The 144,179-nt window shown below is 35.9% G+C and overlaps 1 protein-coding gene across 2 annotated transcripts; it reads left to right on the top strand.

Annotated features, from left to right (window-relative positions):
* The first annotated feature begins 24,076 nt into the window (after positions 1 to 24,076).
* On the top strand, positions 24,077 to 93,877 carry MMRN1 (multimerin 1). 2 transcript variants are annotated; one of them, XM_053217130.1, is made up of 9 exons: positions 24,077 to 24,260; positions 29,263 to 30,081; positions 48,491 to 48,610; positions 51,575 to 51,681; positions 62,155 to 62,259; positions 64,072 to 64,245; positions 71,892 to 73,880; positions 91,679 to 91,831; positions 93,013 to 93,877. In XM_053217130.1, the coding sequence occupies exons 2-9, from the start codon at positions 29,507 to 29,509 to the stop codon at positions 93,432 to 93,434; spliced, it is 3,645 nt and encodes a 1,214-aa protein (XP_053073105.1). In that variant the 5' UTR covers positions 24,077 to 24,260; positions 29,263 to 29,506; the 3' UTR covers positions 93,435 to 93,877. The 2 variants fall into 2 exon arrangements, with proteins under 2 accessions (XP_053073105.1, XP_014931246.3); XM_015075760.3 differs by lacking the exon at positions 24,077 to 24,260 and adding an exon at positions 25,448 to 25,577.
* The last annotated feature ends 50,302 nt before the right edge of the window (positions 93,878 to 144,179 follow it).

Raw genomic sequence — 144,179 nt, 5'->3', positions numbered from 1 at the left:
AAATTTACCAGGCATGCAAAGTAAAGGAAAATATAACACATAATGAGGAGAAAAACAAATCAATTAAAAGTGACACTGAAATGACACAGAAGATAGATTTAGTAGGCAAGGACATTGAATGCTTTTAACTCTTTTCAATATGGTCAATAAGGTAGAAATAAGATTAAACATGGTAAGTGTAGACATAGAAGAGATAAAAAAAAAACACTCAAATAATATCCAAGATGGAAAATACACTGGATGGGATTATTAATGGCAGATAAGACATTGTAAAAGAAGATCAATCACCTTGAAGACCTAGTAATAGAAATTACCCATGATGAAACCTAGAGTGAAAAACAACTGAAAAAAAAAATCAATGGACTGTGGCCAGATATATGTGTAATTGGAACCCTCAAAGGTGGAGGAAGAAAATATGGTCATTGCCCCCCTAATCTGGTGAAAACTTTAAACCCATAGATTCAAGAGCCACAAGCCCTTGAAACATAAAAAACACACCAGTGCAAATCACTATCAAATCACTTAAGACTAGTGATAAAGAAAAATTCTTAAAAGAAGCTAGAGAAAAAGATACATTGTATATAGGGGAACAAAGATAAGGATGTCAGTACTTTTCTTTTTCTTTTCTTCTTTTTTTTTTGTCATAAACAACGTAAGTGAGAAGACTTTAGAGTAACATCTTTATAGTACTGAATGAAAAAGACTATTAGAATTCCTCACTCAGCCAAAGTATCTTTCAAAAATAATAATGAATGTATCACTAAATTGTAAAATAGTAATAATAATAACAATAGTGAAATAAGGCTTTGTCACACGTATGAAAACTGAAAGAAGTCAGCAGCAGAAAACCTGCACTATAGAAAATTTTAAGGAAGTTCTTCAAGCAGAAGGAAAATGCTACCAGATGAAAATGAATTCCTCTATAAAGCAATGAAGAGCACCATAAATGGTTACCACATGAATAAATATAAAGGCTCTTTGTCTTATTATTTAAATCTCTTTAAAAGATAATTATTAATTCAAAAATTAATGATGGCATATTGTGTGGTAGAATAAAATATATATAGCAAAACAGCACAAATTCTGGAAGAGCAGAATAGGAAGAACACTTTTGTAAGGTTCTTACAATTAAGTATAAGTAGAATAACATCCCTTAAAGGGAAGCAGTGATAAGTTAAAGATAGGTACTATTAACACTACAGAAACTAAAATTATAATATGAAGAGTTATCGCTAATGAGCCAACAAATAAAAATCATAAGTATATCATAAAACACACTTGATTAACTCAAAAGAAGTCAGAGAGGCAAAAAAAGGGGATTTGGAGTGGTGGCAAAGGAACAGATGGGTTGAATAGAAGACAAATAGCAAGATGGCAACTTTAAATCCAACTATATAATAATCACATATAATGATGAGTCACAGTAATGTAAAGGTCTAAACATCCCAATTAAAAGACAGTCAACATCAGATTAAACAGTAAGTGCATGCTGCCTCTGGTAGATCCAAATTAAATAGAAAACACAGTTTACAAGTAAAGGATGGTAAAAGATATTCTATGCTAACATTTATCAAAAGAAATGTAGAGTGGTTCTATTAACATCCGACAAAGTAGGTTTCAGATCAAAGAATATTACCAGTGGTAAATAAGTTTATTTAATAATAATGAAGGGCTCGACTGATTATGAGGACATAGAAATCTTAAATGTTTATGCACTGTTTTAGCTTTCTTCTGATGCACCACAAATTACCACAAATTTAATGACTTTAAAACACCTATTAGGTTGCACAGTTCCATAGGTCAGAGTCTGGGCACAGTGTTCTCTACTCAGCTTCAGTTGGCTGAAATCAATGTCAGATGACCTATATTCTAATCTAGAGGTCAGTGTTCTATTCCAAGCTGACATGATTGTGGCAGAATTCACTTTCTTGTGGCCACAAGACTAAGGTCCCCAGTTCTTGGCTGGATGTTGGTACCTGGACCCCACCATCTTCAAAGCAAGGAACAGGGAGCCTCCCTCACACAGAATTCCTATCCTACTTCGAATCCCTCTTACTTGGATGCTTTTTCCTTTTACAGGTTCACCTGATTAAATGAGATCCATCGAGGAAAAACTCCAGGATAATATGGCATGTACATCACAAGGCAAGATCTCGTGCCTTAGAATCTTAGAATTTCAAGGAGTAATAGACAAATCCATAATTATAGGCTTCACCACTCTTTCCTCAATAATTATAAAATAAGTAGACACAAATTCAGTTAGGGATATAAAGGACTTAAATAACATTACCAATAAATTTGACCAAATTGATCTTTTTAGAACACCCCACCCAAAATCATCTGCACACACACCATTTTCAAGTGCATATTGAACATCTAACAAGATAGACCATATCCTGAGCCATAAAAGCAAGTCTCAATACATTTTAAAACAATTAAACTCATGTATAGCATGTTCTCTGAATATTATAAAATTAAATTACAAATCAACAACCAAAAGCTTCCCCAGAAAATCCCTAAATGTTGGGAAATTAAATAATACACTTCTCAATAACACATGAGTCAAAGAGGAAACAAAAAGGGATCTTCAAAGTACCTTTAATGAATGAAAATGAACAAATAGCATATAAAAATTTGGGAATTACAGATAAAGTAAGGACATTTCCAGCATTAAATGCCTATATTAAAAAGAAATAAAACTAGGAAAATAAGTGCAAGTAAAACCAAGAATAAGCAAAAGGAAAGGAAGTAATAAAGATTAGAGTGCAATCAGTGAAGTAGACAATAGAAGAATAAATTTCAGTAATGGAAGAGATAATACTAGAGGATCTATAGCTATAAGAAGGATAAGAAAATATTTTGAGCCACTTCCTGCCAATAGTTTCAAAACTTAGATTAAATAAGTGAACTCTTAGAAAGACACCAACAACCAGATACCACTCAAGAAGAAATTAGGTCAGCAGATAATCTGAATTCCTCTATATTAGTTAGAGAAATTGAAATGAAATTATAGATGAAAATATTCCCACAAGGAATCCCAGACACAGATGGCTTCACTGGAGCATTTTACCCATCATTTAAGGAAGAAATAATATCTATACTACACAAACATCTATACTATACAAACATCTATCCAGAACATTGAAGAGATGTGAATACTTTCTAACTCATAGTGTGAGACCACCACTACTCTGATATGAAGAGCAGACAAACATATTATTTAAAAAAGTAAATTGGGCACCTGGGTCAGTTAAGTGTCCGACTTTGGCTCAGGTCATGATGTCAGCGTTCGTGAGTTTGAGCCCCACATCGGGCTCTGTGCTGACAGCTGTTTGATAGTTTCTCAAAAAGCTAAATATACAGGGGTGCCTGGGTGGCTCAGTCAGTTAGGCGCCCAACTTCAGCCAGGTCATGATCTCACGGTTTGTGGATGCGAGCCCCACATCAGGCTCTGTGCTGACAGCATGGAGCCCGGAGCCTGCTTCGGATTCTGTGTCTCCTTCTCTCTCTGCCCCTCCCCTGCTTGCTCACTCTCTCTCTCTCTCTCTCAAAAATAAATAAAAACATTAAAAAGAAATTTTTGAAGTTAAATATAAACCTACCAGATGAGTTGGCCATTTGATACGAGATATCTTCCCAAGAAAAATGAAAGGATATGTTCATGCAAAGATTTATTTATGAATATTCATAACAGCTTTACTTGTAGTAGTTAAAAAACTTGAAAAAATCCATGTGTTTATTAACAGATAAATAGATAAATGAATTGGAGTATATGCAGAGAATAAAACTCTACTCAGCAAGAAAAACAAATGAACTACTGATACATACAACAACACGGATAACTATAAAAAATAATTGTGCCGAGCTCAAGAAACCAGTGTAATAGTGTAATAGTAATACAATTTTATTCATGAAATTCTAGAAAATGCAAACTCATCTACAGTGACAGAAATACCATCAGTGTTTGCATAAGGATGGAATATGGGGAGAGTGGGAAAGACGGATTGCAAGGAGTATGTAGAAAGTTTTGGGAATGATAGATATATTTATCATCTTGATTAAAGTGTTGGTTTCATGGCTGCACGCATATGTCAAATTTACCAAATTATACATCTCAAGTATGTGCAATTCATTGTATGATGATTATGTGTCAATTAAAACATGAAAGAAAATAAATTTATTTTACCTTTTTTTTCTTGGCATTAAAATAATTTGGACTCGATGCCCTGAAGTTCTTAAGGATATTTCTAAATTTGTGGATACATAAGCATACTCTACATTCTACCTTAAAAAATCAACTCCCAAAGCAGGCAAAAATCTCTTTGATCTTGGCCGCAGCAACTCTGGAGGCAAGGGAAACAAAAGCAAGTTCAAAAATGAACTGTTGGGACCTCATCAAAATAAAAACTTTTGCACAGCAAAGGAAACAGTCAACAAAACTAAAAGGTAACTGATGAAATAGGAGAAAATTGCAAACAACATATCAGATAAAGGGTTAGTATCCAAAGTCTATAAAGAACTTATCAAACTCAACACCCCAAAAAACAAATAAACTAGTGAAGAAATGGCAAAAGATACAAATAGACACTTCTCCAAAGAAGACATCCAGATGGCCACCCGACACATGAAAAAATGCTCAATATCACTCATCATCAGGGAAATACAAATCAAAACCACAATGAGATACCACTTCACACCTGTCAGAATGGCTAACATTAACAACTTGGGCAACAACAGATGTTGGCGAGGATGCGGAGAAAGAGGATCTCTTTTGCACTGTTGGTGGGAATGCAAGCTGGTGCAGCCACTCTGGAAAACAGTATGGATGTTCCTCAAAAAATTAAAAATAGAATTACCCTATGACCCAGCAATTGTACTATTAGATATTTATCCAAGGGATACAGGTATGCTGTTTCACAGGGGCACATGCACCCCAATGTTTATAGCAGCACTATCAACAATAGCCAAAGTATGGAAAGAGCCCAAATATCCATCAATGGATGAATGGATAAAGAAGATGTGATACATATATACAATGGAGTTACTACCGACAATCAAAAAGAATGAAATCTTGCCATTTGCAACTACGTGGATGGAACTAGAGGGTATTATGCTAAGCGAAATTAGTCAGAGAAAGACAAATATCATATGACTTCGTTCATATCAGGACTTTAATATGCAAAACAGATGAACATAAGGGAAGGAAAGCAAAAATAATATAAAAACAGGGAGGGGGACAAAACATAAGAGACTCTTAAATATGGAGAACAAACAGAGGGTTCCTGGAGGGGTTGTGGGAGGGGGAATGGGCTAAATGGGTAAGGGTCATTAAGGAATCTACTCCTGAAATCATTGTTGCACTATATGCTAACTTGGATGTAAATTAAAAAAAATAAATTAAAAAAAATTAACTCCCGAGATAAGTAAACCAAACTAGATTTAAAGAGCAGATGCATACATGCAGTAAAGTTATTGTACACATGAGTCTAAAATACTTTGGTTATATTCAGTATCTATTTAGAGTTCAAAGGGAAAGGCACCATTAAGGGAATCAATTAATCAGAAAGTAGAGGTGCTGCTCAAGTCTTGGGATACACCCATGCTCATATGGACTGGAGTCACATAATTTAGATTTGGAGAGAACCTCAGTGGTGTGATGGAGCCAGCTCACCAGTTTATGAAAGCAAATTTGCATTCACTGCCTTCATATTGGTAGCTATGGCAGAAGTGTTTATATACAAGAAACTGACAAATGACAGTTGATTTCAAGTTGAAACTTGATGTCAAGGCTTCTCCTCACCCCCTACAAAAACAGTGGTTAAACATTTTACCATCACTAACTTGAGAGATCATTAGTTGGGCCTCTTTAGTTTATACCTAAGGCAACTGAGGTCCTACTACTTTCTCAAGCCTACTGCTAACTAGTGCAAAAAACAGTTTAGAAAATCAAAACACGAAAATCCTTTAAATGAGTATCATTGTCTTCATCTATCAGTTTTTCCTTATCTTGTTGCTTTCTCTCTTTACCCTCTATACTCTTTTCCTATTAAACTTCTCTTACTTAGGATCTGTTTCTGGCTCTGATATTTGTTGAAATGGGTACCTGACCAGGAAATGTAATATTAAATATGATGAAAATTTTGTCTCAGATTTAGGTGCAAGACAATTCAAGCATGTATTCAGGTGAAATTTCAGAAAATATGAAAACCATAAAGAAATAAAGGTATTTGAAAGAATATTTCTGTGAAGTATGAGATAATACATTTATTAAATATATTTAATAACACCTTACAGATAGGATGATGACTCTGGTTTCAGACCCCCCCCCTTCTTTTCTACATAGTGATTCAACAATTCCATATATCACCTGGTGTTCATCACAAGTGCACTCCTTAATTCCCATCACATATTTAACTCATCACCCAAACTTCCTCCCTTCTGGTAACCATCATTTTGCTCTCTATAATTTAGTCTGTTTCCTGATTTGTTTCTCTTTCTCTCTCTCTTTTTCTTCCCCTTTGCTCATTTGTTTTGTTTCTTAAATTCCACATAGGACTGAAATCATGTTATTTCTCTGACTTTTTTCACTTTGCATTATACTCTCTAACTCCACCCATGTCATTGCAAATGTCAAGATTTCCTTCTTTTTCATGGCTGAGTAATATTCCATTGTGTGCATATATAAACCATATCTTCAATTAATGGACACTTGGGTTGCTCCCATATCTTGGCAATTGTAAATAATGCTGCTATAAATATAGGGGTGCATGTATCCCTTTGAATTAATGTTTTTGTATTCTTTGGGTAAATACCTGGTAGTGTGATTATTGGAGCATATGGTAGTTCTATTTTTAATTTTTTGAGGAAACTCCATACTATTTTCCAGAGTGACTGCACCAGTTTGCATTCCCATCAGCAGTGCACCAGGGTTTCTTTTTCTCCACATGCTCACCGACATCTATTGTTTCCTGTGTTGTTGATTTTAGCCATTCCCTGATGATGAGTGGTGCTGAGCATCTTTTCACGTGTCTGTTGGCCATCTGGATGTCTTCTTTGGAAAAATGTATATTCTTAACTTCTGCCCATTTTTAAATTGGATTATTTGGTTGTTTTGGTGTTGAGTTTTATAAGTTTTTTGTATATTTTAGATATTAGCCTGTTATTGGATATGTCATTTGCAAATATCTTGTCCCATTCCATGCATTGCCTTTTAGTTCTGCTGACTTGGTTTCAGATTTCAAATATGTTTTTTAAGCTATCGGTTTCTTAACATAGCATTTTGTTATAAAAATGTATATATTAATATTTATAGGTATTATACTTATTTCATAATTAATATGTTATGTTGTACAAAACATACATAATGTATAAATATCTTATATGTACTATTTATAGATATATTTTATATTTATAGGTTATATTTATAGATAAAATAAAATTGATTTAGAAATAATAAAATAACATTGATTAAAGTGCCAGTATTTTACATACTTGGGATCCCATTTCCACTTTGTTCTCTCTGTCTCCCACAGGCCTCTGTGTTTAAAGTGCTCCATCCTGTCTGGTATATGTTCCAAATGACTTCTTCATTCATCACTGTCACATGAAAATATTCATCATTTCTTGATTGTCACTGTACTTAATCTCATCTAAGAAATTCATCATAAAGTATGAAAAAATAAAAGATTTAACTCTACAAAGAGCTTATATTTTAAAACATAACTTTGACTCAAATGGAATCTTATGGTGTGGAATGTTGTCTGAGATATTTGTGAACAAGGAGAATGTTTCTGTGCTTCTTGGCCCTTTTGAGATGAACCACATTTGCAACACCGCTCTTCTGCCTTCAATACCCTCTCCCATTGCCAAAATCCTTGCCTAGTAACCAGATAGGAAAATGTAACAATAGCTGTATCTCTACTCTTCTCTTTTCAAAATCTGCCCCATTAACATATTTAACAAGTACTTGAAATACTATAGTGACTACACCAGGAACAAAATTCTGCCTTCATGGCGTTTACAGTGCTGTGGAGAAGGAGCAGACAACACACAAAATTATAAGTGTATTATAGAGTATATGATATAATAATAAGTGCTATATAAGAAAAATAAAGCAGATGCAGAATATTGGGATAGGGCAGGTGGGTGTTACTGTTTTAAAGAAAATAATCAGATCTAATGTGTAATGTGACTATAAATAACACTGTATTGCATAATTGAAACTGCTAAAGAATGGAACTTAAATCTCTCACGAACACGAAAAGGTAAATATGTGAGGTGATAGAGGTGTTAATTAACTGGATGGAGGGACTCTGTTCACAGTGTATACGTCTATCAAATCATCATGTCATGCACTTTAAATATCTTAAATTTATTTGTCAATGACACCTCAATTTTAAAAATAAGTGAATACATAAAATAATCAGGAAAAGCCTCAATGAGACAATTAAGAAAAGACCTAAAGGAATGAGGGGACAAGCATGTGGATATCTGGAGAAGTATGTTCCTGACCAAAGAAGCAGCTTGTGCAAAGGCCTTGTGGTAAAACCATCCAAAGAGACCAGAGTGCTGCTCACAGTAAGCAAGGGTAGAGTCATGGTCAGATGTAATTGGGGCATAGCTGTGTGGCCACATATGCCATTCTATAAAGGTAATCAAGTGGTCTAGGGTGACACATGACACAAAACCCTGTGGAGGGATTCACGGTTTAAGTCACTTTCTGCAAGAGCAATAATATAAGTAAGCAAAATAGATAGCATTTAAAAAAACTATCAAGATATTTCTTTTCTTTAATGCATTTCCAAGCCATCAATTTTTCATTGCTTTTGCACTCAGTCTTCCTTTAAAAAATGTATTTGAAAAAGAGAAAATAATAATATAAACTCCCACATATCCTATACTCAAAAAAATATTTTGATAAAATTGTGTTTTGTATTCCTTTTCTCCTTTCCTGAAATATTTTAAAGCAATTCCAGATCTACCCATTTCACCCAAATACTTTAGCCTGCATTTCTAAAAACAGAGCCATATATTTATGTAACAATAAAACCATTATCACATGCAACTATATCAGATTATTCCTGTTCATCTAACACTCAGTCCATAACCAAATTTCCGTGATTTTTCAAAATGTCTTTTTGCAAATGGTTTGCACCAATATCCAAACACAATGACACTTCCTAAAAACTAATGGCAATTTTACTGTCCATGTAGTCTCACCTTGAATCATCTTATTATTAAAATATTTTAGTATTAAATTAGAGAACTAAGATGTTGATTATAATTACAAGCATCTTGAATTCTATACTATATGTGACTTTAAATGAAGATGCTCAAAAATAATGCATTAATATCATTATTATTACTAATACAACTAATTTATTATACTATTACCTAAATCATAGATCTGTTGTTTTATTATTTGTTGTTAGTCATAAAGGACTTGGCTTACATACATATAGCTTAGATACATTTTAACTTTACATGAAATCACTACAGAAAAGAAAATTAAAATAGCAGCACAGGTGATTAAATCATAGAACATGAAAATGGCCCCAGTGGGGATAAGTGGAGGCCAGTGTCCTTTCAAATAAGCATTTATTTTATATATTACAATTAGGAGTGTTAGGTCTTAGTTCCAACATTATTGCAATGCATTTACAAAGTAGCATTTGATTTAGGTCATATGAACACTTAGCAGGAATCTTAAAAGCCTCCAATTTTCCCTTCATATATTTTCCTCAAGCTTGTAGATACATTTTTATAAAAATTAAAAGTTTCTCTCCCTTTTTGGTTCAAAATCAATGATAACATCTCCCTCTCTCTCTCTCTCTCTCTCTCTCCTTTTTTTCGTGTATGTGTTGAGTTTCGCCTTCCTTCATTAAATACTCTTCAATAGCAAACTACTTGGTGTAGAGAATGTAGAAAATGATTTGATGCTGATGACCCCATTTATCAAATACCAGAAAAATATGATTTTGTGTCATCTTCCAGTGTACATTATTGAATCTGAACTGAATGAAGGAGACAACTTTAATTAACCCTCTTCTCCTTTTCCAAAAGTTGTATGCTAACTGATGGCAAACTTTCCTGTGTCACTCAAGTATGAGGAAGAGGGGATTTGAGAATTCTGACACGTTCAAGCCACCATGTAAATTTTTCATGATGTAGATTGATCTCTGACTAACATTGAATATCATGACATCAACTTCCTATAGGTGGAATTTTTTTTTCACTTCCACAGATATGCTTTAAATGTAAGGTATCATGAGTTTTTCCATTGAGAGAGTTTGGGGACACAAAGTTGAAAAGATGGGTTATGTCAATGTCATTATTATTTTTTTTAATAAGTAGTATGATCTCAAGAATTAGGAAAAATTGAAGATCCAAGTTAACCTATTATAGCCTCGATATGTGAAGAAAGCATTAGTAGGTATGTCCCACTTAAGAGATAAGGAAATTGAAATATAGGTACCTGAAAAAGTTCACCAAGATCATATGGCAAATAAATGCTGGAGTCAAGAATTGAACTCAGATTTGACTGAATTCCAGCTCCAGAGTCAACACCCGGGACTATTTTCTCCCCTGTATAATGATGTATTTTATCACAATGAAATTTCTAATATAAATAAGATCATTTTGTAGTATCAAATTCTCTTTTTCTTCTATCGTCAGATGATAAGTTAAATTTATTATATTTTACTAGCACACTAGTTTCTTAGGAGCCAATTGTTTTTCACCAAGTGCAGAGAGAATGTCAACATTTTTAGCATGATTTATTCCCTTTGAAATTGAATAATTTTAATAGTATTGCTCTTAGAGGATTGTCTAAAATACCCTCTTTTTTAAGGCCTTACCAAATACATCTTAGAAGACATAAATTCATGTTTATAGTAAAGATTCAAGCAAAGAGGGAAATTGGGGCACTATAGAGAATAGATTTTTTATAGTCTTATTCAAGATGATTTAACTAGAGCATAACATTTTATATTACTTTTTTTTCTGCCTTCAAATATAAATTGTTAAGGTGCCATTCAAGGAATGACTCCCATTGTTAAGGTATCTTTGCCTTCATCTGTTCTCCCATTATTTCTTATTCACATTCACAGTGAAAATTTGCCTAAACTATTAACTTTCCTATAATTATTCATTTATTAATTCAACTTTCTTTGTATATATTTAACGTTTATTTATTTTTGAGAAAGAGAGAGAGACAGAGAGCGGTAGTGTGAGTGGGGGAGGGGCAGAGAGAGAGAAAAGGAGAGGAAAGTATCTCAAGCAGTCTCCACGCTGTGAGCACAGAGCCCAATGCGGGGCTCAAACTCATGAACTGTGATATGACGACCTAAGCTGAAATCAAGAATCAACTGCTTAACTGACAGAACCACCCATACACCCCTATTGATTCAACTTTCAAAACAATGTTTGAAGCTCTGTGTCATGTACTCAGCATTTGGGTTGGACGCCAATCACTGGAAATCCCCATTAAGCATGGCTTAAACTAGATAGAAGTTTACTTTTCTCTCTATTCAGGAAGTCTGGACATGGTCAGTCCAGCACTGGAGTGATAGATCACAATTTCCAGGACCCAGACTCCTCCATGCTAATGCTATGCCCTGCATGGATTTTGATTCCAAGTTATTCTCAGGATTCAAGGTAACTCCAGATATTCCATCCAGTAAGAAGGAGGAAGGGGCAAAGAAAGATGCAAATGCAATTTTTAAGGACACATTCTGGCAGGTGGACACACAATTTCTGCTATAACCCACTAAACTTAGTCACATGGCCACAACTGACTGCAGGGAATACTAGGACATGTGACCTTAATTCAGCCAAAAAAAGGGGTCTCTATTACTGTGGAAAAGGGGGAAATAAATATTTGCAGATGATGCAGGTCAAGTTGTCTGGAAAACAGATTATGAGATGGAGATTACTTCCAAGGAAGTTTATTAGAGAGTGTTCCTGAGATCACTCATAAGGTTGAGGGAATAGTTGTAGAAAGAAAGTAGAAAGAATTGTTTAAAGAGAAATACAAATAAAGAGTTATGGGTATTCAGAAGTTACTTTTAATTCACTCAATTTTAATTTTTTTTTCTTTTTTTGACAGAGAGAAAGCACAAGCAGGAGGGAGGGGCAAACGGAGAGAATCCCAAGCAGGCTCCATGCTCAGCACAGAGCCTGACACGGAGCTCAATCCCACGACCCTGGGATCATTACCTGAGCCCAAAATCAAGAGTCCTATGCTCAACTGACTGAGACACGCAGGTGCCTCTCAATTTCAATTCTTAAGAACCTACTGTATGTTATATATTGTGCTAGGCAATGAGATAAAATAACTGAATGTGATTAACATGTTCCTTTGCCATCATGGAATTTAGTGACTCATCTGGGGGACAATGCTTATAAACTAATAAATAAGCAAGGAGCACCTGGTTGGCTTATTCAGTTAAGTGTCTGACTTTGGCTCATGATCTCACGATTTGTGAATTTGAGCCCCAGGTTGGGCTCTGTGATGATAACTCAGAGACTGCAGCTTGTTTCGGATTCTGTGTTTCCCTCTCTCTCTCTGCCCTTCCCCTGCTCATGCTCTGTCTGTCTCTCAGAAATGAATAAACATTTAACTTTTTTTAAAAGAGAACAAATAAGTGAAATAACAGCTAATTGTGATATATAGTAGGAAGGAAATGAACAGTAAATGAACAACTAATTGTAAAATACATATTTGAAGGAGATACTTGTAGGGACAAGGGAACTATATAATTTGAGAAATAACCATGAGAAAAAAGCAGCCTTGGGAAGACTGGGAAGACAGATTTGTAGGCAAGGGGCCTCAAATGTTCAATGACAAAGTGACAAGTTTGAGAACTGAAGGAACATCAACGTGACAGGGACATCATAAGCAGAGAAGAGAGTGGTGTCAGATGAGATTGAAGTGGTAAAATCATTAGCATCTGAGAATCTGGGGTGTGTTTTAGACGTAATGGGGAAGACAAGAATTTAATACACACAGGAGTGTACATAATCTGATTAACATTTTACATAAATTACCTCTGGCTGCTGTAGAAAAAGTGATATTTGGGGATTGAGAAAGTTTCAGAAAACTTGACGTTAGTTTTGAAAACTGCTTTCAACAAGTATTTAATAAACACATAAATGTGTCACGTTCTAGAGATACAGTGATGAGATACAAAGAAAGAAAATTTGACTCACAAAGTTACTTTTCCACACAGAGATTCTCTGTCTCTCTTTCCATACATACACACACATGGACATACATTTATGAGAATGAATGGATGAAAAGTGACCTCTGAATGACTCCCCTATTTATTTTCTTTTGGCTCTTTAAAATGCTTATTTCTTTACTTTGTATTAGAGTTATTTGGGATATATATACACACATATACTCTCCCTCTGTGTGTGTGTGTGTGTGTGTGTGTGTATACAAACACAAACTAAATTATTTATATATTCTATATGCTATGCATGTAGATTATGTATGGATACATGTATATAGATATAGTACATACATAATACTACATAGACATTGTATAACATGTGCTGTATACTAAATTATGTAAAATATTGAGTTTTCATATTTTTTAAAAATTTGAGTAAGATACTAACTTTACTAGAATAATTTGAACAGTAGAATCTCAATGTTGTCATGCCCAATGGTCACACAATATTTTCTATTGAATTCACATAGTTCTGTTTATATGTTTCTATGAAAATCATTTTCATTTTCATTTTCATTTCATTTCATTTCTATGAAAATAATTTCTCATAAAAAACAATTATTGTTTCAAAAACCTTTTCATCTTTTTCAATTTTATGTGGAATTATGGGCATCCAGGCATAATTTTTAATTTTACAATGTAATGTTTAAGTCAGACATTAGTGTCAGAGCAAACATATTTTTATTCACCTATGACTATTTAATTCATCCTATTTGTGATGGGATAATGTATTTACAAAACAATTAGGGAGTTTTCTACCTAGACTCTAAATAGGGCAGTGTAGTGGAGCACAGAGGAGGGCTGAATGCCATGCTCTTCAAGACTTTGTGTTTTTATAGAGTTCTGTGATCGAATTTTGAATTACTTCATGTGAGGGGCACCTGGGTGGCTCAGCCAGTTAAGGGTCCGACTCTGCTCAGGTCATGATCTCACGATTCTTGAGTTCAAGCCCTGCATCAGGCCCTGTGCTGACTGCTCAGACCCTGGAGTCTCTTCAGATTCTGTGTCTCCCTCTCTCTCTGCCCCTCCCCCACTCACACTCTGTCTCTCTCTCTCTCTCTCTCTCAAAAATAAATAAACATTAAAAAAATGAATTACTTCATGTGAGAGATTAATGATATTATGTTATGGTTCTACCTAGTTCCTAAAAGCTAGGTAGCTAGTGGAATACTGGCCTCAAACAAAACAAACAAACAAAAAACCTACTGTGTTCCTTTTTTTCTGAATGGATATATATGTATATATATATGTGTATATATACACATATGTATATATATATATATATATGTGTGTGTGTGTGTGTGTATATATATATATATATATATATATATATATATATATTTTGTCCCTCAAAAGCAGACACTAAAAACTCACCGAAATGTAGTTACAATTAAACTTCCACCCATATGCATCTAAACTTCCCAAGATGTTTCACACAGAGATATTTGAATGTGATAAAATCTGGAGACTGTTTTTCAAAAATGAACATTGTGCTTAGTTGGAGAGTTTCAGCTAATTGGAAAGAAAAATCTCTAAGGGAGTACATTATATGTGAGGAAGAACTCAAACGTATGTCAAAGTTTCCACTATTTTAACTACAAGGCAGACACTATGTATTTAAGGATCACCTATCCTGTGCAAGACTGGTCCTGAAGAATTTAAAAGACGACTAAGCACAGGTCCTGGCCCCAGCTCACAGAGGAAGATCTGCTTACTCAACAGAAGAAAGGTGACAAAGGCTGAAACAGACAGAAGCTGAGTAAAGGGATTCAGCTGACTGAAATTTCTCTGTCTTAGAAAAATTCTGTCTAAGATGCAGACTCTTAAGAACTCATTTTCCACCCACTTACAGGATCTGTACAAGAAACTATAGAATGCTCTAGCATTAGATTTATCAGTGAGGTGTGACTATGAAATACTCTCAGGAATGCAGCCCAGGGCTGCAATAAGGGTGTTAATCAAAAAAGCTAGAGCGGTTTACCCTAGTTTCCATTTTATTTTTCTTGTTTCTAAATGGGATTGAATTAAAAGTCTAAATCTTAATAACTATGATTTCCATATCATGCCTGCTTTCATGCAGGCTTAAATATTGCTAATTATGAAAATATGTTGCCCTCAAGAATTTTGAGAAAAGTCTCTTAGCCTTGCATTATTTGGAATATGCTAATCACAATGGTGACTAAACCTTCAGCTTGGATAACACTTTTTAGTAAGACTCTAGGATCAAATGCCACACTGAAAAGACACAAGGCGTGCTGGGGTCAGTGCCCTCAGGCATCTTAGTTTCTTGGTCTCTGGGCTTCTATTGCTAGGCATTCACAGAGAGAATAATGGCAAGGCCATTGTAAGGGTGCTTTTCCCCCTGCCCCTCTTAAGCTCCTGTTTCTCTGCTTCTGAAAATAAGTGAATATTCGGAGACAGCCTGAAGAGAGGCCAGCAGAAGTTTCCACATATCAGCATTTAGTATATACCCACGTGAAAAGGATATTAAGGTAAGAGCAACCAATGATTTTTTTTTCTAATCAACATGCTACTTGAAAGAAAATAAAATTAAGACACGGAAGTTTGCTATTGTTGCTTCTAATGAGATTACAGGTCTATTTTGAGTATTAGTAGTGTTAGCACTTTGTGTAACATACAATGAAAAAGAATTTTAAAGCACTTACTTCCTTTAAAATGTATGACACATCATAATCCAGTGGGAATGTGGGTAGAGAAACTCTTCTGGCAGAATTTAACAATATTTATGAAAATAGCCTTAAGAAAAGCATTATACTGAAAACTGTTGCAAGGTTATTATTTTTTGCTCGTGGCCCAGTCAATTGTTCACCTATTCTTCCAGTGGATTGACTGAATCATCTACTAAATCAACAGCATTTGCTTTGTCAAACTGTTACTTCTTTGGACACAGCATGTTGCTCCTTGAATTTTACACATATTCCAATTGTTCTGGGGTAGAAGCCACAGGGGAAGACAATCAGTGCGTTTGCAAATACGGCTGCTCTCTTTTGAAACCAGGATCTATGTTTGCTGTTTCCACCAGTTTCCTAATGTAAGAGAAGTTGACTTCTATTGTTAACAAAAATTAAGAATCTAAATGAATGCGTGAGATCAGGTTAACCTGGGGGAGAGGGTTTGTTTAGTTTAAGTGGTAGATGCAAAGGACTTGGATTCAAATGGCAGTCTGCCACTTTTCAGCAGCTATACGTTTTTTTTTTTTAATGTTTTATTTTAGTTTTGAGAGAGAGACAGATCATGAGTGGGGGAGGGGCTGAGAGAGAGAGAGAGAGAGGGACACACAGATTTCAAAGTAGGCTCTAGGCTCTGAGCTGTCAGCACAGAGCTTGACATGAGGTCAAACTCAGGAACTGAGATCACAACCTGAGCCGAAGTCAGCGCCCCATCAGGAGCCCCATCAGCAACTATACCTTTGACAATCGATTTCCTGGTAAAATGAGGATTGTGAGTCATATTGTCACAGGTTGTTAGAGAAATTAAATAAGATTAATATTGCTAACGTGCCACTTAATGCAATGCTTAGCACAGAATCAGTGCATAGTGAGCTAGCAAGTATTATAATTGTCAGGAGAAGGCAAATCAGTGCTAATCTGTCCTTCTTTTGGCCTCAGAAGGGAAAATCCAGAAACCGTTATTATCTGTCCAGTGAGAGTTTATAAAACAGGGTGGGCACACAGAAGGCTTTCTAGTGCTTAGAGTAACAATAAGGATTAAAGACATTCAAGGGTAGGTGGGTCTTGCCCAGGCTCTTGCCCAGGCAAGGGGAGAGGAAACTTAATGGAAATTAAGCATGGATTGGCAAAGTATAGCTCTGGTTTCTTGAGATAAAAAGATTCCAACTCTTACCAATGTGTTACTTTACCTTGTATAAAATGGTCTCATATGCACTGAGCCATGTAATCATTGGAGGAAGAACACAGAGGTGATAACTGAAGCTTGGCAAGATCAAGAGACGGATCTAAAACCATACCAGTGGTACATGACAGAGCAGGGATGAGAAAAAAAAGATCTCAGGTTCAAGCCGGAAGCCATCTGCCATGCTTCCCTCTTTCTACAGTGTACTGCCTATGGTTCTAAAAGGAATAGTTAAAGAATTCAGAAGAAAGTGCTCAATGGAAATATGAGAAAAACTCTATGTTTATTAGGGTAGACGTACTCAGAATAGAGATTATTATCTATCGGGATTTGGAGGCAAAAGCACTGATAAAATTAAAGGGAAGGTTATTTCTTGGCTTTTTCAATGAAAATCTGGAGAATTTCTTTGCCCATATTCATCAGAATGTTTTGAGCAGATATTTTCCCTTTCTGCTTCTCTAATTTCACCAGTGATACACAGATTTGCATACAGTAAGAGAAGCACCAAACTATAACTGCCGATGGAGGTAATTTCTTAATTTTATTGGTGTGTTGTTAAATTGACTTTAAATTCTAATCTGGCAAATGCATATTTAAATACATACTTAAATATTTAAAATACAAATTAAAACGTGACCTGTAAATTTGAAGCCAACACATTTATAAAACATTTCTTAAATTCAGGAACTGCTTATTCTAAGGTATTAAAGGACTCCAAGGGAATGTGGCTGTTTCTAGTCATGACATACAAAATCTCCAAAATTTGAGAATTAATGTTGAGTATACTTATGTTGCTAAAATGAGTTCTTCTGACTATAAAAGCAAGTGTTCTCATTTTGTGTGAATGATAATACACGAATAGATCATATGTCTTTTCTTTCCTTTTTTTTTTTTTTTAAATGAAGGCCTGAGAAAGGAGTAGTAATGAAAGGTGTTTTGTGTTCCTTAGAGTTGCCCAGGGTGAACGTAAGATGTCATTGTAATCAGTACTGTTACTACAACTCTAGTAATGGTGTACCTAGCATTGATTCGTATGGCTACATACTTAATACTGTACATCTTCTTCAATCTATTGATGTATTGTTACAAATTATATACGGAATCCACTTCCACAAGGCTACCTTTTGATTTATAATTTGGCTTGTGAGAAGTGAACAGTAATGATACAACTAATGAAGGAATGGGGTATAATAAGTTACACATCACAGTTACTGAGAATACTTCAGGTGAAAGTGAAGTGCCTGGTGAGCTATTTTTGTTCTGCTTATTGCACTTGTTTATGACATCTGGCCATTTCCTAAATTTATTACTGACGAGAGTTTGTCAGCAGCTGATATATCTCTAAACTTAAGCTATGTTTATTTAAATTTGGGTGTTATATTAACCATTTTCCTGCTGCTTAAGAAAAGTAATCCTCATCAAAAGATCACTTTCATATTTTGAGGACATCTAAATGTTACAATGACATTTAGTGGAAGGACCATACTTCTTTAGTTCTATAAATTAGGGAAATATTATTGGCTTTTCATTTTCCTACCTTAAGTGTGTTTTTGTCATGGTAAAAAAAAATAACAATTGTTGAATTGCTTTTAAACTTGATATCATATTCTTGATATTGAACCATTTTTACCAATATTTTGGCTTAAGTGTAAATAGAGAGATAGATATAGATATAGATATAGATACAGATATAGATGTACAGATATATAGATGTATGTAATTGCATATGTGTGTATATATATGTAAATATATTTGCTGTTGAAACAGTAGTTTAACATTTTCCCCCATCAATAAAATTAGAACAAATCTTCTAAGCTCTAAATTGAACTGAGTTTAGGTAGTTTAAAGAGAATATATTATAAAGACAGAGTTAAGTACAGAAAGACTACTGACTTGGTTTTAGAAAACCTAATTTTAGTCCTGATTCTAACAGTGAAGTTTTCTTAGTGTCCCACTGTATTCTTTTCCTCCCTATCATGTTCCAGGCATATTAAATTTTTGGTAAATATCAAGCCAATTTAAGTTGACTTTCTGCCCTTGGTGATCATCTCTGCTCTACAGATGAATGGAAGAATTAGATTTGTTGTATTTGGAAAAGGAAAATTGTATACTTGATTTAAGAAAGATCAGCTCACTGCTAGAAAGGGGCAAACATTCTTGATTTCAAGCTTATTAAATTCTTTTTCTCACACTTAAAAAATTAATGTGTAAATTATATACAATAAAATGCTCAGCTCTTAAGTGTTCAATTCAATGATTTTGACAATTGCATATACTCAATACCCACAACCCAAAGCAAAATGTAAATTATTTCCATTATCCCAAAACTATCTTTCATGTCCATTGTGATAAAGCCTCCTACTCCCATGGGGCACCTGCGTGGTTCAGTCAGTTAAGCACCGGACTTCGGCTCAGGTCGTTGTTCGGCTCAGATCTCGTTGTTCATGAATTTGAACCCCGTGTCAGGCTCTGTGCTGTCAGCTCTGAGCCTGGAGCCTGCTTCAGATTCTGTGTCTATCTCTTTCTCTGCCTCTTCCTCTCCCCTCCAAAATAAATAAACATTAAAAAAAATCCTCCTACTCCCAGAAGAAACTACTTTCTGATTTCTACCACCATAAATTAGCATTTCCAGTTCTTGGACTTCATATGCATAGAGAACTGTAGCACAGAAATTCTCTTCTGTTTCAAATCTTTTACTCAACATATTGGTTTTGATATTCATTCATGTTCTTACATATATCCGCATTTTATTCTTTTTATTGCAGAATTGTATTTTATTGTATGGACATATCACTCTTTATTTATATCTTCTTCTCTTAATGGACATTTGGGTTTTTTCCAGGTTGGGGGGGTACTACTATGAATAAGGCTGTTCTAAATCCTCTTGTACAAGTCTTTTTGTGGACTTTTTTTTTTTATGTTTATTCACTTTTGAGAGAGTGAGAGAGAGACCATGAGTAGAAGAGGGGCAGAGAGAGGGAGACACAGAATCTGAAGCAGGCTCCAGGCTCTGAGCTGTCAGCACAGAGCCTGTTGTGGAGCTTGAACTCACGTACCATGAGATCATGACCTGAGCCATAGTTGGACACTTAACCTGAGCCACCCAGGCTCCCCCGTGGACATGTTTTATTTCTCTTGGGTAAATATGTCCGTGTAAAATTCTTTTGTCAAGGGTGAGATGCATGTACTTTCAACTTTATAATTGCCACGCAGTTCTCTAAAGTGGTGGTACCATTTTACATTTCTTCTTTTTTTTTCTTAATATTTATTCATTTTTGAGAGACAGACTGAATGTGAGTTAGGGAGGGGCAGAGAGAGAGGGAGCACAGAAACTGAAGCAGGTTCCAGTCTCTGAGCTGTCAGCACAGAGCCCAATGTGGGGCTCGAACTCACGGACTGCAAGATCATGACCTAAGCTGAAGTTGGATGCTTAATAGACTGAGCCATCCAGGTGTCCCCATTTTACATTTCTATTGGAAATATATGAGAGCTTTGATTGCCTTACTCCCTTCCAGCACTTAGTGTTGTGAAGTGTTTTGTTTTATTTTGTTTTTAGTTCTTCTAATGGCCTAGAAATGTTATCTAATTATGGTTTTAATTACTTTGCTTTGCTCTGATAAATGAATATGCTGGATACCTTTTCATGTGTATGTTGGCCATTTGTATATCTTCCTTTGTTATGTGTCTTTGCAAAGGGCTTTTGCTTATTTATTAATTGGATCATTTGTCTTTTTATTATTGATTTATAGGAATTCATTTTATATTCTGGATGGATAAGTATCTAAATTCCTAATTTTTCTCCATTGTAGGACTTGCTATTCATTTTCTTAATTGTGTCCTTTGATCAGCTGAAGTTCTTAATTTTGAAGGGATTCAATACACCTTTTATCATGGTGCATGCTTTCTGTGTCCCATCAAAGAAATCTTTTTTAAGATCATAAAGCTATTCTATGTTTGCTACTGGAAGGTTATGGTTTAGTTTTTATTTAGTATTTAGCCTATGATCCATCATAAATTAATTTTAAGTTTAGAGTGCATTAGAGGTGAAGGTTGACTTTTAAAAATTACATATTTATTTGCTCCAGCATCTTTTGTTAATAAGATTTTTTATTATTACCATTGAATTGACAGTACTTTTGTTCAGAATCCGTGTGGGTTGATTTCTGGACTCACTCTTTTCTTTGAGTGTTCTATTTTTAGAGAAAACTCTCTTTCCCTTACATTTGGAACACCATTATTATACTCTTCTGACTACTGTAGATTAAATCTTAAAATCACTGTGAACAATTCGATTTAATTCTTTTTAAAAATTGACTATTTTAGATTCATTATATTGTGAACTTGCCTAATTAGTAGGTTGTTATTGTTGTTTTTTTAGTTTTGAAGATTACATAGAGTTTCTATGTGCATAGTTACACCATCTCTATATCATGGCAGTTTACTTTTTCCTTTCCAATCACTCTGCTTGTTGTTTCTTTTGTTTACCTGGTTGCAATGGTTAAGACTTCAAACACAATAGTGAGCAGAAGTTGTAAGAGCAAACATTTTTGATTGCTCTTTATATTAGGGACAAGCATTTAGTCTTCCATGATTAATAAACATATTATCAGTACATTTTTTGTGGATGCTTTTGTATTTCTAGTGTTCACAGGGATTTTAATATAAACCAGTATTTAATTGTTTCCAGTGCTTTTGCTGTACCTATTTAGAAACGTACACATACTTTTTAAACATTAATTTATTTTCTTTTGTTTTTAGAATTACATTGCTTGATTTCCAAATGTAAACCAACCTTGAATTCTTAGAATAATCCCCTTGTGGTTATGATATATTAGCTTTTACATAGTGCTGTTTAGTGAGAGTATTTGTTTTCATTTCTGTGAAGGATAGTGGTCTGTGGTTTTATTTTTCTTGAAATATTTGGTTTTGTAATATTTGATATTCATGATTTTCTGGCCTCATAAATTGAGCTGTGATATATTATTTTCTCTTCTTTTTTTTTTTTATCAAAGTTCATGAAGACTTGTGATATTTCTTCCTTAGATTTTTGATAGCATTTTCAAGGAAAGCCATTTGGGCCTGGAGTTTTCTTTGTTGAAAAGTTTTCATTATGAATGGGGCTTTTTAGATTTCTTTCTATGCCTCTTTCTATCACTTTTAGTAATTTTTTTTAAAAGAATACATCCATTTCATTTAAATTGTCAGTGGATTGGCATGCAGGTCTTCTGGAGACAAATTCTTTCAGGTTTTGCCTAAGGGAGATGTCTTTATTTCCCCTTTACTATGAAAGATATTTTTACTAGATATATAATTCTAAATTAACAGGTCAGTTTTTCCTTTGAATACTTTAAAAAAGTCATTTTATTGTCATCTTGCATTAACTACAATGAAAAGTCAACATTAATTGTTCTAACCTTTTTGTAATACAATTGTTTTTTTTTTTAATTGTTGAATGCTTTCAATATTTTCTTTTTACTTTGGTGTTTCAGGATTTTACTGCAATATGCCCAGGCATAATTTCCTTCTTGGAGTTTTCTGAACTTCTTGAGTGTTTGGATTGATGTCATTTATCAATTTTGGAAAATTTTTGTCTATTATCTTTAAAAATTTCTCTTTGGTCCTAATCTTTCTCCTTTATTTTCATCTTTATTTACTCAGATTATATGTATGTCTACTGTATGAAGATGTCCCACAGACCTTAGACACTATTCCTTCCTGTTCTCTACACACTTACGTTTTTCGTGTTTCCATTTGATTTTTTTTACCTGACTTCAAATTAGCTGATTGTTTTGTTTTCTTTGATATTTCCACTGTGCTATTAAGCTTATCAAATGAGTTCCTTATTTCTGATATCATACTTTTTATATCTAGCATTTCTATTTAATTTTTTAATAGCTTTTTTCTCTGCTGAAAGTTTTTTTGTGGTCAGATGGGTTGCCCACATTTTCTACTGTATTCTGTCATAGTTATGTTAAATTGTCTTTCTAATATACCTAATATCTCAGACTTTCCTGAATCTTTTTCTGTTGCTGTTTTCGTTTTTTTAATGCTTATTTATTTTGAGAGAGTGACTGAGAGAGCATTAGCAGGGGAGGGGGAGAGAGAGAGAGAGAGAGAGAGAATCCTAAGCGACTCCATGGTCTCAGCACAGAGCCCAATGAGGGGCTGAATCGCACAAACTGTGAGATCCTGACCTGAGCTGAAATCAAGAGCCAACGCTTAAATGTCTGAGTCACCCAGGCTCTCCTGATGTTTTCTTTCTTGATGATGGTCATATTTTCTTATTCCTTCATTTGTCTCATAATTTTTTAGAAGCATTATGTGTAAAAGAGCTATAGTAGATAAACTTTGCCTCAGAGAGGGCATACCCTTACTCCTGTCAGACCTTGAGTGTGGGGGCTGAGTCACACCAACTTGTAGTTGAGCTGGGTCTAATCTACACTAACATTGTTTCATCTTTTATTAGTTTTAAGTCAACACAGTCTTAAAATATTTCAACAGCATGATCAGGATTTTCCTTCCAACTAAGTTTTCTGAGTACAGGCAAAACTCCAGAGAGCTCTTATCCTTTACCCCAGAGAAAAAGGCTCTCTGAACTTTGTGCAGCATAAGATCTAACATTAAAGTGCAATATTATGCGCTGCCTTGACATGTGAAACCCAGGAGGCTTAGATGGCCTAACCACAAGTTGCCTTCCACACTCTGCTCTTGTGGATAAGGTCCCTTAGTCAAACAGTCCTCCTTATCAAAGGGACCAGGCTCAGTTCCTCCTTGTCTCTAAGTCATGGGTTTCGATTCCCTGGCAGCCCATAGAATTATTTAAACAAGCCAATTGCATCCTCCCATGGGAGCCAGGAGGCAGCCCACCCTCTCGTTATTACAAAGCCTGCTTCATGTAGCCCCTGGTTGTTCACTCTGTTCCTACATGCTACCTCTGTGGGACCAGTGTGGTATGAGATGTCGTCCTCCCCAGTGTGAATATATGTATGAACTGCTGCCAGTCTCATTCATCCAGTGGCAAGTATCACATGTTCAGTATCTCCATAACCCTAGGGTGGGAATTCTCCCTCATCAGTGGGGTGAAGAGGAAGATCAAAACACTAGGGAATACCTCCAAAATCACAGTAAGAAATCATTTCTTAAAAATTTCTGGTGAGTTCTCTTATTTTTCCAGACCTATCTGTGAATTTCTACACCAATTTCTTCAAACTTTTCCTTATCTCCAGCCTTCGGGGGACCATTGAAGTGTACTCAGTGAAGACCTGGCATGACTCAAAGCCATTATGTCTTTAAGTTCTCTTGCCCTTTCCCCAGCCTTTGGACGGTTATCACAGTGAGTGGAGCTCTGTTGATAATGAAATTTCTGGCTTCCCTATTGGCCTTTTCTGACACCCAGGGGGAGAATGGGGGCTGACACCTTGCTACAACTTTGTGAGGGTGGAAGTCTAAGGCTCCCCATTCAGCCTTTGCTGGCAAGTGTGGGGATAGTATCACATTTTTTTTCTGTAGTGGTTGGTGGGAATAGTGAAGTTTTTGTCTAAATAGATTCCTGTCTTTCTAAGCTGACCATTTTTTAGTTCTTTTGGCCTTTCTCGCAACTTTTATTGTTTGTGCCATTGGTGTTTCTAGTTTGCTAAATTCTCCAGCACTGGAAGATGAGAAAAAAAGAAACTCCATAGAACTCAATCCTGTGTTCTTCCTTGGGTCCTCCTAGCCAGTCTGCCTTTTCTTCTCCACCTTTCAGAGTCTTCTTATATTTGTTTTACATATAGTGTCCTGGATTTTAATATGTACTTGGCGGGAGGAATAAGGGAAAATTGTATGTATTCCATATTTCCTGGAGAAGTCACTCAATAGCCAGACATAAACTGGGAAGTGACATATTATTATTTCCAAAATTTTCAAAAGAAATTGGTCTTAAAGAATTTTAAAATTATCTCTTTCATTTGAAGTGTACTGTTTTATTTAAATGGGAAATATAAATTACACACTAGGATGATTTTACAAACTATCAATATACATTCACTAATAAGGGATATTTTGTCTTATCAATGTGTTCTTAATGTTCTTAATTTTAAAATGAAAAATTTAACATTAAGACAAGCTATGTTGTATTTTTGTTTCCTGAGAAACTAATATGCTTCTCTCACTTAATATTAAGAATTACATAATTCACTATACTTCCATATTCTCTTTCCTACCAGCCCACTAAGACCTAAATTTTGTTCTTAATTTTAATTTGTTTGATACCTTGGTTTTTTCTCTGGCAATCCTACTGCTTCATGATCCTTATTACATAGCTGTTAGTCTTTGCTTTGATTATGGCTTCAAAATAAACTATCTAAAATGTATTTTGAAAACAGGTGAGTTTAAAACAGTGGGCTTCCTAAAATTTATTTAGGAAAGATTTACAAGAGACAATCTGGTTGAAGGGATGGATATTCTAGGAGACTTCTGAAGCTGTATTCAGTAAGTATATTATGTTTATTTAGATTGTGTGTGTGTGTGTGTGTGTGTGTGTGTGTATGGCTATGAGTTGGAATATACTCACTACATTCACAGTTTCAACCACTCATTTGTTTATTCAACAAATATTTATTGAATGCTCACCAAACACTGTTCTGGATGCTGAGGATATAGCAGTCTTCTGCTGTCCTGGAGGTTCCATTTAACAAATGAAAGAAAATTATTATTGGGCTGTCAAAAATAAGACACTGTCATCCCTTACAATACTGTACAGAAATTGAAGAAGGCACCCAACCAAAGAGGAAAAAAAAATCAGAAAATCACACTAAAAGCAAACTTATAAAATACAGATCTTCCCCTCTAATTCCATAAATTCAAACTAATAGAAATCATTAAATTATTAGTGTGCCTCAACGTATGTTTTAGCTGTGAGATAAAGCAACAAGTAAGGAAGTTAAAAAACACTGAAAAAAATGAATTTAAGACAATATGACAATTCTTTTCCTTAAATTTCTGTGAATTTAGAAGTTATCAATTCTTTTTGGGAATGTATTATTAGATGGTAGAAAGAATCAGAATAAGATATAAATATCTGTTCTGTCAATTAACAGAGTGTTACCCCTTGAAATTATTTAACTTCTTTGAACTTAATTTTTTATCAGCAAAATGAGGGTAGAATACTTACCTGGGAGAATTAAATAATATGCCAATTTAACTGTTTGATTTATCAAAATCTCACATAAATCTATTTTTCTCCTTCCCCTAGCCCTATTACTATATGGTTATAATTCCTTTTGTCTATATATACATTCAACAGTTTTCCAATACTTTCAAGCAACATAAAATTGAAAAATGCTTAGAACTTTGTTTTCTGTAATTATTTTTTGACAGTGACAATTTATGGAGGAGGGTGATAATGAAATATTATTTTAAATGTTTTAAACTATTTTTAAAAATAAGAATTTCTCGTGTTAAGAGGAAATAAAGAAGCTGCTAAGAAATCCTACTAATCTAGTGGAAGTTATTCTACACAGATAATACTTTCACAGTCATAAATGTGGCTTTAAATAATAGATAGCACCATCTATAAACAATGAAATCCTTAATCTAAGATTCTCTTTTAACTCACTTATATGTTTATTTCAACTTATTAATCTTTTTTTTCTAGTGATTAGAAAATTGATTCATGCATATTATAAGGGAAAAATACAATGAATCTATTATCTCATTACCTAGAGAGAACTCATTCTGCGATATGTAATTCAATCCTATGTTTATGATACAATGAAAAATGACATAAAAACCTCCTGATAGCACATAATATGATGAGTTTCTTAGTTTCTTTCTTATAAAACTACTTAAAGTGAATAAATGGTAATAGGGTAAACCATAATATAAACAATCTAGTGGGCAATGAAGTGTGTAGCACAATGATGGGATATATGTATATAAAACTCTGATGTATAGTCTAATCCACAGATAGTATTTCAAGTAACTAGAAGAATGGATGGAGTAGCCTTTAGGCAGCAATCACAGGAATATTATTTTTGTTAATTGTTATTTGATAAGTATTAACAAGTCTTAGCAAAATTTGAGGTTAGGCCTCTGACAGTTTCTGGAGTACAGATATTTTATGTCTCCAATTAAGGGATGATCCATACATCTAAAACCTTCAAATGAGCTTGGGATTCTCTGGGGGGTTACATCAAAAGATGCCTTGGTGAACTGATAATGAGATACAGAACCTTTAGCTTTTTGATCACAAGGTCATTTGTAAGCTAGGATGGGGGTAACCAAAAGTCGTTATTGGTCAATACCTTACAAGAGCAAAATGAATTGCTTAGCTCAGTTCAGTTTTTATTACCATTTGAGAGCTATTTGTTACCAGTTATAGATCTAGTGAGTGACCCTTTACCACTGAAGTTCACTTGTCCTGAACAGGATCAAGATGTTTTTCACAAACCATAGAAAGAAACTAATCTATGTGTGTGATTATTCTGATTGTTTCTTATACTTTCAGGAAAGTCTGTTCATCTACTTTTACTAAATCTAAGAAAATGGATTTAAAATTTTACACTATAAGAAAAATTTTACTTGGGCTTTTCAGAATTACTAGTCTGCTCTAAGCCCCAGGTCGTTTGTATATTTTACAGATAAAGATGCTGTAATGTCTTTTTTTTTTAGTACTGAAAACCATGTTTGTGTTGTGAAAATTATGCAGTTTCATTGCTCTGTTTAGTGACAAATTGCTGTCTGGATTGTTTGTGCTGCACCTATTTTCTCTTTTACTAATGCAAGGCTTGTGGGATTATTCTGTGGTATATCTAAGAAACAGATGCTTTGTACTTCATCTCAAAGTTAATTAGAGTTGATACTGATTACTATGTGTCTCAGTTTAAATAATCTCATATTATATATCTCTAATATGTTAATATACTTGTAGAAGTGAGTGACAAAAATTAAGTGGAAAAAAGTATTAAGGCCAAGTAGGTAGTAGTTCAGAGCAAATTAGACCTTCTTTGAAATCCTGGTGTTCTGTATCCAGGATTTGGGACAGTAGTGTGCATCTACAATACTACATAACCCAACAGGCACAAGGTTTCTGGTTATCCAATTGTGAAAGAAAAATAATTCTATGGCTGAATATTCAGCAAGAACATAATGCCTGGCACAAAAATTGGCAGAAAGATTAATTACACATATATCTGGCCTTCAGATAATAGAATAAACCATAAGCAAATAGAGAGCCAAGAATATTCTTGCTTTATAATCTCAGCACCTAAGAGAGCACCTTGCTGTGAAGCTGACTGAAGGTTTGGGTAATTACTGAAAGAATGAATGAATGGATTAACTGTTATATTATTTATATGTCCAATGGGTCTGCTGTGGAACTTTTTACAGATGAGAGAGCTTTAACTGAAGCCTGAGAATCAGAGATTTACTGTAGTAATGAAATCATAAATCCCATGAAGCATTTCTACTAGGAAAACAGCCATACTAAATTAGACCAATTTAGTTCTCTATTACCTGAAGCAAATATATTTTTGCACTACAAAGTAAAAAAAAAAAATTATATATGATCCCATTTTAATTTATTTTTGTGTGACTTCACTTTTTCTTCATCCATTATTATCCAAAATTCTAATTATTCATTCCATTAACTGGTTCTGGCAGAAGTTTTGAGAGCAAAGTTTAAAGTGAGTTCCTTGTATATCTGTATAATTCAATAATTTATACTTTTCTTTTTTGTTATTACTTATCCTCAAGAGCGACTTCAAGTAATGCTTTGGCTGAAGCATATTTATAAGAATAGGGGTATTTATATATTTTTTTTCATAATTCAGCCTCTGATGTATAAAAGGGCAGAGACCCTGTTAGTGAGTCTGTGTTTGTGTATGTGCATGGATATAAGCACTTGAACAAAATGTGATTCTCTGGATGGGGCACAGTGGAAAAGAAGTGTCACAATTTTTTTTTCTCAATGTCCTTGTGTAGTAGAACAAAATGTTAAGTTCCTTGATTCAGCCTATCCAAACAAAATTCCATGCTGCCCATCATCATTGTAAAATTCCTCTTTAGTATCAGCAACAGACGAAACATGAGTGGACCTAGGAAAGGAAATTTACTTCATGTTTTTCTCATGGGTTTTCCTGATAATAATTGCCTGTGTTTTCCCATTTACCCTTAGCTTCGTCAGACACCCTTCACCACCTCCATAGACACATCCTACAGAGATCACGGATCACACAAAATCTACAGAAACAGGAAATCAAACTTCCTGAGTCCACTACAAAACACAGAAACCTATTTCCTCTACATATCTCAAATTGGCAAAGCTCTGAAAGTGGATTCAGTGTGGAGCGGCTGTCGAAAAGACTAGAAGGACTGTGTCTCCTGATTTCACCTGAGCTTTCTTCCTTCAGACTACTGAGATGAAGGGAGCAGGGCTATTTGTCCTGCTTTCGAGTTTATGGATTGGGGGCTTTGGTCTTACCAACACCACGTATACTTGGACTACATCAGAGGATGCAAGCTCCCAGGAGAATATGGCCTCTGCTACAATTCCTCTAAATAAAGTGCTGCCAATCCCTCAGATCACGTCTGCTGAGATAGCTACAATTCCTGAGACAAGAACCTCTGAAGATAGTCTTCTAAAATCAACAGTGCCTCCCTCAGAGACAGGCACACCTCCTGAGGGTGTAAGAAACCAAACTCTCACACCCACAGGGAAGACAGAAGGGGTGCTGAAGTTACAGACGCTTGCCCTCCCAACCAAACCTAGCCTCAAGTTCAGTCCAAGAGCAGAGTCAGTGGTCCTTTCCAACTCTACACTGAAATTTCTTCAGAGCTTTGCCAGAAAGTCGAACCAACAGGCAATCTCTCCTGACTCGGTTGCAGGCGGTGTGGGAAATCGATCCCCACGGGAAACGTACCTCAGCAGAGGTGACAGCAGTGGAAGCCAGAAAACCAACAATCAAAAATCAAGCTTTGAAACAACTAGAGGAAAGTAAGAAACATTTTCTTTTTTTTCTTCCCCTAACTATAAAGTCCACTGTCTCACTGTCAGAAAATGTTTTCATGGTCAAGATAAAATTCAATCACATTCCAATTAGATAAGGTAAATCAAGCATTACTTCATGTAATGGAGAAAAGATGAACAAAAAAATGCAGCAATTTTGTTTTAATTGAAGTGGTCAAAGTCACTTATAAAGGGGCTTTTACTGGAGTTATTCACTAACAGTGTAACTCCAGTGACTGTTAGTTGTTATTGTTAATTCAACTCAAGGGTATGTTGGTGGTGTTCAGAACTACACCCATCACATGAAAGAAAAAAGAACAATACAGTTGGGATGTGAACAGAACAGAACTTCATCCCATGGATTTTCCAGTGAAAATAATCTTAAATTATTCCTAGAGAAAAGTATCCACTGTACTTCGAGATTCTACAGCTCAGGGTCCTAGAAAGCCTGAGGCTTTCTTTTGCTAATCCTTTCCATCAAGTTCAAACCTTCTTACTCCTTATGTTATATAATTGATAATGGTAGTAAAGAAAACAGTTCCATCCCTTATGGACACAATGCTGATGCAAAGAAGCCTTGATAATGTCTTCCATATTTTCATTTGATCAGCAAATAATAATAGCAAACACTTTATGACATTTGTTCCTACTGTACTGCTCTGAGTGAATACACACACACACACACACACACACACACACATATATATATATCCTATCATTGAATCACTACAATAACTCCATGAAGAAGATTCTGTTATTTTTTTCTTTCCAGAGAAGTTAAATAATTTAACCAAGGTCACCTAAAAGTAAATCTTAGGGCAAAGATTCAAACCCTGGTTGGGTGGCTGCAGCGACATGGCCATCTACCCCTACATGATACTTCTTCAGCCAGTGCAGTCTGTTCTCCTAAGTGGGTAAATGAGAGTGACCAGTTTATATCCATGCCTATGAGCATTTAGAGACCATCCTTTTCTTCCAGAATACAGCCCAGATCCTTACTCAGTTGGTCATACAATGCCATCCTTGATCTGGCTTCTGCCTACCTCCCCAGCCTCATCTTCTGTGACTTCCTGGCCAGTAAAATTTGTAGCTCTTGGGTCCACAATATGCTGTTTCCTAAACCTGTCTTTGTTCCCTGATCGTCCCTTTGGATAACATCTTCTTCTTTTCTCACCATCTATTTCCTTTACCCCCAATAGTAATAGCCCTCTCAGGGCTTCTCAGGAAGCCCTCTCAGGCTGGTAGGTGGCCCTTCTAACTTTGAGAGATCTCTCCTTGAATTCTTCTATCACTGCACTTATAATAGTATATGACAATTAGAATGAACTTTGCAATCTCCTTTCTTACAGAGATGTATTTTGAGTGCTGGAAAAGTCTCTGACTTATAATAGGTACACAATAAATATTTAACAAACTGAATGTAAAATTTATAGATTAATATGTGAATATAAAGAAGAATCTTTCCCAAAGACATATTCTTATTTCTCTATGATGAAATCTGGATGATTCATTTTAGGTTTTTGTTGTTATTGTGTTTGGGTTTTTTGTTTGTTTGTTTTTTCCTTACTGCTCTTGCAATTTTATAGTGATTCTAAGTAAAAGGAATACCACCTCTTTCTACAGGATTTTTCTGGCATATTTTTGTCTCATTTTGTACTTCCTCTTGTCCTAGTGCTGTAGAAACTCCTGGGTACACCAAAGCTGTGGTTTCCTATCTGGCAGAGTGGTTGTTGGTCAGTGACCAAGCACTTTGAAATAGGCAGGATAAAAAGAAGAAATTAGAATTAACATATTTGTGCATTGAGCAAATATTTGCTGAGAACGTAAACTGTACTCAGCAGTGTGCTTGTGCTGAGGGTAAAATAGTGAACGAAACCTCCCACCTGTTCTGCCCCCACGGAGTCTCCAGTTCAGTGGGAAGGACATGGGGAGGTAAAACAGTGAATCACAAATGCTGATGGAGAATCCATATGGTGATAAACATTCTAAATGAAGCCTTTGAGAATATGTAACAGAGTGAATGGACTACTCTGAAGGCCAGTAAGCCATCCCTGAAAGGAGGATATTAGGTGAAATTGAAATGAGGTATTGATAGACATCGATTGCCTACTTACTATCTCCCACAATCCCAACCCCTGCACACACGTGCATGAATCTTCACCATCTCAATAAATGCTTTGTTCCATAACTAGAAACCCTTGATACCTCCTTGACATCTTTCTTTCCCTCTTAGCTTTTATCTAACCTATCACAAAGTCTTCCTAGTACTCCCTCCAGTATATCCTAAATCCTTCTCTACCTTTACTACACCATCCTTGGCTAGCAACCATTATCTACCCCCAGACTGCTACCTTGTCCACATGTTACCTCTCTCACCTCCTGTAATCCATGTCCCACACAAGTGAGGGATCCTATAACTTTTTAAAAAATAAATTTGACTAAATAAAATGTTAAAAAAAAAAGGGGGGGACGCCTGGGTGGCTCAGTGGGTTAAGTGTCCGACTTCAGCTCAGGTCACGATCTCGCAGTCCATGAGTTCGAGCCCTGCGTCAGTCTCTAGGCTGATGGCTCAGAGCCTGGAGCCTGCTTCCGATTCTGTGTCTCCCTCTCTCTCTGCCCCTTCCCCGTTCATGCTCTGTCTCTCTCTGTCTCAAAAAAAAATAAAACGTTAAAATAAATAAATAAATAAATAAATAAATAAATAAATTTGACATGTCATTGTGTATATTTAAGGTGTTTAAACTTTTAAATTGGGTTAATGCCTTTCATTTGATGTAAGACTTCATCTTTTTGACACATTATTTTACATAGTAATAAGAAAGAATAGTATGACATTATTTCTTAGAATGTTTAGGTTTATTTATCATATATATATATGCCATATATATGTCATATATATGTAACATATATATGTCATATATATATATATATATATTTTTTTTTTTTTGCATACTGAAAATGAAAATGTCAGTGAAATTGGTTAAGGTATTTCCAAGGCAATGGCAAAAACCACTGTCTTACAATAGTGACTGAATGATACCATTGCTTTTATTTTATTTTATTATTTTATTGTTTTTATTTTAGAGAGGGGACAGAAGGAAAGAGAGGGAGAGAGAGAATCTTAAGTAGGCCCCATATGCTCAGTGTAGAGCCTGATGAGTGGCTTAATCCCATGACCCTGGGATCATGACCTGAGCTGAAACCAAGAGCTGGATGCTCAACTGACTGAGCCACCCAGGTACCCCATGACTTTAAAATATGTTCTTGATTTCAGAGATACTGTCTTAAAATCTGTGATATTTAGCATTTTGCTCACATGCTGAAGATTACTCAGTAGCTTTCCATTCCATTTAGAATAAACTCCTAAATCCTCACCATGGCCCACAAGGTCTTGCTTGATACTCCCCCTATCTCTATGATCTCATCTTTCAGCACACTCCAAGTTCATTCAACATCATTTCTTCCAGTCACATTGGCCTTCTGTGTGGGTACTGAACTTCTCAAGTCAATTTGCATCTCAAGGAAACTTCCTGTTTGCTTGTGCTAGAATGCTCTCCTTCCAGTATAGAAAGATTTTTTTTCCTCCTGCAACTTCATCTTTAATGTCCCTCCTCAATGAGAACTCTGATTATCTGGTATAAATTTACCATCCTTATTTTTTCACCCTTATTTTTTTCATGGCATTTACCTGAAATGACTTGGTTAATTTCTGTAGGCAGTTATGTATTCTCTATCTTTTCATAAAAGAACATACATCCCATGAAAATAGAAACTTTGCCTTTCTTATTTACTATTGTATTTACTGCCCACAATAGTGTCAGGCACCTAGAAAGAGAGCTCAACAAAACTCTGTGCAATAGCTAATTATTGGATGGATTTTGAGTTAAGGGCAGAGATTAAGACTAGAGATATAAATCTGGAAAATATAGAAATATGAACACTTGACTGAGGAGAGTTTTTTTGTTTTTGTTTGTTTGCTTTTGGGTGTTTTTGTTTGTTTGTTTTATTGAAAGGCAGGAGAGAATAAAGCAGAAACCAGGGCTAGTCAGAGAGTTTTCTACATTTTTTGTTTGTTATTTTATCTTATTTTGTATGCATAATGGTCATAAATATGGTAAAATGCTAATGAAAGGTGGCATACAGGAAAAAAAAGTTGAATACTGAACAAGAGGAACATTTTATTTGCTGAGTTTAATGACGTGTCTTTTAGAACTTTATTCTTTTTATATAAGCTATGTAATTTGCTCAATGTACAAATAGGTAGCTTACTTTAAATGAATTATTATTTCTAATATAATGTCTAAAATGGTAAGTTCTACAAATCTTTCTCTAGACCACTTGTAAATAAAAATTTTAAACACCACATTTTAAAAAGTGATGTTTAAAATTACAAAAACTAACCATTAAATTAATTCTATCATAATACGCATTTTTCTGCTTATTTCTTTGAATTACGAGTAGGTTCTGGATATGAAAAGTCTGATCAATTAAATTTGTATGTTGTCTCAGTTCATTGAGACTGCTATACCAAAATAACACAGACTGGGTGGTTTATAAACAACAGAAATTTACTTCTCATAGTTCTGAAAACTGGGCGTCTGAGATCAGGTTGCCAGCATGAGCAAGTAAGAGCCCTTTTCTGGGTTTCCAGATTTCGATTTTGGGCCTCTTTAATAAGGGCAATAATCCCATCAAGAGGACACTGTCATTGCCCAACGGCCCTAGTCCCAATATTATCATATTGGGCATTTGGATTTCAACATATAAATTTGAGGGAGACACAAACATTCAATCTATGTCGTGTAAATTTTGCAAAGTTATTATCCAACCTAACAGCATCCAAAGGAAATTATTCTCACAAGCTGTAAAATTCTCAAGAGAAACACACCATATGTTAAAGAAGATTTTTAAAAGTTCCTTGGGAAATTAATGCATCTCCTAGATTACTGCCAGTGAAAACTGATACTCAATATATTCTTTGTCTTAATTTTTTCTAATTAATCATCTCCTTTTTATCATTTCTTTGATATTTCCCTCACTAAATTACTACTGAATATATAAATACATCTCGAATTATACATGCTGGAATTTAATAACTGCTTATATAGTCTAGGTGATTAAATGAGAAATTTTTGTATTTCCACACATTTTAGTTTTTTCAGTATGAAAATATTATTTTAAACATTATTTAAGAGGAAATGCTACAAGAGTCCGTTTACAAAAGCAACTGGATTAAGTATGGAATAAAGCATTATAGCTTCTGTTTGCCTGCCTTTTCTGAGGCCTTCTGGTGTGCACACTGGGAGAGCCTGACACCTACTGGAATAGAAACAGTTGACAATGTCCCTGAATGGCCTGAAGTCGCAGTGTGGGGAAAAGAAACAAAAAATAAAATAAAATGAGATAAAATAAAACAAATTTATGAAAAAAGGTTATATTTAAGTACTTTTAAGAATTGTTACTTACATATGTATATATGTTGTACATTTCTAATTCAATGTATCTCTTAAAAATTTACTATCATTAGCTTTAAAAGTTAAAAAGCAGGTTGGATCAAAAAGCAAACTCCATATACAGTCCCTGGAATGGGGACCTATTCAGTTCATTCTCCTAAAATTTTACACTGAAAATATTGTATATGTACAATAATTTGTGACTCCGAGGCCCTGTACCATAATTTATCATAAAAAACTCAATTATATTTATTGTAATGTGTCCACTGTGGAAGGCAAATTGATGATGCTTGACAAAAGGCTCTAATTGCAAACATTGGCATATAAAGAAAAGTTTCTTTTTAAAACCTAAATTAACCAGAAAATTGAAGTATCAGAATATCAGAAATTCCCCATGATCGGAGCTTTGTATGATTGCCTTTCAAAATTTGTTTTACATGATATTTTAATAAAACTAATACTTCTATCCAAGTTTAAATATTATGTAGAATTTTGAAAAAGATGGACTATGTAAAGGTACTTACACTAAAATAAAATGAATCACAAACATACATTTTGTTTGTTTGAAAATAAGTTATTTTCGGGGCGCCTGGGTGGCTCAGTCGGTTAAGCGTCCGACTTCGGCTCAGGCCACGATCTCACGGTCTGTGAGTTCGAGTCCCGCGTAAGGCTCTGTGCTGACTGCAAAGAGCCTGGAGCCTGTTTCAGATTCTGTGTCTCCCTTTCTCTCTGACCCTCCCCCGTTCATGCTCTGTCTCTCTCTGTCTCAAAAATAAATAAACATTAAAAAAAATATTTAAAAGAAAATAAGTTATTTTCTTAAGAAGATTAGTATCTAGATGAACTTACCTTTGGACTAATAGCCAAAACTAAATATAAAAGTTCAATGATTTATTCATGTGTGTTTTACATATAAAGAATCTTTTTACTAAATCTAAATACTTACCTTCAATTTCTATTATTTCTTCTTTCATATTGTGTACATTTCCTTTGGAGAACTTTCTCATTGATGACTGGTGCTCTCATGTAAATTCTAGCCGCTCATATTAATAATCTGATAATGGTGTTCTTGTTATAGTTCGATTAAAAAAAATAAAGACTTAATAACATTTGGGAAGTATTTATGTTATAATTTTTAAGACTGTAGAAACATTTTGAACAGATATATATCTATATATATATCTGTATATCAGTATATATAGATATATAATCTACTAATAGATATCAGCATATATAGATATATAATCTAAGAGCTAAGCTTCATCATATGAAATGGATATAAATGATGATAATGTTCTGTAATGGCTTTCTGGAAATTATTTTGACCCGATATACATACGTAATTATATATACAGATATATACATATATATATACATATACATATATATATAATTGTGACTAAGATAAATTTATCAGGTCATTAAAGAAGTGAAAAAGGAGCCATGTCTCTCTATATAAGGCAAAATTGGAAGATATATAAATATGTAAATAGATATACAGATATCTATTCCCTTCATAAAAAAAAAAAATCCTACTAACTCTCTGACTCATTTAATCAGCAGCAGCAGCAAGGGTTAATTCATTTGGTCTCACAACCATCCTGTAAGATAGGTAATATTATTATACTTAATGTATATATGAAGAAGCCACATTTCATGAACAAGGTAATGGCTAATAGTTGTAGAGTCAAAATGTGTAAGGAGGCGGTCTGGCTTCAGCATAAGTCAACAATTACATAACATGCCTCTCTATTCAGGAAAATTTTTTCCTTATTATTTTGTTTCATTATGTAGGTATCCCAGCCCCTGCTCTTCCCCTTCCACTTCCTTCAGGGAAAACACAGAAACAAAACTCTGGACACAGAAATGCAATCTCTTTCAGGACACCTGGGTGGCTTAGTCAATTAAGCGTCTGACTCTGGAATTTGGTCAGTTCATGATCCTGCTGTTTGTGGGGTCGAGCCCAGCATCTGGCTCCATACTGACAGCACGAAGAGCCTGCTTGCGACTCTCCCTCTCCCTCTCTCTCTCTGCCCACCCCCCTCTCTCTAAAAATACTACATAAACTTAAAAAGAAAGGGAAATTCAATATTCTCTTCCTTTGCCTGCATTTGTGGAGTAAAAGAGAATGAAAATCTTGTTCAGGCGGCCACCCTTCATCATCAGAAATGACCTTCCAAATCTGACTTACAGAGATGGGAAAAGCATGTGTTTATGATGGCTGTGAAGCTGAGAGAAATGCTTTCTTTCCCTTCTCTTCCCTTTTCATCCATTCATATTGTAGCATGTGACAGAATCCCCTTCCTTTTTAAGTCTAAATAATATTCCATTGTAGATAGACAGATGATAGATAGATACATATATACCACATTTTGTTTTTCCATTCATCTGTCTGTAGGCCCTTTGATTGTTTCCACCTTTTGGCTATTGTTATTCATGATATTTTAACGATGTTCTTAAATTAGGATAGTGCTCTAGGGAGAACATTTCCCCTGACTAGTGGTGTTATCTGAAATCTGTCCTCTTCTTACAAACTTAGAGACACATATTTATCCTCTGGAACTTAGTAATTAGACTATTGAACTAAATAAGGCTTTATTTGATATTTTCCTCCCTAATTATTGACACCAAAAATTTTAGGCTTGTTAGGATATATTCTTGCCTTTAAAATAAATTCCTTTTTACTAATTTATATGACAGAAAGAGATAGAAAGAGAAGGAGTTGGCCACATATGTTATTGAGTGGAGAAATGAGCAGGTTGGATTTACAAAAGTAGCAAATACTTGTCATTAAAAACACATGACTACTTTTGATATATTTAGAATATGTCTATTTCACTTATCACTGAATTTGGTGGGGATTTAATTGTTATGTATTTGAGGGGTTTAGTGTTGTTCAATGATGTCCATAAATTCATAATTTGGCTGTTAGTAATGGTCACACTCAGTTCAGGTAGGTTTTTGTTGGGATGTATTTCCATACAATCATCATCCTATAATTAAAACAAACGTGTTCTTCATAAGATAAATCAGTGGCAGAATGAATGAATTATTCTCTGGTGAAGATTAATTAATATTTTTATCTATAAATTAAATCCCATGGGCAACTTAGCCCTTTCCCTGAAGCATTTATGAGTTCATTCATACATGTATATATTTTTATCATATGTAATTTTTAGTCATCTTTAGTCGCAAAGTAAAGAATGATTCTCAAGTCAGGGGGGCGTAGGTGGATGTTAGGTGAGGTGTGGGAAGCTGATATGAGAATTACAAAACAATCCTCTTTCTTTGAGAATGTTTTAATTTTCAGAGGTAGCCATGTCTGTCTTGCTTGGTTTCATTTTCCTCTTGTTCTTCTTTGAATTCCTAAATTCATCTCAATAAGGAGATGATAGAAAACAAAATCATAAAGACCCCTCCATTCAGAAAGTCTCCCCAAACATAAATCTTCTCCAACTTCTTAGAAAAAAATTACATACCATTGGCAACTTCATGGTGGGGGCTTTATTGATGTCTCCTGAATATCCTCAGGACCTATTATTTTCATGCTATTGTGTCAACTCAAGCCACAGATTATCAGTATACAAGTTTAAACATTCAACCTTTTATGAATAGGATGGAAAGCAATTTATTAACCTGAGTTTTAAAGACTAGTATAAATGGACAATGTTAACTGGTAGATTGTTGTCTTTTATTTATTAAAGAAAATATTCATTGTGGTCATTATTTAAATAAATCCTTTTTTGCTTCAGTCCACTCTCGGTTCAGGATAAGAATGGATGTGATTGAGTCATGGTTTGGTCAGGATATGCTTCAAATGGCAAATCACGAGTTAATGAAAAGTTTTTTTTTTAATTTTGTCTGCTTACTAGCTCCTTGAAAGACTAGGTTTCTAAAACATTCCAATCAAAAGTACAATAAATTGTTTATTTACAATGTTTCTCTTAATTCTTTACCCACAAGATTTCAAGTTGTGTAAGTCAAACTAGAATCCTTTCTCTACCTTCTAGTCTGTGTGGTCTGCAAGCTAGGCTGGTGTTCATAAATAACCAAAGCTGCCTGCTTTTCCCTAGAAGAAACCTTTACCTATTAACTTCATAGCTGAAGATCATAGCTGAGATCATAGTTCAGGTTATGATCTCGCGGTTTGTGAGTTCGAGCCCTGCGTTGGGCTCTGTGCTGACAGCTCGGAGCCTGGAGCCTGTTTTGGATTCTGTGTCTCCTTCTCTCTCTGCCCCTTCCCCACTCATGCTCTGTCTCTCTCTGTCTCTCAAAAATGAATAAACTTTAAAAAAAAATTAAAAAGAAAAAAAAAGAAAAAGAAAACCCAAAGAATCAATACAAGCTTTTTTCAGTACATGTTGCCGCACAAAAGAAACGGTGTTATTACCCTTAAAGAGAATCCCAAATGCAGTCTTCTATTTGTAGGGTTACGACCCCATGGAAAGCTAAACACTTCAAAGTAACTGCTCTCCATCCACCATAATCAGTCTGGAAAGGTAAAAAGGACTTCTAGATTTAAGCAAAATGTTTGTCTGGGATCATTACTTTTGCCTTTATACTGCCTGTCACTATTTTATCTTGCTTAATTTTCTAGTTTTAAAGTTATGTTTTCCAATAATTTTGTTTTAAAGTTTCAATTTACATTTTTAACATCCCTTAATAAGCTTATTTCATCAGTAGCATAAACCTAATTATGAGTCACACCAGGGGCTCTTTTGCTGTGGATAGTTCTTTCAGTTTATACTGGATCAAAGATTTCTGGGCCATGAGCAATCTGCTGGTCTGCTTTTTGCCTGCTCAACTCTTTTAGTCATGAGATTGTTTTACTATTTAGAAATTTAAAAGATCTCTGCAGGCAACGCTGTGATTAATCCTCATAAGCGATATCTATATCTATCATCTATCTATTATCTATGTATGTATCTACTACCTATCTATTATCTATCTACCATTTTTTTTTCCAAAGCCCGGTGTATGTATAGATGATGGTACTTTTTTCCTGCCTCATACACGCAATCCTCAACCATCGTGCAGCCAGTGTTTATTGACAGACTATTTAACTGCTTCTGTTGAATTTAGTCATTCTCTGTATTTAGGATAGTCAGTGGATTTGCATAAGAAATCTAACCACATATATTTTAGACCACTTGAGTTTCTGTTCATTTATGTTTTAATATTTTTCCCTCTGTACTTCAGTTTGGATGGTTTCTTGTGTTCTGCCTCCAAGTACATTGATGTTAATGTCTAGGGTCCCAATGTCTGTTAAACCCAATCTAGTTCATTTTTATTCATTTCTTGTGTATTTTTGTTCTATTTAATGGGTTTTTTGAGATTTGCAATGAATTTATTCACTATGGTCATTTTGTCTTTTACAATCTCGAATAGGGTTAAATAGCTATTTTAGTCATTGGTTGCTAATTCAACATCTATGTCATCTCTGTTTTATTGTCTTTGTTCATTGGATTTTTACTCACGTATTGGTCCTAGATGCCTAGTTTTTGTTGTTGTTCATTTTTTTATGCTGGGCTGATATGTTATGAACAGATTTTGTTGTCTTCCATTAAAGAGCATTGACCTCTGTTCTGACATGGAGTTATTTATATCAAGGATTTTTTTTAAGGCTTTGTGAGAGTGTGTCTAGATTACCCTTACTCTCCTGGATGCAGTCTTTGTTAGGTTCAGACAAATGCTCAGATGTTTAATGAGAACTGTTCTCTTTGGCTGGTCAGAATTCTCCACAACTGGGTAAAATCTGGAATCTCTGTTCAGCTTATAAAGCTTTCTAATGGTTGTTCACTGGTGGCCTTGAAAAAACTATGCTTTGCAAGCACTACATGGTATTCAACCCAAGATTTAAGAGAAACCCTATGTTGACTTTTAAAATGGCATCTCTGGGAGAGGAGGGGAAGATGGCGGCATAGCAGGGCACTGGGCTCACCTCCTCCTGCTGATCGTTTAGATTCCACCCACATCTGCCTAAATAACCCAGAAACCTGCCAGAAGACTAGCAGAGGACTCTCTGGAGCCAAGCGTAGACAAGAGGCCCACGGAAGAGGGTAGGAAGGGCAGAGAGGTGCCGAAACTCCAAAGGGAACCAGTTCCCATCACTCAACTTGCTTATACTGTGCAAACGCCCAATGCTATACTTCTGTGGATCCATCCCTCCGACCGGCCTGCCTCCATCCTGATGCTGCAGGAACCCTCCTGGAGGGGACACCGACAGCAAAGCGAGCTGAGTCTGCCCCTCCTGCCCCTGTGCACCTTGCAGATCCACTCCGGCTAATACGCCAGATCCCATCGAAGCAGCACCACAAGGCTGGCAGTGTGTAAGTAGCCCAGACAAGGGCCACACCACTCCACAGTGAGTCCTGCCCCTGGGAGAGGGGAAGATAAGGTACACACCAGTCTGACTGTGGCCCCAGCGGTGGGGTGGAGGCAGACATCGGATCTGATTGTTGCCCCACTCACCAACACAAGTTACTTTGCACAGCACAGAGGAAGTGTCCTGCAGTTTGGAGCCACCTCAGAGACTACCCAAAATGATGAAACGGAAGAATTTTCCTCAAAACAAACTCCAGGAAGTAGCAACAGCTAACAAATTGATCAAAAACGATTTACAATATAATGGAACAAGAATTTACAATATAGTCATAAAATTAATTGCTGGGCTTGAAAAAGCATAGAGGACAGCAGAAAATCTATTGCTACAGAGATCAAGGGACTAAGAAATAGTCATGAGGAGCTAAAAATGCTATAAATGAGGTGCAAAATAAAATGGAGGTGGCCATAGACAGATTGAAGAAGCAGAGGAGAGAATAGGTGAATTAGAAGATACAATTATAGAAAAAGAGGAAGCTAAGAAAAAGACAGATAAAAAAATCCAGGAGTACTAAGAGAACTAAATCAACAGAACTAAGTGATGCAATCAAACAGAATGATATCTGTATCATAGGAATTTCAGAAGAAGAGACATAGAAAGGGGCTGAAGGTGTACTTGAAAAAATCATAGCTGAGAACTTCCCTGATCTGGGGAAGGAAACAGGTATTAAAATCCAAGAGGCACAGAGAACTCCAATCAGACGTAACTTAAATCAATCTTCTGTACGACATATCATAGTGAAACTGGCAAAATACAAGGATAAAGAGAAAATTCTGAAAGCAGCTAGTAATAAACACAATCTAACTTACAAAGGGAGACCCACAGGACTAGTGGCAGACATATCTACTGAAACTCGGCAGGCCAGAAAGGAATGGCAGATTTCTTCAATGTGATGAAAAGAAAAAATATGCAGCCGAGAATCCTTTATCCAGCAAGTCTGTCATTCAGAATAGAAGGAGAGATACAGGTCTTCCCAAACAAACAAAAACTGAAGGAATTCATCACCACTAAACCAGCCCTACAAGAGATCCTAAGGAGGATTCTGTGAGTGAAATGTTGAAAGGACCACAAAGTACCAGAGACATCACTACGAGCATGAAACCTACAGACATCACAATGACTCTAAACCCATATCTTTCTATAATAACATTGAATGTCAATGGACTAAATGCTCCAACCAAAAGACATAGGGTATCAGAATGGATAAAAAAACAAGACCCGTCTATTTGGTGTCTACAATAGACTCATTTTAGACCTGAGGACATCTTCAGATTGAAAGTGAGGGAATGGAGAACTATCTATCATGCTACTGGAAGTCAAAAGAAAGCTGGAGTAGCCATATTTATATCAGACAAACTAGACTTTAAATTAAAGGCTGTAACAAGAGATGAAGAAGGGCATTATATAATAATTATAGGGTCTATACATCAGGAAGAGCTAACAATTATAAATGTCTATGTGTCAAATACGTGAGCCCCCAAATATATAAAACAATCACAAACATAAGTAACCTTATTGATAAGAATGTGGTAATTGCAGGGGACTTTAATACCCCACTTACAACAATGGATAGATCATCTAGACACAGATGAATAAATCAACAAGGGCCCTGAATGATACGTTGGATCAGATGGACTTGACAGATATATTTAGAACTCTGCATCCCAAAGCAACAGAAAATACTTTCTTCTGGAGTGCACATGGAACATTCTCCAAGATAGATCACATACTGGATCACAAAACAGCCCTTCATAAGTATACAAGAATTGAGATCATACCATGCACATTCAGACCACAATGCTGTGAAACTTGAAATCAGCCACAGGAAAAAGTCTGGAAACCTTCAAAGGAGGTTAAAGAACACCCTACTAAAGAATGAATGGGTCAACCAGGCAATTACAGAAGAAATGAAAAAATATATGGAAACAAATGAAAATGAAAATACAACAATCCAAATGCTTTGGGAGGCAGTGAAGGCAGTCCTGAGAGGAAAATACATTGCAATCCAGGCCTATCTCAAGAAACAAGAAAGATCCCAAATACAAAATCTAACAGCACACCTAAAGGAAATAGAAGCAGAACAGCAAAGACACCCCAACCCCAGCAGAAGAAGAGAAATAATAAGGATCAGAGCAGAAATAAACAATATAGAATCTAAAAAAAACTGTAGAGCAGATCAATGAAACCAAGAGTTGGTTTTTTGAAAAAACAAACAAAATTGATAAACCTCTAGCCAGGCTTCTCAAGAAAAAAGGGAGAGGACCGGAATAGATAAAATCATGAATGAAAATGGAATTGTTACAAACAATTCCTCAGAAATACAGGCAAATACCAGGGAATACTATGAAAGATTATATGCCAACAAACTGGACAACGTGGAAGGAATGGACAAATTCCTAAACATCCACATGCTTCCAAAACCCAAACAGGAAGAAATAGAAAACTTGAACAGACCCATAACCACCGAAGAAATTGAATCAGTTGTCAAAATCTCCCAAGAAATAAGAGTCCAGGACCAGATGGCTTCCCTGAGGAATTCTACCAGACATTTAAAGCAGAGATGATACCTATCCTTCTCAAGCTATTCCAAAAAATAGAAAGGGAAGGAAAACTTCCAGACTCATTCTATGAAGCCAGCATTACTTTGATTCCTAAACCAGAGACCCAGTAGAAAAAGAGAACTACAGGCCAATATCCCTGATGAATATGGATGCAAAAATTCTCAATAAGATACTAGCAAATCGAATTCAACAGCATATAGAAAGAATTATTCACCCTGATCAAGTGGGATTCATTCCTGGGATGCAGGGCTGGTTCAACATTCGCAAATTAATCAGTGTGATACATCACATTAATAAAAGAAAATAAAAGAACCATATGATCCTGTCAGTCGATGCAGAAAAAGCATCTGACAAAATTCAGCATTCTTTCTTAATAAAAACCCTCGAGAAAGTCGGGATAGAAGGAACATACTTAACCATCATAAAAGCCATTTCTGAAGAGCCCACAGCTAACATCATCCTCAATGGGGAAAAACTGAGAGCTTTCCTCCTGAGATCAGGAATACAACAGGGATGTCCATTCTCACTGCTGTTGTTTAACATAGTGTTGGAAGTGCTAGCATCAGCAACCAGACAACAAAAGGAAATCAAAGGCATCAAAATTGACAAAGATGAAGCCAACCTTTCACTTTTTGCAGATGACATGATACTATACATGGAAAACCCGATAGACTCCACTAAAAGTCTGCTAGAGCTGATACATGAGTTCAGCCAAGTCGCAGGATACAAAATTAATGTACAGAAATCAGTCACATTCTTATACACTAATAATGAAGCAACAGAAAGACAAGTAAAGAAGCTGATCCCATTCACAATTGCACCAAGAGGCATAAAATACCTAGGAATAAACCTAACTAATGATGTAAAAGATATGTATGCTGAAAACTATAGGAAGTGTATGAAGGAAATTGAAGAAGATACAAAGAAATGGAAAAACATTCCATGCTCATGGATTGGAAGAATAAATATTGTTAAAATGTCAATACTACCCAAAGCAATCTACACATTCAATGCAATCCCAACCAAAATTGCACCAGCTTTCTTCTCGAAGCTGGAACAAGCAATCCTAAAATTTGTATGGAACCACAAAAGACCCCGAATAGCCAAAGTAATATTGAAGAAGAAGACCAAAGTGGAAGGCATCACAATCCCAGACTTTAGCCTCTACTACAAATCATTAAGACAGCATGGTATTGGCACAAAAACAGATACATAGAACAATGGAATAGACTAGAGACTCCAGAACTGGACCCAAAAAAGTATGGCCAACCGATCTTTGACAAAGCAGGAAAGAATATCCAATGGAAAAAAGACAGTCTCTTTAACAAATGGTGCTGGGAGAACTGGACAGCAACATGCAGAAGATTGAAACTAGACCACTTTCTCACACCATTCCCAAAAATAAACTCAAAATAGATAAAGGACCTGAATGTGAGACAGGAAATCATCAAAACCCTAGAGCAGGAAAAGATCTCTCTGACCTCAGCTGCAGCAATTTCTTACTTGACATCTCCAACGGCAAGGGAATTAAAAGCAAAAATGAACTATTGGGACCTCATGAAGATAAAAAGTTTCTGCACTGCAAAGGAAACAATCAACAAAACTAAATGGCAACCAACGGAATGGGAAAAAATATTTGCAAATGACATATCAGACAAAGGGCTAGTATCCAAAATCTATAAAGAACTCACCAATTCCACACCCGGAAAACAAATAATCCAGTGAAGAAATGGGCAGAAAACATGGATAGACACTTCTCTAAAAAAGACATCCAGATGGCCACCAGGCACATGAAAAGATGCTCAACATCACTCCTCATCAGGGAAATACAAATCAAACCACACTGAGATATCACCTCACGCCAGTCAGAGTGGCTAAAATGAACAAATCGTGAGACTATAGACGCTGGAGAGGATAGGAGAAACGGGAACCATTTTGCACTGTTGGTGGGAATGCAGACTGGTGCAGCCACTCTCGAAAACAGTGTGGAGGTTCGTCAGAAAATCAAAAACAGATCTACCCTATGACCCAGCAATAGCACTGCCAGGAATTTGCTCAAGGGATACAGGAGTGCTGATGCATAGGGGCACTTGTACCCCAATGTTTATAGCAGCACTTTCAACAATAGATGAATTATGGAAAGAGCCTAAATGTCCATCAACTGCGAATGGATAAAAAAGATGTGTTTTATATATACAATGGAATGCTACTTGGCAATGAGAAAGAATGAAATCTGGCCATTTGTAGCAACGTGGATGGAACTGGAGAGTGCTATGCTAAGTGAAATAAGTCAGGCAGAGAAAGACAGATACCATATGTTTTCACTCTTATGTGGATCCTGAGAAACTCAACTGAAGACCATGGGGGAGGGGAAGGGAAGGAAAAAAAAAGTTAGGGAGAGAGCCAAACCATAAGAGACTCTTAAAAACTGAGAATAAACTGAGGGTTGATGGGGGGTGGGAAGGATGGGAGGGTGGGTGATGGTCATTGAGGAGACACCTGTTGGGATGAGCACTGGATGTTTTATGGAAACCAATGTGACAATAAATTTCATATTAAAAAAAATAAATAAAAATAAAGAGAAAAACAAAACAAAACACAAAAAAATGGCATCTCTGTCATTCATCCTCATTTTATTCACTTTATCCACATATTCTAACCATCTCAGCAGCCCCAAACTCAGATCTCTGTTTCATTCACCCAGTGCTTTCTCTGTCTTTGGGGCCCACCCCTTTGTGATGCAGTTTGAAAATTGTTTGCAGGCAGAAAATTAGAGTCCATATGGAATTCACATCATGTTGTCCCCTTTTCTCAAAAAATAATATCACTGAGTTGTCTGTTGTTCAACTTCTAAAAATTATTGCTTTATATAGCTTGTCCAGCTTTATAGATTTTTTTTTACCAAGGGAAAGTACATCTGATGCTCTGTTATGGCCAGAGCCAGAAATTTCTAAAATTCATATTTTTAGTTTATTACATAAACAATAGAATAAGCTTATTAAACTTGTATCAAATTAAGGTTTGATTTAAAAGTGCACTAAATCTGTAGATTAACTTGAGGAGAATCGATGTATTTAAATTGACTCTTCCCATCCATTAATAGTATTTATTGGATTTTCTTTCAGGCTTTTCAATAAAGCTTAAAAGTTATATATATTAAGTCTTACCCTTCTTTTGTTGGATTGAATAAAAATAATGGTATTTTTGCTGTTGTAAACAGTATCTTCTTAAAAATTTTTTTGGTACATTGAACTGTCTGTAACTGATCTTAACTATGTGGCCATACTTTTTATTAGTTATAAAAAATTTATATGAATTTTAACTACATAGCTGAACTCTTATAATCATTTGCATCTAGACTCATATTCTCTTTATTCACAATCATATCATCTGCTCCTAGTAACAGGTTTTTTTTCCTCTTTTTGATTATTACAGCATGTATTTTTTTGCTTTTGTCTTACTGCACATTGTTCACCAGAAGTAATGGGCCTAGTTTTGAGTCTCCAATCTAAGTACTAATATTGATATTTGACAGGGGTGCCTGGATGGCTCAGTTGGTTGAGCATCCGACTTCAGCCCAAGTCATGATCTCACAGCTTGTGAGTTCGAGCCCCGCATCAGGCTCTGTACTAACAGCTCAGAGCCTGGAAACGTCTTCTGATTCTGTGTCTCCCTCTCAGTCTCTCTCTGCCTCTCCCCTGCTCATGCTCTGTCTCTCCTGTCTCAAAAATAAATAAACATTAAAAAAATATATTGATATTTGACATAAGGGCAATCTTCTATTTTGACTTAGCTTACAACTGAACATACAGATTCTGGTTTTAAGTCTTATTTATTTTCAATTTACTTTGATCTTGTAGTGTTTCTCTTACTTTTCATGTGTACAAAGTATCTACTCCATAATACTTGCAGCCGTAGACAGAGGTCTGTGAAAATAATTTTAAGGAAAAGAATTCTTTTTGACAATGATTTTTTTCTAACAAAAATTCTCTCTTCCTTAGGAATTGGTGTGCTTATGTACATACCAGATTATCACCCACAGTGATACTAGACAACCAAGTCACTTATCTTCCAAATGGGAGAGGGCCTTGTGGCTCAACCGGGAGATCCTGTCCTCAGAGGTATGTGATATTGTTTGAAAATAGCCACTGCTTGTGCTATATTCATGTATGTCCTGGAATATGTAGAGAAAGCTAATCATCCCAGGTACATACGTATAATAAGGTCAGAGTAGGGTCATTACATTAAATGAGATGCATGATCTTGGGTAAGTTAAAATGCAGATACTAATAATACATGCCTCATTGGGAGTTTTTAGAATATGTGAGACAATGCAGTAATAACCTTAGCCTACTGACAGAGTCTTCAATAAATGTTAATTCTCATGCTTATTTCCATTTTTACTATTACTATTATTTTTATTCTATAACCTGACCAATAATCCTGTCTTTTAATTCTTATGAAATTCATATACAGTTCTAAAATTTTATTGATAATTTCCCTTTCCTACCAGGTCAGAGAGAAGTCCGTAATTTGGCAAGCCACTAATTGAGATTATGCACAATAAAACGGCTAAGGAGGGCCTTTCTTTACATGTGTATTTTAATGATTCATGTTATTTAATTTTCATTTTTAAAAAAATCTATTTAGGACATTAAAAAATTGTCCTCAAATGTGGGGCTGAGTAATTGATAAGTGCTCTGAATTCGTACAGTCACAGTAGCTTATCTGAGAGTGTTTCAGAAGACCCTGAAATAAAAACTAAAATTATTATTCGGGCCATGATGGCTCATGTTATGCAAATTGTCATACAAATAACTCAGGCAATGAATCTGACACATTGGCAATCTGGAACAGTGCACAGTAAGGATTGTAAAATCAAGGTGTTTCTTACTCCCCAGAGGAATAGCTAAGGTTCATGGTCCAGAGAGCAAAGCACATCTTAGGGATTTAGGAGAGCTGAGCTCCAGTTCTGCTTTCAGTTTACTCCCTTTGTGGCAATTTCCTTGCCGACATGAGAAACAAAGAATGCATTGTTAATTCTTCAGTAATGAAAATATTACCACAGTAACCCCTATTATACTGCCCTTCTGAGTTCAAGGTGAGTTTTTTTCCTCTCTCTCTCTCTTTAAACAAATGCATATCTTTATTCTCATCTCTTATCTTTCTTTACCTTTGAATGAGTCTCTCCATTCATTCACTATTTCAGTATATATGCAATGTTTGTTACTTTTCTTTTATTATGCCTGAGGCACATATACCAGGGATCCAGTTTGCTAAAGCAGGGACATTTACTCCTATAATAATGCAACCAACTGTGTGGATTCATCCTAATAAATTCTCAAGAGTCCTTTTCCAAACAGCTGTCCTTTCTATTTGGATTTAGCTATTGGACTGGAGATAGTTCACTGGACAGAGTTTTATTTACTGAATACAATTCACTGGAATAAACACAGACAAATGATTAGCCTATTTTTTTGAGATGGAAAGAATCTTACAGCTCATTTTAAAATTGAGGAACAACCTCACACATAGTGAATTACCCTTCACATCACGGCAAGTTTCCTAAAGCCCAGTTGGTTTACAATACATTTTCTTCCACATGATCAGGGTTTACCCATGAAATTGACCATTGTCTCCACAAAGCTGCATGGGACAAACTCTAGATAATAACAGTGGAGGCTAACCCATGCAGCATGGAGTAAAATCCCACCTGGATCACTTTTAGATACAAGACTTTGAGCAAGTTTTTTCATCTCTCTCTTCCTCAGGCTCCTCATCAGCACATCAGAATAATAATATTTTCCAAATAGAATAAAATTAAACAAGATAATATATACCCATTTTATAGACCTGCTTGATAAGTATTAGCTAAATATTAAGATCATGTGGTAAGAATAAATATGACAAAATTGTATTTATGATTGACATTTACATATATAGTGCCTACAGTTCAGGACCATTCACCATTTCTATTGATTGCCATGTTAAAATGTTATAACTTCTTGATTTCCCTTGCGCAGTTTCTTTTCCAAAATATTTTCTCATGTTCCCTGTCTCTCCCCCTCTCTTTCTCTCCTTCTCTTTACCCCATCTCTCTCTCTGAGATAAATACCATATGAGAGAAATAATAAAAATTAAGCTTTTAAAACTTGAGAAAAGAGAAAGTGCAGGTTAAAAATCATATTGGTTACTATAATTTCAGTTAGATCATTGATACACGGTTTAAGTTGTTTGATGTTGATCTGAGAAAAAACAAGTCCTTTTAACTATAATGATATAAGGAATAATAAGAAATGAAATAAAATGAATTATCCTCATAAGCTGTTTAAAAATTAGAATTAAAATAATTTTTTTAAAGTTTATTTTATTTTTGAGAGAGACAGAGACAGTGCGAGTGGGGGAGGGGTAGAGAGAAAGGGAGACAGAGAATCCCAAGCAGGCTCGTGCTGCCAGCATAGAGCCAGATGAGGGACTCAAACCCATGCAACCATGAGATCATGACCTGAGCCAAAACCAGGAGTCCCGCGTTTAACGTACTGAGCCACCCAGGCACTCCTTAAAATAAGTTTTAGGGACACCTGGGTGGTTCAGTCAGTTGAGCTTCTGACTGTTTCAGGTCACGATCTTGCAGGGTTGTGCGTTGGAGCCTCGCATCAGGCTCTGTGCTGACAGCTCAGAGCCTGGAGCCTGCTTGGGATTCTGTGTCTCCTTGTCTCTTTGCCCCTCCCCTGCTCACACTCTGTTTGTCTCTCTCTCAAAAATAAATAAACGTTAAAAAAAATTTAAATAAGTTTTAGTTAAAACTTTAGTTAAAAGAATTATCAAGGGAAATGTTCTACTATGTGTAGAAGATGTAACGATAGGTATAAACTTAAAATCCCCAACAGCAGAAGTCTTGATACTTTTTAGAATGTATTTAAACAAATCTAAGTTTAACAATAATATTGATGATGAGGATTACAGTATTAACAATAATAGATACCATTTATTGAATGCTTATTATATTTGGGGCAATGTCTCCAATACTTTAACAATCCCAACTGATAATTTAATGAGAGACAAATACTTCCTCTACTCTACAGATCTCAGAAGCTCCCAAATCCTGTCTACAGGATGCAACATAAAATCGTTACCTCATTGGAATGGAAGTGCTGTCCTGGATTCAGTGGAGCAAAATGTCAGCTAAAAGGTATATTCTAATAGTAATTTTATAATAACAATTAGAAGCATAAAACTTCTGAAGAATAAGCAACTGATTCCAGTGAAGAGTTGTATTTTCCCTTTTGAACCAAAGTTAATTAACATGTAACCAAATCATTAAAACTGTTACCTCTCTAGAGCTTCCTTAGTACTGAGTTTAGCACCCTAAATCTCTTAACGAGATACCTTATATATTCTTATATTGTTATGGTAGTTTTATGGCATGAGTAAGTGGAGATCTGATTATTCACTTTTTCTTAACTGTATGCTGTGGAGACATGCCTTATTTAAATATCGGAAATCCTAATTTTATACTTTTAAATAATCATTAGAAGTGACCCTATGTGATAATAAAACTAATTTCTAGTTTTGTTGTCGTTCATTTATTTGAAATAATGTCTATGAATGAAATTCAGTTTTAAAGAATATACAAATAGGCATGGATAATTGTGGGTTTTTTCCCCTTAAATCCTCATAGAGCCATTTTATCAACTTTAATTTTAAGGATTTTCTGGTGGCAAGGCTGATCAAACACACGGTAACCTGCCGTGGCCTAACATCCATGTGGCTATTATTTTGCCTTTGGCTTTAAAACAGCCAAAAGCCTTGAACAATAAGATACGGCATCAGCATATGTATTTTAAATGAATAAATATTACGAGAAAGACCATTAGCAGTGGTGAGGAATTCAATCAGCAGCATGAGAGACTGTGATTAAAAATTAATGTAAGTGTGGAGAAACCATTATGATTCACATTTTGAAAAAAGGAAGTTGTAATACAAAAAGCTCTAGGAAACTTGCAGTTTTGCTAGGGATATTATGTATGGTTTTTCCAGCCCACCCGGTGAGAATCTGTAGGTGAATTTGACTATAAGGCTATTTGTTCTGGGTCTGGCCTGAATTTCAGAGATGATATAAAAATTTAATACATTTTTAGGGTATAATATGAATATGTACTTCATTTATAATCAAGTAAAATAAACTTTTAAATAAAATATCATCTATACAAAACGTATTTAAAAACGAGGCAATTTAGCATATTCTAAAGAAGTCCAAATATCATGCTGCTTTCAAATGATCCCTGATTTCTGCGAGGTGCACAAATATGGTAAAACATATTTGTTTTTAATCTATAAATGGCAGATGGTTAAAAGTTCTGAACAATATTTAGAATTATATTTCTAAAGTCTAACAGTAGTTTTTACATTTCTCTTCTTCTATGAAGAAGGGTATCTTAGGAATATCAATTCCATTATTATTTCTTAGAGATTCAAGGGTTAGTTCACATTATACCTTTCTAGAAATTTAGAATGTCATTACACACCCTATTGCACATAGGGGACTGAATGTCGATATGTGACAGAAAGCAAAGTCTTTATGTCAAAGAATGTCATGGGCTGCAGCTGATAAGAACTGTTGTTGCTTTGATTGTTTAATGACATCTCATGTTCTAACTGGAAGCCACCTGTGGATATTTTTAATACTAGACTTACAAATTGTTATCTTGAATCCTCATTAACAAAAATGTCCCAGAACAGACCTGACTATGACCTTCTGTTACAATACTATAATTAGAACTACTCATAGTTCAAGCATCTGCTGATTAAGCTGTTGTGGAAAGGTCATCTTTCTACTGAAATCTATGATAGGAATAATTTTCCGATGGCAGATATGCCCATTGTGTCATGTCATACAATCAATTCAATATGACTGTGATTCCAAAAACCCCTACTCTTGCTCCCTATGATACTCTGACCATCCTTCTCTTCACTTGTATTGCAGTATATAAAAGCAGTCCAATTTTTTATTAGTGCAGTTGATGCACTGATAGTATCAAGAACTACTGTGTCCCTTTGTCCCTTGAATCAATCTTCATTATCTCATCTATCCTGGGTTTCTTCCTTCCTTCCTGTCTTCTTTTCTTTGTTTCCTTTTTTTTTTTAAACACATTTTTCCCTTCTGATTTCTCCGCCACTACATTCCAACTCTCCCTCTTCTTATCACACTTTATGTATGTGCCAATAGTCTCTTATTCTTATACGGAAGAAAAAATTGTCAGGTTTCCTTTGACAACACTCTCCACGCTATCTCATTTAACAAGCAGCCCCAAATATGGCAAGAATAATCAGTGTGGCTCATCCATTCTTTAAATGTCTTCAGAGCCCGCAAGGGTTTAGAATAACCTTCCCATGTAGCTACTGTGATAATTACTTCAGTGCTAGTCCTTCACATCAGATTATTTTATCCATAGAAAATACGTAAATTTTACAAATCCCTACTTCCCCAAAAGTTTCATCCCCACAAATAAAATAAAATTCATAATACAAAAACAACAATTTCTTTTTCATTTAGATTGCAGTAGGGAGATATTTTTAAATACATAGGGAAGATCCATCAGTCAGGAATAAAATGGAACAGCTAGCAACTGTACTCTCTTTTATTTCTCCTCCTCCACTTCTATACCTTTTTCTCTTTTTCTTTCTCCTCCTACCCCTTTATAACTTCACTTCCAACCTGTTAGAAAGGGGTATTGTGGGGTGCCTGGGTGGCTCAGTCAGTTAAGCATCTGACTTCAGCTCAGGTCATGATCTTGCCATAGGTGGGTTCAATCCCTCCCTCTCTCTCAAAAAATAAATACACATCAAAAAAATTTTTTTAATTTTTTTGATGTGTATTTATTTTTGACAGAGAGAGAGAGAGAGACAGACAGAGACAGAGACAGAGCATGAGTAGGGGAGGGGCAGAGAGAGAGGGAGACCCAGAATTCGAAGCAGCCTCCAGGCTCCCAGCTGCCAGCACAGAGCCCAACGCAGGGCCCGAACCCACAGAGTGCGAGATCATGACCTGAGCTGAAGTTGGACACAACCAACTGAGCCACCCAGGCGCCCCACATTAAAAATGTTTGAAAAAAAGAAAGGGATGCCGTGATTCAAAATCAAGGAGGCAATTCTTCTGTTGTCTTATTCTACAATATGCTGCCTATAATATGACTAAGCCTCTATACATGCTCATTTTGCTACAATTTCGATAATCAAAAATCTGGTAAAAAAAAGTTCTAGATTAGATTATTAATAATATTAGTCATACTATCAGAGGAAAACAATTTTTTAAAAGTGTAAATGAATAGAAATTTTTAGGGAAAAAAGGTAGATGCATTAAGTCAAAGAGCAAGGCAATAGTTTTGATTTATTTTATATTTGTTATACTTTTTTGAGGATCAAAGAATTTGTCTTCAGAAAGGGACCTAATTTTGTGATGGGATCCAAGACATTTTTTCAGAATGTCAGCAACAATATACTTTTTAAACCATTTATATAAAATTTGCAATAATGTGCTTTTCCAGTAGATGTCTCTAAAATGTTCTGAAGTAGAACAAGGAAAATTGTGGCTTGCTCTAATGACACAAAAGACGGGAATTTAAGTTCAAATAATGTTAGATTAGAGAGGAGGAAAGAAAAGCTTCTTTGTAAATCTGTTTAAGAAAAAATCCAGTCAGCTCTAGTCAGATCCTTTATGTAGGAAAAAGGTATTTTATAAAATTATGTTTTATAATACGTACCACAGATATTACGAATGCTGAAAAATACAATTATGCAGTTATTGAAATAAATTGACCTCTGCCATTTGTTATGAATATATAAAAATATTTCATTTTATAAATGTTGTGAGATAGTTCAATAAATTTTATAAGCTAGTATAACCAGCATTTTAAATATGGGACTTCTCTAGTAAAACTATTTTAAGATATTACTTCAATAATATAAATACTTAAACAGAAAAAAGTCCCTATATTTCTTATATACTTGCATATCTAATTCATCCCAGTGGGGATTAATGCTTTCCCCTTTAAGAAAGAACATTATCTCCTATAAGCATCTTGCTCAATTATGATACATTTAGTCAAAAGTCACCATGTACCTTAAGTCTTTGTTGCACCAATTGCTTTCTTTGATTTAACTACCAAATGTCAGTAAATCTTTATATATGTATTGAATATCACCAAATAAGCATTTACCTGATGTCACAGGATCAGCCAGAAACTGGTCTTGTCACATAGGAAGCTTTCTGGTACTAAGAGCAAGCTTCCTCATTACTGAATTGCCATTAATGACTTCCTCCATAAGCCTCAAAGGTCTGGAAGAAAAACAAAATATAGATAACACCTGTCTATATGAAGGAGGAAGACGAGTGGGGGAATCAGAGGAGAATGGAAAGGGAAGGAAAGGGAAGGGAAGGGAAGGGGAAAAAAAGAATCTGATTTCTTAAATATATTGAATTTTCATTAATTTATTTATTTTTAAATGTTTATTTATGTTTGAGAGACAGCAAGAGAGAGCACAAGAGGGGGAGGGGCAGAGAGAGAGGGATACACAGAATCCAAAGCATGCTCCAGGCTCTGAGCTGTCAGCACAGAGCCCAATGTGGGGCTCGAACCCATAAAATGTGAGATCATGATCTGAACCGAAGTCAGAAGCTTAACTTACTGAGCCACCCAGATGCCCCCATATTGCTTTTTTTTTTTTAAATCTGAAGTGATAAAGCTCTTTAAAAGTTGTTTGACTTAAATAAATGTCCTTCTGTCCTAGCACCTATCTCTCAAAAAGGACCAAGAAAAAAAGACTTAGAAATCCACCCTATAGAACAAAGCAAAGGTCTGTGCTGAAGTGCAAGATAAGATAAGATTGCCTGGGAAACCTAGAATTCATAGCAGTCCTTGTGGTAGGGAATACATTTGGGAAGACAGAAAGATTGCTACATGGAAAAAAAAAAGAGCATCAATCACAGGAAAGTAACTGACTCCACTTGCGAGAGACCCTATCAGCGTTCTCCCTGGGCTAAATCCTATGAAATCAACTGGGATGAATGCAGGCATTGAACTCCAGTCAACAAACAGAGCTAGGAAAAGATAACATAAAGCACTGAATTTGTTAAACAGGCATTTCAAGTTTTTAACAGCCTTGGCAGGGACCCTATCCAATGAACTGCAGAGAAAAGAGGTTCATATGACAATCAGATCTCAAGAATCTTTGTGCAATGGTTAATAGTTGTTTCTTTTATGAGTACAATTTCCTCACCTAGTTCCTCTTAAGCAATTAATTTAAAAATAATTATAGCTGAAAGCAAATGGAAAGTTTCACATGCATACGCACACACACAATCACATTAGTTTTTGTCATTTAATATTTAAAGTATTTTTCCAATTACATATTCTTTCAAATCAGCCTTCTTAAAACTTCTCAAATATATGGAGAACGTTTAATTTTTCTTATTTCACATATGTTTTCATATAATGGGGGGTGAATTACCAAAGATCAGTATGCAAGAGAACTAAAGACTTTCACTTGATACTTCTGTGTATTATTCTCTGTCCCTTTCAATAGCTTTATTTTTTTCTCTCTCTCTCTCTCTGACAGTTTTATTTGCTTTCTCTTCTATTTGTCACTGATTCTGGAGTTTTTTTTTTTTTTTCTTGAATCTTTAGTTTTTATTTCTAATCTGCTGACTTTCTCTAGTTGTCACTTTTTATTTCCTTACTTACAATGGAATTAATAGCATTTTTCCAGATTGCATGAATGATGTTTATCTGAAATACTTTTGACCCTAAAGACAATAGAAAATCAGATATGAGTGCTTTTCATTTACCTCCTTTCTATTCTTTCTCCCTTTATCTTTTATCCAGAATTGTTTTTATTTCTTGCACATTTAGGATCTTGCCTGGACCTGGCGGCACAGAGAGAACTATGATTTAATGAAGAAACTCCAGTCAGATATGACCCTAGAAGACTTAAAATGCCCTCTACTTCCTCCTGTAGAAGTGTGTGTGTGTGTGTGTGTGTGTGTGTGATTTTCTAATTTACCAATCCTTCTCAAATGAGGAAGGATACTGGGTGAAGTAATGCTATAATCTCCACATTAAATATGTCACATGTAATACCCATGGAGATAAAGCTGACTTCATTAGAATGTAATAAAACAATTTAAAATAACACTTTACTATTTATAATTAACCTTTAGCAAAGATTTTGAACCCTAGAAATGAACTGTTTATCAAATGCCTTTGTGATTTTTATTGCAGTGACCCCACTCCAGGATCATGAGCACCAAACCAATCTGTCTCTTGTTTCTGAGGATGGATGAAGGTGCAGGGCCATATTCAAACAGATAACTCATTTAATAATGTCAATTAAAATATAAATCCATATGCAAATCAATGGTTAAAAATGTATTACTTTTAAGTTAATGCACATATTTTCATGTATAAATGTATTTCATAAGTGTAAATATTGTGATTGTTTACATAATTAAATATTTAATAATTATATTTAATAATTTAAGAGAATACTTATAAATCTATATTTATAAATATAACATATATTATGAAGCATACCAAATAATGGAAACCATAACACAAACCATTCATCTCATTATTCTAGTAATTTCTAAATAATGTATTAATTTCTACAACTTACTGGTGTGTTCCTTTTTTTGACATGGATGACACCAGCTAAATGATGTGTCTATCACGTAGATGATTTAAAACAGAGTCCTGCCTCAACCTCCTTTAAAGAATTCTCCATCAGGGGCACCTGGGTGGCTCAGTCGGTAAAGCGTCCAACTCAGGCTCAGGTCATGATCTCACGGTTTGTGAGTTGGAGCCCCGTGTCAGGCTCTGTGCTGACAGCTCAGAGCCTGGAGCCTGCTTCGGATTCTGTGTCTCCCTGTCTCTCTGCCCCTCCCATGGTCACGCTCTGTCTGTCTCTGTCTCTCAATAATAAATGAATGTTAAAAAAAAAAAAAAAAAAAGAATTCTCCATCAGATTTAGAGTCAATGGGTGATATCAGGTCTCAGCAAGTTGATAATTTCTATTAACATAAATGATAGTGCCATCCTGCTGAATTATCTATTAGTGTTTACTGAATTAAGAATGATTGCATTCAAATCTTTCCAGCCCCTAAAAACTAAGTGCATTTTAAAATATTTGATATATTTGTTACTAACTAAATCATGAAAATTCCTGTAAGGATGTCCTATGTAATTCATAGAGTTTTGCAAACATTATTTGGCCAAATTCGTGGCACCATAAATCCAGGAATGTAAACGTTTATTATATTTTTGAGTTTTGTTGTGTAAATGTAATTTTGTATAATTAGAAAAATTGGTGTTTTTCATGTAATTCATCTCTTAATTTTTGTTTCAAATAGTATATGTACTTTTTTCATATCTAAAATGTCTTTAAGTTTTCAAATTATCTCCAGTTTAGCAAGGTGAATATTTTTTCTCCTATAGAGTTAAAAAAATAATTGACATCTCTATTAGAATGTCATCTCCATTTTTTTAAAAATGCTCATTTTCCAAATGCTAAACCTAAAACTGATTCTTAATGATATGCCTATATCAGAATTATTTTAGGTATGTTCTATAATATTTTCTTTTCTCAAATGTTCTGCCATTTCAATTATATAATGTTAAAATTCTAATTTTATCTTTTAAACGTTTTCTTTTACTGATTTTTTTAATAACACTATTTGATAAAGTATTTTGGAATTTTTTATTTCAAAAATTTTGCTTTACTTGAAACTTTTCATCTCAAAAACTTATGAGACTAATTTCATAAGGTTCTTTAATATTGTTCTCTTGATTATAACTGAAATTGAACAGAAATTGAATGTCATTATGAAAAATAAATTAAATAATTTTAATATTAATTTTAAATGACACGAGTTTAGAGCATTATTTGAATCAAACATTTATACAGCAAGTAAAATCCACTAATTTTTACTGAAAACAAAATCAAGTTGATTTTCACTCCAGAAATATTGTTTTATATTAATTAATTTTTTATATCAATTTGACATTTTTTACTTTGATATTTTACATATAAAAAGGCATTCCAGATTTGCACTATATCATTAGATAATGCAGGAATAATTTCATTATTGATAAAATTTCTATGATTTTCTTTTTAAAAAAAATCACACTCATAAGAAGTACTTCTAAAATTTAAACTTTTGTCTCTTATCTAGTGTTTTTAATAATTTACTATAAATTGTTCAGTTATTTTTATCAAAATTACTTCCTCTTTATAAAGGTCCACTTCTCTATGGAATAAAAGGAGACTCAATGTTGTCATGTATTGGAGTTTTAATAAATCAGGTATTTAACACTTTTTTGTTATCAATAGGCAGGTGTGATTAAAAATCTCTGAAGATACATTTCTGGATTACAATTTTAATATGAAAATATCTGGAATTTTCTGCCTTATAACAATGAGATATTAGAATTAGAAATTTTGTTATAAATCAGTACTTATAAATCACTTATAGAGTTTAAAATTATATACACACACACACACACACACACACATATATATATGACACACATATAACACATATATATTTATACATATATAAACACATATATATACACACATGCTCAATTCCCCAGAACAGATCTACTGAATCAGAATCTTCAGGTGAGGGAATGGAAAGCACACGGACACTTTTAGTGTTTCAGAATTTACAGGAGCTTCTGTTTTTCATTACTTCATAACAAACTATCCTCTGCCTATCATATTATGGAAATACCTTTAAATGTACCAGCTCTTTTTGTTTTCCTAGGATTGTTTTGTCTTGTTTTCTTTTCTTGTGAGTGATTTGATCGAAAAGGTAAGCAGTAAGAAAATGAAAAGAGCATTTGTTCCTCCTGTTGAAGCCACATGCTCCTTTTGCTATAAATACTTGCACATCTGTATCCTGAACCATCTTCCATTGCTAAGAGAAATCGGGAAGACTGTGAGGTGGGCAGTTGCTAAGGAAGATAGGTCTCGATGCTTTCTTCAGTGGTTCTCAAACTTCAGTGTACATTGGAGACAGCAGCTGCGCTTGTTAAAACACAAATTATTGCCGCACTCCAGACTTTCTAAAAATTAGTAGGTCTGGGATGGGGCCTAGAAGTTGTTACTTTCAAAACTTTGCAGGTGGGAAAAAAAAAAGGTTCCAGGGGGTGCTGATACTGCTGATCTAGTGACCCTGGTTTGAGAACCATCACTTCACTTTCTAGTTACTCTCATGGGTAGACTTAGATTCTAGCTGCCAGAAAAATGCTTTCTTACATCATCTAAGGAGGAAAATTGATAAAAATCTATGCAATTATTCAATAGATATACTTGTATGAATTCATTTGAATTTAGGCTTTAAGAACTTTATTGCTAGGACCTAACAGAAAATTAGAACTTGTTGCCACTTACTACAGCCTGGAAATAAGTATAATCTCCCCAAGCTGCAGATTGTTTTCTTCCAAATAAATCATCAATTATACAGGACTGTCTATAGTACAGTGGAGAGAAAAAAAGAAACAATATCAAAACAAAAACCTTGAACATGAATGGAAATTTGTTAGTTTAGCTTGATGCCCTGAAGAAAAACAATGGAAAATTCAGTCAAACAACAGAGACTAACTCACATTAATGACAAATGTATTATTCTTACTATGGAGTAGAGATCCTTTAGTATTATTGTCACAGCCACATATGCCTTAGGAGCATAATTAACATGTGCCAGAGGCGCGGTTTCGGTGGTACATAACTTCACGTAGTTAGAAGCACAGATACCAAACCCTTGTTTTCTCATGTCTGATAATGCAGACTTCAATGAATACATTCGTTCATTAAAAGTTAAAGCAATCTGCGGTTAAAGATCTGCAAATTACAGATCTACATTACTTGATGTGTTCAATATTTCTAGTAAATTTTCGCTCTAAATTTTCTTCAGTGAAAAACTATATTTCCATCAAAAATATTGATTCGTGGGAAAGAGGAATCAATGCTTTAATAGAGTAGATTTATTATATAAGCATTTCTATTTTTCTGAAATTTCACTGATTTTACAGGTCGATCCCCTCGAGACATGTCATGTAATAGTTACTTTTACTTGTATTCCCTATATGCTGAGTCTCTGTATTTCCTAAAAATCTGGGAATGGCCCATTTATTTAAACAGATATTCTTTCATTAAGGAACCTGTAGCTCCCCCTTACTTCCAAAGAGACACCAGTTGGAAACTGCACTGTTAAACAAGCAGCTTTGTGGCAGTCCATTTATACAGCCACTGTAGCTTTTCACACAGCTGATTTTCAAGTCCCTCAATCATGCAGGCACGTTACGTCCCCCGGTTCGCACAGCTGCCACAAAGTACCATCCATTTGTGCCTAAAAGGAGACCTGAATAATTTTATTTTTGCCAAACAGATTTAGAGCCCTGCGCTTCCAGCACAAAGTGGACGCACGTTGCCCGCCCCCCGCCCTGCCCCGGATGGGGGCGAGCAGCTCACTCTGCAATCATCGCAGACCATCATGCTCCAGTACACGGGAAAATGAACGGCAACCACGCGGCGCTGCTCGGGGTTGGAAAAAATGAGGCAGTCCCAAAGCTTAACTCTCTCTCTTCTTTTTGTGTCTATCCAGCCCAGGAACAGCAGCACTTGATACACAGCAACCAGGCTGAGAGTCACACAGCTGTTGGCAAAGAGACAGCCAAGCAGGAGCAGCAGAAAGACTGTGGTGACCCAGGTCACAGATTGTAATTACTAACATCCCTAACCCAATTATTGTCAACACTATTTATAACAACTTTGAAACAGGAAATCCCTTGGCTGTCAAATGTCTGATGGTGACACATTAACATACCTCTCAATCCTTTTCTATTGGTGCCCCACGTTGGGAGAAACCATGGATGAGCTGTATGTTCCCAGCCTGAAGGGACCACATATAATTTCAAAGCTCTTTGTGCAAACACAGAAGGCGATTAAAAATGCTGTTATACGAGGTTGTAAGGAAATCACAAGTTTCCAAAGTAAGGTCAAACTTTTGTCCTCCAAAGAGTGCAATCATGGAAGTATCTTGATGTGGAAGGAATGATGTGAGCATTTGAAGGAAGTAAGAAGCCTCCCTTCCTTTGATTGAGAAGGGATCACCAAAGATACTGATCACTGACTCGGGAAAATCATTGTGCCTAATTGAGAACCTCTTGTTGATCCAATGTTGGGAAGCCCCATATTTTCTCATCTTTCTAATAAGTATTTTACCATTTCTTTTATTTTTATTTCTTAATTTTTTTTTAATCTTTACTTATTTTTGAGAGAGAGACAGAGACAGAGTGCGAGCAGGGGACGAACAGAGAGAGAGGGAGACACGGAATCCACAGCAGGCTCCAGGGTCTAAGCTGTCAGCACAGAGCCTGACACGGGGTTTGAACTCACGAACTAAGAGTTCATGACCTGAGCCAAAGTCTGACGCTCAACTGACTGAGCCACCCAGGCTCCCCTTACCATTTCTTTTAGGACTAACTTTATTTCTTAGAAATAGGAGGTTGGTTACTGCTGAAAACCTCTATGTGTTTTCCATAGATCTAGTCATACAAACTAGGGCACTCAACTTGAGAAATGTGACTTAAGGGGATCTCTTTAGGAATAAAGAGACTTAAGGGGATCTTTTTAGGAATAAAGATGAATATATCATAGAAACTGTACTTTTTTAAAGGGGATTGGAATTCAGTATCTTCATAAAATACTATAAAATCCTCCTTGAATTAGTGAAGTGCATGTGTAGAAGTATGGAAACTATCATAGTTATGTTAAATGATTCAAAGTAAATCTGAATCTTTAGCACTCATGGAAGAAAAGCTCAGTAAAATATAAAATCCTTAGACTATAGATATGACTACATACATATGTGTATATAGCTACACATATTTAATTCTGTAACACTGGATTTGGAAGCAGAAGATGAGGGGCACCTGGGTGGCTCAGTCAGTTAATCATCCAATTCTTGATTTTGGCTCAGGTCAGGATCCCAGGGTCGTGGGATTGAGCCCAGAGTCAGGCTCCATGATAAGCGTGAGTTTAAGATTCTCTCTCTCCCTCTGCCCCTCTCCCTGGCTCATACTCTCTCTCTAATGTAAAAATTAATGAATAAATAAACAGAAGATAAGGTATTAGCTCTGCAACCTTTAGCAAGTTACTTTGGTTTTCTGTACCTCAGTTTTGTCACCTCTTAAGAATGTAACAATAACTCTTTGAGGTTTAAAAACAAAACAAAAAAGACTGAAAACTCTGAGCAAAGTTAGAATATTTTAGAAATATAATATATTATAAACGTATACATTTATATGTATTTTATATTTATATATTATAAATTTTTACCCTTAGTGTAAAGTTCAGGCTGCCATTTGCTAAGTGCATATATAGTAGTCTATGTTTTCAAATATATAATACGAACATGATTTATTTGAAATACTTTAAACCTATCACAATATTTGAATATTATGCATGTATATATATTCATTTTTTAAATTCTTCCAATATTCCTTTCTTCTCCATGCAGCAGTGACACAAAAGATGACTGAGCAGATGAACCAGCAGGCAATGAAACTGACCCTTCTGCAAAAGAAGATTGACAATATTTCTTTGGCTGTTAGTGATGTAAGAAACACATACTCCTCCCTAGAAGGGAAAATCAATGAAGATAAAGGCAGAGAATTTCAATCTTTTCTAAAAGGTACAAGTAAAGTCAAATACATTATTCATTGAGTTAAGACAAAAGGTAAATGACTCATTTATCTTTTCTCATATCGCTTTGGAATTTTTTCTTAAGATTGGGTGTGTAAAGTCTCTAAGGCTTATGATTTTGGAATAAGATATTTGTAAATCAATCTCTGAAATAATTTGAAACATCTAAATTTTTTGTTGCTGTATAGTCAAATCTTTTACTGAATATTTTATCTAATTTATTTTTATTATGTACTGGTTACATCTTAACTTGTAAAATGAACTGTACTTAATCTACTTCCATCATGGTTTCCGGTTCAAGACAAAGATGAGGCTAAGAAATGATTATCAAGGAACTAGATATATGGTTGTCTCAATAATATTGATGAAGTTATTGAAGATAAATCAAAAATACATAATTATCCTAGAAATTATCTAGCTTATGGAGTATAATCAATAAAATATATCCTAAAACATCTCAGATGATGGAAATAATAATTTCTTTATAAATGTGAATTAGTTTTGCCCAAGTTTTGTGCTCTTAAAACAGCATGCTGTGTTCCTTTCTGGAGGCTTTACAGGATAATCCAAATCCTGTTCATTCCAGTTGCCAAAATTCATTTTCTTGCAGTTGTAGGACCGAGGTCCTGTTTTCTTGATAGCTATAAACTGAAGCTTGTTTCCAGTTTTTAGACACCATTACATTTCTTGGCTCATGGCCTTCTTCCTCTGTCTTCAAAAGCCAGCAAGACTGTTGAGTCCTCATGGCATGTGTCAAACCCACTCTTCTACCTTCCTCTTCCCCTTTGAAGGACTCGGTGATTGCACTGAACACACCTGCATAATCCAGAATATTCTCATCTCAAGGTCTTAAACCTTAATCATATCTCTCAAGGCCCTTTTGCCAGGTGAGGTAACATATTCATAAGTTCAGGTGTGGACATTTTGAGTGAAACAGCATTATTCTGCCTACCACAGGAATCTATAGATAGTGAATAATTGCTATGGTAGTTTATGTATAGGGCACTATGGGACCATTTGATAGTTTCAACAAATCGAGTCTAAGGGCACCAGTGAAGGCTTCTACAAAAAGAAACTATCTCAACAAATAAGCTATGGATCAGGAGGAATTAATTAGGCAAAGGGGTTTAAGTAATTTAATCACTGGAATGTCTCACTTCTCTGGGTTTATTGTATGTTTCCAAACTTCAAGATTACTGGTCCCTTTCACTTTATTTTATACATAAAAACATCCTCACTGTCCAATCCCATATCACATGTTAGTTTTTCTTTATTTTTCACATGTGGTTTGCAGGCAAAAGAGATAAGGTGGAGGTTTCTGTAACATTTACCAGTATAGCAGCAACCATGATTTTTTTTTTAATTATATAAACAATTAGTGCTATCAAGCCCCTGAAAGAAAGACCCCACCCTACATTTCTGGCATGTCCTCGTTGGCTAAACTTAAACCAATAGCAAGCATGAGAGAGGAATATACTTTCCCTGAAGTGATAACATGTGAAAGAAAACAAATAGAAACAGTATACAATTGACTATAACCATCATAATGAAATTTGTTTAACAAAATTTGGTTATCATAACCAAAGAGAATTAAAGAATTAGGCCTGTCAACAGCTCTTTGTGAAACTACTAACAAAATTTCTGGCAATGACACGGAAAAAATCATACACTCATAACAACATAAATAGCAAAATTCTCCCCTCAAATATGGAAACAAACGAAAATGAAAATACAACAATCCAAATGCTTTGGGATGCAGCGAAGGCAGTCCTGAGAGGAAAATACATTGCAATACAGGCCTATCTCAAAAAACAAGAAAAATCCCAAATATAAAATCTAACAGCACACCTAAAGGAAATAGAAGCAGAACAGCAAAGACAGCCTAAACCCAGCAGAAGAAGAGAAATAATAAATATCAGAGCAGAAATAAACAATATAGAATCTAAAAAAACTGTAGAGCAGATCAACAAAACCAAGAGTTGTTTTTTTGAAAAAATAAACAAAATTGACAAACGTCTAGCCAGGCTTCTCAAAAAGAAAAGGGAGATGACCCAAATAGATAAAATCATGAATGAAAATGGAATTATTACAACCAATCCCCCAGAGATACAAGCAATTATCAGGGAATACTATGAAAAATTATATGCCAACAAACTGGACAATCTGGAAGAAATGGACAAATTCCTAAACACCCACATGCTTCCAAAACTCAATCAGGAGGAAATAGAAAGCTTGAACAGACCCATAACCAGCGAAGAAATTGAACCGGTTATCAAAAATCTCCCAACAAATAAGAGTCCAGGACCAGATGGCTTCCCAGGGGAGTTCTACCAGACATTTAAAGCAGAGATAATACCTATTCTTCTCAAGCTATTCCAAGAAATAGAAAGGGAAGGAAAACTTCCAGACTCATTCTATGAAGCCAGCATTACTTTGATTCCTAAACCAGATGGAGACCCAGTAGAAAAAGAGAACTACAGGCCAATATCCCTGATGAATATGGATGCAAAAATTCTCAATAATATACTACCAAATCGAATTCAACAGCATATAAAAAGAATTATTCACCGTGATCAAGTGGGATTCATTCCTGGGATGCAGGGCTGGTTCAACATTCGCAAATCAATCAACGTGATACATCACATTAATAAAAGAAAAGAGAAGAACCATATGATCCTGTCAATCAATGCAGAAAAGGCATTTGACAAAATTCAGCAACCTTTCTTAATAAAAATCCTCAAGAAAGTCGGGATAGGAGGAACATACTTAAAGATCATAAAAGCCATTTGTGAAAAGCCCACAGCTAACATCATCCTCAATGAGGAAAAACTGAGAGCTTTTTCCCTGAGATCAGGAACACGACAGCGATGCCCACTTTCACCGCTGTTGTTTAACATAGTGTTGGAAGTGCTAGCATCAGCAATCAGACAACAAAAGGAAATCAAAGGCATCAAAATTGGCAAAGATGAAGTCAAGCTTTCACTTTTTGCAGATGACATGATACTATACATGGAAAATCCGATAGACTCCACCAAAAGTCTGCTAGAACTGATACATGAATTCAGCAAAGTTGCAGGATACAAAATCAATGTACAGAAATCAGTTGCATTCTTAGACACTAACAATGAAGCAACAGAAAGACAAATAAAGAAACTGATCCCATTCACAATTGCACCAAGAAGCATAAAATACCTAGGAATAAATCTAACCAAAGATGTAAAAGATATGTATGCTGAAAACTATAGAAAGCTTATGAAGGAAATTGAAGAAGATATAAAGAAATGGAAAAACGTTCCATGCTCATGGATTGGAAGAATAAATATTGTCAAAATTTCAATACTACCCAAAGCTATCTACACATTCAGTGCAATCCCAATCAAAATCGCACCAGCATTCTTCTCGAAACTAGAACAAGCAATCCTAAAATTCATATGGAACCACAAAAGGCCCCAAATAGCCAAAGTAATTTAGAAGAAGAAGACCAAAGCAGGAGGCATCACAATCCCAGACTTTAGCCTCTACTACAAAGCTGTAATCATCAAGGCAGCATGATATTGGCACAAAAACAGACACATAGACCAATGGAATAGAATAGAAACCCCAGAATTAGACCCACAAACGTATGGCCAACCCATCTTTGACAAAGCAGGAAAGAACATCCAATGGAAAAAAGACAGTCTCTTTAACAAATGGTGCTGGGAGAACTGGACAGCAACATGCAGAAGATTGAAACTAGACCACTCTCTCACACCATTCACAAAAATAAACTCAAAATGGATAAAGGACCTGAATGTGAGACAGGAAACCATCAAAACCCTAGAGGAGAAAGCAGGAAAAGACCTCTCTGACCTCAGTCGTAGCAATTTCTTACTTGACACATCCCCAAAGGCAAGGGAATTAAAAGCAAAAATGAACTACTGGGACCTTATGAAGATAAAAAGCTTCTGCACAGCAAAGGAAACAACGAACAAAACTAAAAGGCAACCAACGGAATGGGAAAAGATATTTGCAAATGACATATCAGACAAAGGACTAGTATCCAAAATCTATAAAGAGCTCACCAAACTCCACACCCGAAAAACAAATAATCCAGTGAAGAAATGGGCAGAAAGCATGAATAGACACTTCTCTACAGAAGACATCCGGATGGCCAACAGGCACATGAAAAGATGCTCAGCGTTGCTCCTCATCAGGGAAATACAAATCAAAACCACACTCAGATATCACCTCACGCCAGTCACAGTGGCCAAAATGAACAAATCAGGAGACTATAGATGCTGGAGAGGATGCAGAGAAACGGGAACCCTCTTGCACTGTTGGTGGGAATGCAAATTGGCGCAGCCACTCTGGAAAACAGTGTGGAGGTTCCTCAAAAAAATTAAAAATAGACCTACCCTATGACCCAGCAATAGCACTGCTAGGAATTTACCCAAGGGATACAGGAGTACTGATGCATAGGGGCACTTGTACCCCAATGTTTATAGCAACACTCTCAACAATAGCCAATTTATGGAAAGAGCCTAAATGTCCATCAACTGATGAATGGATAAAGAAATTGTGGTTTATATACACAATGGAGTACTACGTGGCAATGAGAAAGAATGAAATATGGCCCTTTGCAGCAACGTGGATGGAACTGGAGAGTGTGATGCCAAGTGAAATAAGCCATACAGAGAAAGACAGATACCATATGTTTTCACTCTTATGTGGATCCTGAGAAACTTAACAGAAACCCATGGGGGAGGGGAAGGAAAAAAAAAAAGAGGTTAGAGTGGGAGAGAGCCAAAGCATAAGAGACTCTTAAAGACTGAGAACAAACTGAGGGTTGATGGGAGGTGGGAGGGAGGGGAGTGTGGGTGATGGGTAGTGAGGAGGGCACCTTTTGGGATGACCACTGGGTGTTGTATGGAAACCAATTCGACAATAAATTTCATATATTGAAAAAAATAAAAATAAATAAAAATTTAAAAAAATAATAATAAAAGGGAAAAAAATTCTCCCCTCAATAGGAGACATTAGTTGTGTACTAAGCACAATTGATTATGAAAACCAGAGAGCTAGTTGTTATTGAATGGTCATTCAGGCAACAGAAACTAAACCCGCCCCAAGGAACTGCACTTGCCTAACAAAACCACATCCTCTTCTCTTGCTTACTCCACATCCAAGGTGAGAAACATGTTCAACATCAAATGCCCCAGTTCCTTAAGAGGTACCTGAATGTTATGAATGGGCTATATATTCACAACCACAGAGGAGCAACCAAGGTGTCTGATATCATATCTATCTGTTAAGTCACCAAACGCAATGTCCTCTTTTAAGAGGTAGAAGCACATGAGTCACATGAAACAGAATCAAATAAAGTTAAAACTATGTTCCCACTCAGATATTGACATAAATCACTTTGACATATTTCACAAAATCAGATTCTTACACAGATGATTTTTAGCAACAAATTCTTGATATATTAAAGCTCCTTTTCCAGAAACAATAATCTGTTTTTAAGCTAATAGTCTGTTTGATTTCTTTTCAGACACTGCTCTGATTTTGCCCTTAATCCAATGTATTTTTCCATTAAAGATTTAAGACATAATAGCTAAAGCACATCCCAATTTTCATTTTCATCATTCACTTTTTTTTCCTAGTTACCTCCATCAAGATTCTGAACTAAACTTTACCTGTTTAGTGTTTTTACCTCTCACTCTTCTTATCCTGACTTTCAGATCACATAGTTTTTGTTGACTGAATTTAAACAGCTGTTTTTACTGCCCACAATTAATTCACTTACACTTCAGTTTTATTTTACCTTTTCAATCTTGAAAAATATTTTAAAGCCAAATGATAAGGTTATAAATTCCAAGAATGTCTGATCCTTAGCCTTAAATATTTTATTGTATTTCATCAAACCATCATGAAAACTTAAGGCAATTTTAACTAACAGGAAATGACTAAGTGATATTGTGGGAAGTACAATTAAAAAAAACTTTGCTATTGAGTAGTACCTTACACTCAATGAAGCTAATATATTCTATTTTTAGTGTGAGAAATCTAACTTTCCAAATTTTATTTTCTGTGTAGCATACAGAATATCCTCAATGTAGATTTTTGTACATGTAGGCAACTGGTTAAATGCTAAGTAAAATTTAGAAAATAAAAATACTTATTTTTCAATTACATACAAACCGATTTTCAATGACTTATATTTTTTGGACTCTTAAATGTATTTCAGTTTCTGCTATGTTTAGAAATGTAAAATAACTTTCTTTTCTTTTTTTTCTCCCCCTCTGGAAATACTATTCCCTAAAGATCAGTTAGCAATATTGATCTTTAGGGTATAGGATTTCCAGGGAGATACTCATTAATGTAAACAACATTTACAGCTTTATCTTTTTGCCAGATTAATATCAAGATGCTTAAGCAACACATCATTCTATTTGCTATAATTTATCTTTCACATACTTTTTATATAAGTCTCTTATGCATCTCAAATACTTTTTAAAACATGCTGACAAAATAGAGACATGTAGAGACTATATATTTTTATTCTATAATTATCTTTCTTAAATAGGCTTTATGATAGCCATAACATTTCACAATTATGTACACTTCCTGTTCAAAATGCTTTGTAGCATGTTGCCGATATTTTACATTACAGTCATTGCTACATTGTGAATTTGAGTGGAGATATCTTCCATTTATATGTGCTTCGTAGCTATGTACCATAAGTAAACCACAAGCATATGTTTTATTTTTTCCCATTTCCCTGTTTTTGTATGTAACAGGTTTGGTTGGTTGGTTTTTTACATTTTTAAATACTCATTTCCTATTCTGAATAGTTCTGAGTTCTGAGTACTTCAGGACGCTTTTCCTTTTCCTTTTTTTTTTTTTAAGACCACTTTGAGATGTCCATAATTCTGATATAGGATCAGTCCATGCTTTCTAATACTGGATATACTAATATGTGTTTCAGTAGTAGCAAGTTTCCTCTTAATTTTTTTAAGAATTAATGTCATATTATGACAATTGAGGTATATCTTGAATTCCTATTTTCATGTGACTTTGTTTTGTGATCCCCAAACCCCTCATTATTATATTGTTGTCATAAGCTATTGTTGAATCTTGTGACTGTTACTTGATATTGTTCCTCATTTGGAAATGTCATTAAATTTCTTCTCTGAAGTCAATTTATTAGTTTTTATGAGCTCAAAACACAAGCTCTGAAACCTAATTACTAGAAACCTAATAACATAGTCATGAGATAACACCAGGGTATTATTTACTGAGGCAGAAAGCCCAAAGCCATTTATTTTCATACCAGACTAAGCCTGGAGTTAGAATAGTAAGGTACAAGGGCCTATTAATTGAAATCAGTAGCAGTTTCTTCATATCTTTTGTTTATGGTTCTGGTGTGTTCTACACCACAGTTGATTTCTTCCTTCAGTTTTACCAATTAAGAAACTGATCTCCTACGAACGATAGTAACTTTTAAAATTTCGTAAGTAAATGTAGCAAAGTACTTTTTTTATTATATGTTATTAGGGTTTAGTCCCAAACTTTATATCTGTTTAGAGATATCTAAAGTTTATATAATTAAAATCATGTATCATTTATTGTTTTTTTTAATATTTCTTTCTCTAGGTCTAAAATCCAAAAGCATTAGTGATCTGGTAAAGAATATAGTAAGAGAACAATTTAAAGTTTTTCAAAATGAAATGCAAGAGACTGTAGCACAGCTCTTCAAGACTGTATCCAGCCTATCAGAGGACCTTGAAAACACCAGACAAATAATTCGGCAAGTTAATGAATCCGTGGTTTCAATAGCAGTCCAGCAAAAGTCTGTTTTAATGCAAGAAAATAGGCCCACTTTAACTGATATACTAGATCTAAAGAATCACATTGTGAATATAAGACAAGAAATGACTTTTACATGTGAAAAGCCTATTAAAGAATTAGAAGCAAAGCAAATTCACTTAGAAGGTGCTTTAGAACAGGAACACTCAAGGAGTGTTCTGTATTATGAATCCCTCAACAAGACTCTTTCTAAAATGAGGGAAGTACATGAGCAGCTTTTATCAACTGAACAAGTATCAGATCAGAAGGGTGTTCCAGCTGCTGAATCACTTAGCAATAATGTCACTGAGTACATGTCTGCTCTACATGAGAATATGAAGAAGCAGGGTTTGATGATGCTGCAAATGTTTGATGATTTGCACATCCACGACAGCAAGATTAACAATCTCACCATGGCTTTGGAGATGGAGAAAGAATCTGTCAGAAGTGAATGTGAAGACATGTTATCCAAGTGCAGAAATGATTTTAAATTTCAAATTAAGGACACAGAAGAGAATTTACAAGTTTTAAACCAAACACTGGCTGAGGTTCTCTTTCCCATGGACAATAAGGTGGATAAAATGAATGAGCAGCTAAATGATTTGACTTACGATATGGAGATCCTTCAACCCTTGCTTGAGCGGGGAGCACCATTTAGAGAGACAATGACATATGAGCAACCAAAAGAAGCAGTAGCTACAAGGAAAAAAGTGGAAAATCTGATTATTGCTGTCAACACCCTAAATATTCTTATCAAAGAACTTTCAAAAAGACACAACTTACTTAGGAATGAAGTGCAGAGCCGTAGTGATGCCTTAGACAGACGTATCAATGAATATGCCCTGGAAATGGAAGATGGCCTAAATAAGACAATGACTATTATAAACAATGCCATTGATTTCATTCAAGATAACTACATGCTAAAAGAGACTTTAAGTACCATAAAGTATGATCCTGAGGTCCATCACAAATGCACCCAAAATATGGAAACTATTTTGACATTTATTCCTCAATTCCAACGTTTGAATGATTCTATTCAGATGTTGGTCAATGACAGTCAGAGATACAGCTTTGTTTTGCAAGTTGCCAAGGTCCTTGCAGATAGTACTACAGATGAGAAACTAAGTCAGTCCAACTTTCAAAAGATTTATCAAATGTTCAATGAAACCACTTCCCAAGTGATAAAATACCAGCAAAATATGAGTCATTTAGAGGAGAAAATACTCTCAGCCACAAAGATTTCCCAAAATTTTGAAACTAGGTTGCAAGGAATTGAGTCTAAAGTGACCAAGACACTCATACCTTATTATGTTTCACTAAAAAAAGGCAATACGGCTACAAATGAGAGAGACCAAGCTATTCAACTGCAGGTACTAAGTTCCAGATTTAAGGCACTGGAAGCAAAATCCGTTCACCTTTCAATTAATTTCTCTTTACTTAACAAAACTCTGCATGAAGTTTTAATGATATGTCATAATGCTTCTACAAGTATATCAGAACTGAATGCTACCATACCTAAGTGGATAGAAGGTTCCCTGCCAGATATTCAGCTTCTTCAGAAAGGTCTGATGGACTTTGTGGAATCAGTAATTGAAATAAAAACTCGAATTGCCATATCCAATTTAACTTGGTGTGTGAATCAAACATTGTCTGGTAGTCTTGCAAATATTGTCAAGTCTCAGAAGCAAATAAAACTATTGCCGAAGAAACCCAATTCACTTAAAAAACCAACAGGGAATCTTACCACTGTCCTGATAGGCCGGACCCAAAGAAACACAGACAACGTTCTAGTTCCTGGTAAGCTATTGCTGAAAAAATAAGTTTTAATTTCTTTCAATTTAAAGGGTACTTAGTAGATCTGTGTGGTTTATCAAGTCCATAAAATATAAAAGGCTCTTTCTTGAACTTGGGTAAATAGTTAAGTAATTCAAAGATCACTGATGTACCATTTGAATGAGATTCCTTCCGATGTAAATTAAGCATCAAAACAAAACAAGTGCTTATAATGCAAATATTTGTCTACATATTTCTTAACTTTTCTTTTTTTTCTTTTCTTTTTTTTAATGTTTATTTATTTTTGAGAGATAGAGAGAGAGAGACAGAGCACTAGTATGGGAGGAGCAGAGAGAGAGGGAGAAACAGAATTTGAAGCAGGGTCCAGGTTCTGAGCTGTCAGCACAGAGCCCAACATGGGGCTTGAACTCATGAACCATGAGATCATGACCTGAGCTGAAGTCAGACGCTTAACTGACTGAGCCACCCAGGTCCCCTCTTAACTTCTTTTCTTTTTAAATTTTTTTTAACGTTTATTTATTTTTGAGACAGAGAGAGACAGAGCATGAATGGGGGAGAGGCAGAGAGAGAGGGAGACACAGAATCGGAAGCAGGCTCCAGGCTCTGAGCCAACAGCCCAGAGCCCGACACAGGGCTCGAACTCACGGACTGTGAGATCGTGACCAGAGCTGAAGTCGGACGCTCAACTGACTGAGCCACCCAGGCGCCCCTCTTAACTTCTTTTCTGACACGAACCTCTATAACACAATCAAATTTTCCCCTGTAGGACATTTTTACTTGCATATGTAATTAAGAAACGTATTAGATAATGAGCTCCTAGATGAATGTGACCATACTAAGTCTTATTCATTTTGGCATCATCTGACAAAATGTCTGGTATGCAATAGCAACTCAGTAAATATCTGTTCAATGACTGTCTGATTGAATGACTGCATAAGTGAGCAGGAATTCAGTTGGGTAGATCACAGAAAGCCATGAATGCTAAGCTAAGCATCTTAGTTCATTTAGGCTGCTATAACAAAATACCACAGACTGGGTAGCTTTCAAATAACAAGAAATGTATTTCTCACAGTTTCAGAGGCTGGAAAGTCCAAGATCAGGGTGTCAGCCTGATCATATTCTGATGAGGGCCCTCTTCCTGACTCACAGCTGGGGATTTCTTGCTGTGTTCTTACATGGTGAAAGTTATGAGAGATCTCTCTGCAGTCTCTTTTAAAAGAATGCTAGGGGTGTCTGGGTGGTTCAGTTGGTTGAGCATCCGATTTCAGCTCAGGTCATGATCTCACAGCTGACGAGTTTGAGCCCCGCGTCAGGCTCTGTGCTGACAGCTCAGAGCCTAGAGCCTCCTTCTGATTCTGTGTCTCCCTCTCTCTCTGCCTCTCCCCCGCTCATGCTCTGTCTCTCTCTGTCTCAAAACTAAAGATAAACATTAAAAAATTAAAAAAAAAAAAGAATGCTAATCCTGTTCATGAGCGCTCCACCTCCCAAAGTCTCCACCTTCTAGTATCATCAACTTTGGGATTGAGAATGTCAACATATAAATTTTGGGTAGACACATTCAGATCACAACACTAAGGCATTTAGACACGATTTTGTAAAAAGTGGTCTTTGAAAATTTGGAGCAATGGGTTGGGTGTGGTAAGAACTGTATCTCAGAAGCATGAAGTTAGCAGTAGTATACAACATGTCTGCAAAGCATGAAACTAGAGATGCCAGTTAGGACAGTATTAGAACAATAAGAGCCAGATCTAAGAAAGAGGTGGTTGAAACATAGGGCACAGATGTGAGACATGTTGCAAAAATAAAATTAATAGACAGCAGAAGAGTGGAAAAATTGATGATCCAAGGCAGCAACAAATCATGACTCGAGTCCTAGTGGTCTCAGTAAGTTTCTCTGTAACCTTACCCAAGTTCACCTGTCTGGGTCTCTGTTTCTTCTTTTTAAGTGATGGGATTGCATTAGGTGTTTTGTTGAGCTCACTGGTAGAAATATTTGCATAATGCATTATTGTGAAAAAGGTGAGCTGTTCACGGCCTGGATGCGTGGCACTTGGGGAGGGAGAAACCTAGAATATTCTGAGGTTTTGAATTTGGGAAATGAGAGGGTAGCAATATCATTAATAAAAGTTGTAAACACCCAAAGAGAAGCATAAATTTGGGAGGAAGGCGGAATTCAATGCAGTGCATATAAACTACTTAATAGTCTCTCTGAGAAAAGTGTTTTATGAATATGTTTGGCACATAAATAATATTAAATAATCTTTCCACAGTGAAAAGAATAGCTACCGATTCTCACTAAAAGAAATGCCAGTGTACCTCTCACATGAGTCTGCTGTTAAATTATATGCCCAGTTGGATGAATTTTTTTATTTTATAGCTTTCTAATTATGAGTGATCATTATTCTAATATCATATGACTTCATATTTAATCTCTGGATGTTTTGATAATATTAAATATCACAGAATAATACAAAGTCGAATTGTTTCTTGACTACCTAAATTATTGTATTTTACTTATGACTTCCTTCCAATTAGTCTGACCCAGGAAGACTAACCTGGTCATGTGCAGTCATAGAATAAACGATTCAGACTTATGTCTTTCCAAGGCAAAAGTAGTAGTACTTCATTACAAGATGTTCTTATAATAATTATTTTAAATTTTTTTAATGTTTATTTATTTTTGAGACAGAGACAGAGAACGAACAGGGGAGGGTCAGAGAGAAAGGGAGACACAGAATCTGAAGCAGGCTCCAGGCTCTGAGCCGTTAGCACAAAACCCGATGCGGGGCTCGAACCCACGGACCATGACATCATGAACTGAGCCGAAGTCGGACGCCCAACCAACTGAGCCACCCAGGCGCCCCTATAATAATTATTTAAAAAAAATAATCAGTTGTTCTTTTTTGCATTTTATTTCCATCTTCGGTCTTCCTGTGAACACTGCAAATGGGTTTCAGTTAAGCTCTATAGTACATGTGATCACACAGCAGGCAAACCATGTCATTTTTTTTTTCTTAAACCAAAAAATACCTGGATCCATATAGTAAGTATAAAATTTGAATAGCTTCAAAATTAGTTGAGGTAAAATGTTTAATAGAACTTAAGAACTTATAAACTTTTATAGTATAAAGAATGCATGTTAGGAGCTTAGGAAAATTATATTTAGATATTTATATAGCAGCTGACTCAGTATTGGGCTTAATGGGCTAATAATTAACTTAGTTCTGATCCTCTTTTTTCCAATGATGCCTTGATAAAGTTGCTTCTTGTTCTTTTATTTACTGGAAATAAAAAAAATTATAGGCTTATCTACCAAAATTAATAATTAATTAAAAGTTATTTATTTTATTTCAGTAAAGATAGCCAATAACAATGTCAGGGCAATAAAGATATATTGGCCTAATTCGTGAACTGAGTAGATAGATATTCACTTTATGTAGGACCAGCAGCATAATGCGTAGGATCCTTTTAGTGGATGCGTAGATATGCAAGCTCATTAAGCCAGCTTCTATGAGCCATAAAACCAATGGCACTCACTGAAAGGCTGAGCAGGTGAAGTCTACGCATGGTGATAAAACCAGTGGACTCAGGCTAAGTTCTCCTATAAGAATAAACCAATTGCAATTAACTACTCCTTTCATAACCTGTTTCATACTAGGGGTGGGACAGACTGGCACACTGGCTAAATATGGCTGTGTGTCCTTTGACCTTTGTTATTCTATTATAAATACCATGTAGCCAGAGTGTTCCCCTACCTAACCAACATCAGAAGATAATTTATCATCTTATGAATGTCACAATAATATTATTCAGATTATAGTATTTGCAGAATAGTAAGTTCAGTTAGTAGAATGAAAAAACCATATAAATGTCATTTAAAAATGTAATCTTAATTTTCATACTGATAACTTCCTTTGAAGCCTAATAATAGTAATATTATAATAATATAATATTGAATACTACTTATTAACACTCAGTATATATATCACAGGCGCTATAAAAATTATACTATATATTAGCCCATTTAACAATACTTATGAAATAGCTGTCATTGTTGTTATTGTTGACGATAAGTAAACTAACCCTCAGAGAGATGAACCGACCTATTCTGCTTAGGTTCGTGCAACTAGTTAGTGATGGAGCCTGGCCCCTGGTCTCTTGGACTCAGGGCTCAGTCCTCAACCACTATGCCCAGAGATTGTGTAGTAACGTTCACCCGCCTTTCTCTTCCTTCTGCTTCTGTTCAATGCATCAAATCTATCTCAGTGTCTGGCCATACCTAAATATTCCAGATGGCCAGGATTGATACTCACAGAGAGTTTCCTTTCTTGAAGATCCAAATATTGCCATTCATTCCTGCACTTACCAGGAATTAAAGGTGCTACTTTCCAGTTTGGATTTTCTGTGATATGGCCAGTGGGCAGTTGTCACTGAAAGTCACCATCAATGATTCACAAGATCTTTTTCTGACTGATGCAATAGAAGGGAAAAATTCAGAGTCCTCATCCCTATCAGTTCCTTGTGAGCCATCCGCATATTCAGCTACGTTAATCATGATTCCTCCTAGGCCAGTGCTGATAAGCTGTTCCAGTTGAATCACTAAATATTTGATTGTGTCTAAACAATATTCCCATATACACCAAGGGAGTTTCATTTCATCTTTGAAGATTTGTTTGTACAGCAATTGGCAGACTTGTCCCCGCAGAGAGGGTTTGGCTGCTTGCCTTCTAAGAGGAGCTGAATTCTGCTGCAACACGTCAGCAGCAACATCACTGAGGACGTGCATGCCCTCCTCATAAAACCACTGACTTTTTTTTGTGACCCTTTCCCAGTGCTTACCAAATATACTTAACTCTCATCATAAACTTCTTTTATTCATAATTGCCCCTTTAACCACTCCTCTTAAGAAAGATTACATTCTACATAAGACTTGCTGGTGTACTATACACTTCGTAAAATTATTGCTGAGGATATAAGTGATTTAGAAGAGAAAAATAGGAGCCTGGATATTTAACTGTTTTATACCATTTTAAAACCATATCTAATTTTTGTGACTGTGCATTGAGACAGTTATGATGACTATGGAGCACTGATTTTGGAATCAGGAAACCAAGATTCAGGTCCTGTCTGGCAATGTATTTATTTCTAACATGTCATTTATTTTTCTAAAACTTGCTTTCTTATTATAAAATATAGAATAATATATCTACCTCAAAAGTTTGTTTTGAGGATCATGGAACTAACTTGTATACAATACATCATTAAATTAGTTACATCCATATGACACAATTTTTTTTAGCCATACCTGATGTTTATGGTTTTTCTCTAATATTTTCAATTAACACTTGACATATAATCATTTACATATATCAACATAATTTACAGACTCATGGTATTCCATCATTCCCTATCTTTATAAGTCATTGTATTTTAAATTCAACATATGGGGGTGCCTGGGTGGCCCAGTCGGTTGAGCTTCCGACTCTTGATTATGACACAGGTCATGTTCTCACTCTCATAGTTAGGAGGTTGGAGCCCACATTGGGCTCTACAGTGACAGCATGGAGCCTGCTTGGGATTCTTTCTTTCCTTCTCTCTCTATCCCTTCCCTGCTTGCGCTCTCTCTCTCTCTCTCAAAATAAATAAATAAATATTAAAATAACTTCAACATATGTTTATAACTGAGTTAATGCCTATCATATAATGATAACTCAAAAAGAATAGGATATAAAATGTAAAGGCTTAAGTGTAAAAAAATGTATCTGTGTTAATAATTGCTGAAAAATACCTGCAAAAGTTTAATAATGGTCTTTTCCAAGGTAATTTCTACTCTTCATGTGTTTTTCCATATTATAAAAAAATGTGAGGTACATTTTCAAATATACCTCAAGATAACGAATAAGTTGGGGCACCTAGGTGACTCAGTTGGTTGAGTATCTGACTCTTGATTTCAGCTTACATCATGATCCCAGGATCCTGGGATTGAGCCCTGTGTCAGGCTCCATTCTAAGTGTGGGGCCTGCCTAAAATTCTCCATCTCTCTCCCTCTGCCCCTCTCCCTGGATTGTACTCTCTCTCTCTCTCTCTCAAAAAAAAAAAAAAAAAGATAACTAATATGTTGACTTCTGTACAAAATAGTTAACTGTAAGCTAATTAAATTTTGAAGGACAAGTGCTTGAATTTAGAATTCATGATATATTTTATAAGGTCTCCAAAACCACACACAAGTTTGGTGATCTGCCCGAAGCACTCATGGAACTCGGCATATAGTTATGTACAGAGCTAAGATTTATTATAGTGAGAAGATACCTGATAGAATCAGAGTGGGCAAATGATACAGGCAGAGTCTGGAGAAATCTTGTACCAGCTTTCTTATGCTCACTCTCTCCTATAAAGGAGCACACTTGTGTGTGTTCTTTCTCTAGTCCCCCTTGCCCCCCCCCACACACACACAAATGCAGTAATGTATGTGCAATATTTCTTACCAGAGAAGTCCTTCAGATGGTCAGCATTCAAGGGTTTTATTGGGGCTTGTCTTAGTCAATTCATGCTGCTGTAACAAAGTACGATAGATTAGGTGGCTTATAAACAATAGAAATTTATTCCTCCAGTTCTGGAAGCTGGAAGTCTCACATCGGTGCATCATGGTTGGGTTCTGGAGAGAACCCTCTTGCAGGTTGCAGACTGTACATGTCTTATATTCTCCCATGGCAGAAAGGGAAGGAGTGACAGAGCTCTCTGGGGTCTGTTTAAAAAAAAGGCATTAATCCCATTCATGAGGACTTCACCCTCATGACCTACTCACCCCCCCCCAGAGTCCCTACCTACCAATACTATCAGACTGGGGGGTGGGGGTCAGGATTTCAATGTATGAATTCTTAGCCAACACAAACATTCCATCTATAACAGGACTGGCCATGTAGGCACCCTCTGCCTAGCATCTACAACTGCAGACTCTCAGAAAAAAAACAGATGTTCAGGATACCCACATTGTTTGTACAAAAAGTCGGGGCACGGTGAATGACGCTTACCAATTAGGAAATGGCAAGAAGCCAAGTGCCCAGATGTGGGCTAAGGACAAAACCTTGCAAGCAGGCCTCTCTAAAGCTAGCAGTCTCAGGCCTGCTCCATTAATTCTTTTCTGTTCATGATCGTAAAGATATTCATTATGTCAGAATTGATTAGCAAGCCTGTCTGCTGGGGATAGTCTCCCCAGTTTGTGTCAATAAAACATACCAGTGTTGGAGAGAATATTAAATGTACTATTTTCGTTCATGATTCCTGGGAGAAGAAAAGACTCCCCAGATTTCCATGTGATTCTCCTTCAGATGGAAGGATGACAATTGAGGAGAGGATGCTGACAAAACTGACAGGCCCTTCCTGTACCTTGTCTTGGAGTAAAGTGTCCATGGTATCTGAGGCGAGCAGGCAGAAACTCATGTGTTTGATACTCACATCTGAACCAAAATTTGTTAACACATGGTCTGACACAAAAAAGGAAAGGGGACAGAATACCAAGTCCCCATTTACACAGACACCGAACATGCTTAGGTTCTTTCTCCTGAATCACAGGAGCTATTTCTACAATAGACTATTCTTTGGCACCCAAGAGTTGAAAACAGATTTGATTATTAACTGGTCCATAACTAGGGGCTCCTGGGTGGCTCAGTCGGCTGAGCATCTGACTTCGGCTCAGGTCATGATCTCGCGGTTCCTGAGTTCGAGCCCCAAGTCAGGCTCTGTGCTGACAGCTCAGAGCCTGGAGCCTGCTTCGGATTCTGGGTCTCCCTCTCTCTCTGCCCCTCCCCTGCTCACGCTCTGTCTCTCTCTCTCTGTAAAAAATAAGTAAACATTAAAAAAAAATTTAACTGGTCCGTAACTAAATACAATGAATAGATGTCTTTGTACTGGCATCAAAAACACTATAAATTGAAAATTGCACATGATAGTATGATTTCATACATGAGTTATCAAACACGAGAAGGAAAGGGTAGGGATTATTAAATCACATATTGTGAACTACTGTCTGAGCAGACATTATAGTTACATCTTGACAAAAAATTGAAGCATAAACATAATAGCTGTACCAAATTTTAACTGCACATGAAGTTTGAGAAACATTTGTCAATTTCACTATACATAGCTTAAAAGTGACCCTGAAAAGAAGTAATAAGTATTTTATTATAAGATTACTTTGAACTATTCAAATATGTTTATGTTGAATACCATTCTTTGGGGGGAAAATATGACATGTCACCTTTACTGATATCATTATTGATCGATTTATTTTTTTTAATTTTTTTAACGTTTATTTATTTTTGAAACAGAGAGAGAGAGACAGAGTATGAGCAGGGGAGGGTCAGAGAGAGAGGGAGACGCAGAATCTGAAACAGGCTCCAGGCTCTGAGCTGTCAGCACAGAGCCCAAGGCGGGGCTCGAACTCACTGGTCGTGAGATCATGACCTGAGCCGAAGTTGGACGCTCAACCAACTGAGCCACTCAGGCACCCTGACATTATTGATCGATTTAAACTCAAGACTCTTCAACTCCAAAAAATTACCCATAATATCATTACACAGTGTGTGGAGAATTAAAGAAATCAGTGAAAGAAAGCTATTGCATGGCATTGTGCCAGAATGATAGAGGAACCAAAATATACATCTACCTTTTACCAAAAAAGAAGGCCATTTTTATGGTTAATCAATGCTCCTTTAAGAATTCTTTTCTAGACTTTATAATCATAAGCAAGTGTTAAATTTTAAAATAGGTATGGATATTTAGATTTGAGAGGCATCAGCATAAAGACAGTGTTTTGAAACTCTGGGTGTGGGTGAGATAAGCCAGGGGAAGGTATGCATTCTACAGAGAGATGGGAAATAGAGCAGAGTCAGGGGAACAACATCCTCCAAGGGTGGTGGAGAAAGAGAAGTGAGGAGAGAATAGTGAGAAAAGAGCAAGAAGTAGTAGGACAAGCATACCTCAGGTGGATGTTAGCATCTGATTGTATTCTGCAAGACTGCCGTATTACTGGAAGTTATGAAAAGTCCTCAAGTAACCCAAATAGTTATCTGGGTACTAATGAGATGGCATCAACTCTACTTTCCAAATATCGCCTAAAATCAGTGACTTTATTGTAATCTAAGAAATGTTCTTAAAAATCTCAAATTGCATATCTACCTCTAGACCTTTAAAAATAGCTTCCTAGATTAAAGGTGCAGTAAAAGTATCAGATAATTTTTATAATTCAGTGTTATATTACCCCAAAGTGTTGTGCTCAAACTAATTTAAGCAGTTTTTCTCTTAGGGTCAAATAACTTAGGATTATTAGTTATTTGAAAATAGTAACAGTTCCTAACTGCTCAATTCGACAAATATAACTGAGTGCTAAATGGAATCAGGTACTGTTCTAGGTATTTTGGATACATCATAACTTTTTTTTTTTAAAGCTATCTTCCTGAAGTTTACACTCTAGCAGTGATAGAGGAAAAAACAATAAAAATATAAATTGCATTATATGTTAAAGGTAATAAATGCTATGCAGAAAAGGAAAAGCAGAGAAAGGTAAGGGAATCAGTGTACTGCAGGATGCACCAGGATATGCTGGGAGCAGATTACAACCTTATTAAATAAGATGATAGGATAGGCTTCAACTGATAGGAAAATAGTGAAGTCGTAAAGAAACTGGGAATATAAAGATAAAGAAAGCAAGACTCTGGCTCAGAGACTTTGTAGTTTTGTTTTAACAAAAGTTGATCATAGAGGATGTGCCTAGAGAGCAATGTGACATTTGGTTGTTGTTATGTTTTATGTATTTTTATTATTTTTAAAATTTTTCATATGCTGATGAACACTACATAGTTATAAAACTATTTTGAATATGAAAGAAATATAGCAAAGTATGTACTAAGCACTAAATGAATGCTATATGTTTTCATTATTATAAGGGTTTTATTTCTTATTAAGAACTGGGTGTTTGGGCAAATCTCATGTAAGAGGGAGATTTGAGCTGAACATTCATTAATCAACCATTTACATCCTGTGTTGAGTATACTATGTTCAGATTCATTCTCTTGGTAACAAAGATTTTTTTTTAACATTTATTTATTTTTGAGAGATGTAAAGAGATACAGCACAAGCTGGGGAGGAGCAGAGAGAGAGGGAGACACAGAATCCAAAGCAGGCTCCAGGCTTTGAACCCTCAGCACAGAGCCTGACATAGGGCTTGAACTCAGGAACCATGAGATCATGACCTGAGATCATGACCTGAGCTCATGTCCTGAGCTGAAGTCGGATGCTTAACAGACTGAGCCACCCAGGCACCCTGAAGATTTTTAAGCAGGAATATGGCTAATCATGTATGTGCATCATTAAGTTTGAGTTCTTTAGACAGACCAGTTAGAAAATCATTATAACAGCTCTGGCATGAATAGATGAAGACAGGAATAAAATGGAAGCTGGGAGTATCAGTTAAATGTGAATATATATTTAGTAGAAATTATCTAATTGAAAATACAAAGACTTAGAATGAAGAATAACAGCAAAGTTTGAATAAAGCATCAATCCCATAAAGATTTCCACTAATGGAAATAGGAACATTAAGGAGGAAGCACAGATATATACAGGAAAGGAAGTTTAGTCTGTGATACATTAGTTTAAAAATCAATTATTTCTGCAGCAGCGCCTGGGTGGCTCAATCAGTTAAGTGGCTGACTCTTGATTTCAGCTCAGGTCATGGTCTCATGTCTCATGGTTTGTGAGTTGGAGCCTGGCATCGGGCTCTGTGCTGACAGTGTGGAGCCTACTTGGGATTCTCTCTCTCCCTTTCACTCTGCTGCTCCCTGCCTCTCTCTCTCTCTCTCTCTCTCTCTCTCAAAATAAATAAACTTAAAACAAATCTATTTCTATCAAAAGTTCATAAGTTAATTAGTAATGTAAGCCTCAAATAAAAAACTGGTTTGCAGGTAAAAGTTGGAAATTACTTGCACGGAGGTGATGTTCAAGGACACAGAAGTAAATTAGAAAGCTAAAGAAAAAGAAAAGAAGATAAAAACATGGAGATATCCTATGTTTGATGAAAGCGAGAAAGAGAGAGAGAGATCAATGAAGGAAAAAAAGAGAAGGAGTGATAGGAAAGTATATGTATCACAGAACTCAATCTTTAAGAAAAAAGAAAATGAAAACAAACAAACAAAAAGAAAGCATAGGGATGTGGAAGGATGCACAGTCTGTGAGTTTTGACAAATGCAGTCATATGATCACCACAACAATCAAGACAGAGAACCTGTCCATCACCCATCACCCCCTCCAAATTTCCTTATGTACCTTTGTAGTCAGACTCTACCTCTACTCCCAGTCACTGGCAACAAGTGGTCTGTTGTCTTTCCTCACAGTTTTATCTTTTCCAGAATATTTCATAAATGAAACGCATGTACGTAGGCTTTTGAATCTGCCTTCTTCCACTTAGTACACTAGGTTTGAGATTCATCTGTGTTGTTGAATGCATGCCTTTTTATTTCCCAGTAGCGTTCCACTGCATGGACGAACCACAGTTTGTTCATGCATTTCCTAGTTTAAAGATATTTTGGTTATTTCCAGTGTGAGGTGATTATGAATAAAGCTGCTATAAACATGCATGCATAGGTTCCTGTGTGCACACAAGTTTTCATTTCTTTTGAATAAATACATAGCAAAAGCATAGCTTGCTTGTAAAATAAGCATAGTTTTACTTTTATAAGTAATGGCGAACCACTTGCCATTTCCACTAGTAATGTACAAGAATTTCTCCACAACCTTGCCAACCCTTGGTATCATCAATATTGTTTATTTTACCATTCAGTAGGTGTGTAGTTGTATCTAACTGTGATTTTATTTTGCATCTTCCTAATGACTAATAGTGTTGAACACATTTTAATGTGTTTGTCGTTTTTTAAATACTGTTTTTGATTAAATGCTATGACTTTTAAGAAAAAGGTGACAACAGTTGATGATATCTAATAGAAACATTTAATTTCCTAGGTCATGTCTTAAGATAAATGAATGATAGGGTCTCCTGGGTGGCTCAGTTGGTTAAGTGTCTGACTTTGGCTCAGGTCATGATCTTGTGGTTTGTGAGTTTGAGCCCTGTGTCGGGCTCTGTGCTGACATCTCAGAGCCTGGAGCCTGCTTCAGAATCTGTGACTCCCTCTCTCTCTCTGTCCCTCACCCGCTCTTGCTCTGTCCTTGTCTCTCAAAAAGTAAATAAATGTTTTTTGTTTTTTTTTTTAAAGATAAGTGAATGATAATTTAATGACAAGGTTAGAGTAAATCTTCTGGGACAGAGCGAATACATTTGCGAAGGATTGCTGATAGGATTAAATGAGTTTTAAAGCTATATTTGAAAGGCTGAGAAAAAAGATCCCAGAAAAAGTATCAAGAACAACAGATGTGAGTTAAAAAGAAGAACAAAAATAAAAACTGATGACTTGAAGGAAAAGTAGTAAAGATGGTCAGAAACAGTATTTCCATCCATCTATCCACCAATGGATAGAATATGAGTAATTAGAACAATGGGTTTGGAAACTTAATATAAGCAAATAAATACACTTCTCTAAGTTGTTGGCAAGGAGCATATGAAGCACTTTTAGAGCAATGGAAAGATAAACCTTATTTGAAAGGAACAATTTTGATAAATGCGGACACAGACTAATGCTGAAAGTTAATGTATCCATAAGTATGAGGGTGGAATCATTTTAGAGAGCATTGGAATTGGAATGAAAAATAAAGTCCTAATGTTGTATGGGAATGTTACCTTGACCTAAGTTGTGCAGTAGATTTGTACATCATACTCTTCTCTGTATATGACAAAACTGGCCCAGAGGCAATGTCAAGTTTCCTCGCTCCTCTTTGGAAACTCCATTCTGCCCCAAGCAGAGATCAGGGTTATCTTCCCTCTGCAATGTTATTGTTTAAGGAGGGAGAAAGAAAGAAAGAAGAAAGAAAGAAAGAAAGAAAGAAAGAAAGAAAGAAAGAAAGAGATCTTGATGCTAAAGCAGAACTAAGGAATAAAAATGCAAAATGAATTAGGTAAATACTAAATAAAATGACAGTAAAATATATTAGATAAAATGTATTATATATAACATTATATGTAATATAAATAAAAATAAAAATGAAGAAGACATCCATATAACAGGCCACTTCATTTTATTTATTTATTTTAGATTTATTCTTAATTTTATTTATTTTGAGAGAGACAGAGAGAGCACAAGTGGGGGAGGGGCATAGAGAGGGAGAGAGAGAGAATCCCAAGCAGGTTCCGTGCTGCCAGCGCAGAGCTTGATGCAGGGCTCAAACCCACAAACCCATGATATCACAACATGAGCTGAAACCAAGAGTCGGACACTTAACCAACTGAGTCACCCAGGTGCCCCTGCCACTTCATTTTTTTCATTAACTATCTATTGAGTAAGTGTTGAATGACCCCTGAGAAAGATTGAGGGGACAGAGTGGTAAATTCAACACACTCTCTCTTCTCATGGACCTCATAGATTTCACAAGTAATTATAATAGAGAACGACAAATATTAGCAAAGGCAGAGTGCTTTGAAAATGTAAGGAGTTCTCCAGTCAATTCAAGTTTTACGTGAACATTTATGAAATGTAGAAGTAGGATTAATAAGAAAGTGTAACTTGAGTACATATTAGGAGCCTGAAAGCAAAGACCAGAACAAATTGAAGCTTATGAAACATTCCAAGTCAACGGCAAAGGAATTTTAGTCATGTTCAGAGCAGGGAAATGAATATTGAAAGATTAGTTATGCTACTTACCCAAGATAGTAGAATGTTGAGTTGGCAGAACTGTTCAACTAATCATACTGACCTCCACCAAAGAAAATAAATGGCCTATAAAGAGTTTAAGAGGTTACTGAAGCCCAAGGTAGGAGAGAAGCTGTGGAAAGTTTGCTTGAGATGATTCCGTGTCTCTAGAAAAACATGCCAATGACATGATAGCATCAAACTCTACCTGGTCTTTGAAAATGTGAAGAAAGGATAGAGTGTTGGGCTAAGAATGTGGTCATCTATTCAATCTTTCATTAATCTGTTTATTCAACTTTATTTTATTATTTTTAGTTTTTAATTTCACTCCAGGTGGTTAACATACAGTGCTATTAGTTTCAGATGTATGATATAAATGATTCAAGAATTCCATACAACACCCTGTGCTTTGTCATTTCACTTTAAAAAGACATTTTAGCACTTGGTATGTCAGGCACCGTGCTGGTCAGTAGTGACACAAAGTTTAATAGAGGATCCAAGCCCTGACTTCACAAAAGCTCACAATCTAATCGAGAGTCAGGAGGATACGTGAGCAATTACACTACAGTTTGATAAATTCAACATGAGAACTTCTGAGCGTCTGACAATAAGACAATTAATGTAATTAATCCTATTGGCAGGGATGAGAGAAGATTTCAAAAAGAAAATGATGCTTTTAGGGGGTCTCATTTTTGTTGTTAATTCAAGAAAAAATTGCCTTTTGAGCACAAGCGTATGCAAGAACTTATAAAGATGCCTAACCACTTTTTAAGTATTTTAGTAATAAGGTAGAAATGTGAGTCGGATGATGTACAAAAGTAGATTTTAACTGATTGTATAACCATAAATAGTTTCAATTTATAAATCAATGTCAATCAGTCTTTAGTTGTCTGTTATAAAACTCTGTGCTTGACACTGATCCATTAAGTATTTTCATCAGTGACTTAGATGAATTTAGATAAAACATAAGTTTGAAAATGATGAAGCTGGGAGTGTTAATTTAAAACATTGTATACAGAATTAAAGAACAGTTTCTATGGACAGATGGTAAATCAAGTCTAATAAAATAAATGTAATTATTGGTAATAATTACAAATCCATACTAAAATGAATTAAACATGAGATTTTAGATAATTTCGGTGACATCAGAACATAGAAGACCTGTTATGACACAATGTAATGCAGTTGCAAAAATTGAAAATGAACACTTAATACTTATGTAATATTAACAAAATTATAAGGTCATTTCATTTCAGTATGAGGTCATAACGGGCAACTGTTACTGTAGCCTGTTCTAATTAGAGTCAATTCCCAATATATCCAGTTCTGGAAGACATGGCCATAATTTTATGTATCATGGTGTGGATTGTTTAAACAGGAATTTGGAGACCAGAGTTGTCTAAAACATCAAAGAAGGCAGAGAAAAGGACTTAAAACACAAGTGGCAGAAGCAGGTGCAGACCAGTGTGTGAGGCTCCCTGGACAGGTATTCAGTAGGAACATGAGATGCCCCAGAAGGCAAACCATGTGTATTCTCAGCAAGTTCCAGCTACTACAGCAATAGGAGCAATCAAACTCAAGTGAACCCCTCCTCCAGATGAATGAGCCTGCAAAGGAATCAGAATAAAGAATAAAATGTCATCCTCTGAAACAACTCAGAGAGAACAAGGAAATACCCTATTCCTAGAGGTAATGGAATGGGAGGGAGGAGAAGAATGAAAAGCACATCCTACACATTAAATAGAAAGCAAAGGCCCTGGTTTTATAGAATCACAGTAGAGCCAGTAGGAATACAAAAAAGTACATTTCTAGAATTTCTGAAGTTCTCCTTCCTCGAATAGGTTTGATCCCTGATTCATGCATGGGGGCAGAGTCTACAGGTGAGAATAGCATTTTCCAATCTGGGAAAATAAGACTTATAGAGCTGATCAGATTGCATAAATAATTCAGTGTCCCCTCAGCGCCACTGCACAGTTGATTCATTCTTAATGAAACACTGTAATTGAACACTACCCTGTGAGTCGATCACTGGGCTAGATTCGGAGAACATGAAAACAGATGAAGCCAGTGCTTTGACATAAAGAATTCACATTTCTATAGGTAATGGAGAATCACTGAAGTTTTTAAAGCTAGGAAGCAATGAGCGAGGTTTTAGAAAGATAGGTAACAGTAAATGGAAGGGTTTAATAACCTATTCACTTGGTTGAGAAATGATGTTAAAAAAAATGTAGGCCAGTTCGAGACATTTTTTAAAAGATAATACATACATGTAGTATTTTCCATAATGAGCAAAGTAGTTTATGGAATATTGAAGAAAATATATCAAAATAATTTAAACCAATTTCTAATTGTGTAATATATATTTTCTTTGCAAAAAAATTCTAATAATACAGGCATGTAGTTTGGTCACATTATATGTGAATTTGAAATACTTAAATATGAGTTATAATGTATATAAGATATTTACAGATCTCACTTCTTGAGAAAAAGGTTAAACAAAGCAAATAACCCTAAATTTAAAAATCAACAATCAGGATTAGAAATGAGTAAATTGTAAACTGTTTACACTTTTGTCACAAGGTGGCGCCATAGCGGTAACTGTGGCCGGTAATGTGTTCCCTAACCTTTTCTCTGTTTACATAATTATGAATTACCTTTATAACCATATTTATAATTTGAGGTTTTCTAAATAATTGAAATTATTCTATATCTAATGAGTGAACTGGAACTTTCTGCCTTCGGTAAATCAAATGGGTCAGAAATCTATCTCATTCTTTAACTGCTGTCTAATATTCCTTAGGAAAAGATACCTATAATTTATTTTACAATGAAATGGTCATTTAGGTGTCTTATAGTTTTTCACTAATGCAAATTATGTCATAGAGAACATTTTTTAACAATTCTCTTTGTATACATAGGCAAATGTCTCTGGATTTTATATTCTTTCAGGAGAAATTTCTGGCTTTGAGCACATGAGCCTTTTTAATTCTGATAAATATGGTTAAATTGTTCACTCAAATGTTCTAACAATTTAAGGTCTAACCAACATTGTATGAGAATGCCCATTTTTTTCCATAACTGAATATTTTCTGTCTTCTTAAATGTTGCAACCTGATATAAAAATGGTGGTGAAAATTTACTATTCCTTAATTAGTGAAGTTGAATAGGCTTTAAAAATGTTAATGAACTTTTGTGGGTTTTGTTCAGTATTTGGCCAGTTCATATCACTTGTCCATTTTTCACTTTTTTTCCCACAATCCTTTGGATTGATCAGAGCTTTTCATATCTTATGGATATCGTTCGTTCGTTGTGTTTGTCAAAAAATTTTTCTCTTAATCTGTCACTCATCTTTGAACCTGATGATGATGACTTTCACTGCAAATGTGTTTTGTTATTGGGTGGTCAAAGGTCAGGATTTTCTCTTATGGCTTCTGGATCTTTGTTTTGTTTTGCTTTGAGTTCTCCAAAATGTTACAGCTCTACAAAGATATTCTTTTCACTTGATTGTAATATCATTGTATGGATTGTTTGGGTTCATGTTTTTGTTTTTTTATTTTTTATTTTCTTTTTACACTTAGTGTTTTTGTATGCGGAAAGTACGTTTTTACGAATATTTAATTTATATTAGCACCATGTATGTACCCACGTTTTTCCTTCTCCAATGATTTGAAGTACTACCTTTATCAGTTCCAATATATATAAGTCTGTGTCCAGATAGCCTATTCTGTTCTACAGTTAAGCAAAATCTTAACATTTTCACGCAATGGATTGTCCCCACTTTGAATATCACAGAATGACCCTCACTTCGAAGAAGCAGTAAAAGGAGCTCAGAGAGTTAAGAGGTTTCATGAAGTCCTGGGACTATACTGGCGGCCAACCTGGGCCTGGGAACCCATTTTTCTCATTTCTGCTTCAATGTTTTTCCCATTCAACTGCAAACTATAATTTAAGATCAACAAGAAAATAGGTCACTTTCAGCCTCTCTTATCTCGATTCTTTCTTTTTCAGGAACAGAGGGGTATTCAGACTGCAGTAGGTCCCCATGCCAGAACGGAGGCACATGTATAAACGGAAGGACTAGCTCTATCTGCGCCTGCCGACATCCGTTCACGGGTGGTAACTGCACCATCAAGCTGGTGGACGAAAATGCTCTGGCTCCAGGTAGGAAAGCGCACGCAGCCTTGGATTCGCTCAATGTCATAAAAACATTGTTTGAAAATATTCGCAACTGATTAATCTGGACTCTTGTGAGGATTAATTCCTTTTACTTCTGAAATTTACCGAATGACATACATGATTTACAAGCGGAAATGTCTGGCAGGTAAATCCATATTGATGTACCCTTGTTGAAATTTTCAATTTTGATATAATAGAGGCAGTCTTTTTTTTTTCTTGTACATCTTAAAAGAAAACATAGATGTACATACCTGATTGATATAAACTTTCTTCTCAAACAAGTACAAGAAATATACCTTTGATTCATATCAGATATGGTCGTTTAAATGAAGCTTTAATAAGTAATTAGCAGCATGTCTTCTATGAAGGTTAAGCTAACAGTGCCATTGTGACTGGGTGAGACTTAGAATATGCTCAGACGTACTAAGTAGAACCAAATGCCTTTTTTGTCCATTTACCTTCGTAAGTATTGCTTGTTACAAATTAAGAGTGTACCATTTCTGATTTTTATACAAGAAAATATGTGCAATATTTAAAATATATTTTCTTTAATGATGGCAAAAACATATTTTAACTCAGGCTTTCTTCAATAATATGCTGCATGCCAAAGAGTAAATGTTTTAGTCTATTTTTAAATCTCAGCCTTTGTAAGTACATTTGGCATTAATTACATAGAAAAGTGCTTTTGTCTACTTCTCTATAGTGCATATGACTTCGTCTGGCTTCCGTTTTAGCCTCTAGAAACTGTTTGACAAGGTGCTGGAAAAATTGTTTCTACATCATGTCAGCTTCAATTCCTACTAGGGGCTTTAAAACATGCTGGCATAACATAATAACCATAGAGTGCTTTGAATTTCTTTATCTCTGGAGAGATCAAAGCAACAGGCAAATTAATCTTTGAGGCATTTCTATGAGGGATGTATTAAGCGTTATTATCATTCTATCCGGATCTGAATGGAGAAACTGAGGCTCACAGAGGGCAAATGATTTGAGATAAGCCAGCCAAGAGGCAGGCATATCTGCCTATGCCCTTGTTAAATCTGATGAATGACCTTTTTCCTTCTGGTAGCCCTTTTTATAACTGAGATAAAATGATAAAGAAATGGGGAAAGACAATATTTAAAAAAAAAACATGAAAATTGACTCCACTTTTTTTCCTCTAACAGATTTTTCCAAAGGATCTTACAGATATGCACCGATGGTGGCATTTTTTGCATCTCACACATATGGAATGACTACACCTGGTCCTATATTATTTAATAATTTGGATGTCAATTATGGAGCTTCATATACTCCAAGAACTGGAAAATTCAGAATCCCATATCTTGGGGTGTATGTGTTTAAGTATACCATTGAGTCATTTAGTGCCCATATCTCTGGATTTTTAGTGGTTGATGGAAGAGACAAGCTGGCATTTGAATCTGAAAATATTAATAGTGAAATACGCTGTGATAGGGTTTTAACTGGGGATGCCTTATTAGAATTAAATTATGGGCAGGAAGTGTGGTTGCGACTTGTAAAAGGAACAATTCCAGCCAAATTTCCCCCTGCTACTACATTTAGTGGTTACTTGTTATATCGTACATAAATTAGTATGAAAGACAGACTATCACCTTCACTGAGAAGCAGCCAGAGTTTTCCTTTATCTTTGCATGCACATCTGCTCTGTTTTTGGCTTTCTACATGAAATGAAAATCAACTTTTCTTTTAATCTGAGTAAGCCTGTAAGTTTGTTTATGTCATAAAATTATTTCACTATCTCTCGGATAACCTGTATACGAAGAAGTTTTGCTCGTAAAGGGATTTAGTGACACAGAAAACAAAGTGCATTTGTTGACATAATGATTTTTGTCTTCTCCAGTTAAGTAGTTTTAATATAATGTAATATGATTAAATGGCAATCATTCGATTTTGTCAGGCACAGTAGTCTCTACAATAAAATACTTAGCTTTTGTTATTCCCTATGTATATAAATATATAACATACATTTCCTAAGTTCAAAATTCAAATAAATTACTGAAAGACTGAGAAGTGTTTTGTTGTTGTTGTTGTTTTAACTTTGATTTTTACTCTTCATTATTGGATTGATCAGTTTTATATATTAAAATTTTCATTTGTAATCAAACTTAAGAAAGTTGTATTTGAAGCTTGAAATATGCTTAACCACCATTCTCTGTAATTTAGAGGTTAAAGTAGTAATTGACAAATAGTGGAACATTTACATCTATGTCTAAGCATGTATAAGTGGTCCTTTTACCTGCCTCCATTATACAATATCTACACGGAAAAAATAAAAGTTTCCTCTGACGAGTATCCTTCCAAGGCAGTGCAATCAGGCCTGCTCATCTTCTTTTAAAGGGGACATAAAATTCCAGAGTAATACTACGATTTATGTGATGTTCACTCTGTCCTGATTCTCTTCTAAGGAACTTACATGGAATGTCTCCTTGATTCCTCACAAAAACTCTTGTAAAGTGGGTATTATTATTATCATGTTTACAGTTGAGGAAACAGACACGGGGAGATTATAGGATGGACCAAGCTCCACAACCAGCAAGGACTGAGGCCGGATTTAGAACCAGGCCGGGTCTTCTCCAGAGTGGAGAGTCACCCTTCGTCTTTATTGCCTCCCATATATGTACCGCAATTTACTTGACCTCTTTAGCTTGTTTAGAGTATTTTATTATAACACCGTTAATATAGTGGACACCGTTAAATATACATTTTTTTCATGTTTAATAAAGTATTTCTGAAGAATAGGTTCCTATAAGTAAATAGTAAAAATAATAATGAAAAAAAGTCTGGCTTGGCAAACATTCTTCAGGAATTAATTTACTTATTGCTCACTAGAATCCTATGATATATACATATTAGACCAATGACATACATATTAAGTATTATCATCCTCTTTCTACTGTTAAGAAACTGAGGCTCACAGAGGGTAACTACAGCAAACTATGGGAAATTTCTGTAATAAAGGACTAGCATATTTTTCTTATTTTGATAAGTACTATCAAATTGCCCTTGAAAAGATTTGTGCTGATCCATAGTCCCCTTTTGCTCATGTAAAAAAGCATTCTTTAGCTCCTCTTCACCCTCATCAAAATTCACAATTTTTAAAATATTGCCAATCTTGAAAGTGAAAATGATGTTTTCTTATAGCAGAAACTTGAGAAGAATTCAAATTGGCCAAAACTTGAAAACATATGTCCATACAAAGACTTGTACATGAATGTTCATGGGAGCTTTATTTGTGATAGCCAAAAACAAGGTACCGCCCACATGTTTAGCAACACATGAATGGTTAAGCACACGCTTGTATATCCATACAGTAGACTGCCAAGCAATTAAAAGGAATGAACACGCAACAACATGTATGAAACTCCTAATAATAATGTAGGAGAAGATTTCAAACTGCAACCTGATAAAACTTGGCCAACCCTGCAGGAAAGTATAAAGTGAGTTGTTTGTTTTTTTTAATGAGTTATAATTGACATATAATACCATATTAGTTTTAGGTATACTATATGATGAATTGGCATATGTACATATTGCAAAAGGATTACAACGAGTTTACTTAACATTCATCATTTCACAGGGATGCCTGGGTGGATCAGTTGGTTAAGCGTCCCACTTTAGTTCAGGTCTTGATCTCACGATTCCTTAGTTCAAGCCCTACATCGGTATCTGCGCTGACAGCTCAGAGCCTAGAGACTGCTTCCTTGGGATTCTGTGTCTCCCTCTCTCTCTGCCCTTCACCCACTCACACTCTATCTCTCTTTCCCTCTCAGAAATAAATAAACATTTAAAAAAATTCATCACTTTACCTAATAGTTTTTCCTAGTGATGAGAACATTTAAGAATTACCCTCATAGCCACTTTCAAATATACAATCCAGTATCGTTAACTTTAGTATTGCCCATCAGAATCTCATGTTGAGCTGAAATGGCTGGGGATTCACACCCTTGCCTCACTCAGTAATAGACTCAGGCTGTCAGGGAAGAGTATGAGCTAGATACTGACAAGTGGAGGCTTGGTGACTCACAATTCTGTTATGTGTAAATGGGTCATTTTCAAAAATATTTATTATGTTTTGATAGTTTCTTTAGTGCCTGCTTAAAATTGCATCACAATCTAAACTGTTTTTCATTTTATTTTTTCAAGTACTCATAGATTAAATACAATTTTTGTCTTACAGAGACACTTTCAACATAGATTCTAATGATCTCAACATACTTTAATATTAGCAAAACAGAAGGAAGTAAATCATTTGACAATATTTTTCATTGCCATGCACAATTTAGTTAATTAAGTTTGTAATTAGATAATTAAGAATATTTAGCATCAAATGATGCTTTGGTGTTTGGAATTTTAATTATTAATATAATCCTTTGTTTTTAGACATATTTTAGAAATACATAAATGACAAAGAGGCATTGTAGTGACTTTTAAGTTGCTGTAATCTTGTTTGGCTATTTTTTTTTAATCCAGCCAGTATAATGTAAGACAATTAATTTAGTATGTTATGTTATGTTATTGTTATGACCAAACTTACTCATGGATAAAAAATACAGCACTGGAGTTTTCTTGATTTCTCCCATGGAGACAGCAACTTGCATGGCTATTATTTTGTACATTGAATTGCAGAGCCCTTCTCTGTCACAAGACCTTCCTGCCCAGCAAGCTCCTGAAGTACAATACGACCCTAGTTACTCATAACAACGTCCTATGCATTCATTCACCAATTATTTAATAAATACCTACTTCATGAAGGCAGGATAGATATTTTTAAATAATATAAAAATAAATATCAAATAAATCAGTACAGACGGATGCTACATTTGAAATACATTATCCAGAGTCATGCTGGCATTTACTACCAACAAAATCATCAGCAGCTCTGTCACAATGGGAAATGTATCTTTAATAACCATCCCCTCTTTTTCTGCATCTCTGACCAAGCTTCCACTACCTCCTTTGGATCACTCAAGAACTGAGAAAGTTCAGATTCAAAGCTAAGTGTGCCTAAATTACTCTTCTTTATTCTCTTTCATAAGTCAAAACTCTTATTTTAGAAGAATGAACTAATAAGATTTGAGCGTTAAGAAGTGACAAGCTTAATTTATGAAAATAAGCCATGTTGATTTTTGGTTGACTAGCCTATTTAATCTTCTTAGAGGGGATTTTTTTGTTATTATTCATCTGTTTCAAAATTTAAATTCACTGAATCAAATGAATTTGTATTTGTAGAAGTTCAGTTACATTATATGTAAATATATTATTTATAGTATATATTTACATTATATATACATTCAGTTACATAATAAAAAAGTTAAAATTTTCATTTATCTAATATATATCTAATATAAATATATACCTTTATCCAACATATAAATTATAATATATATATTTATAAAACTTAAGTTTTTTATCACATACTTTTCATCCAAGTCTAAAGAAAATGTACAGACAACTTGGTACCTTTAAAAAAAAAACAAACATTGCTTTTAGTGCCAACTTTTTCATATTAGAAGCAAGTTGAATAATATTCTTTGTCTTCATTAAAGGCGATCTTTAATGTAACAAAATTTTCCATATTATTCAAACCTGTTCGTCTTTCTACCCTCTATCCTTGCAAGGCACGTGCAGGACACATTAAAGCAGGAATGATCAACATGCTCGTGTTAGACTGTGGCGTTGATCTCCCCCGTCGGAGGCAGACATGTTTGCTGCCCCAGTGGTTTCAAACCCAAGGTTTCATCAACAAGCTGAGGAGGGTTCTAAAATCCCTTCCCTTGAGAGCTTTTACCACAGCTCAGTGAGAATTTTCAATGAGCTGTACCGCGTTTGTGTTTAGAGAAAACAACAACAAAGTAGCATTCATTTCTCTGGCCTGACATCCTAATTAAACAATCCCAAACTCCGGGAAAAGTCCAAATTTTAGAGTTTTTGTTACTTTTTCTTTTCTTTTCTTTTCTTTCCTTTTCTTTTCTTTTCTTTTCTTTTCTTTTCTTTTTTTTTTTTTATGGATTGCTTCGTGAATTGTCAAAGGCTTTAGTCAAAACATTTTCCGGTTACCAAGTGTTGAATGTAGTAATATTTAGAATATTTTAAAATCTTACTTTCATGGTTGAAAACATATCAGTCTATAGCAGATCCTGGTTGTAAGGTGATTTTTCCTTTTAGATCCAAATAGAAACTTAGAGCAAGCCCACTGAAGAGCACAGTAAAAGTGTTACCTGATACAACCTACGAGTTAGTGGTTTGTTCATTTTTTCTTTCAGTGTCTTTTCATTGTATTTGAATCTAAATCCAAAGATTTGGATTCATACACTTACTTGAATTTCTTATTTTTCAGATTAAAATTAATACTATATCAGATTCATTCAAGTTAAGAGTGAAAATACTACATGACACAATGCAAAGGGTGGGTGTTCTTATAAATACTATTCTACTTTCCTTACTGCAGCCACTAATTAACAAAATGACTCACTAGATTCTTCTTACCAGGATACGATTACAGATAGTTCTAAACTTTTATTTTATTTTTTTGTAATTTACTCCCCTCATGTATCTTTGCTGTCACCATCATTACCACTAAAGCATTTGACTGTGCATAGTTTGCATAAAGAGGACCACATGTCTATTTCTTTATCTATAATGAAGTCTGTGGATTAGGATGACAGTAATTTGTTAGAAAACATGTGTAGAAAGAATTCATTTATTTTTATTACCTAGCCATTTTCAAAAATGATTTGAGCTTGCTAGATGGATAATAAATGAGAAAAATATCAAACTTTGACAAAGATAGTGGCTACTTATACATCAAATACATGTCAAGGACATGTACTTTTTAAAATGTTTCTTCATTTATTTTGAGAGAGAGAGAGAGAAAGAGAGAAATCAGTGGAGGGCACAGAGAGGGAGAGACAGAATCCCAAGCAGTCTCCACACTGTCAGCATGGAGCCAAGTGTGGGGTTCTATCTCATGAACCATAAGATTATGACCTGAGCCAAAAGCAAGAGTTGGACGCTTAACCTACTGAGCCACCCAGGCGCCCCAAGAACATGTCTTTTTTAATCTTGATTTCTTAGATATATTCACATGCACTGATTTTCATGATTTGTCACGGAGTTATCTTGCTGTTAACAAAGAATATCCCACAGAGATGCCTCCCATCATCTCAAATCGTCCTTCAATTCCCTACTGTCCCTTACTCCCTATCCCATCATTGCAGATTTGCTATTTAACAAACATATTTAGATCTCTTTAATCCTGCCAAGGAGGCAGCTAAATACTGGAAATTATTCTGTAGATGAAATTTAAAAGACACTCCAGAGAGTGCATGTCTTTTTAATGTGACTTTCATTGCCTTTTCTGAATCTTGTCATTAAATCTTTTGAATCAGGATTCTATTTCATAAGCTCTAATTCTATTTCCTTTAAATGGTCAGCACACTGAGAGGTCATCAGTAGGTTTTAGTCATTCGCACTCTACATTAACAGCAAACTATGAACTCTACCCCCTGCAATGAATGGAAGCAATAACCAAAGACCATCACTGAGTTTCTGTAACATTTGGCTTCTCTCTTCCCATGCTGTATACTCAAAGTAGAACATGTTTGAGAAAACAACATCTATATACCTTAAAGGCATTCATCAGTATCATAACAAAAAAACCTAGCCTTTTAAATTTAAGTAATATATTATAGATATCATGAGTAATATTGGTATCTGAAAACTGGTTCTGTAGTCTATTTTGAAAAATAGACTAGGATGCTTATACAGCATCTGAGAATCCCATGAGGCCAGGTACCAGTTGCTTATTAATAATGTTCTTGGCATGGCAGCTAGTGGTGGGTCATTGAGATTATTAAATGCATAGAACGTGCTGGGAGTGTGAAAAGAATTAAATGTGTTAAATTAATCAAATTTTAGAAATTTAGAAAATTTTCTAGGAGAATTCATTTTATTCAGACAAATGGAGACAGACTTGAATTTATAATCATTAATGCCAAAACTATTCAAAATTTTTTTTGTTTTAGAAAGAAAGAGTATGCAAGTGATGGAGGAGGCAGAGGGAAAGAGAGAGAGAGAGAGAGAGAGAGAGAGAGAGAGAATCCAAAGCAGGCTCCATGCTCAGTGCAGGGAGCCCTACCTGGGGTTGATCCCACAACCCTGGGATCATGATCTGAGGGGAAATCAAGAGTCAGACACTCAACAAACAAAGCCACCAACGTGCCCCTTTACTTTTTGTATCTAGAAAATTTAAATGTGGTATCTATGCTTAGATAATGTTCTTATCTTTGTTAGGAAGAGGTTTTAGGTCTATGAGAAGCATCAGATTTTCTTAAAATGCTCCCATTCTGGGCTGTAACAAATAGCTTCTGCATGCACTAGATATACCTTAATATATCCATGCAGTTTTGCCAACAAGATACATCTTCACATCAGTGGAAAAATTATCTAGGCAAGTGACCTTGTGGGAAAACAATTTTCCATAGGGCCAGTTACCACCTCAGGGAAGTGATCGCTCTCAAGAATTAGGCAGAATTTGGTTTGCCATTCTCTTTTTGAAGTATACAAAACCCCAAGTTATAATCTCCCTTATATCACTACCATTTAAAAGTTATAACATCATTTCCCCCTACAATTACAAAATCAAAAGTAACACAAACTTCAGGGAGAAAATGCCTGTATATTTTCTTTCCCTATTGCTTCTGGTGGCTAACTGTCAGAAAATAGCAGAAACTCGAGGAAGAAGTAGAAAAAGAGCAAATCAGAAATAAGGAGGAGGAAGAGGAAGAAGAGTGGGAGGTGGTGGATGTCAATGAGAGGAGGAAGGCAGGAAAAAGGAAAAGACGAAAAAAAAAAAAAACAAAAAACAAGAGCTAAATTGGTCAATGGTGAGAGAGAGAGTATGGCCAGACACAGGATGAGACAAGGAAGAAGAGTGAAAACAGTGGAGTTGTAAGACACTGCTACCACTTCATCAACTTCTCTCTAGCCTACATGATATAAAAAACTAGCAGAGAATATTTATGATAGGGAAATTATTACTGTCTCTACTCACCCCAGCCGCTACCTGAAAACCTGTGAATTTGTCTTGAAAAAATTTTAAGACATACGTTGCCCTTTGGACTTTGTGGTATGCTATTTGCTGAGTAACTCTAACACTAGCCTCAAAAACTAGGAAGGAAAGGAACATGGATAACTATCTCCAAAAATTCTTTGTGGTTAATGTGCTTTTATTTTTATTCCCCTATTTCTTAAAATTTGGCAAATTATCAGACAAATCATCTAACAAGAGAAAAACTTAACACCCCACATATCTTTCAATAGAATCCCAAAATTGTTTCCTAATAACATGATTATCAGTGTGCTGTTCTTCATACTTCTTGAAGTCCTATGAGGTAGCTCTGTACATTAAAATAAAAGGCATGGATGGGGAAAGTGGGCACATTTTTAAATAAATAGACCTTAAGCTCCAGTAATGGAATCGATAAGTTTCTACCCAGGTATTGCTGCTGAATAAATGTAAGAAGTTAGCAAACTTACACTTTTTATGTTTTTTTGAGCTCCAAAAGTGAAGAAAATGCTATGAAGTTTTTAGAAAATTTCTTAGAGTAGTGGCTTTAAAATGAATCTGTACTTAATTCAGATTGCCTTTAATATAAAGTATGTTCTGTATAAAAATTGATCAGAAAATGATTGTAATAATATGTATTTCTCTCTCCAAAACACGTGACGAAAGATAATTCCACCAGAAGTACCATTTCATTGATTTCACCTGCATCTCTTTTGGAAAAGGAGAGAATACTGGTAAACAAGCATAAAAATAAGTAAGTGTGGGGGTAGAGTTTGGAAGAGGAGGTTTCTATAAAATCTCCAAACAGATATCAGAGGCTCATTCTTCTGATCTTCCCTTCCTGAGACAGAACACCAGGCAAGATTAAAGTGACAATTTTTCAGAATGAATGGAAAGACTTTCTGGAAGTTACACTGTTTTGTTTTCCAAGCGTTTGGTTGGAAAAGGCAAAGATATGAGAATAACTCTGTTCCTTTACTGCCCACTTTAAATCTTACATTGACCTCCAGAGTCACTCCCTGTGTTTCTCAGCAACTGGGCAGGTTTCCCTGGGAGCCTCTCAAACTACTGTCATTTCCCTAGCAACCAAGACGCTTCCAGGTGCAGACAAATGGCATTTGCAGTACCTGAGAACTAGCCAAGACCTAATTGCCTCTCCCCAGGTCCCCTTGGCAGGAACTTTTATTCATTTCTCCCCCCACCTCCACTCCTTTTCTATGAAAGCAAGCCTCAAGGCAGGAGATCACCTTCCCATTACCCAACAGCTTGATTCTCTACGTGAGCCTCTGAACGTCTGCAGAGAATGTCTGGCCTTGCCCCTGAAAGGAAAAGCTTTAGTCTTTAACTTTCATGATTCTGCTTCTCCTTTTGTGACTCCCTTCCTCTCTTTCACCTTCTCCCCTTGTCCTCCCCCAACTCCACCTCTTGCTCCTCTTTTCCTTCCTCCTTTTTCTTCTTGTTTCTAACTGCCTGTATTTTCTCTGCTTATCTCCTATTCCTCTTTCTCTTTGTGTCTCTCTTCTGCTCCCTCCCTCTTCCTTTCTCCTTCCCACTCTCCATTTCTTACACACTTTCCTGTAAAGCACAGTGTAAAGAATGTATGGATTATAAAATCGTGATGTTCGTTTTCCTGCTTTTATTTTTACTCTGTATTTTCTAAGGTCCAACAATAATTCAAAACACTGCCTAGGAAGTACTATGTTTTCAATGAAATTTATTTCATTGTGCATAGTACTGAAGCGGGCCTTAATTGTATTTTCTTTATGAAAGTATTACTGCTAATGTACCACTCTTAGGATTCTACAGCTATCTAAATAAATTAAACTGCCATCAGAGCAGTATATCTCCAAGAAATAATTTAACATCATTATTTACAAATTGCATCCAGTTTAAGCATAGATGATATTTTACTTATGTAGGTGAAATAGTTGCCATGTGCAAAGAAACATGGAATGACCAAAAAAAAAAAAAAAAAGACTATCTATGAAGAACAATAGCTACCTTTATAATCAAGTAATATGAAAATAATTTATCACTAAATAAAATTATTTATAATAGCAGCTGAAGAAATCCTTAGGGTAAATTAGCCATTATATAAAAATATGTCCCCGTCAACAAATTTGTTCCTAAGTATCAGAAGCCTTTTGAGTATACAGAACTCACATTATTGAAAATCAGTACATTTCAATTGATGAAGATTAAGCATGATGAATGCTTGATTGTCTCAGACGAAATCACATGTGCTGACAGAACATCTGTTACAGCCTCCCTTCTTGTTATTTTATTGCAAATTTACAACCTATTGCAATTAAAATAACATGATTAAAATTATAGACATTTTGAATAAAGGATAATTTATAGACCTCTCTAAATAATCAAACCTACTTTGCAAATGACGGAAATTTTTAAAAAGAGAAGGTTTCTGAAACCCTATACATATTGCTTTTCGTTACAAACACTGGCAGTTAGTATTTATATTCAAGAAGAGCTACAGCAGAAATTTAAAAAAAAAAAAAGGAAGAAAAAGAATCCCAGAAGCAGAAATACCTACTTATTTGTTATATATTTTAAAGCTATTTCACAAGGCTTTAACATTGGTTTTTCTTGATATTTACAACATTCACAAGGTCCAGCCCCATGGCCAACACAGAACAGGCATTTATTTATTTAGTATCTGTTTACTGAATGCCTGACTTGAAAAATAAATATATGAGTGAAGCATTCATAGGACATATGTTTTCCTTGTGCACAAATGTATCATGTTGCCTAAGAAAGTAACTAAAATTCCTTCAGCAGAAGGATGCCATAAATAATTGCATAATTTATATATACAGGTGTGTGAAATATTAAAAGTCATATCAAATATGTAAAAAAACAATCTTTCTTCTATAACTGCAGTTCCCACGACCTTCTGTCTGTTCAGCATAACAATCAAATTAAATCTATGGAATTGGACCAAATCCAAATAGAAGACTATACGAATCATTTAAAAACTACAGTTTGACTACTTGCATGTTGCTAAAAGTTTTTATTTCATTATTTTTTTACCTTATATCAAATATTCTGACCAGAAGTAATCACAGATTTAGATGTCAAGATAATCAGGTGTTCCTTTATTAACAAGGCTGGAAAATGAGACAAGGAAACTAAAAAGACTCCATGAAAAACTTATTTTTGCTCCTTTCCCTGCTTCTATTCTTGCTAGGTCCTACAGCCCTGCCTTATACAATCCTTATGCAATAGATATGTATGTCTATAGCTATACAATAGATAATGTATGTCCTTGTTGTAAAGGTGAAAGATTTAATGTTCTCTTTGGAGTCTCCAGAACAACAGATAACATCTAAGGAGTGACGGGGCAGCATGAATGTTTTCCAAGATGGGTGACTCATCAGAACCCCTGGCTACAGGGCATAAGTGACTTATGGAGAACATCTAAACACTTGTATTTGATCCTGGATGCCTGAGAAGACAGGTGCACCAGACCACCATCCTCAATAAAAACCCCAGACTCCAAGCAAAGATGAATGCGGCTCACTCTTCTTTCTTTTTTACTTTTTTCTTAAAAAAAAATTAATGTTTATTCATTTTTGAGCGACAGAGACAGAACACGAGTGGAGAAGGGGCAAAGAGAGAGGCAGACACAGAATCCCAAGCAGGCTTCCGGCTCTGAGCTATCAGCACAGAGCTTGATGCAGGGCTTGAACCCAGGAACCATGAGATCACGACCTGAGCAGAAGTGGGATGCCTAACCAACTAAGCCATATGTGTGTCCTTCTTTCTTTTCTGAGTCTCCCAGACACTGTCTGTACCTGCACTCTTATGTCCTTAGTAAACTCTTCTCTCACTTCCTCTCTGCTCATGTTTGATTTCCATACTGTGCAAAGCCAAGGACCCTCTTGGCTGGTCCTGTGGGACCCCTCCTCTGGATACTCAGACCAGCCTGCCTGCATTAAATCTGTTGTCAGCTGGACAGACCCAAAGGTCACACATATTTTGTGTGAGAGGCCATCTGTAAAGGATGGGAGATCTGATGGGCAAGGACTGACTGAGTTCCAACTTCAGTCAGGCCATTTGACTTTAACTTTCCTGTGCCTCATTTTCTGTATCTGTAAATAGACATAAAAAATAGTTTCTACTTATTATTAAGATTCCTATGTGGATGACAATGCATGTAAAGCATTAAGCAGTGACTGGCGCTTGGCAAATATATGAGTGGCTAGCATTGTCACCCTAGAAAGAAGATTGTGAAGGGGAAGGGGAATGCACAGAAAAGAAGAGACGATTAGCCAGATCTCAATAACTGCTTTACTGTTGGAGTCTTTTCACAGAGAAAAAGAAAAGCAACAAAATGAACAGAATTAGTAAAGTAAGAAAGCTCATGAAAATGAATAGGGCAAAAGACACCAGGTCACCAGAAAAAACTTGCACAAGCATCATGTGACAGGCTGAGAAACTGAAGGGAAAAAAATAGATAAGACATTTGCACACACTGGATTACATACATCTGAAAGCGGGCTTTAACTATCTCCATTTCAACCTCAGTCTATACTTTCTAACTGATTAAGTTCTTCTTTCCAGCTTATCTTTTGACTCAGGCAAAAGACCCGGCAGGCAAAGCACCCTGTGATGGGAAGCGAAACTACCCCTTCAAGCAACGAGGACAGCCCTGACTTCAGCCAACCCCCCTGTGTGATTGACCCAAAGACAGTGATCGATTTGATCTCCACAGCCCACCTGCACATACCCACCAATCTTTGTCCCATGTTTTCTTAATATAAACCTGGAAGTACTTTCAGCACTTGGGAGACAGTGTTTGAGATGCTGGTCTGCTATCTTCCCATTTTGGCCTCACTGAGTTAAATTCCTTTCTTGTTTTTCCACCACTCCTGTCTACCTTCGGCTTTGTCAGTAGTGAGTGGCTGAACCTGATCTGTCTGCCCCCACACCCCAGAGCGATGTGTTCTTGCACCCTTGTGCCCCAGTTACAATTCTGAAATGAAATAGCCTAACGTAACACATCCATGTTTAGGGAAAAGATACAGGGAATGAAGATATATGAAGAATAAAATGCAACAGAAAATTACTTGTTGAATTTCGGGTGCTATATTAATTACATTAATTCTTCATTTGTCTTTATGTTTAGTAACACGTTTTAACTTTGCAGAGATGTTTAAAAAAAGGTTAGCTACAAAAGGCTATGAAAAAAATCATTGCCAAGATAAAATTGTTCACATAAAAAAATTTTTAAAATCTACCTTTAGCTTGATTGTTGATTTTTTTTAAAAAAATCAGTTTCATCATAGTTTTCATAGATTCTTTTAGGTGTTATATGAATCAGAAATGTAAAAATAACAGATCACATAGAACAGGAAGTTAAAGCAATGGAACTTCACAAGCTGTTCTAATGCATCAATGTTGCGTGAAAATTAAGGAAATAATTTTATATTGTTAAAAGTTGCTTTAGTTCATGGGGTGCCTGGGTGGCTCAGTCGGTTAAGTGTCTGACTTTGGCTCAGGTCATCATCTCCTGGTTGGTGAGTTGGAACCCAAGTTGGGCTGATAGCTCAGAGCCTGGAGCCTGCTTTGGGTTCTGTCTCCCTCTTTTCCTGCCTCTCCCCCAATCAAGTGTGCACGTGCTCTTTCTCTTTCTCTCTGTCTCTCAAAACTAAACAAACATTAAAAATAAATTTTTTAAAGTTGTTTAGTTCAGTATTGGTAAAATGGTTCACTGCACTTTCTTGATTGAACTAAGATAAGAATTTTTGAATGTTGGATAAAAATATTCATCCCCCACTCTAGGACACTAGAAAAGACGTGAAAAAGAAAGATTAACTAAAAGGTATTATTTAAGAGGCAGATTGCATAATTGCCACAAGATTCTTTAGCTCAAAACCTGGCTCTGCCACTTATTTGTTGTGTGACCTTTAGTTAGTAACTTACTTTCTCTGAGCCTCATTTAATTGTATGTAAAATAAATAATAATGATAATATCTAACTCTTAGGGTTGGTGGAGAGATTAAATCATATGCAACATTTAGAATACTGGTTGGCACATACTAAGTACTCTTTGAGTACTCACTAGTAGTGTTTCTAGAATTCCTCATGTAAAAAATGACGGCGGGGTGCCTGGGTGGCTCAGTCGGTTGAACATCAGACTCTTGATTTTGGCTCAAGTCATGACCCCAAGGTCCTGGAATCAAGCGCCCTGTCAGGCTCTGCACTGAACATGGAACCTGCTTGGGATTCTCTCTCTCTCCCTCTTCCCCTCTCCCCAGCTCATGCTCTCTCTCTCTCTCTCTCTCTAATATAAATAATAATAATAATAATAATAATGGGAACAAGTATTTGACAACCTCGAAGTTAAGAAAATGTGGTACAAACTTGTGTGTCAGTATAGTGTTGCTCAGAGCTATCCACTTCAATTTATTCCCTAACAAATTATCAATTCCTAATTTCAAAAGGATTTCACCTGGGGGTGCCTGGGTTGCTGAGTCGGTTAAGCGTCAGTCTCCTGATTTTGGCTCAGGTCAGGTTTGTGAATTCAAGCCCCACATTGGGCTCTGTGCTGACACTGTGTAGCCTGCCTGGGATTCTCTGCCTCCCTCTCTCTGCCCCTCCCCTGCTTGCTTTGTATCTCTCTTTCTCAAAATAAATAAAAATAAAAAATAAGATTTTACCTGAAACACATATTTTGAGATTTTCCAAATCTTGCCTGAAGCAAATATAAGAACAAAGTTATAGGAAATATTTTATAAAGAATCTCTGGGGTGCCTGGGTGGCTCAGTCAGTTGGGTGTCTGACTTCGGCTCAGGTCATGAGCTCATGAGCTCAGAGCTCAGAGCAGCTCAGAGTCTGCTTCAGATTCTGTGTTTTCCTCTCTGTCCCTCCCCTACTCATGCTCTCTCTCTCTCTCTCTCTGTCTCTCTCTTTCTCTATGCCGCTTTCTCAAAAATAAACATTAAAAAATTTTTTTTAAATAAAAAAAGGATCTCTTGAGAGTGAGCCAATATAAAACAGAAACATTCAGATACTAAAATGAATTTCCCACTCATGATTTCTATCTCTCTCTGTTGCCCTTCTAAAGCTTTCTTTTAGCTGATGAAGTTCCTCCCCTATGGCACAGGTAAATCACAGATTTCAAACTTAATCCACTTGGATTCCTGCTTGCTTGACTTAGTTATGTGTCACTCAAGCAGAAGGTCAGAAATGTTCTGATTAGGTATTTCACAGAGTGGTTAAATCCACATGTGACATGGGCGATATAATAAGAAATATATATTTGGTCTTTATCTCAGGTTCCTGGCACAGAGTTCCTAAAACCCTTGTAATTTCTTGAGTGATACAGTTGAGAGGATTGTCTTTTGTTATTCATCAACCCATTTCAACCACGCCTAGTTTATATTAATTAGCTGACTGGCGGCTGGAACTGTACAAAGCTTCAAGATGAGGGCTGGTTGCCAGAGGCACCAACCATGTGATTAGAGGGTTGAAACTTTCAGCTCCACCTGCTGGACCTCCAGGGGGCTGAGGATTGAGTTAATCATTAAAGGCCAGTGATTAAATCAATCATGTCTAGATAATGGAAACCTCCATTAAAGCCTTAAACAAAGGTGGTTCAAAGAGCTTCTGGGGGTGATGAATACATCTACGTGTGGGAATATGGTGTACCCCAAACTTCATGGAAACAGAAGCTCCTGCACTTGGAACCATTCCAGTCCTCACCCTATATAACTCAAAATCTGGCTATTCATCTCTATTCTTTATAATAACCTGATAATAGCAAGTAGAGTTTTTCTCCTGAGTTCTGTGAACCACTATTGCAAGTTATCAAGCCTGAGGAGGAGGCCATGGGATCCCCCAGTTTGTAGCCCGTTGGATAGAAATGTGGGTAATCTGGGGACCCATCACGTGTGATTGACATCTAAAGGTGGGAAGGCAGTTTTGTGGGACTGAGCCCTTACCCTGCCACTCTACACTAACCCTGATTAGTGTCAGAATTGAATTAAGTTGCAGGAGTCCCAGTTGGTGTTCAGAGAATACAGAATTGCTTGGTGTGAAAAACCCACACGTTAGGTGTCAGAAGTATCTGTATAGATAAAAAACAAATCATAGTAGTTGGCCACTATAAAAATGTATTCTGAGTCAAGGAGCTTTGATGAAGGAATAAGCATATGAAAACAACCCTGCACCCACTGATAATGAATGCAGTTAGGTAGACCAAAATGGGGTTAAAATTAACTAGGTTAAGACTGACTCAGTTGCACTGTCAGATTACTGATTTGGCAGAGAGAAAGAAAAGCAACAAGGTGAAAAGTGACAACATAGTAAAACAGGTATTATGGGGTTTTTTTGGTCACATATATATAAATACATATATACATGTACATCTAAAAAAACTGAAATACTGAAAGAGAAAACAAACACCAAGAGAAAACAATTTTGTTGTCTGGATTTCCCATCTAGTTCTGAAATGTATATGTGTCATTAATCTCTAGTAAAACAGTCAGTCTGGGAGGAAAAAGCTGGATATTTAAAATGAGAGCACAGACAAGACATTACAATAATGTAATAGGAAATTATTTTCTAAAATTCAGAATCCCACTTATCTTTATGCTGTTGTATACAGTAAATATTTTGTTCCATTTGGAATTGAAAATAATAAGACTGGCATTAACTACAACATGATTATAGATTCAAACTATTTTTATTATATAAAAATACCTGACTTTAAGAAAAACCACAATGGTAACTTTTTTTATCGTTTTATGATATGGTATGTATTCACTCGCCTATAACAAAATATTGGGAACAAATTTCAACTGAACATCCAGTATGAAAAAGGGACAAAGTTACTCTTCAGGTGTAGAAGTATCAATCTGTCACAAACAGCGTCAAATCCATTTCCCTTCCTCCTAGTACCGGCTCCCTCCACCCCCACGTGAAAACTAACCCCTGACTTCATGATCCTGCGCAGGGAACACAATACCCTTGGGGATATAATCCAATCACACTTCTCAACCCTCATCCCCCATCTTCTTATTTCTTACACCTGCTTCTCTCTCGGAGAGCAGCTCCCCCACACAATGGCTTTTCTAAATCACTGAGAATAGGGGCGCCTGGGTGGCTGGGTCAGTTAAGCGTCTGACTTCGGCTCAGGTCATGATCTCGCGGCCCATGAGTTCGAGCCCCACGTCGGGCTCTGTGCTGACGGCTCAGAGCCTGGAGCCTGTTTCAGATTCTGTGTCTCCCTCTCTCTCTGCCCCTCCCCTGTTCATGCTCTGTCTCTCTCTGTCTCAAAAATAAATAAACGTTAAAAAAAGTTAAAAAAAAAATAGAATTAAATCATTGAGAATAAAAATTTCTTCACTCAATTTGGTCTAGTCATTTGATCTGTCATGAATTAGGAGACAATGCAGAGAGTAGGTACACAATCAAGGGCGGTCAACATTTTTGAAATTATTCCCAAAAAATCCATTTGCATTTTATAGTAATAAAATAGCTCTTTTGTCATAGCTCTTAAGCCACACAATGGACTGCACACTTAATTCTCTGAGGAAAAAAAAGAATGCCTCAGTGTACAGTGGCTTTTATATTGAAGAGAACCTAACTGCTTCATGCAAAAAGAAGTCACTAAAAAGAAGTTCTCATGTTGATTTTTAAATTATTAAACTAATAATTGTAATAAATTAATAATAAACTTAATAATCAATTATTTCAAACAATAATTTTATAATAAATTATTAGGGGTGCCTGGGTGGCTCAGCTGGTTAAGTGTCTGACTCTTGGTTCTTGGTCTCTAACGGTTTGTGAGTTCAAGCCCTGCGTCAGGCTCTGTGCTGACAGTGCGAAGTCTGCTTGGAATTCTCCCTCTCCCTCTCTCTCTGTCCCCTCCCTGCTCGTGTTCTCTCTCTCTCAAAATGAATAAATAACTTAAAAAATAAATAATAAGTTATTAAATTAAGGACAATAATATAACTATCCTATTGTATTTCAATCTTTGCCCTTCCAAAAACCCTGAATGCCTTCAGATATTAAAAGGTTATGCAGCTTTGTACATATCCACGGGTTTCTTTTCTGTGGGTGGAGACAAATCAGTAATTACATACAGAATTTAGATAACATGCGAATAATCCAGTTACACTAACAGTAGAAATTAAAAGAGAAGAGTATTTCATGGAAGGCAGTCTAGGGATAGCCTGCCTCTGAATACTTTATTGGACAGTGGCGGTTATTATATAATGAGAAGTCCATTTTATTTTAAGGCACACATATTGTTTTCAATATCAAGGTCAAATAGATTTCCTATTATTTTCGCAAGTGAGTTTAGGTCTGACACATAGAGTCACATAGAAGATAATTTCCATGGTCTTGCTATTGTTCCTCAATGCTTCTTTCAGAGTGTCACATCAGAAGGCAATGCTGTATTCCAAGGAACAATTCAAATGTCATGTGGGAGGAAACTCAGAACAGGAATTATCAGGGTTATCAGGCTCTCGACACTGAGATTGCCAATGTCCACCCCTCAACACTTCCAATTTCCCTGGAAGTGTCACTCAAGGATCGTTTGAGATAAGACTATAGACATCTTTCCCCACTTGTGTGGCAGCTGAGATCTAAAATGAGTCTAGAACCATTTCACATCATTTAGAGTATTTCTATAAATGAACATGAAACACTGAACTTAATAGTAAAATTTAGCCACTATGATCAAACTCTATGAATCATAAGATTGTACACACAATTCATATAAAACATATCACTATGGGCTGAACTGTGCACCGCCCCCAAAATTCATATGTTAAAATCCTAACTGCCAGTACTTCAGAATGTGACTGTATTTAAGAGGTTACTAAGTGAACGGACGCCTGGGTTGCTCAGTCAGTTGAACATCCAACTCTTGACTTCAGCTCGGGTCATGATCCCAGGATTGTGGGATCAAAATTGGGATCTCTCTCTCTCTCTCTCTCTCTCAAAAAAAAAAAAAAAAAAAAAAAAAAAAAGAGTAACTAAGTTAAAAATTAGTCTTTGGAGAGTGGACCTAATCCTTTGACCTATGTCCTTATAATTAGAAGGGTGCACTCTTAGAAGAAAGACCATGTAAAGGCACAGTGAAAGTATGGCCATCTCTAAACCAAAGAGAGAGGCCTCAGAAGAAATTAAACCTGCTAACATCTTGATCTGGGATTTCTTGCTTCCAGACAAAATAAATTTCTGTTGTTTAAGCCACTTAGGCTAAGGAATTTTGTTACGACAGCCCTAGCAAGCAAATACATATATAATATGTAATTATAAAATAATTATATGTAATATTATATATAATCATATATATACATGTATTAAGTATATACAATATATGCAATGACACATAAATTAACATGTAATATATATCATATATTAACATACAATATTAATTTATGTTAACATAAATTGGTAGCATTGTATCTATGCCATATCACCTATATCTTTAAGTGTTCAAATTGGATGAATTCACTAGGAGGAGATATTAAATTCTATATGACTTATTTATGTCAGCAAGCAAATTTTTATAAGTATTTGTCTATAGTGAAAAACACTAACTGTGAACTAAAAAAAATAATAATAGAATGCAGAGATCATTTCTCATAGATAGCTTGTAGGGGAAGTTCAATTCTACTTTGCCACCAAGCAATTTGCCTTCTCCAGCCAAGAGCATTTTAAAAAGTGCTGACAACACACTTATACAATTGCCTCCAACCTAACAACCTTAATGAGAAATTTCTATCTGTGTTTTGATCTTTCCACAGCATGATGGCTGCCTCTCTTGGAGTATTGTACCAATCATTTGCTCAGGTATGCTGATAACCGCATGCTGTCAACTTCTACATTGTTGGACCTGTCTATTATATTTGACATACTTGATCACGGGTCCACACATTCCTATATAGCATATGTTACGGCCTTAAATAAGCCTGATTCTTTACTCACACGTTATACACAGCACCTTACTGCTCATATTGCTAAACATTTTCCTATTTGTTTTAAACATACCATTAGGACCTGTGGGATTTAATTGCTGAATAAAGGTGGCTTTGGAATTGTTGAATCTAAGTCATATTCTCCTTTTAAGACCATCATTCTGAAGTGCAGTTTCAATTGACATTGTTATGTTTATGATATATGAGTTTATTTTTCATCTCTCAAAAAGCAATTTAAAAATTGATTAAGTGCCTGAGTGTCATTTGTAAGGTAAAATTGTGAGCATCCATCCATCACTTGAATGGCACTTTTATTTATTTATTCCACAGCTATAGGGACATTTTGATTCATATATTTAGTGACAGTAAGAAACTTTACTGGATCCGACTATTGTTTAGGTTGAAGATATTTTGGTACTTTAATTTTTTAAAATGCTTACAAAAGTGGCATCTTAGAATATCATCATATTCGGGCACCTAAGTGGCTAGTCAGTTAAGTGTCTGACTCTTGATTTTCGCTCAGGTCATGGTCCCAGGGTCATGGGATTAAGCCCCACATTGGACTCCATGCTGAGCATGAAGCCTGCTTAAGATTTTCTCTCTCTCTGCCCATCTCCCCGTCACATACTCGCTCTCTCAAACAAAAAGTAAATAAATAACTAAATAGCATCATATTAAGATATCTTATATGTAACATTTAAAACTAAAAATGAGTCTACCATGTAGACACTGTCATCCCTATTTTAGAAAAGAAGTTACTGAGACACTCATAAAGTTTAGATTATCTACTATGTGCTGAATGTTAGAGGGAGGATATGAACCATTTCTGATGCCAAAATCCACTGTCTTCTCTATTAGGCTACACTAACACATAATACCCATTTAAAACATTGGGAATGAAATCTAATTGGGTTCTGAACCTAAAGATTCATTACTTTAAGGCTGAGGTTATTCCATAAACCAGGTGTTTCAAAATAGTTATTTAAATGCATTCAAGCTGGTTGATCACATGGTTAATATCAAGCATTAAAGAAGGTTGTGTACGTCCTATCAAAATAGAAAAAATATAGGTATTTCATCTGACACTAAAATTAACGATTGGTCCACATACAAAACTGACATTAAGAAACTAAAATGCAACCTACAGAATGGCATATCATTTTCAATACCTATATCCAATTAAGGACTTATATTTGGAACATACAAAGAACTCTTATAAATCAACAAGGAAAAAACAGCTTAAAAGAGAAATGGACATAAGTCTTCCACAGGAGCTTGACAAAATAAAGATATTCAAATGCACACAGAACATTTAAGAGGAGGCACAACATCAGGAAATGCAAAGAGAAGCAGAAGAAGGAGCAACGAGATAAGTGCACACACCACTGGATTGCTAAAAATAAAATGATCAAATATAGCAAGTATTGGTAAGGAATGAAATTAAGAATTTTCCTGAGTATAAAATCAAGAAACAGGAATCAGAACATGGTATTTGTCAAAGCTCATCTTTCAAATGTGGCGTGGTAGGGCTGAACATGCTACTATTTGGAAAAGCTTCCTCAAGAGATACATATGACAGTTTCAAATAGCATTAAGCCCAACCCAATTATTTTCAAGATATGCCAATTTTATCTTCTCATCCTTCCCTATGACAGCTTTGAGTGACTGGAACATTCAACTTCAATCTGAATGTTTTTTTCTTATTTTATGGTTTTTCACCTAATAGGACTTATGTGAAACTTGGAAACATTTGCAATGATGACTGACAACAGTAATTGTACCATACCAATACCCTCAGGTGGTAGGATTTAATCATCTAAATCATCACATTTAAATCTGATGTGTGGAGTGTAAACAAATAAAATGGAAAAGTGTGCTGATCTGGCTGTAAAAATGCTTTGGGAAGCATGAAAAACCTGCTAACTCTCCAGGCTCCCTCACTAAGGGAAGATTTTGGCCACACAATGCTTAATTCTATTTCTCCAGGTAATTGAGGGGAAATAATATTTAATTATCTGAATGACTAATACATTAAAACACGGATCTACACCCTGCTTCCAAAGACTGTTTCTTTAGAAGAAAATTTTCCAGAACCCTCAGGAAAATTGTCCACAAATCCCAGTTCATAAACATTAATTGAAGACACTAAGCTCTTAATTTAACAAAACACTTTAAATTATGAATTGGTACTATAAGTGAGAAGTTTCGTCTATATAACTGTTAAAAATGGTTTTTAAGGCTATCATTGAAATGGAACCACACAATTTATGATTTCTTTTTAAATTTTTCATCCCCAGTCTCCGTGTATCATTTGACTGTCCAAGAAAAGTTTCAGAAAACGGGACAACACGTCACCAGCTTCTAATTTAATGTGAGGTTTCTGCAGCAAAGAGGCTGGCATCTGGCTTCAGCCCTGTTTTGTTACGAAGTATGGGCCTGAATAGATCGTTTCAACTCTGCATCTTTTTCCTTCATCAGAAATGTTACATTAGGTGATCTCTGAGGACTTGAGTAGGCCAAATAATGCCCTTCTCCCTCAAACATAATTCCTGGAACCTGTAACATTTATCTAATACGGAAGGTAAGGATCCTGAGATGTGGGGATGATCCTGGATTATCTCGTGGGCCCTACATGCAGCCACCGTTCTTTATAAGAGAGAGAAGAAAGACATTTGAAAAAAGAGGAAAAGGCAAGGTGACTGTGGAGTGAGGCAGCCATACCCAAGGAATACCAGAGTGACAAGAAGTAGAAGAGGCAAGGAACAGATCCTTCCTTGGTGACTCTGGAGGGAGTATGGCCCTGCTACTGACACCTTATTTTGACTAATGATATTGATTATAGACCTCTGATCTCCAGAACTGTGAGAAAATAAATTTCTGTGTTTAAAGCCACCAAGTTTGTGATTCATTTGTTTACAGCAGTCATAAGAAATACAGGATCCTTCTATGAAGACAGGATCCTTTAAAATTGTATGACTGACAAAAACAAACTGAAGATGTGAAAGTCAGTAGGCATTCAGAGCAACTTACTTGTGCTAGTTAAAATTCTAAAGTACAACTGGGAATTAAGAACTTCCTTGACGTCTGTGACTCTGAGGGGTAGAGAGATTGGCTTTGAATTTTGTTAGCTTTACGTGAATGCTTTTTATTTGAAAAATAAAACCAGTCGTTTGTTGTTAGTCTGGAACTGACCTAATGGCCAGTTTGTGATACTTACACTCTAGATCCTTATGGTATGGGCCCCTCCCGATTGTCATTTCCTACCCTACCATTCATTCTGTGGCCTGCTCAACATTTCACATTTACTGAGATACTTGCTGGTTTGTTTGGATACCCAATTCACTCAACAAATACTTCTTAGGAACTCACTCTTTCTCTGTTTTCCATTGTTGTCTAATTCTTCACCTCCTTCTCACTCTTCAATCTGCTCAGCTCTGGCTGCTGTCTCCACCATTCCGACAAAACTATTTTTCTAAGGTCACTAATATCCTCCCTACCGCCAAGTACAAGGGATGCATTTCTGTCCTCTCTTTAACTTCACACCCCCTAGCAGCACTGGCTGTAATTGATTCCCTTTCTCCATCACAAAAAAAAAAATTTCTCTTCTAAGTGATGACTGTGGTCCTTAACTTCATGGCTCCCAAGAACATGTTTGTATTCCTACTTCTGGATATTTCAGGTTTAGGAATCATTTGATTATTTGCTGCTGTGGAAGATGAGCATTTACTTTCTTCTCCTAAGCCCCACAGACATACATCCATCCCACCACCAAGCCTCCCAACACGCTCAATTATTTAATTAACACTTTATGTGTACGTTATGATTATTTTGCAAATGCTAGTCACAGATGAGTTTTCTCTGTAGTTAATAATCATCTTTGTTTGCTGAGTTTTCTCTATACTCATCACTAATTCAGTCCTAAACCCTTTGCCAATTGTCTAAATCATTCTCCTAAATGATCATATCCATGAATCATTCCATCAATTCCATTTTTTTTACTCCAATCTACTTTCATTGCCTTGTCAGCCTGATGTCAGTTATTAGCCAGGAACTCCTTTTACTCTCATAGTGGAGATTCCCTTCATGTCTTTCCAAATTAAAATTGTTCTGTTTTCCTCTTTCAAGGTTTAGTGCTTCATTTTAATGGATCACTTTCTCCAGCCTCTTGGAAAGAGTGCAAGAGACATAATTCTTTGTTACCCTACGTGACTAAAATATCTTTCCTCATTCTTGATTGAGTATATCTTCCCATACACCATCGTCCCTTTGAGTTCTAAAGGTTTGAAGTTGAATGAACAGGAGAGAGAGTTTCTTTGAGAAAAGCTAATAAAGTACTTTCACACTCCCCCCCACCCCCTTCTTCCTTCTCCCAAAGGAAGAGAAGATCAGGTTATTGGTCTTTTACCATGAGCCTATAGAGTAAGTACTCAAGAGGACTACTCAGCAAGTTTAACTTGTGTCATCCAGAGTTTTTAGGAGGTATTTAGTCAATGCCATTAACATCTGGAAAGTATAAAGGTGAGATACTATTATGGATGGCTAGCTTCTCTGACCTCAGTATAAGTTGAGGTGGCTCTATTAGAAAACAAAAACAAAACTACATCTACAGGCAAATTCTGGTGAGGGCTGAGGATAAATATTTTCACTGAGCCAGAGTCATCTTGAAGGAAACTTCCCCAAGAGGGTGGCCAACCAAGGCAAAGAGTCATCGGCGTAAAAGGACAGAGGTGGGGTTAAGATGTAACAAGATCTCAGCCAGATATGTATAACCCATGTAAATAAAATGTGTATCATTCAAGTCTTCATGAAAGTGTTCCGGAGTGAAAATCAGCATTGAACACATGCCAGACTAAAAAATCATCAAAGCTAGATTGCTTTGTACTGATAAATACAGTCCTGATCCTTATGGATTAAAATCCAGTACTATGGTTATTAATATTGCTTCCCAAATAGATCCAGATATGACCATAAGGAACTCTTTCAGGCTGGATCTGGTATCCCTTTCATCTGATCCCCATATTTTTTTTCTTCTTTTAGTATGTTTGTACATTCTGGTCCCACACAATGCTTTAAACTCCTCCTGCATTTTTTTTCTGCTACAGCCCTGAAATGACAGTTTCTCTATTTCTCTTATTGGAGAATGCATTCAAAAACCAATGTCTGGACACTAGATGTTCTCTTGGGCAACTGAGCTAGTGACTGCATCAATCCTCTCCTTTCAGCGTTGGAGTTGGGAAATTTTTGCATGTACACTAAACCCTTACTCACACATCTACACTGCCATTTATTTATGCATCTATCTATTTGTAGGTTTGTATTTTTAATTAGTTGCTACTGGTACTAACCTAATTCAACATCACAGGCTTCATTCTAGAGTTTATTTGTAACCCCTTTTTCTAATAGTGAAAAACATACTGAAAACCTTTAAAGGACTTTCCTTTATACTCACAATAATATTATTGTCATGGGTTACAAGTCCTGCTTGCTGTACTCTTGCTGTTATATACTCTGCTCTGAGCTCATTGGCTTTACTTCCCTGGCTTGAAAGCCTTTGTTCGATTGCAAATCTGGTTATTTGCTATAGAGATGCCTTCCTGTGTTCTGTGTCTTGTTGGCTCAACTCAAATGTCACCTTCTCTAAGAAGGATGCCATTCCTAGCGTTGACCTAAAAGTGACACTCTTCCTATATCTCTATCATATCATCCTGGTGACTCCATTTATTGTACTCCACAGTAACTAAAATTATCTTTTATATCGGTTACTTGATTATAATCTGTCTCCTGAATTGTAATGTGTCATGAGAGAAGAAACTCCTCTCTTGTTATCTTTATACCTACACAGCATAGAATGACTCCTGACGTATAATAAAGAGTTAATAAGCATCTAAATGGACCATAGAGTGACCAACAGTCAGCATTGGGAGTCTGTTCCATCAAGATTTGACACCGTGAATTTGCTATCATACCAATGTATACAATTGTGAGAATTCAGTATCTCCTGTGTGGGAGAAGAAAGGTGGAGTTAGGTGGATCTAGGGTTGTCATTTTGCCAAAAGAATACAACAAAAAGATAATAGATTACGACTATGAATGTTGGCAAGAAAAAGCTGGGCAGCAGAAGCAGGGGATGTGAAGCACAAAGGATGATGTGGATGCAAGCTTTCCAGAATTATTAGTCGAAGCAGTATGCTGCTGGGGGTGGGGGGTGAGGGAGAAGAGACTGGAAGGCAGAGGGACTTAGATCTTTCCAAAATTACATGTTCTATATTGACTAATTGGATTTATGGTTATACCATAGAACAGGTGGGCAGCAAAGAATGTCATTTGTAATATCCTGGCCTCTACTAAGTTTTGGAAAGAGAAACACTTTGGAAAGAGTAACAGTCTCTGATACTTGTGGAAGATAGATATCTTGGGACTCTGTAGGAGTAAACATTGGTCAGTTTCTGAATTGCTAATTAGTACATAGCTATCTTGGTAGAATACCTTAATACGTTATAATGTAAGCAGCTATGATAACTTTACTTTTTGTCTTCCTCCAGCCCATACGGAGATGAATCTTGCTAAAATTAAATCTTCCTGGTGGCTGCAATTAGATCAATTAATGCAGTCCCTGTCTTTTCCTGCTGCAATTCACTATGTCTGGTCATTTCCCAAGAATGAGTTTTGAAGTCATATGTGGTTTTTTTTTTTTAATTTTTTTTTTAACGTTTATTTATTTTTGAGACAGAGAGAGACAGAGCATGAACAGGGGAGGGGCAGAGAGAGAGGGAGACACAGAATCCGAAACAGGCTCCAGGCTCTGAGCTGTCAGCACAGAGCCTGACGCGGGGCTCGAACTCACGGACAGTGAGATCATGACCTGAGCCGAAGTCGGACGCCCAACCGACCAAGCCACCCAGGCGCCCCTTGAAGTCATATGTGTTTAGACGAAGATACAGTGGGCAGATGATCTGTGAGGTTAACAGTGAAAAACCAGAGAGAGACTGAGACTGAGACTGTTATCCTTGACCTGTCCTAATGGGAAACAAACAAACAAACAAACAACAACAAAACAACTTAAAAGACCCAAACTGTCCAGAATGACCGCAACCTAATAGAATGAATTGAATGAGACATAGATATTTGTTTTCTTCTAAATTTCATGATCTCTTTCAGGCCACTAAAGTACAATTTACTTCACTAGGAGTAATTTACTAAATGTATTCTGGAGGAATCCCTGAGTCCATGTATCACTGAAAATGAGCAATTTATTCCTTTCTTGTAGTAAGAGGCCCAACAAATTATATAGAAATAGGGGAAGAAGAAATGTCATTAAATGTATTGAACTGGTTGAAGTAGTGGTTTTCAAACTGTGTTCCAAGGTCAGAGGCCACTCGCAGAAGAGCAAAGCAGAGGCAGGTTCAAATAGATCAGCTCCATTTTTAACTGGTTTTTACATTCAGCTTCTACATGGTATTAAATTTAAAAAACAGGATTCTGCTCTACAGTAAATTAGGAAATCATTGGTCTTCTAATGATAGAAAAGATGAAATGTCTTGAAAATATACCACATGGCTACATTCAAATACTATGTAACATATCAATAAACATAATATTTTAAATCTCTATAGCTATAATTTAAAAACTGTTTTTATATGTCTAATTTAGTAACTTTGTTTTTTCATGTTTTTTAATATTTATTTTTGAAAGAGAGAGAGACAGACCTAGTGTTAGCAGGAGAGGAGCAGAGAGAGGGAAACCCAAAATCCAAAGCAGGCTCCAGGCTCCAGGCTCCAGGCTCCAAGCTGTCAGCACAGTGCCCCACACGGGGCTCAGACCCAGGAACCATGAGATGGTGACCTGAGCAGAAGTCGGACCCTTAACCGACTGAGCCACCCAGGCGCCCCTAATTTAGTCATTTTAAAACAAAAAGGAAGTAAGAAAGCAAAAATGAAAGGAAGGGAGGAAGACAGGTTTGTCTGGATTCCAGTCTCAAATTTATTCCTTTTCAAGGTAAAATATTCATTGACAATTCTTAAAGTCTAGGACAACATGATAATTGATTTTAACTGGCATGTGATTATTTCTTTTTATTCACAAAGCTAATAAAACACTGCTTTTAAAAAAAGAAAATTTCCCTAGAAGGAGGAATCAAGTAATACTAAAATTAACTAGAACATACTAAGGACCCTATGAATATTTGTTAAATAAATAAATGATGAGAAAAATCTCAAGAAAAGATACAAAACTATCATTGCATTCATTTAAATATAAGAAGATTATTAAAATTTTGTGAAAATACATATTTCCACACTTTGTTAGGAAAATTTTTACCTTTCTCTTGGTTCTCAAGAAAAAGACTTACTCGGTTCTCTTTTTTTAAGTTAAGGTGACATTCAGCAAACATACTTTAAAGTGAATAATTTAGTTGGATTTATTACCAGATTCACAATGTTGTGTAATCCCTATCTGTATCCAATTCCAAAATAGTTTCATCATCCCAGAAGAAAACCCGTACCCACTAAGCCATCATTCTCTGCTACCCTCTTTCCTCAGCCCCTGGCATCCACTAATTTGTTTTCTGTCTCTGTGGATTTATCTATTCTGGATATTTCATGTAAGCGAGATCATGTAATATGTGAGTTTTTGCATCTGACTTATTTCATTCACTATAATGTTTTGGGGCTCATCCTTGCTGTAGCGTGTATCAATACTTCATTCCTTTTTATTACTAAAAATGTGCCACTGAATGTGTACCACAATGTGTTTGTCCGTTCATTGGTTGAAATATTTGGACTGTTTCCACTTTGGATTACTGTAAACAGTACCACTCTGAACATTCATATACAAATATTTTATTGAATACTTGTTTCCAATTTTCCAGGGTATACATCTAAAATGGGATTGCTGGGTCATGTGGTATTTCTATTTTTAATGTTTGGAGGAACCACCAAACTGTTTATCACAGTGGCTGCACCATTTTACATTCCCCCCAGCAAAGTGTGAGGGTTCCAATTTCTCCATATCCTCACCAACACCTGTTATTTTTCCATCTGGCTGTCTTTAAACATTCCTGTGATTAAATATAATTACTAGTTTTATAGGGGAAGAAGTTATTCAAAATGAATTTTCTTTTTCACATAGTTGCTTTGCTATTTTTCCAAAATTGAACTCCTTACTCCTCTTCATTCACTGTATATAAAAGAATAGTTTCTGACTTTATTGAGGCCCAAATGTAGAACACCATATCATTATACTGTGGGGACCTGCTTTCTTTAAATGGAATGTCAGGATTCATTAGAGGCCCAGGTAATATTCCTAGTAGTTTTTATCACTTCCCCCTTCGTTTCCATAATGCCATATGTTTTCCTTTCTACTAACTGCTTTCCATGTAGAGTATCTAGGTCAGTTACAGTGAATGTTGAGAAAAAAACAGGGAACAAACACAAAGATGTGAATTGGAAAATGTTTTGAAAAATCACAGTTTACACAGCTATATCCATACTATATGCTGTTTCACATATGTGTACAGAATTATTTCATGGCATAAGAAAATGTAAGGCTCAGAACAATAGAAACATGGATATTTTGGCCCATTTTTGGCATTTTACCATTATTTTATTTGATTTTGTTGGTAATGTTGCTTTTCGTTCATAGAATTTTATTTTTCTGCTCCATGGCTACTTTATCATCTAGAATTGGTTGTTTAGGTGACTCTAATGTGGCCACATATCAATTTAATACATTTCTGCTCAAGCAGTGATCAGTCACACACCACCTGCCAAGCACTGTAAACGATCACCAAGTAGACAATTTTGACAGGCTATTCCCGGGAGATTCCTGTGCTGTTTTGTAACAGGCGGTAGCCCAGCGGGATCACAGTCTAGGAATGTAAACCCAAAAGCAAGAATGAAAAAAGAGGGAAATAAAGAGGGAAGGTGACTAAGCACAGGTTAAAATCTTTAAAAACTAGAAATAAGGGTTGAAAGATTACAAAAAATAGACACACCAGAGAGAAACAGACTATGGGTTGGCCTCAGAATTAGAAAGAGAAGTTAAATAGATCATACAGCATGATGAACAAGGTAGATCAAATGCACGGCAAACAGAAATGCAGAAAATAACAAAGGGGAAAATATAGCATTTCGCAAATTTTGTCAAATTAAGTTGAAAGGATAGAGGATATAAAGTCTAACTTAACAGAAATAAGCAAGGAAACCCAAGTTGCATACAAACAAGGCAATAATTCCTAAAGTCTGTAGTTCATTGATAGAACACCTGCCTTCCCTGTGTGAAGCTTGGGGTTTCATCCCATCATTACACATTTCCGTGCACTTGCGGAAGAAAAGTCAATATGTTTTGGTTCTTAAAGAATGGCATGTTATGTAGAACTTTTACGTATGTAATACATAAAGTAAAAAATTATTTATTTTTTTCTCCTAACCTGCGGAAAACATATTAATTTGTATTTATTGATATTTCTTAAATATGTCCTTCCTCTGAGACAGAATAATGTGTCTTTATGATGTACTTATGAAGAAATAGTGCTAAGCAAATCATAAACATAACCAAAAGAAAGATTATTTCTTTAAGGGTCCTGTTAAGACTTGTGGGCTGGACTTCAAACGCATGACGTGGACACCCAAAGGTTTGTTCCCATTTGACTGGGAGTGGTGTGGCAGGTGGGAAGACCGCAGACACACTCTGCTTCCTCCTGTCACACTGAACAGCTTGGAGAACCCACAAGCAAAGAAACTGGGACTGTTGCCTTGAATCCTGTTCAAGAAGAGGACAATGGTGTCTTTGTGCTTGCTTCTGCCCAAGGGAGAGTCTTGTGGGCACGGGATCTGTTACTGAAAACCTGCCTAGAAGGAAAACATATTTGAGACCAGACACTGGGTAATTGGAGATTCAAGCTTTTGTGAACTAGAACCTACAGGGGACAGCCCTGATTTGATTGGTAAATATCTGTTCTCATTAAACTGTATGGTAATATCTTCTTTTGGTGAAGACACTGAAGCTGGCTTTGTGGGAGGAAGCTATTCTAGTGTTACACTTGTTCACCTCATTTTTGAGTGCAGAACGAACAAGATAAAGTCACAAAGACAGAAAGTCCAGGGACACAGAAAAAAAAAATGACTGAATAGTTCTTTGAAGAGAGGGTGGAAAAGTATTGTAGAGTTGTACTAATGTGGGGGTTGTGATTAATACGTTAGAGTCAAAAGAAGTTTGCATGAGGAGTGTCAAATAGCTATTTAATCTGCCTCTTTAGAAAAATAATGTTATGAGAATTGAAGAGGTATCTTCTAATTCCAGAAACTCCACCATTAATTCCTTAGAATTTAAATAGAACCCTATATTTATACACTACATGGATTCATTGTTTATAAACCAGTTTAAACAAAACATGTCCACAATGAAGTCACAACAATTCCATAAATGTAGTGTGACTAGCTATTCACATAAAGCTAGTTTAACTCTATTATAGCTATTAATAGATGCCTTCAAAATAAGGTATTTCTGACCTCTGTGAATTTAAGGTATAGCAGAACTAAGCATAGACAGATTCAATTCAGACCAGGTAAAGAACACACCTTGCCTGGTCACACCATGGTACACCAGTTTTATGACTACAGATATGTTTGGCCCATGAATTCAGACACCTCTCTTAAGGTCAACAAACTAATGTTGACATTCATTGATGATTATAGTTTACTAAACAGAATAAGTGTTTTATAACAAATTTGAGTACTATGCAGGTATAATTACAATTTAAATTCTTGGTAATCACCAATACCTTCTTACTTAGTCCTGACGACACCTTAGCCCAATTGACGGTTCTGTAGGGATGCTTTTGTTCCTTGAATTCATGATAATTATATTCTAAACAGGATTCTGCTGAAAAATATCAGACTGGTCATTTGCTTTCATCAGAATTGATGAGAAAATTCCAAAACCACTTAGCAATTGAGAAAAACATGGATCTTTGGCCAGACCAACCTGAGTTTAAATCTTATTTCTGTGGCTTTGGACAAGTAACATGACCCCTCCAATCCTTGGACCCCTCAGTACAAAATGGGTCTTCACCATTCAGAGTCACTTGAGGATTGGAGACATCTTGCTCAGAGTCTGGTGCAGAATAAGTACTTTGATAAATGGCAAATTTATTTTCTTTCATTTTTTTTCTCCCTCCAATTGTTCTAGGTTCAATCTCAAACCTGCTATGACTTTCTTTCTCAAACAGATTTTACTAATCTGATTTTTATTGCTCTATTTCTTAAATAAATTGTTAATCCTAACATCTATGTAAGAAGAGGAATTCTGGCAGCAAGGGTCTGTGAGGTATGTACACACAATTGACAAGTACTGGGTACATATTTCTCCCACAAAATACCTCTACTGTAGCTGCAGTAGGGGTTTTATCAGTACTAACTTATGTGGGGGAAAACATCTTCTAGGCTAAGTGTGGCTTGAACATACAATTAATAAAAATGTCCTTTACTAATATATTTAGTGTGTCTTCACTATTTCAGAGGCAGATGAATTCAAAAGCCGTTTCTTTGCTAAATTCTGAATTATCAGTATTTCACTTACTATGTTAAATGTACTAGATATGTTTTCATAAGTGTAATGCATTTATTACCTGGTATACCATCACCCCTTCAAACCTATTAAGATAAACTTGAACCCCATTTTATGCACATGTATAATTTTCTAAGAGTTAAAAAAATTTGTTAATGTTTATTTTTGAGAGAGAGAGAGAGAGAGAGAGGGAAGGAGGGAGAGGAAGAGAGAAAGCATGAGTGGGAGAGGGGTAGAGAGAGAGGGTGACACAGAATCTGAAGCAGGCTCCAGGCTCTGAGCTGTCAGCACAGAGCCCGACACGGGGCTCAAACTCATGGACAGCAAGATCATGACTTGAGCCAAAGTCAGCCGCTCAATGAACTGAGCCACTCAGGCACCCCTCTAAGATTTATGAAAGACTTATTTGAAAATATTTATTACAATTTAAGAAAATTCTCAAGAGTTTATATTTAAATGGTCAGTTCTAGTTCCAGCGTTTTATTTACACACATGCTATGTCAACCCATTTGTGAATCTCAAGATTATATGTTAATCTTCACTAAAATTCCATCATTCATTCAGGATCCATGCTTGAAGTAAACTTAATTAAAGACTTTGGTGGGAGTGGTGGAGTGGAGGGAGATTAACACTGCAGCAACACCAACCATTTCCAAATAGACGCTGACAACCATATTCTTTAAGATTCTTCTGGCTATCATGCTACTTGTGGCTTTCACTGGCACTGTATTTCAGGGAATGACTACACATAAACTACCTCACTCAGTTCTTCTCATTCCACAACATTTTCTCTGTTTTGTTTTCTTAATTCAGTCCCTCTAATTGTTTTCTAAAGGAGGCCTCTCATGTTGTACATCACTGTATTATCTAAAGTTGTTGGTCAGAAAAAGTCTTTAAATTCCTTTAGGAAGCTTTGGTTGAGTGATCTTTGGCAAAAGACGTAGTTGAGCCAGTTTGATCTTGCAGTGGGCACTATGATGTGCCACCAAGATTCTCCTTCAAGAAGGACTTCTTCCATAGCCACTGGTCATGTCTCTGTGGGTCCTGGAATTGGCTCAGGCACAGAGAATCTCCTTGGCCAGGGTGAGGCTGCCATTCCAGGGGCAGCTCAGAACTAATAACTGGTTTGAGTAGACATATAAAGGCCTAACCACTCACTTACACGCAGGAGATTTTAACAGGCCACCTCAGTCCTGGTGCTCCCTGAGGGACCAGCTGTCTCAACTGAAGTCTTTGCTTTGATCATATTACTGTTCAATCCCTCCCTGTCCTCAACCCTGCTTTCCTCCTTTCTTTTCCATAGTTGTTCTTCCAAAGACCACTCTCTAATCAACTTTCTAAATGGAATTTTTCATCTTAAAGTCAGCTTCCAGACAACACAACATGCCAACAGTGCCTTATTAGGAATATGTAGTAAGTAAAATAAAGATGTTGGAGAGGGATGGAGAAAACCTTAGTGTGGAGAGACCTAAAAAACAATTTAGGATAAGAGAGGGAGTATGAAACAGAATAATTAAGGTTTGCAACACTTAAGAATGAAAATTTTAGTTGTAACATCTTGGCAGTATCAGTCTGGTAATGGGAAAGCAAGTAGCAACTGATGCTGATAAAATAGTAAGAAAGGAAATGATGTGTATTAAAAAGTGTCATTCTACTACAGGAATATTTCTCTATAGTAGTCAAAGTGGCATAGTGGGATTTAAATTATTTTGTGCTTCCAGCAGTTTTGAAGTACACGATGTTGTATTTTCATGAGACACGATTTTTGGTTCATTGATACAAGTCCAAAGATTCTTACTCTTCGCCTAAATATAGCAGCAGAGGTTAAATGCCTAATTATGAAAACAAGGAATGTTTTAACAGCCTATTTCAAAAATGATTCCCAAAAGACATTGGCTGTGAAACCATCAAAAGATATTTCCTTGTGTTTGGTCATGGTAGGTTTACATCTGGCATTTGGTCAATCATTCATTAAATATTAATTAGCATTATTTATGCAATTTCAATGTTCTTTTGCCCTTTTAATGGGGGAAAATGTGAAGGAAAGGGATCTTCCTAGGACAGGTTCTTTCTTACTGATCTGTCAATGCTTATCCAAGTTAAATAAATTTATTTTTCACATTTCCTTTATCCTATTAAGCCTGAAATAGAAACAGTGAATTAAGTGCAAAGAAAAGATCTTTACTTCTTATCTTGCAATTTTGCTCCAAATAAAGAAAAGATATTCTGGTAATTGCTATTAATATAAAGAAGAAATCACAACACTCTTTAGCATTTTCTGAGTCTGCACTTTCAGGTTTTTTTTTTTAATATATTTTATTTATTTTTGAGAAAGAGGGAGACACAGAATCCAAAGCAGGCTGAGCTGTTAGCACAGAGCCCGACAGGGGGCTCAAACTCACGGACCTTGAGATTATGACCTAAACTGAAGTTGGACGCGTAAATGACGGAGCCACCCAAGGACCCCTTCAGTCTTTTTTAAGTATCAAATAACTTTCAAATAACATAATCCTAAATTAAGGAGTTTTATACACAGAAAGTTATGCATATGTCTAGCATTTGCTAAAATATGCTACACAAATTTGGTTCTTCAATGCGCCAAGAGTTTAAAAACCATTCAGTGAGAATGCAGAAATTGGGAAATATTTTGGAAGAGAAACATGTCTCAATGAAGTCATATAATTCTTTTTTCCCAATACACACTTGAGCCTCTTTTTTGTGCAAAGCATACATATTAAGGATTTCAGAAGTAAACATGACCTCCTGCCTACTCAGCAGGAGCTTGCCTTCTAGTAAGAAGACTAATGAAAAGTTAGCAATTATAATATAGTGAAAAAAGTACTGCAACAGATCTCTGCATGGAGGGTAGAGAGAAGAAAGGACTAATTAATCCATCCTGGTGAAGCGGGCATGGTTAAAGAACACTTGCTTATGAAGTCTAAAAGAATGTTAGTCTTGCACAGGTATGAAGCGGAAGAGGGGATAACCCTGGGATAAGAAGGAAAAATATGTTCAAAGCTGGAAGTTGTGAGGGATCTTGACATATTCTGAGAATGTCAAGTGTGTCATATTACTGGGCAAAAAGGGATGTGTGTGTGTCTCTGTGTGCATGTGTGTGTGAGTGTGCACATACATGTGTGTGTGCATGCGTACATGTGTGCGTGGCAGAAGATGAGACTGAACATGCATCTCATGAGCAATTAATGAAGGGTCTTGTATACTCTGTTAAGAATTTTAACTTCATTCTGAAGTCCATGGAGACCCAAAGAAAGATATTCCAAGAATTGTATTCAGGAAAGATAGAAACACTAGGACTTCAAGAGATTGAGGGAGGCTAATCTGTTGCATACTTATAGCCCTGAGGCAGTAGAAGGGTCTGTGTGGCTAATTCTTTTCAGGGGCCCTGCTTATAAATAACACGTAAGACCAGACCTCCTTAGATCACCTATACCAGAGGTTCTCAATGAGAATCACCGAAATATGCGTTCATTTGTCCAAAGAGGTCTCTGGGTATGGGTATCTTAAAAAGCTCTTTTGGTGACTCTAATAGGCATTAAAGGGTGGAGCTGCTAACTTTCCCTATGACATGGGAGGTAATAAACAGACTGTTGTAAAGTTTATAAGGATTGGGGAAAAAATAGAATTGTAAAGTTCTGATATATGGGATATACGTAGCCCCCCATAGTCTAACACTTATAGTAGGTGTTAAATAGGAGTTGTAATAAATAAATGCATTTTAAAAGAAGGTTTGTGAGCTAAAGTAAAACAATTAGATGAAGTCAGTGTTGAGGGATACCATTCCCCCAGGACACTCTACAAACACCTTTCTGTAAACATCCTCTGCATTTTTATGTAAATGTGCCTCTGCTTTCTAGAATAACCTCTCTCCAACTGCTCACATCTTACCCATGCTTCCAGTCCACTTGGCTGGGTCTTTCCCATCACCACCTTTGCATCTAGGGAAGAACGGATTGTTGCATTTGCTAAGCACCTCGATCACAGGTTTACCACACTGATAAAGCACCAAGTTCACTGTGTCCGCTGTGCCTGCCGGACTGTGCACAGCAGGAAGAGTAAGACCCCTTGAATCCTGTCTGCAGTGCCTAACAGCACACGTTTGCTGAATAGCTCTGAGAACGGAAAGGGGAAGAAGAAAGTTGCAGATTATGTATTCAAAGCTACATAATGGGGAAGGTGCATGAGCAGAGAACAATGGGGCTGCATGCCATTCTGAGAAGTATTTTGCTTGACTGAGAGACTTGACAGAGTTGGAAGAAAAACATTTTGATTATGATGCAGATTGAGAGGGAGGGAAATCATCCCACGTTTTCTACCTGTGGTGGACTTGGGCTGTTGATCTGAGTTCAAGGGACAGAGGGGCCCCACATTCCTAGCTTCAATTTGCATCAAGGCTGTGTGGAGTAGCAAACAGGTCCTCATGGAAATTCTCAAAGCTTTTTGTGACCTAAACTATAAACAATTACTTGGTGAAACTTGGAATACATCAGCTGCTACTGTCTACTCTTTTGTGGCTTCTACACAGTAAGAAGCTTTTCTTTTTTTTTTTTTTTCTTATTTATTTAGTTATTTAGTTATTTAAACTTGAGACTTTGGAAGCATAGACAGGCAAAGGAAAATCCAAAACAAACAAACAAACAAACCTTCTTGTACCACTTTGTACAAGAAAAACAAAACAGAAACACCCGCCAGAAACAAAACCACTGTGTATGAGGGTACTGTTACATTTCTGTGCCTGAAAGCAGAAGTTCAGACTCAGTCTTTTTTCAAAAAATTTTTAATGTTTATTTTTATTTTTGAGAGAGAGAGAGAAAGAGAGAGAGAGAGAGAGAGAGAGATCGTATGCACATGCAAGTACAGCAGGGGCAGAGAGAGAGGGAGACACAGAATCTGTTGCAGGCTCCAGGCTCCAAACTGTCAGCACAAAGCCCGATGCGGGGCTTGAACCCACGACCCATGAGATCATGACCTGAGCTGAAGTGGGACACTTAACTGAGCCACCCAGGTGCCCCTAGACTCAGTCTTTAAACACACCCCTGGTGATAGAGCACATTATGTCACTCCCACATCTATTGGTGTAGATAATTTGAATGTGCTTGTATTAAGCATCATGTCTTCAGTTTTCTTCACAATTTATTTCTGGATTTATACATATCAAATCAAATCCATTCTTTACTTTTCCTTAACATATGGTGTGGTTATGTTGGGAAAGTAGAATATTCTCCCCTCTTTAGGATATCAGAATCTCTACCATTTCAAGATTATTAATTTTGGAACTAATACAAAATCTGTATCATAAACTGTTTTGTAATGTGCTAGAGATTAATAAGCCTCTGGGGTATTGCAATATTTGGTAAAATTGAAAGACATATAGATGTTTGAGATTCAAAATATACAAACATAATATGTAAGATCTAATCAAACCTAAATCTTCAGATTTTATTTTCTACAAAGTCACTATAGAAGAACTTCTCACTAATGATTAGGTAAAACTGAATAAAAAGCCAGCTTCATATTTTGTTCCTCTTTCCTGCTGATCTGATTTTAAAATGAAGTTCAGATGTCAAAGCTACTGTTGAGATAAAATAAGAAGTTTGATTCGATTCTGCCGTCGATACACTGTGCAACCATGGAATAGGCCTTTAACCTTTTTGAAATTCGCATTTACTATGTCAAAAAGGACTTTATTATGAGGTTAATAAGATCATGTCCACAGAGTATTTTAAGCTCTTTTATTTTCAGAATGTTAAGCAAATGTGAGGTTTTATTATCATTATCATTATCATTGGCTTCAAAGGGAATTTGGCTTTCATAGCTCTGTGGGGTGAAAAAAGATAAGAGCCTGGCTGCTGGTATTCAAATAAACGTCAGGGTTAAAATTCAAGGAGAAGGTGAAGAGACAGGGAGAAAAGCCCTGTTTCATTGATACATCAGTAATGAGAGCTAGCTTGAGCAGGATTGAATCCTAAATAAACTATCAGGGCAAATTATACATTTTCTCTCTCTCTCTTTTCTCTCACAGGCTCAATCTTTTAAATTCACTCCTCTGTTATTCAATTTAATATATTACTCATCCTCCTATGTTAAATTCAAAAGATAAGTAAAATCATTCTAAATGCATTCCTGACTGCCATTCTTACCGCATACTTTAATAGAATTTCCCTACATGTTCAATGTTGCATATATTAATAAAAAATACAGCAGACCACTTCTGTTAGATTAGCCCAAAGCACAGTTTGGTCCTAAGAAGTAACATCTGTAATCTCTCAATTTGAAATGGATGGTAATATTGAGAGGAAAATCTTAACTTCTTAAGGTGGTGGGTACTCCAGTGGTAGTGAAATAAAAAGTGATACATTTTTAACATAGTTTAATATTTGAATTTTCTTTTGCTCAATGAAAAGCAAAAAAAGACAAAACTACTGCTCATCGAAATGTAAATCGCAGTCAATGATACTTGTAGAAATAAATGAAACAAATGGACAAACAGCAGGAAAAATAAAAATGTATTACCTCTGTATAGCCATTTGTCTTCTGGTAGCATGAGTAAAGCTTAAGTCAGATACAATTAAACGGACTGAAGCTTTAACAGTGACTTTTGAACTGCTTGAATTAACAAAATCAATCCTCATAAATTAAGCTATCAGTGATCTATGATATAATTAAGTTCCATAATCAAAAAATGCTACCGTGCATGCAGGGTCACTGTGCTGTTTCTAACACTGAATTGTAGCTGCTGCTGGCTAACTCTTCCTGCAGGGCTGTGTAAAACTCCATCTGGCACACTAGAAACTCACACTATACACGGTTTCTTTTCCATTCTTCAATTTAGGCTGACATCTGGTGGTCTAGGGAAATGACAAGTAACGCTTCTGAATGTAAACCATTCACAAATGTGGCTTTTTTTCAGTTTTCCCTTTGTCTTTCTGAAGTGTTTGAAATTGCAACCAAACCAGTTAATTACGTGGAAATTCACATAGAATAACAATTTAAACAGCAGAACAATGAGTGAAGAAAGTGACCTTCACGCGATGAATTATATACCTATAAGTAAATCGAACTCTGTAGTGACTAAAAAGCATCAATAGAAAGCACCACATATTGGCCAATTAGACCCACTCAGAAAGGGTACTACTTAATGGCACCACACTGGGGATCATAATGGAAATGTTCTACATGTAAGATTTCCTCCTTTCTTTCTCCTTGTCAGGATAGTTGCAGGGAGGAAAAATGAGAATGAGGGGGAGGGGAGGAGGGAGCTACACAGGGAGCTACTGTGTATAGTCAGAAATTGATGTTTAAACAGGCATAAGGTAGTGTTCAAAAGCATTTATCTTTTATTTTTTCTTTGGGAGGAAGGGGGCACTTCCAGCAGTTAGTGGCAGTCCAGATGGCAAAACACATTGGGCCAGAAGCAGGAGCAATTTAACTTTCCCTATGCTTAGGATTAAAAAAAAAAAAATACTTCCAATTAATTTACTGTGGTACATTCCACTAATTACCAAATTGTGGAGGAACAGAATGATACACTGTCAACTCTATGACTTTCATACAATTTGTACAATTTACCAGCACAGAAAAAGAGAAAAGACAAAAGCTGTTGTGATTTTTCTCACGTACAGCGCTTAACTATAGCATTCTATAGCATTTTGACTATGAAGAGATTTCATAAGTGGGTATTTTTGTGGTCAGATTTTGACTTTTATCTGTGTGTCTCTTGCAGTGATTGTAAATAGTACAGGCAATAAATATAATGTTCAACTGACTTTATTCTATCTCCCTATTTATAAAAGTTTCTAGATTGGCAGAATGGTAGACAGACCTCCCTGTAATGAAAATCAACCACAAAACAGGATAAAACTAAACAACAACCACACACACACACACACACACACACACACACCACGAAAAAGACTTTCACCTTGTTCAAGAAAGACCACTGTGAATGTTTGGTTTGGTCCCTGTTTCCACTTAACCTTGTGACTCACAAAAGGTTATTGGAAGGAGTGCCAATTAGGTTGGTGCTTTTGAAACATGGCCAGGTTCCTCTAGGAGGTAGCCTCAAGCTGCCAGTACCTAATCTCATAAAGGTCACTGAGAAGTTCAAATAAAATTGCTTTTAGTTACTATAAAACTCACCTGATGTGAAATGAGTTCACAAAAGGTAAAATGTTTCCATCTGCTCTCACCAGTCCTTTCTCCCTTCTTGAGGGTGCAGTTTCCTTCTAACCAGTGCCATCAGATTTCTCAAGAAAGAAGGATTTGATTTTCTTTTAATAAACTTGCAACTACTTATAAACTTTTTGAAAAGGAGAATGAATACATGTTCTGTAAGAAAAATGTCTATAAAAAATGTCAACTGGAAAGGCAATGCCGTTTTTGGTAGACTTGATGTGGCTATTACACTTGTTAAAGGGTTAGGGCAGAGAAAAATTTAGACTGATTTTAGGAGTACTCAAGGAGTCTTTGTATCTCTTGCAAATATCTTACACTGATTTCTAATGAATGAGATCTCAAATAGAGATTGGTTCTTTTGGCTTTGGGCTTTGTGGCCTCCCTGAATGTAATATTGTTCCAAGGAATCCCTTCTGGGAAATGTATCTCATTTTTATCAGCTTCAGTTTCTTTAGGAAAAAAGTTAATAACGTAACTTCCATTTCTTCTAGCTGCTCTGGTCCAGTTATAAAAAATGTGCCATGTTCCCAGTAAGTAAAACTATTTCATTGGAAACAGAGTATCCTTATCTTCTTCAAAGACTTTTCTGCAGAGTCCCCAAGAAGTCCTTCCTGAATGCTTTTGTGTAAGTCCTCTATTCTGAGACCTCCATTGCTGAGTCACCCATAAGAAGCTTCCTCATCAGCTCTGTCAGCACCACTGCTCACTCACTATCACCTCTTTCACCACTGCATCCTGCAGCTGCTGAAGCGGCTGGCACCAACAGAAACCACAAGTGCCAACACTAGACTTGTCCACACGAACACTTGTGCCATTGTCTACAGATGAGGTTGTGGCTTTGGCTTTGGAGCACAATGGCAAAAATCCCTTTCCGGTTTCAAATTTAAATTACCTTTCTCCCTTCCTTCGTTCTTTCCTTCCTCCCTGTTGTCTCTTGGTTTGTTATGATTTCAAATACCCTTATGACTTAAGAAACATTGCTTTGATCTAAGGATGACTTTGTTTACATTGAGGGAGCTGTGTCAAGATGTTGTCACTGACATTAGCTGTTGATAAGCACTCAGTAGCCCAACTGTTGATTTAGTGAGCACCACTGAAGTCTTGTCGATAGTAAATGGAAGAGCTTCTACTATGTAATTGACATTTAAACTTTAAATACCAAGAATTTGTGAGGACTTACTGGCAGCGTCTGGGCCAGTCTACTTTTGGCTGATCTAAATAGGTCTCCAAAGATCTTGCAACCCTGTTTCTGCAGGGGGCAAGACGCTCCTGTGCATCAGTGGTGTTAAGCCACGCAGTAGTCTCAGGAGGGGAAGGGACATCTGTTCCTGGACTGGCGAGGCTATGCCTCGTAGGCAGCGGTACAAACTGTGTGACAGTCCTTGGAGTGACAACCTTCGGAGCAGCCCACTTTGCCTGTCAGCTCCAGTGCCACCCCCCGCTGGCTGAGTACCCTGGCAGGGAGGGTCCTATGCCAGTAGCAGATCCCCAGAGTTTAGTTGTCGGAAGGGCCAAATCTACTGATTATCAACTAGTAGAAAGGTACACCTCAACTAAATTTGGATTTTAGATCTTTCATTTCCCCTTGCTCAAACAATAGTGTAATTAATCTATCATTGGTTTGAAGTATGTTATTTCTTTACTGGCTTATTATTTTTATTTTTTTATTTTTAATATGAAATTTATTGTCAAATTGGTTTCCATAAACACCCAGCGCTCATCCCAACAGGTGCCCTCCTCAATGCCCATCACCCACCCTCCCCTCCCTCCCACCCCCCATCAACACTCAGTTTATTCTCAGTCTTTAAGAGTCCCTTATGGTTTGCCTCCCTCCCTCTCCTAAATTTTTTCCCCTTCCCCTCCCCCATGGTCTTCTGTCAAGTTTCTCAGGATCTACATAAGAGTGAAAATATATGGTATCTGTCTTTCTCTGTATGGCTTATTTCACTTAGCATCACACTCTCCAGTTCCATCCACGTTGCTACAAAAGGCCATATTTCATTCTTTCTCATTGCCAAGTAGTATGCCATTGTATAGATAAACCACAATTTCTTTATCCAATCATCAGTTGATGGACATTTAGGCTCTTTCTATAATTTGACTATTGTTGAGAGTGCTGCTATAAACATTGGGGTACAAGTGCCCCTATGCATCAGCACTCCTGTATCCCTTGGGTAAATTCCTAGCAGTGCTATTGCTGGGTCATAGAGTAGATCTATTTTTAAATTTTGAGGAACCTCCACACTGTTTTCCAGAGTGGCTGCACCAGTCTGCATTCCCACCAACAGTGCAAGAGGGTTCCCGTTTCTCCACATCCTCGCCAGCATCTATAGTCTCCTGATTGGTTCATTTTAGCCACTCTGACTGGTGTGAGGCAGTATCTCAGTGTGGTTTTGATTTGTATTTCCCTGATGAGGATTGACGTTGAGCATCTTCTCATGTGCCTGTTGGCCATCTGGATGTCTTCTTTAGAGAAGTGTCTATTCATGTTTTCTGCCCACTTCTTTTGGGTTGGATTATTTCTTTTTTCAGGTGTGGAATTTGGTGAGTTCTTTACAGATTTTGGATACTAGCCCTTTGTCCAATATGTCGTTTGCAAATATCTTTTCCCATTCCATCGTTTGACTTTTAGTTTTTTTGATTGTTTCCTTCACAGTGCAGAAGCTGTTTATCTTCCTGATGTCCCAGTAGTTCATTTTTGCTTTCAATTGCCTTGCCTTTGGAGATGTGTCAAGTAAAAAATTGCTGCAGCTGAGGTCAGAGAGGTTTTTTCCTGCTTTCTCCTGTAGGGTTTGGATGGTTTCCTGTCTCACATTCAGGTCCTTTATCCATTTTGAGTTTATTTTTGTGAATGGTGTAAGAAAGTGGTCTAGTTTCAATCTTCTGCATGTTGCTGTCCAGTTCTCCCAGCACCGTTTGTTAAAGAGACTGTCTTTTTTCCATTGGATGTTCTTTCCTGCTTTGTCAAAGATTAGTTGGCCATACTTTTGTGGGTCCAGTTATGGAGTCTCTATTCTATTCCATTGGTCTATGTGTCTGTTTTTGTGCCAATATCATGCTGTCTTAATGATTACAGCTTTGTAGTAGAGGCTAAAGTCTGGGGTTTTGACGCCTCCCACTAGGATTTTGATGCCTTCTTCTTCAATATTACTTTGGCTATTCGGGGTCTTTTTGTGGTTCCATACAAATTTTAGGATTGCTTGTTCCAGCTTCAAGAAGAAAGCTGATGCAATTTGGATTGGGATTGCATTGAATGTGTAGATAGCTTTGGGTAGTATTGACATTTTAACAATATTTATTCTTCCAATCCGTGAGCATGGAATGGTTTTCATTTATTTGTATCTTCTTCAATTTCCTTCATAAGCTTTCTATACTTTTCAGCATACAGATCTTTTACATCTTTGGTTAGGTTTATTCCTAGGTATTTTATGATCCTTGATGCAATTGTGAATGGAAGCAGTTTATTTTTTTTTTTCTGTTACCTCATTATTAGTGTATAAGAATGCAACTGATTTCTGTACACTGATTTTGTATCCAGTGACTTGGCTGAATTCATGTATCAGTTCTAGCAGACTTCTGGTGGAGTCTATCAGGTTTTCCATGTATAATATCATGTCATCTGCAAAAAGTGAAAGCTTGACTTCATCTTTGCCAATTTTGATGCCTTTGAGTTCCTTTTGTTGTCTGATTGCTGATGCTAGAACTTCCAACACTATGTTAAACAACAGCAGTGAGAGTGGACATCCCTGTCGTGTTCTTGATCTTGCGGGGAAACTCTCAGTTTTTCCCCATTGAGGATGATATTAGCTGTGGGCTTTTCATAAATGGCTTTTATGATGGTTAAGTATGTTCCTCCTATCCCGACTTTCTCGAGGGCTTTTATTAAGAAAGGATGCTGAATTTTGCCAAATGGTTTTTCTGCATTGATTGACAGGATCATATGGTTTTCTTTTCTTTTATTAATGTGATGTATCACATTGATTGATTTGTGAATGTTGAACCCGCCCTGCATCCCAGGAATGAATCCCACTTGATCAGGGTGAATAATTCTTTTTATATGCTGTTGAATTTGATTCGCTAGTATCTTATTGAGAATTTTTGCATCCATATTCATCAGAGATATTGGCCTGTAATTCTCTTTTTTTTTCTGGGTCTCTGTCTGGTTTAGGAATCAAAGTAATGCTGGCTTCATAGAATGAGTCTGGAAGTTTTCCTTCCCTTTCTATTTTTTGGAATAGCTTGAGAAGGATAGGTATCATCTCTGCTTTAAATGTCTGGTAGAATTCCTCAGGGAAGCCATCTGGTCCTGGACTCTTATTTCTTGGGAGATTTTGACAACTGATTCAATTTCTTCGGTGGTTATGGGTCTGTTCAAGTTTTCTATTTCTTCCTGTTGGAGTTTTGGGAGTACGTGGATGTTTAGGAATTTGTCCATTCCTGCCAGATTGTCCAGTTTGTTGGCATATAACTTTTCATAGAATTTCCTGATAATTGCTTGTATTTCTGAGGGATTGGTTGTAATAATTCCATTTTCATTCATGATTTTATCTATTTCAGTCCTCTCCCTTTTCTTTTTGAGACGCCTGGCTAGAGGTTTATCAATTTTGTTTATTTTTTCAAAAAACCAACTCTTGGTTTCGTTGATCTGCTCTTCAGTGTTTTTAGATTCTATATTGTTTATTTCTGCTCTGATCTTTATTATTTCTCTTCTTCTGCTGGGTTTGGGGTGTCTTTGCTGTTCTGCTTCTATTTCCTTTAGGTGTGCTGTTAGATTTTGTAGTTGGGATTTTTCTTGTTTCTTGAGATAGGCCTGGATTGCAATGTATTTTCCTCTCAGGACTGCCTTCGCTGCATCCCAAGGGTTTGGACTGTTGTATTTTCATTTCGTTTGTTTACATATATTTTTTAACTCCTTCTCTAATTGACTGATTGACCCATTCACTCATTAGTAGGGTGTTCTTTAACCTCCATGCTTTTGGAGGTTTTCCAGACTTTTTCCTGTGGTTGATTTCAAGTTTCATAGCATTGTGGTCTGCAAGTGTGCATGATATGATCTCAACTCTTTTACAATTATGAAGGGCTGTTTTGTGACCCAGTATGTGATCTATCTTGGAGAATGTTCCATGTGCACTCGAGAAGAAAGTATTTTCTGTTGCTTTGGGATACAGAGTTCTAAATATATCTGTCAAGTCCATCTGATCCAATGTATCATTCAGGGCCCTTGTTTATTTATTTATTCTGTGTCTAGATGATCTATCCATTGTTGTAAGTGGGGTATTAAAGTCCCCTGCAATTATCACATTCTTATCAATAAGGTTGCTTATGTATGTGATTGTTTTATATATTTGGGAGCTCCCATATTCAGCGCATAGACATTTGTAATTGTTAGCTTTTCCTGATGGATAGACCCTGTAATTACTATATAATGCCCTTCTTCATCTCTTGTTACAGCCTTTAATTTAAAGTCTAGTTTGTCTGATATAAATATGGCTACTCCAGCTTTCTTTTGACTTCCAGTAGCATGATAGATAGTTCTCCATTCCCTCACTTTTAATCTGAAGGTGTCCTCAGGTCTAAAATGAGTCTCTTGTAGACACCAAATAGACGGGTCTTGTTTTTTTATCCATCCTGATACCCTATGTCTTTTGGTTGGAGCATTTAGTCCATTGACATTCAATGTTATTATAGAAAGATATGGGTTTAGAGTCATTGTGATGTCTGTAGGTTTCATGCTCGTAGTGATGTCTCTGGTACTTTGTGGTCCTTGCAACATTTCACTCACAGAATCCCCCTTAGAATCTCTTGTAGGGCTGGTTTAGTGGTGATGAATTCCTTCAGTTTTTGTTTGTTTGGGAAGACCTTTATCTCTCCTTCTATTTTGAATGACAGACTTGCTGGATAAAGGATTCTAGGCCGCATATTTTTTCTGTTCATCATATTGAAGAAATCTGCCATTCCTTTCTGGCCTGCCAAGTTTCAGTAGATAGGTCTGCCACTACTTATGTGTCTACCTTTGTAAGTTAGAGCATGTTTATCCCTAGCTGCTTTCAGAATTTTGTCTTTATCCTTGTATTTTGCCAGTTTCACTATGATATGTTGTGCAGAAGATCGATTCAAGTTACGTCTAAATGGAGTTCTCTGTGCCTCTTGGATTTCAATACCTATTTCCTTCCCCAGATCAGGGAAGTTCTCAGCTATGATTTTTCAAGTATGCCTTAAGCTCTTTTCTCTCTCCTTCTTCTGGAATTCCTATGATACAGATATTGTTCCATTTGATTGCATCACTTAGTTCTCTAATTCTCCCCTCATACTCCTGGATTTTTTTAATCTCTCTTTCTCTCAGCTTCCTCTTTTTCCATAATTTTATCTTCTAATTCACCTATTTTCTCCTCTGCCTCTTCAATTTGTGCTGTGACCGCCTCCATTTTATTTTGTACCTCATTTATAGCATATTTTAGCTCCTCATGACTATTTCTTAGTCCCTTGATCTCTGTAGCAATAGATTCTCTGCTGTCCTCTGTGCTATTGGCTTATTAGAGATATTATCCTCTATGCTATTGGCTTGTAAAATATTATTGTTTTAAATTACAATTCCCACAGTGACCCTGTGTTAAATAAATTATTGGCAAAGACAATCTCAGTGTGTGAGCATAATTTGCCTCAAACAAAACATCCCCTTCCTTTCTTCCTTCTTTATTAAGAAAAGTGTAGCTCGACTACTATGTATAGATGCTAAGCTACTCACATAAAATGGAAATATAGTCACCATATAATATTGTAATATAATCCCCAGATTTTAAAAATAGAGAAGACTCTTGGAAGGAAGCAGGGTTCTATAAAATATTGAGGACAAGAGCCAACAGTGGATCTTTTCCTTTCCAGTGGAGTAGGGCTAGGTCATTTTTAGATAACATATTCCCTCATTGGTGCTATTTTTGTTGGGTAATACTTTGGTAATTCTAATCTAAATTTTGTTTCTTAGAACTGCAGAGACTCATTTTCAAACTTATTAATGATGACAGGCAAAATTTAAAGATCAAGTAATATACTATATTTTTTATGTATATGGATTATATTCATGCCCCTCTTATTTTTCTCAGATCTTGTATGAAGTATGTTTTACAAATGTTGCCACTTGGAATACTGGATGGGAAAGGAGAAATGGAATCACTGAATCTAGGATAACGTTTTGTCTTTTTTCATTGTTCCCTCAAATACTCATGAGGGGATATTTCAATAGAACTCTTAGCAGAATAGTTTCATTGCTTCTTTATTCTAATATATGGAACTGTTGATCATATTACAGGTATATCACTTTGCTATATATAAAAATAGTAATAAAAAGATATCTAGTAAGATAGAATTATGTTTTTAAAAAGTAGATTTATTGTGGATAATATGTTTGAAGTTTGGTTTATGTAAAAATATAAGGAATATGGTTAAAAATTAAAAAGCATTTATAATTTATATACTTGTTAATGGTTTGAATTAACATTATTTTGAAGTAACAATCATTGCTTCATTTTTGAAATTAAATTTGTGCCTTTAACAAATGAAATTCAGTCGTCTATCAGTGCACAGGTATTAGGGCTTCATTCCAGAAACTTAGAGCACTTTCTGTAGCGCTAACAGTTGGACCTACTATATAGGGACCCTGGTTTGGGGCCAGGGCTACTGTGCCAGTCTGTCTGGATGTCATACACACAAGGTGGCTCATCTTAGCAAGCAGATTCCATTTCCAGATGGTTAGCTTGAGTAGACAGTGAGCCTAGATGCCACTCTCCTCAGGCTGCCAAGAATTCCTGGGATGGTCTAATATTTGTGTTTAGGAAAAGCAATAGCGGGATAAAGGTAGCTGTCATGGCTGCTGAAATTTCCTTGGTTCAGAGGAAACAATGTTACTTCTTTGTTAAGATGTGGGGTTTTTATTGTTACTGCTATTGTATTTTTTACCTGCGTGGTCACAGCAAGGATTAAAATGGTTGGCATTTGTTTATCTCCTTCGAGAGCCAGGGCTTTCCCTGCCCAGCTGTCTATAGTTCCAGAAGTCATTATGTATGAGGTTATAGGAGCCAAATAGCAGCTTCCTCGATTCTTCCCTGAAAACTTTTCCTTCCATCCTCTTTCTTTCTTAGATGTCCACATGGCCTCATTATGGGAGCCAGGACCCAGAAAATGAATCAGCCAAAGGTGGATTGAGGTTTTCTAAATGTGGTAGTTGAATAGCAATGATTAATACTGCCATAAACACAAGGGAAGAGTTGAAAAATATTTATTTTCCTTCCCACCTGGAATATAATCTGGAGTTTCCATGATTATAATCATTATTTGGTTTAAGGTATTATCTCTGCAAAAACAAATTATGCACTAATCACTATCCTAGGTATTGGCAGCAAAAGATGACTAAGGAATTGTCTATTAGTATATAATGACATAATGCTTCAATAGAAATACACAAAGTACTGAAAAAGATGGTCTCTTTAACCAATGGTGATGGGAAAACTGAACAGCTACATGCAAAAGAATGAAACTGGACCATTTTCTTACACCATACACAAAACTAAACTCAAAATGGATTAAAGACCTAAATGTGAGACCTAAAACCACAAAAATACTAAAAGAAAGCACAAGCAGTAATATATGTGGTATTGGTCACAGCAACAACCTTCTAGATATGTCTCCTGAGGCAAGGGAAACAAAAGCAAAAGCAAGCTATTGGGACTATATCAAAATAAAAGACTTCTGGACAGTGAAGGAAATAATCAACAAAACTAATAGGTAACCTACAGAATGGGAGAAGATATTTGCCAACAACTTATCTGATAAAGGGTTGGTATCTAAAATATATGAAGAATTTATATAACTCAAGACCCCTCAAAAAACCCAAATAATCTAATTAAAAAATGGGCAGAAGACATGAATAGATATTTCTCCAAAGAAGACATACAGATGGCCAACAGACACATGAAAAGATGCTCAACATCATTCACCATCAGGGAAATGCAAATCAAAACTACAATGAGATATCACTTCACACCTGTCAGAATGGCTAAAATCAAAAACTCAAGAAACAAGTGTTGGTGAGCATGTGGAGAAAAAGGAACCCTTGTGCACTGTTGGTGGGAATGAAAACTGGTGGAAAGCAGTATGGAGATTACTTAAACAATTAAAAATAGATCTAACCTAAAGAAAAAAAAAACAGAACTACCCTATGATCAGTAATAGCACTATTGGGTATTTACCCAAAGAATACAAAAACCTGAATTCAAAAAGATATATGTATATATATATATATATATATACACACACACACATATATATATATTTATATACATACACACATACATTGCTCCATTTATTGCTGCATTATTTATAATAGCCAAATTATGGAATCAATCCAAGTATTCATCGAAAGATGAATGGATAAAGAAGATGTGGTATATATGTACAATGGAATATTACTCAGCCATAAAAAAGAATGAAATCTTGCTATTTGCAGCAACATGGATGGATCTAGAGGATATAATGCTAAGTATAATAAATCAGAGAAAGACAAATATCATATGATTTCACTCAAATGTGGAATTTAATAAGCAAAAAAAAGAGAGAAAAAAATAGAAAAGGAGTCAAACAGAAAAACAAACTCTTAACTATAGAGGACAAATTTCTGGTTACCAGAGGGGAGAAGGGGTGAAACAGGTAGGGGATTAAGAGTAAACTTACTGTGATAAGCACTGTTATGTATAGAATTGTTGAATCAATGTATTGTACTCCTGGAACTAATATAACACACTGTATATTAATTATACTTGTATTAAAATTTTTAAAAATACCTAAGTATAGAGCAAATGTTTAAAAAAAAAAGAAATACACATATTACTGAGAAATGGGTAAGGATGGGTTTGCCTAGGCAAGAGAAGGAGTCGGTGAAATTAAGACTTGAGGAATTAGTGCATTTAGCATGTGGGGAGAGCAGCATGTATTTCACAAAACAGAATGAAAAATACAACCTGTGAAAATGATGGAGACAAGAGTGGAAGGCAAAGCCAGAATATGGAGGTGTGTGTATGATTCCATAAATAATCTAAATTATTTCCTGTAGTTTTAAGAACCTGGATTTTAAGTAAATGAATAGTGTGATTAGATTTTCAGCAACATGGCAGATAGATTCGAATGCTGAGGACTGAGACAGCAGTTAGGACATTGATGCAAAGAGCTGGTTGTGATGGAGAAGTACCAATGAAAGTGGAGAAGAAGGGCCACGAATAAGAGGTATTTAGGAAGGGAAAATTCTGTGCCCAATTCTGATATGTCCGTTTTTAACAAACCACCAAGCAAAACAACAACAACCCACTAAGCAATTCTCTGACCCAGATGGGTGTCTAATAATTCAATTCAATTCTGATACTATCTATCTGGAGATAGCATCAGATTTCACAAATTAAAGGCTCAGTGCCACAAGACTGCCCCAACCTCAGGTGCCAAACACAAGTCCAGGTTGTTACCTGTGTTTCTGACCAACTGGCTATAA

Source organism: Acinonyx jubatus, chromosome B1 (genome assembly GCF_027475565.1).
Source record: "Acinonyx jubatus isolate Ajub_Pintada_27869175 chromosome B1, VMU_Ajub_asm_v1.0, whole genome shotgun sequence".
Classification (NCBI taxonomy): domain Eukaryota; kingdom Metazoa; phylum Chordata; class Mammalia; order Carnivora; family Felidae; genus Acinonyx; species Acinonyx jubatus.
This window is presented reverse-complemented; position numbering and strand designations above follow the sequence as displayed.

Bases quoted from the DNA above. Each gene is read 5' to 3' on its own strand.
- MMRN1 (XM_053217130.1), top strand. From the start codon at position 29,507: ATGAAGGGAGCAGGGCTATTTGTCCTGCTTTCGAGTTTATGGATTGGG. The intron at 48,611-51,574 runs GTATGTGATATT...TCTACTCTACAG, and splicing joins GGGAGATCCTGTCCTCAGAG to ATCTCAGAAGCTCCCAAATC. The intron at 73,881-91,678 runs GTAAGCTATTGC...TTTCTTTTTCAG, and splicing joins AGACAACGTTCTAGTTCCTG to GAACAGAGGGGTATTCAGAC.